This window comes from Hydractinia symbiolongicarpus, chromosome 8, assembly GCF_029227915.1.
Source record: "Hydractinia symbiolongicarpus strain clone_291-10 chromosome 8, HSymV2.1, whole genome shotgun sequence".
Classification (NCBI taxonomy): Eukaryota; Metazoa; Cnidaria; class Hydrozoa; order Anthoathecata; family Hydractiniidae; genus Hydractinia; species Hydractinia symbiolongicarpus.
Genome location: NC_079882.1, coordinates 22,490,517 through 22,610,311, shown reverse-complemented (window position 1 = coordinate 22,610,311; position 119,795 = coordinate 22,490,517). Strand labels below are relative to the sequence as shown.

Genomic DNA, 119,795 nt, shown 5'->3' with positions numbered 1-119,795 from the left:
CAATTAAAAACACGATGTATCAATGTATTAAGGGTTGTAAAATGGTATTTTATGTCCGAATGATTAAAATATTGCCTTGAGTTTTACTCTAGTTTCCACGTTAGGCTATGTAGAATATTTCTATGAATAAAATTTCAAGCATAACTTATGATTTTTCTGTAAATTTTCAATTTCGGTTTAGGATGTTCTTAGGGGTGAAAACACAAAGAGACACAGACATTTCATTTTTACCTAGCTGAGTTTCTTATGTAGTAGTTATCGCACAGTGCCGAAAAAATAATGGAAATATTTTTTTGAGTTTTTTATGCTCTCGTTTACATATTTCACAAGGCAAGTGAAATATACGAGAACTAAAAAACGAAGAAAATATAACGATATTTTTCGAGAACAAGTGCGATAACTAGTTTATCATATAAACTGAGCATAAATCATTGTATTAATTTGACATACTCGGAAGATGATTAATCACATTCAATCACGGTTTATGAAGTTCAACAGCGAAAAAATTTATTGCAAAATAATATGTGATCAAAGCTTTTATTTCATAATAAATTTTTTTAATTTATAACAAATTATGCCCGAGATAGTAATTATTTTAAAAGAAAAACAAAGCTTGTTTATGTCACGCCTGATTAAAATTAAATAAAAATAAATTTTAGAGTAATATATTCATGTTATTTCAATATAAATTAGCAAAGTAAAAGCAGTGATTTATCTTGTAAATTCATGATTTCTTCTTCGCTTGTAGTGGAAAATCGTTCCATATGGCGATTAACTCACAAGAATATTTACATATGTTTAATAAAGTACCGCAGATATATAATAGCTTTAGCTAAACAATCGAATTAAAAAACTCCTTCAACGCGCTATAAATATAACCTCACTAACCTTAAGTTGCAGTTAATCTCTACGGTGGAGAGCACTGGCACTTCTCTTTAATGTCTATATCAAAAAAAGAATAATTAAACTGTGAATATTTATGATTGATTGTTAGTTTGTTTCGTAAAAAAATTATTTTTATGAGGAGAAAATTATGGTACAAATTTACAAACAAGTTCTCGTTTTTCAAGACAGCAATAACTTTACTCAGCGATTTATTAACCAGTCATGGAAAAAATATCTTTTTGCTTTGAAGAATTAACTAAGTAAAAATTGCACTCGTTTCTCAGTAGAAAATAAAAAATATAGCATATATTTCGTGCAGGTTAACCCATCACAGTGCAAGAAAGACTCTAACCATGTGATAAGATTTTTTATCATATTTGCATAATCTTTGTATCGAAACTTATTTCAAAACGTTTTTCTGGAATTATTGACATTCTCTATTTGTTATTCTACTAGTTAGAAAATGTTTTCTACTAGATGTAGCTATGTAATAAAACAAGTTTATATGAAGTGTTAATAAAAAAGATAGGGGACATATTTTGCCCTAGACAGACATACATGATAAAAGGGCACTGACTGTATATTTTCACCTCGTGGCTTGCATTGCATTATACAACATCAAAACGGTTTAGAATCAATAACCCTACACTTCGACGTGAATTATTAAAACGTAAAATAATGATCGTTAATAATTTTGCTCGCTTGTGCTTGCTTCCGCCCGTCCGCCCTTCCGCCCTAACCCCCAAAGGGTTTTCAGCCCCAGTGTTTTTTTACTCCAACAAAGTAACCACAGGACACTTTGCATAATAGACGAGTTAATGATTATTAAATAAAAGAAGATTAAGAAGCATTAAACTACATCAATATCTATTTAATTCTGTACATCAATTAAAATAAACCAGATTAAATGAGAATAATAATATGTGTGTGAACACTTAATGACAGTTTCGCTTTAAAGTTAGAATGTGAATTATTTTGATTAGTGTCAGTAAAACATTATTTAATCTGCAACGTTCTTATTAAACGATAACGTATTTTTTCCAGCCTACTGGTATAAAATTGGAAAGCTGTTAGATTGTTCTTTTTAATATTGAGATTTTTTTATACCGAATAAACATATCAGTTGCGGCTAGTGGTATACCCTCCTTAAAAGACCTTCTCGAAGAGATTTGTAAATGGTTTGATTGGTTAAAACAATTACGAAAGAAATTATCTACTTTTGAAAGAATTTTTAATTGACCTAAAGCCATAAATGCTAATTACTTGCAGAAAAAGCTGATCTACAGTTCTGTTGTTGTATCTATATATGGCTAATCCTATTGCACAACCCAAAAAAGTGATAAATGGTTTAAGTTAGTATTAAATATTTTACTTATAATTCTATAGTGTACTAACACCGACTGACTTTTAGTTCGCACACAACTGTTGTTGAGATCAAAACTAAAAAAACAAAACAATTTTGCTCGTGTATGAGCTAAGATCGCATGACAAAGAGCTGTTTTCTTTAATATATTATCCCATCATGCTTAAATTTTTTGAACTGATGATTGATTTTTTATAGTCTTGTGGTCTTTTTAGTTTTTTTTTTTCATACTGACATCACCATGGCAATCCCCAACAGGTTGCTTAGTTTTACTTGGGGGTTTAAGTCCCAACGATGCATTACCTATGTTTCTAATGTGACTGCAATCAGTATGTAAAGAGTGGATTTGTATCGGAAGGAAATGTAAGTCCGTAGAATTCTATTGTGCTCTTATGTTTAGTCACCAATGCAATTTTTTTAAAGAATGTATTACCATTCTTTAGAGTTTACACTGCGCTGTTTCTACTAATCTTAACGTCTCGATATAAAGAACAGTACGCTGCCAAATTTTTGGACACGCTGTCTAAGATAAAAACATAAAAATATTCAATTATTTCCTTTTCGTTAGAGAGAAGATAGAGTGTTTAATCCAAAAAACCCAGCGATTATGATTTTTTTATAAAAACGTGTTGCGTCTTTTGAATCCATCTATATTTGAAACGGAGGGCGGAAATTATTATGTTCTATTCTAGCACTAAACATTCGAGACTGACTACTATAGTTTGGTCCTGCGAATACTGTGGTTTTCAGCAAATGTAGCTCTAGGTCTTAAATATCTTCTGCATAAGCTCAAAATTAACCTACTTTTATACTATCTAGGCTACAGATGGAGTTACTCTTAAAGTCGGAAATATTCCCAAACAAATAAAATCAAAATAGCTTAGATGAATTCAAAATGTTTGCGTTAACTAAAGAATCAATTCTGCATAAAATCCTAATTTATCAAACTGAATCATAGCCTGCAGAACAGTAATCAATTGATGCAAGATACTGTTAGCGACGGAAGAAGCGAGAACCATCAACCTTTTATATATTTTTATACAGCTTCAACCACTTTACAACATAACGTTTCGCTCTGTAAAAACAATCATTTACTTTACGATTATTATAATATTCTTACGTTTCACATGCCTAACGAGTTTTAACAACCCAAAAAGGTCAAAAAGCACTATTGTTTTATGTTTTAAAATTTTGTCTTTACAGCAATTTTATGTTTCGGTCAAAATTATGTTGGTTAGCAAATTAGTAGCGTATCGCTACTAATTTGCTAACCAACATAATTTTGGCGTGTTTTTTTTAATGCTTTACTGAGTTTGCATAAGTAAACTTTTTAGTATATTATGAGCCTGATATACCATTTTAAAAGTATTGGTAAAGAGTTGTAATGAAAACAGCACTTTTTCTCCTACTGTTGACCATGTCAGCCTGTAATTCTACTCCAATCAAGAAGAAAAACAGTTTTTAATCACTTTCTTTCCATGGAATCATAAATAATGAGTATCATGTGAACACTGATATAACCAATGTTTTATCTGTAATGATGTATTGTATGGAAATTACTATAATTTGTGGAGGAGATAATATCTTTTATATTTACATATACCATACAAAAACAAGCTTAGTTGGCGTGATATTTTTTAGCATATGCAGAGGTTATAAACAAATCATTATTCTAACAGATAACTTTTATTTCATTATTGGATCAATCTTTAGTTCCTTTTAAGTTCAAGTTTTAGATGTTAATAATTTGTCTTATGCATTTTTGAGAGAAAGTATTTCATAGCAATGAAAAATAAAAAGCGTGCTCGGAGATATGTCTTGTAGTGTTACATTCGGCTTCCAGAGTATTTAATTAAACATCATCTCATTCAAATGTTAATTTAGAACAATTAATTTCAAATGAACATTCACTCTGGTATAATGAAGTATGTTGTCATCAAAGCGTTTCTGTATTGGAATTATGTGGCACCTGTGTTAAATGGTAGGGTTTTCTTTCTTTTTCTAGTAACACACATAACACATTTTAAACATGCGCTAAATAGTTTTTTAATGCAATGACCCAGGCCAAGTAAATAAAGATATTAGCAAGCATAAACATGACAGCGAATATTCACACAGTGGTTTACAACAATTCATTTACCAACTTTCAAGAAAGAATTAGCATAATAAAAAAGCGTTTTTAGCATTTTCTTTCTCCTTTTTAATAACACCCAAAAATTTTGATCGATTTTTAAGGGAGAGTTTAGAAAAATTCTTCGATTATGACATCACAATTTGTCTAATACACCACTATCTGCTTAAAATTACATACCTTCAAGAAAAAAATTTTTACATTCTATTTAAAGTTCCTAAATTAATTTTATATAACATAATTTCTGGTTTTTACATAGTTTGGTTAAATAAATGGCAAAAATTGCCCTAAAATCCGTTTTCTACCGATTTTCATGTAAAACCCAAAAAATCGGGTAATTGGATTAATTACGTGCCAAAATTCTCCGAAAGATTCCCCTCCACGAAATAAAGTTGTCTTGTAAATTTGAAGTCCTTAAAACTTGAAACTCACAACGAAATATTCTTTAATTTTTGAACACGTGATTAATCCGATTTCTGCAGTTTTTCAGAATTTACCCAAATTTCGGGCAAAATCGGATTTTTAGGCAGTTTTAGGCGTTATTACTTGCGAATTGTGTGAAAACCATAATATATGTTAAATAAATTTTATTTGACTGTCAGAACCTAGGGTAATTGAATTTTAAGTGTAACTACAGGTTTTACCATCGTTTAACGTTTGAAAGGCTTTATCATTGTAAGCGCTCCACACACTCTAACCGTATGTGCTCTAAACGCTCTACTGGACGCTCAACGCCCGGTCACCCATTTACTTTCTGACGCCGGTTCCCTGGCTAATTTTGCCCTAATTATTACGTTTTACCCATTTTTCAAGCTGAGCAGCTTCTTGCCTTGTATATATGTTGATGAAAATCTGTAGTGTCTAAATTATTAAACTTGTTTAGAAACAATTTCTACCAGAATGGCTGCAGAGTTTAGGGAACCATTTACAAATTATATTTTCCTTTCGTTAAGCATGTACAGATCGCACTCCTCTTGGAATGGCAAATGGATTGATCACTTCCAGTCAATTATCAAACAGTTCAATATTTTCTACTGGAAGTGCGGACTTTTTTTTACCGTCGCGTGGAAGACTTTATTCTTCAGGAACATGGTGTAGTCGTGAAAGAACTTATCAATCAGAATGGTTTCAGGTATTGTGAAGAGGTCAAAGGGGTTTTCAACATTCTTCACATATCTCAAACAGTGAGGAAATTTAGGGATAATTTATGCAATAAAAACATCGCGGTAATTATATTAATCAATAAATATAACCTTCAATGTTTAATTTCGACAATATATTTTAAAATTAAATTTTATCTTCAGGTCTAAAATGAATCAATAACACACATATCATACAGTATTTACATTACGTTCTTATAAGGTTACTTGAACATAAAAAGTACAGCTATAATAATAAAATCCCTAAGGTATACCAAGCTACATAATCAATCAGACTTTGATGGTTAATGTGTGGCTTTTGTATTCAAATCTGGTTTAATGTCTTTAATCCAGAGTGCTTCCAAAGTCATTAAGTGACACACAGATTTAAGTGACTTATCAAGACCTTAGACATTATCCATTGTAACGCTACAATTACAAATGCCAAAGTGACGAAATTTAATTACGAAATAAATTGTCAAAATTTTACATTGTTGGTTATATACATTGATTAACTTACGGATAAGACCATGTTTCAAACATCACTCAGTTCTCTTTTCCAATTAATTATAATTAGGTTTCAACTTACTTCGGGTTTAAACGAATGGGGAGCTCAAGTGATAGCTATAAAGCAAAAACGCGCATAAATTTGTGACCATAAACGCGACTATCCAGTTAAATTAATATTTACAATGTGCCTGTCGACCAAGCAATAGTTCAATATAATATTCGCAGGCTAAGTACAGTGCTTTAATGTGACTTTGAAAATTTGTGTAATATGGAAATCTATAGTAACTTTGTCCTTGTCAACATTTCCTAAAAGAAGAATAGGGATATGCGGAGACTCCATTCATGACAACTTACATTTGTACATTGTTGACATTGACATTATTTTTTTCTTTTTAGGTTTCTTTTTATAATCAAACAATAATCAATGGAATTGCTACTCAAGGTGATCCAAATTATGATCCAAATTTTATAGTGGAATTCAGATTAGAATACTCAAACAATGGGAAAGATTGGACGCGTTTTCACAACGACAAGGTAAATGTGTACATTACTGTGGTGTATTGAAAAATGATCAAGTATTCTACTTGCAATTTTTTTTAATTTTCTGACTTGCATGCAAAATAAGATGCTGCAAACATAGATACGGAATTGAAAAATGGCGGTCTCGTGCGATCTTCAAAAGTAAATCCCACAAAATCTTAATGAACCCGTTGAAGATTTCCAAAATAATTTTATAATTCAAATCAGTTTGATGAAGAAACTAATATCAAGGTCCTATTGATATAATTTCAAATAAACTGAATAAATTACTGCCTGAATATCCTGCAACCTACTTAAAACAAATGTGTGGACTATTTATATCCTTCTTATATATAATTGTACAGAATTGTACACCAGTTACTGCAATTAATTGTACTATACTGAGTACAATATTTTGTTTTAAGTGAAGATTGTCCGGTAGTGCAATACCACCCACAACACGTTCTTTTGGATTTTTTAAAGGAATTTTATTTTTTATATAATGTCAGTTCGTTCTGTTTGTAAAATTATACATTTCAGAAGTTCACAGAAAATGTTGACAACACCAATGTAGTATACAACTGGTTTATAACATCAATGGTAGCTACCCATGTTCGTTTGTATGTAACACGTGTACACAGAACCGATGATAAAGCTCACGCATGTTTGCGAATGGAACTTTATGGTTGCTTAGAGAATGGTGTGTAAAATTGTTGATGTTTTTAAGTAACAACCTGCTTGTTAATCTTATACCCTATGCATATTTAGGCAGGTAATGTTGTCTGTATCTGTTTTACCTAATATACATGACACATGCAGTGGCGAATTTAGGGTATATCAAGCTAGTCGAGTGAGCTTACTTTATTCCAAAAAAACTATTTCTTTTATCATAAAAACCTTCTCAGGTGTTCTCTTCAAATGGGCCAATTTGAATTTACGTAGATATGCATATAAGATACACACACATATTATATATAGCTCAATGCATATTCATAAAATTATATGGCGCAATAAGTAAGGAACTGCCTGATTATCCTGCGACTTACTTCGCATGATGTTTTAATAGGGGACACAAAATTCAATTATTTGCTTTAATTCCCGTAAAGTTCTAGGAGTGGAAAACATTTTTAAACTGCGTCTAAACAGATCAGTCGCGTATCTTAACACTGAAATTAGCAGCAGTACAAAGCCAGTAGGACTAACCAAAAATTAAATTATTATTTTAACTTTTAATAAAATTTCATCATTATTTCTATGATACAGGAAAAAATAACATGAAATTGCTGACAAAATTAGTCATGGTATAAAATTGGACATTGATAATGGATCGGTATCGTGACTTTGTATACACAGAAGTTGTATTTTCGCAACATTTCGGCTGCTAATGAAAGGCGAGTTCATAGTTCTTTCCAATTTTAAAATAACCTCAAAAAATTGAGGTTGGACCACATTTTTTGTCACCGATCTGAGTATCATTTTTGCGTTATCTTTTAATAAGTTTTGTGTCAATTCGTGTGTCAATGAAATGTGTAACTTTGTAGGTCTAATTAAATATTATATGTTTAAATTGAAATCAAAGAAAGGGTTAAGTTATTCTGTTATTCGGTAGCTTTTCTACCATTAATCAAACTGCTTCTGAAGTAGCGACAAGAGTGGTTATTATAGAGATATATATGCAAAAGAATTACAACTTTTATGCTTCTTTAGAAATACTCTTACCACTTGGTATGTCAAGCGGTATCATTAAGGATTCCCAGTTGATTGGACACAATGGACAGAATGCAAAATCAGCGAGATTATTTGTTGCTGGAGAGGGGATGATTCTAGAAAGTAGCAATATGTATTTGCAAATTGATTTGATAAAAGCGAAAACAGTTACTGGCATATCTATACAAGGTTCTTACAAAAAATGGAAGAAACGGTTTGTGAAAAAATACATAGTAAGTTATACAAACGACAGTGAAAACTTTACACAGTTAGAACAGGTTAGTATCTGGCATAAAATTCAATTTAATCTGGTGTATAAATATATATATATATATTATGAAACGTTACGTGTTACATATATTCGTGCTGTGTAAATTATTTTTAGAATTTTTTGGAGAATACAGATTTGGGTGCTGTTTTTGTTTCTATATCGCAGCCCACAACAATGAAATATATTAAAATAACAGCAATAACTTGTGAAAACAAGTGTGGTATGAAAGTTGAAGTTTATGGTTATGACCCAGGTAAAAGTGCATTTTTGCGCTGTCTTGCTCCAATCAATGTTCATGCTGAATTTTAATTTCTTTTTTTCTTTAGTATGTTTTGAAACATTGACAGATATGAATATCTACAGCAGTAACGGTTCATCTGTAACAAATATTGATATTGACAGTCCATATGCATGGTGTGGAACAGATTCTTCCGATTATGTTCACATTGTATTTAATAAACAAGTAGTAATTTCTGGAATAATTTTACAAGGAGATTCGAATGAAGATAGCTGGGTGAAAGAATACAAAGTACAATATGGTGTATCCATATTCAAATACATTAGTGTTAGATGCTTTTCTAATTAATTTCCCTCAGTTTTGTTTTGTTTTATATGAAAACAATAGTTATTAATCATAGCTAAAAGACAGACATTGAGTACTATAGGGCTGGCCAGCTCGATTACTCAATAAGAAACACTTAAATTGAGAGCTACAGCACATACGGATCGATTGGTTGGCACATGTGGACTTCACATGTGAAATGTTATTAAAAAAGAACTTTCCAACAATAGCAGTACCTAGCGCAACCCCGTTTGGTTTAATGAAAACACGGGGATTTGCCGCAAATCTTAGTGTACTGCCTGTCTTAAAAATAACTCTTCCACAACTTCCAAGTGTATAATACAGTTAATACAGCGAATACAGTTGCTACAAACACACAACCAGTCGCTACACACTTAGTCATTACCTCCATGTTTCTTAATGGATCCAAGCCTTAACAAAGGCTCCACATTTGAATGAATGCTCCACATTTGAACAGTTTCTCGACACATCCCTTTCATTTTTGTAGAAGTCAAACATAGATTTAAGAAATAAATCAACAATAAATACGATCAAAGAATTAGGAAAGAAACAACAGGGCGAAAGCTAAACACTCCTTTTTATTTTCGAATTACACAAGGAATCCGTTGTGAGTAAGTCACCAAGAAACTAAGTTGTGCTGTCCCTGCAAGTGTTTTACTAGTCCTCAGGCTCCGCTGTATGAAAACCAGTAATGCACCTTTTAACTTAAATTCTGAGAAAATAAATTATAATTTTTTTTAGCATAAACAAATTGGAGCATAAACTAGTGCCTGAGGAAGTAGTTCATAAGTCATTTTAAGAACGAAAAAAGTGCAATCAAAGCACGTTAATGAAGGGAATCTTTGAATTAGATAGACACCATCCTAGCTAGTTTTTTTGCGTAAAAACTGGTAGTAAATAAGACAACCAATGACTCAATTTATTCCACTTTTTTCCTCCCCCAATCTATACGTGTAGATTGTTCGGTTTATATTACTTTTAGAGTCTAATTGGTACCACTGCACGGATATCTCCTTTATCTGTTAACTGGCTAAATCCCTACATCGTTACAAATTTTCTACACATTATTCCAACATTATGTAACAGTGGCAGATGTTGTTTAAGATTTCGATTAAAAGGATGTCAATTTGGTAAGAGACATTTAAACTTCGTCGTTTTTTGAAATTAAGAGTACTGAAATGAGAAGGTAATTAAATTTATAATTTTCTTGCATTTTCAGTTTTAGAAGAGCCTCATACAATACAAGGAAGCATATCTTCTTCAACTATCACATTTACATGGAAAGCACCAATTTCGCATCCTCTTTCAGTCGACAAATATTATGTATGTACCTGTTCTAATTGATATTTGCTATGGCATATTTTGTTATCACAACATGATCTGCAATTCTATTTTAGGGTTTTTTAATTCCCTTAATAGTTTTAAATAATTAATAATAGCTACTGTTTGATGTATTCAATAAGATATGCAATGCTTTTCTTTCCTCAGGTTGCAATTGCAGCATCAAAGGACTATCAACATGAAAGTAATTTCTTCTTTCCATCTATCAGCACCACCACACCACATTTAAGTTTTAATGTTCCAAACATAACCTTTGCAGCAGCTCGTGTTCAAGTTAATATTACAGCGGAAATTCAAGGAGTAAGAACATCTGCTGAACCATACAACTTTTATGTTCAACCAAATGGTGAGTGCATTTGAATAACTTTAGAGAAATTAGAGCAGTCCTGATCAAATCATTTGCGATTTATAGAATCTTCTACATGATGAATGTTATTGATAATTACTTTTTTATTAGATCCATCGCCACCTGGTTTAGTAAAAACTGTTTTTACTAATGACACAAACAATGTTACGATTGTCACACTGACTTGTCCTTCAGATGAAAACGGACCAATCAGGTGAGTATCATTTGTTCGTCTGCAATTGTGTAATGTGTGCATGAAGATATACCAAAAAACGCAACAAAAAAGAAGAAAAAGGAAAGTATATATTCCTCATTTTTTTACAATTTTTGTAAATAATAAAATAGACAAAAATAATAGAACAATGATATATTTTTACGAAGCTTGATAGTAGATAGAAGAACGGAGATTTTGCTTTTCACTAATGCTTGCAGGTGATACGGTGATTTAGTCACAAAATTAACCATGCTTTCGTAACCTTCGAGCGTATTTTACACTATCTGGCGGGCGAGGATACTATTGGTTTCAAAATTGTAGCTACTATCTAATTCTAACATTATAAGCATGCTCGTGTTCCCTCATAAAAACAATATCTACCTCTTGCAGAATAGATAGTTATCTATAGCTGCTACCTTTTGCTAGAAGGTGTCATGCATAAATATAAAGATGTTTTAGGCTTAGGACGAGCATTTATGAGCTAGGCACTATGGAAGAAAGATTTGGCGTCAATCAGCAAAGGGTGTGAATCGGCAATAGAGATGTTTAAGGACTTTACCAAAAAGTTACTTTTTTTCATTTTCAATTACATTTTAAGTTTGATCATAGGCGAAAAATAAATTCCCGCAAAACTTAGTCATCCGCGCAAAAAAGCAAAAAAATTCGCTTTTTCTAAAAAAACTTTCTTTCCTGTGCACATTTATGATAATAAAGTATTGTTGAATTTAACAACTCTGTCAGTTATTATAAATTTCCCTTTCTCTACAAAAATTAGCATAAGCATAAAAAGAGAACTCTGAGGCAACATTCAACTTTTTAATTTGTGCTATCTAAAAAAGTAAATGTTTACTTGTAGCTATTATGAGGTTGTGATATCAACAACTCGCAAGATTAACCTACCAAACCAACTAGCAAATAAAGCCGAATCTAAATTAAAGAATCTAGATTATTTTCTTGCTGCTACCGTAAACGCTGATGATTTGACAACAGAAGTTATTAAGTTTATCTTTGTGGAAGGTAAAGAAGATGTTTATGGTTTAAATGCAAGAATATCCACCACGGGAAAATATTATTTGTATTCTCGAGCTGTTATAAATGGAAATGTAGGTTTACATGTTTTGTCGTAACCATTTCTTGTTTAGAATGTTTATTTTCCCATATATTTTAAATTTTAAATAGGATATTACAAAGTATGGTTTTAATAACATCAATTATTTTTCCAATCTCTATCAAGGAATCCTGATAGGTAAGTTTACTTATCTAAACACGCTGGTTAATTTACACAAATTCTTGTTTGTGATTATAATTGCTTTCACCTGTATTCTTTCTTCTCAAGCATCATGCTCTTGTGCTTCTATATTTTATGTTGAATAAAATATTTGTACAGAAATACTGTTAAAAACAAACCAGGCTTAAAATGTGACTAAATATTAGCGACAAATCAACTGTATTTAGCTTTATTAAAATAAAACTTCCATTAGGGAATATGAAAAATGAATTATCGAACCGTATTTTACCTGTATGCAAACCTTGAAATTAACTAAGTTAACTCGTTGTGACGCATTTCATACACAATTTTGTTATTTTAGACATAAAAGTGACTCCTAAACATGTGGAGCCAACAGTATCATCAAGTATTGGATTAAAAGCAGGTGTTGCAGCTGCTGGTGTCGCTGTCATCATTGTATTTGTTATTGTAATCATTCTCATGAGAAGGTATATTCCAATTAAGAAGATGCTTGTAAATTATCACATCAACGTGAAAGTTAACTACACCTTTTTCCTTATGTGCAAGGTTTACAAGAAAGCGGCGATAAACAGGGCAAGCAAAAAGCTCAACAACTGGAATAAATACTAAGGACAAATGTTTACTTCCTTCGTGAACATTCTGTGAAAAAATGCTTCGAAATAAAGTAAAACTAACGTCAAAAGGATTTTCACACCATAGACATAAGAACGCAAACCCGACTTGAACCCGTCTCTCTTTTTTATGACTATGGTCACACATATCAAAAATAGGCCATTTCTTTTACGTCACAATATATTTAAATTTCTATGTGTGACTATACAAAAATATTATTGTCACACAAAAATAATTTTAACGACGTTTACTCTATAAAAATATTGGTGGCACCAAGGAGGTTTATAAGGAGATGTGTTTCCTCTCTCTACAAAACTCCTCGGTGGTACTGCACTGTATAATACTACATTTAAAGATAACAGATGTAAAAAAATTACGTCATATTGCTTCAACACTTAAGTTGGTGTCATCTGATTTCAGATTCAAGGAACTTACCCCTGTCCCAAGAACGCGGTAACCCCAAATAAATTCAAAATTTTGCACTCTTTTTTACACTGAAAGTTACGATAAGTTTTACTACTACATCATATGCCCATTAAATGTTCAGCCTAGTCAAAGAGGCGGCTGATACTTTATGCTTCAGGCCCTACCCCCCTTTTCTACCTAGTGCCACATTAAGGACTCTTATAGTCATTTGTACTTTTAGGTAAATGATATGTTTATTAATAAGTTGGACAGATCCTAACCTAGATAAATCTTAACTTCCTCGAAAACAACACCAAGATTTTTTAGGCCAGATTAAATTTTCGAAAAAAAAATACATTGTATAACTTTTTTGAAATACATATCTTGTTTATTTAGACGACGTAAAACCTTAAAGAACTCTTGCAACAAGCGTGTTTCCTTAACTTCTATAGAAATGAAAGGTCACAATGACTTAAAATCACATGAAACTGTTTATAAAGACGACGAAGCAGGTCGGATGGATAATAAGTTCTATGTAGTCGCTTTTTTAAAGTGGTTTTAAACAATTATTAGCTAATATTATTTCTTATTAGAGGTCTACTAAACGAATCTTACTATAATGTTGCAGCGAAGCCGGCATTTCCACCTCTTTCTGTTCAAGAGTTTTTGTCATTTTATTTGGAACACAAGGATAAAATCAGCTCAGACATTGTAAAGCAATTTAAAAGTGTTTCATTGAAACATTTACATGAACATAAAGTTGGATCAATGCCTAAAAATAAAGAAAAAAATCGTTACTCGAACGTCACAGCGTACGACCATACTCGCCTTGTCTTGGAGAAAATTACTGGTAAAGAGACTAGTGATTACATTATTGCAAACTATATACAGAACTATAATGGACAAGTTGAATATATTGCTGCTCAAGGACCAAAAAAGGGAACAATTTTTGATTTCTGGCGAATGGTGCTTGGTGAAAAACCTGCAGCTATTGTCATGCTTACAAAGATATCAGAAGAGGGCAAACGAAAGTGTGAGCAGTATTGGCCAATAAATGGAAAAGAGGTTTATATTGGCATTGAAGTGGAAGTGATTGACGTACAAGTACATGCTGACTATGTAATTCGTTAAATAAAAGTGTGTTACGAAAATAATAAGCATCAGATTACGCATTTTCACTTTACGTCGTGGCCTGACCACGGTTGTCCAGACTACCCCACGTTGCTGCTAAATTTCTGCTATCGGGTGAGACAGCTTATCCCATATGAAAGTGGGAAGCAACTTCTTGTGCATTGTAGTGCTGGTGTTGGTAGGACTGGATCATACATCATCATTGACGCCATGCTGCACTTGGTTAGAACAAAGCAGCTTGATGATATATACAACTACTTTGAAAGTATTCGAGAAGATCGCGTATAAATTTGTTTACAGTGCTATTTACGAAGCACTGTGTTGTGATTACACTGGAATAATGTCATCAGAATTTCAAAGCACTTTCCGAGAATTAATATCAAAAAAGCATAATGGAAAGTTCCTTCTGGAAAATGAATTTGAGAGGTTAAACAGCGTTAATATACCTTTTGGTGAAAAAAATTATAAAGCTGCTTTGTTAGAGGAAAATGTAGCGAAAAACCGATATCCAAATATACTAGCAAGTAAGCACTCATTTGTTCAACTTTACTTTTGCATCAATGTAAGGACAAGTTAGTAATATAATATAACCTATACTCAATTTTCCCTTGCTTAAGGTGACTTGTTTCGTGTATATGTGCCTCAAACCACAAATTCTACCGATTATATCAATGCTGTCTTTGTTAATGGTTACATAAAGAACGATGGTATAATAGCTACGCAAGCACCATTAGTTGAAACATTGGATGATTTTTGGGAGGCTATCATGGCAAACAATGTGACTACGATTGTAATGTGAAATAGCACTGACGAGAATTATCATAACTATCCATCTTTTTGTCCAGTTGAGGGATCGGAAAAGTTTGGTAATCTTACAGTGAATGTTGAATCAAGCACTCGTGCTGGTGATATCAATATGCAGTCCTTCATTATATCAAACAAAACGGTTTGCAATTTTTTAACATACGTATACTTATGTCCTTAAAAAGGGCAAAACAGATAGAATTTTTGATTGCAACATGTATATGTAATCGCACGTTTACGAGTGCAACTAGGAAATAATCGAACTCGTAATTCTTTTTGCTTTTTAAGTTTATCCTCGTCCTAACGGACTCAGAAAATTAAAAGTAAAAAAAAAAATACTCGTTCGATTATTTCCTAATTGCACTCGTAAACGTGCGATTACATATATATGTTGTAATGAATAGAAAAAACAGCTTATCTCTCTAACTTTTGCTGTTCTCATACTAAAACCTGAATTAAGATAATTTAATGGCAAGAAATGTCACATGACTAATTATGTCTGCCTTACAATCCTTTCATGAGATTACTGACTGTGTGTTCAAGTGTGTAACAAATAAATGAAGTCCAAGTTTCCAGCAATAATAAATCACCATGAGCATTCATCAGAAACTTAAAATAGCGTCTCTTAAAGAATTCAAAAAAGACGTAATTACGAAGAAATTTCGTTGTTTGTTATATTGTTTTGACATAGTTACAGCTAGTTACATTTGAATACTTCTAGCAATTGATGTTGAAACAAGATAATTTGTTTTTTTCGTCTGTATCAGCGTTAAATTATTGACTGATTCAATTATACTATTCCTAAATTTTGAATCATCGCAAAGTTAATAAATTGCAATTAAATTGGCCAAACCATGATATTCCTGATTGTAGTTCTTTGCTCACTTTAATTGGTGAAGTTTTAAAGTCGCAACAATTTTATGGAGATGGCACCATATTGGTTACCTGCAGGTAATTCTTTTTGTTTTTGTTTGTTTCTTTGTTTTTTATTTTCGTTGTTTGTGTTTATATTTGTAATTTAAATACCTATTTTCCCACTTTGATGCAACGGAATAATAATGGTGTCCTTAAGCACTTTTGTATTTTCAGTGATGGGGCAAATCGAAGTGGAACTTTCATAGCGTGTATGAATGCATTGGACCAACTAAAAGTTGAACAGCATGCTGATGTGTCTCAAACTGTACGAAGAATGAGATTAGCAAGACCTGAGTTTGTTGAAAACATGGTAAGTCAAGTTTAAAGTCCTAATAATAATGTCAGATCCACTAGGAAAAGCAATAAATAAAATAACGAGTAATGAATGAAATATTGAAAAAATGAATCACTAAGTGAGTGAACTAAATGAATGAATAAAAAAATAAATGAATAAACTTAGAAGACATTTGAATTTCCGCACACTGTATTTATTCACTCATTTTTTCTTTTAGCGACAGTATCAGTTCATTTACACCGTGTTGAATAAGTACTTGGATTCATTTGCAACGTACTCCAACTTTAATTAATTCCTAGCGCAACAGAAAAAGACCAATTAATTAATTTGTAAACATTTACAGCGGAGCGTTACCTTGATCCCAGAAACAATAAGAATACCATCTATTTGATCAAGCGGCCATATGACAAACTGTTTTGTAAAGGAACATGAAATATGTAATGAATCATGTGAGACTGGAATAAGCGCTTCTTTTTTAATGTAAAATATTAGTGCATTTTGAATAATATTTTGGTGGTTTAAGTTGCAATTTTTTCTAATTAATTAAAATGTATTTAAGATTTTTGTTCATTTGGGAAGGATGAAGGAACAGGTTTTGGGAAGTTCTTTATTCTTATGTCACAAAATCAGAAAATAATTAAAAATCCTCACTGCCATCGTTTGCGGTTCGTTTTACTCATACCCAGCTTTTTCTTGTACATATCCATATAAAACATTGTTTTTCTCGCCTATTACAAGATGTGGATTTGTATTGCTGTTTCAAAGTAAAACCGTTTCGTGTTTTTATGGGTTTTATCAGAAAATCGCTGGGCGGTTACCTTATAGTTTGGTTTTTATATTTTCTTTTTTATTTCTTTTTGTAAGCAAGAACTTTTTACACATTTTAGTAATTTTCTACACTTATAATCAGTTCGACATATTGTGAACAGTATATTGTAAACAGTATAATTTGTTAGTAAAATTTGATGTAACGGTTTGATGAAAGGTAAATTAGCAATTTTAAATTAGCAAAGCCATTGAATCGCTTTTTTATGTTTGAGGCTAAATAGCTTGGAAGGGACTACCTGAAATGAAATTCAAACCATATTCATATAGTTCGATCAACCGTTTGCCCAAAAGGTATAAAAATTTTACTGCGCATCAATGGGTCATAGCTGACGTAATCACAATTTAAACATCCAATATTTTTTTGCCTCAGTAGATATTTCTGAGGGCCTTATCAACTAGTTTTAGAAATAGTACGGTCAGTGTATTGGATTCACGTCTTCATTTAACGTCAATAAACTTTTCGACATGCTACTTCTAATCCAAATAAACACATTAACTTATGGCGTAACAAAATAACAAGGTATTAATATAATAGAATCGTTGTTAGGCTTCGAAAACATCTACGGCTTCGCCCGTCCATGAAATTCAGCAAAAGAGGGGATAAAATTATGTTGCAAAGTTAACAATAACGTTAACAAATTGGATATAAGGTTTTTGGTTACATCAGGAGAAAATGAACGCATCCACTTTGCTAAAATGTCTCGTTATTCGCAGATATGCTTCAATTCACTATAATGCATGCTGTAATACTTTTTATCCAAGGTTGTGGTTATATATTTATATTTAAGAGGGTTACCATGTTTGTGATATTTATTGCCTTCAGCAATACACCTCTTCACAGTTTAAGTTGTTCTCTCGTTTTCTGTTGAAAAAAAGAAGTAAACAGAATGAGTTTAATAAGGCTTTCACAATGGACATTATGAATATTTCTAATTTTCTGAAGAAATAATTAGTCCCACGGCATGAAAATTAACTATGTTTTTGCCAGTGACCCTACTTGAAACATATGTGTAGTAATTGTAACTTTTCTTTTTATTTCATGGTCAGAGCCTTCCTAATTTATAATAGTTTGCTTCCTTTCTTTAGTTTTTAATAAGAGCAAAAAAAGATTTATTTAAGCAATAATTCGCCGAAACTACGAACTAGTGTATTGGCTTAACTGCAGTACTCATTTAGGCATGGTTGTGGTTTCTGCTTTCAGCTTATCGAGAAAGAAAGATGTTATTGATTTGGAACGTTTAATATTTATAATTGAGTATTTTTCATACCGATGTAACCGAATTACAAAGTTACATACATAACTATTTTGGATTATATATACTCTACGAGTTTCAGAATTTAGACGGTTTATTTCCAAGAAACAAAACAGCACTTTTTTAAGTCCGTTAACCTCGTCACAAAAAGGCCTTTAATAACCAGATATATTTATTGAGCAAGCTGTATCACATATATCTTCATGGGCATTTCTATTCCTCACCATTTTTAACAAAGTTTGTTTGTGGTTCCATTCGCAGTACATCTAATTAATTTTCAATCTCACATCTGTGCCGAATCAGTGCTTGTCCCAACTTTATGAAATTGGTCCTATTTTAGTCCCTGGTGGTCCATAGTTAAGCGCGCGGTATGATAAAATTAACGTGGTTACGTTACGTGGTTACCTTGTTCTCAAATTATTTGGCATTAAATTAATAAGTGTATTGGAATTGCTTATTTAATTTAAAGGAAGCTATTAAAGTTAATATAATGTTATTGACATCACGACGCTTACTTTGTCGATTAACATTTGTGACATTGATTTTTTCGGCAACTTAATAGGAAAATAAAAACATCTACTATGCCTTTTACAGACACCTAGTCTTGATAAATGGTGAGCTATATCAAGAAATTTGACGCAGTGCTGACATAGTAGTCTCCGCAAATGTTTTTTGCGCTTCCAAACGAATGACAAACATAAATTCGGAGAAGATTAAGTTATTATCATATTTTCTCTTGGTACATCAAAAATAAAACACTCTTGTTAGACTAAATATATTTAAAGCACAACATACATACAAACATTTTGAAAAAAATATGTTTCCTTAACCGGTATAAGCAAATATAACAGAAATAAACAAAGTAGGTTTCACGTCGTCCAAACCAGTATAAATTTGTTCTTTGATTAAATTTCAACTCTCAAAATTCGTTAATTCTTGCTGACCTCAACATCCCCATTTTTCTCAAATTTCAAAAAGCCGGTATGTTAGAAAATGCGATTAGATTATTTCAAACGCTACTTACCTGACCAGAAATATGCAAAAATACCACTACTTAAAATTTAATTACTTTAGTTTCAAAACAAATTCTCTTCAATTCTTTTTGGTAGCGAAAGAAAAGTTACCTTATTCCATGAAATTAACGAGTCATGAAATTTACATGGTTTTCAAAATTCGCGTTATTTAATGACCGTTAATTAAATGCATTGTTAATTTAAAGACTGTCAATTTTATGACTCGTTAGTTGTAATACAGTTAATTTGGTGACTTTTTTACTATATAAAAATACTTTTTTAATATATAAAACCCTAAAAAACAACAATGCAATTTTTTTAACAAATTTTCTACTATGTCTTCCTCATTCGACGATATCTCAACCGTGTTCTCCTTTTCAACAATCTTTTTTAAAATAGCTTTTGTATAATATTCATACTCTTGATCCAAGTGGAAAATTAACTAAAATCATACTTCCTCTTCCAAAATTTTGAAATTTTTGCCATTGTCTTTCCAAACAACGAAAATTTTTATTTACTACCGTTACTTACTACAATTTACCACCGTGGAGTCGACTGTTGCTGTAAGTTTTGCTTCATGTGATATCGCATATTCTAAAATTCGCGTCAATTAAGTGCATTTTAAATACAACCTTGCCCAACTGCGTTAATTAAATGCCTGTTTAAAAATAATTTCATTAAACCACGTTAATTTCATGACCGTTAATTTTATTCGCGTTAATTTCTTGACTCGTTAATTTCATGGAATAAGGTATTTAACAAACTTTCACTTTTTTATATTTCAAATGAAAACAGGCCAAAACTTGCCCAAAAATCCGATCTTGGGGTACAGTCTGATGAAAAATCGGGAAATCAGGTTAATCACGTGTCCAAACGTCAAAGAATGATTTCTCTTAGTAAAATAAAGCTTTGTCGTGAGTTATAAGTTCTGAGGATAATCCTACCGAAATTTATAAAATTTTCTCGATTTTTGAAAAATAAATACAACTTCTTAAGCTCTTTTATGTAAAATTAACTTGTTTTTTAAGAATTTGTTGACACAGCATTCCATATACACTCTTTTTCCTGCTACGTTAACAAAATGGTAGGTTCAGCTTCCAACATGTTTACGAACCTAATTTCTTTTAATTGAATTTCGATAAGGATCATGTGATTGTGCTTAAGTGAGTAAAACAATTGATCTCGAAAAAAAAATGATCATTTAAAAATGAAAGTTGTATTTTTAAATGCGCGCAAGTGTTTTTCTTCATTATATGTCTGTATACACATTAAGATGATTGTGTATTTAAGCCTATTAACTATTTATTTCATAAGTTATAAATGCAAATAAAATCATTTATTTATTTTAGTTTTATTTTATTTTTTATTTTAAGAGGGGGAGGTTTACATGGTTGATCAACGTCAAATTGATCTTAACTTGCAATTTATGAGAATTTTTATGCTTCAGAATTTTCCTTGCCATTAGTGCACCAAAATAAAAATATTTTTCGGCTTTTTTCATATTTATTTTTAGTCCTGTGTATTAGTTGATCAAATATGATTGATGTTGTGGTTATGTAATATTGTACGTGTAACGTTGAATCACTTTTTTAAACTTCGGTATATACACATACTTATACCACTAAATTTTGGATGTTTCGTAACAAAATACGTTCCTATGTCACCTTTTTCTAAAGAAGGAGAAGAAAATGTAAGGAGCTGCTCCCGTATAATTTAGCTGAGTAAGTATAACTAGGTTGTTATGGCGAGTCCATTTTTCAAATTATTACGTAGTTTTGTGGTAATACAATGTGTCCTTTGTCATTCTTTTTAATCTTTTTTACTTCAAAAATTGTAGGCGGAAAAAATTTAAAAACTAGAAGAAATAGAAGGTGACCTTATTTAAAAGCTTTAGGTATATTCCAGTTAAAATTGGTAGTGTAACAGCAATTTTAGATAGCATTATTTTCTTTCTTATATGATAAAGCAATCAAGCTGATTAGCTTCTTTTTTTTCCTGTTCTTAAACTTTCTCAAGTTGTCTAATATGTATAACATTTTTCGTAAGTTTTAATCCCAACGTTCATACCAACTAACTTAACTAACATATGAGAGAGCACAAAGTATTGTACTTGATACTTTGTGCTCTCTCATATGTTAGTTAATACTACTTAATACTTGATACTAACCGTATTTTCCTGGTGTTTTCAAGTTTTTAGAAAGCTGTTTTGATAAACGTTATTAAAATTAGCCATTTTGGTTATTGCTTCATCACAGCCTCTTGACATTTGACATTTCTATCTATATTATAATACCCGTATACGTCTGTCCGTCCGTCCGTCCGTCTGTCACGCAAAATGGTAGCTTAACTGTGCAGGTAGCGAGACGCACGCAATGCGGTATAAAAAGGACGGGCGAACCCGTGGATTTTTCCACGGGATAACGACTAGTAAGTATACAATTTATCTTAAAAAATAACTGACGAAAAAAACTTAGTTTGTACATATTTTGTTGATTATTGACGTCACACAGCGTGCATACTCACTAGGACTAGAGAGGATGCACTAAATTCTTAGTCTCCTAAAAGAGATTATAATTTATCGCGAGGAAGTTAATTTCCAGTAGAACGATATCATAAAAAAAGAAATAATTTTCAACTATTTTAACAACATGCCAAAGTAGGTAAACAAAGAAAAACTTTGAGACTGCTTTTGTTTTGTTTTGCTACCACAATATTGCTTTCAGTGCACTTTAATGCGCACAATCAATTGAAGTTCTATTTTCAAGGTTAGCAAATTAAAAGACATTTTTCCCTAAATATACGGAGGGTGGCACTCGAGTGCTAAATCATGCTAATAACAGCTGCAAAAAATCTGAAAATCATAAGGCAGAACCACATTTTTTCAAAATTACCCAGGGTTCCTTGACGTTGTTCATCATATTGACTAGCGCAGGAAACTTTTGAACGAGACACAACTGAACTTTGCGGTGGAAAGCTACGGAATCATGACTTAGAATCGAAAACAATGCAAAGAAATGTCATGAGTAGTGCAAGGGGAAAAAGGGGAAATTTTAAACAATTTTTTCATTGGATTTACAAGAATTTGAAGCACCCTACAATGATGATTAAAGAACAGAAACCCCTTTCTTATGAATGCAACATAAAAGATGTTTCAAAGTATTTTGTCATTTTAAATAAAGGTAACTAGCTAGCTAGTTATTTTGGACCACCCATAGCTAGCAATGAACAGTCAAGACTTGCGTAATATAGCTAGTTAGGTATGCAAGGCATTGTATGTTGATTAAATATGTTCTCACTACAAATAGAAACCTATGTTTCATAAATGAATTTTTGCAAATGTCCAGGTTTCTTTTTCATAAATAATTTCTTATTAGATTTTCTGTTTTCTTTTATGAAATACCTAAAAATTAGGAAACTACAGCAAGAATTGATACTCACTTGTAGTAGGAAGACCCATAGTCTCAGTCCAGGTTAAGACTTTGTATAGGGTAAACTGTGTCACACTTAGTATATAATGTGTCACAAATCCAATGGAGTGCTTATAGCATTAAAGGTGTAATATTTTTTTCATAAACCTACATTCACAGGACTTATGATGAAGCCTATTGTTACTTGTTCAGCATTCTGCAGAATAAGTTCCTGTGGATATTAAAAAGTTAATTGTGAGTGGCACCAGGTTAAGCGATTAGTGCAAGTAACCGTGTCGCAGATCCAGGTGAACAAAAAAATAACTTTCTAACAACTTTTTATTTATGCGTGGGTTTTGGGTTCATTTCATCAAACTGGTTTAAAAACATATAATACTAAGTTTCAAGTCATTATTTCAAATTTTACTGAAGTAATAGAACATTTACTTGTACAAAAAGCATAGTTTTTTATAACCCTGACACCAAAATCGCTGCAGCGACTAATCGGTTTGAAAATAATTTATTTTATCTTCCTGCTAAAACAATGTTACATAGCTCATTTGAAAATAGGGTAGGAACAAAAAATTTACACGTACTGTAGGACATTGGCTTTAAACCTAAAAAAATTTCAGCAAGAAATTTGAATAATTATAAAAAATATAAAATTATATTATAATCGCAAAAGTTTATCTACAAAAATTTTAGATAGTGCGAAAGTAACCCTCGTGAAATTACTCGTGAAATGATGTTCTTTTATAAAGAAGTGTTTCATATTACCCATATGGGGTAACTTGATGAACAATGAAATTTCCCGCAGGTGTTCTCAAATATGTGTATTATAAGGCTAAAAACGGTGATGTAATTTTTCTCTTCAATTTTGATATTTCACCAGCTATATAGCTCAGTCTTGTCCTTTTATAATTAGTCTAACTAGCTATAGCGAAAAAGGTTTAATATTCAAACTTGACCCATTTTACTTAGTATTAATTATAAATGCTAGTTTAATCCTAAATGTAAGCTATAGGGTAGCTGAGGCATCTGTAACAACAACATCAAACAACATCGAGGCTGTTCTCTTTTGTAACCACACCCGTGGTATTTTTGTACCAAATTTTATGTATACACTCCCTGCGCTTAAAAGTGTAATCAAGGTTACACAATTAACACTCAAAAAATTCGTAATAAAGTCGCATGCACGTAATACTTTTCCAAGTGATAACTCTATCTAAAACTCTGAAACTATACTTACAACGGTGAAACATTTTATTTGGATAAAGATATTTATTTCAAAATATGATAAAAAAAATTACTCTTAGATCAGAGTTTAGCATTCCCTCGCTTCCTTTATTTAGAATACGTTTATTTACGGGATCTTACGTCACACAAGTTAATATTTTATCGACCAGAAAGTCCTAACCGACACTGTTATGCCGGCAACTGTAGGACTACTTTGATCTTAAATATCTGGAGAACCAAAACGCTCCAAAATAAAAAAAATTAACATAGTTCATATTCACATTATAATAAACATTTTAACCACAACTTGTTATCAGTGGTTAGTTCTCCTTTAAGCTAACCTTAATTGCAAATTTTCTTAAAGGTTACCTGCCAAGTAAAAACAAATTGAGGTTTAAAAATTGAGAATATATCAAAACCTAAAGAAACAACTTTCATTTTCCCTAAAAAGTTGCGGTGGATATTATAAAATAACAATAACACTTTACAACCACAAGCTTTGACAACCGCCATAACCGACCATTCTAGAAATTATCAAAAAAGTTAAAATAAAATGACCACCTAACTCAAAAGCCTCTGAACTTTTCGAGGTCGCTAGTTTTCGGGAAAAGACTGTTATATGTGTAATTTAACAAGAAATACATATTTTATTTGCTCATGTTTATTCATTCCTTGTTAAAACTATACAACACAAAATATATCACTTAGTTAGACAATGATTTGACACAATCAAATGGTACAGAGCAGTTCAAACCAGTTTTCTCAAACTGTACTCTATGGAAGAATTTCGGGAAATAAATTTTTTGCAGAACCCCATATTTGCGATTAAAAAGCCTGAATTGAGAAAAATGTGGAACTAATTTGGCTGAATTGAAAGAAAATGTGGACCTAATTTTTGCAGTTGAAAGCTCTTCTCCACGAAAGTATGATTTTCACACTAAGTTTATAGGAAGACCAGACGATTTGCTATTTTGATGTTTGTAACCTATTAATTTCCAAACACGTGGGCCACACTCAAGATTACCTTTAATAAAAAACTTTCGTGGTAATTTTTAACCTTCACGCTAAAGTGTTGGTCGACGACGAAAGTTTATTATCAGAAAATTTCTTAAAAAATTTTGACGCGAAAGTTAGTTCCTAAATTTTCGTGGTGGTTTTGAAACTACGAAAGTTTATTAGGTTCTTTGTTCATTATGTTTCAATCCCAGCGTATAAATATTATTATTAGTATTATTATTTTGTTTGATAAACAGTATTCTGCATCGTTTTAGCTAAAAGAAATTTTGTTCTGGAGGTTACAGGTAGATGTAACTTCTTTTTCGTTGCTCATAGTTTCTCACACGTGAACTCTCAAAAGCGCCTCTCAGTGGGATAAACTTTACTTGAATCTTCCATTAGCTTTTGAATTTCTTTTAGGATAGCTGTAATTGATTTTAAAGTGATGACAGGCCAATGATAGAACACATGATTGTTGAGTTTGTTTAAATAATATTATTAGTGCATTACACTTCCTATTTTCAAAGCAAGTTAATTTAATTATTTTCTTGTCAATGCGATAGAAAAAAGGAAGCTATACTTGAAATACATGATTAGTCATCACTTTACTTTGCAGCCTGAACATAGAAGTTCATAAAAAAAGTACATAAAAAGTACATAAAAATATAATTTTTATTCGTTTCTACTAATAAAGGTCTGATAGTTACGTAGTGTTTCGATGTCTTTCTTCGTAGCCACATTACGTTCGAGATATTCTTTATACTAATAATAGTATATTATTAACTTGCTTTTATATTATCACAATTATAACTTAATCACTTTCATAATAAGTTTGTCATACCATCACTGTGATGACAAAACAAGTAATTAGCCGAGTAAGTCATTTTATAGAAAAAAAATCCACCATCAAAGAAACTTCTCGCCAAAATAATTAAGCATCACATACAGTGAGACATTCAGTTTAAATTAAAGTAAGAGCAAAATGAAAATATCAATTTTGTTTATCAACAAAAACATGTAATTTGAAAAACAATATATTGTGGAAATGTTTAGTTAACAATGACACGTTTCTGTCGTGACAGAGTTCAAGTTTATTATGAAGTTAACAGTATATTTGTGTAGAGGATGGATAGCTACTTAAGTTTTAGTGCTTAACTGTGGATGTACTGCGTTTCCGAAAAATAAGGAGGGGGTGAATTGGATTACATAACGCATTGAAAGACGATTGGTGATAGAGCCCGAAAAAAGTTTGCAATTGCTGCGATGTTAGAAACATCACTATACCTAGACGACGATGCTACGAAACTATGCCATTTTTCAAATGCTAAATTGTACTATATTGTGCTATAGTATAATTCTTTCTCAGCCTAGAAGGTATATTGATAAGAGGGTATGTTGTGTATAAAGTCACCCATACCGCCAATCTTAAAATCAATGCCATCTTCTTTTGAACTTCCCTCTAATTAACAAACCCCTCCCCTTTACGGTAGGTATAACAGCTTTGATTTTGCTTATTAATTATTTCATGTTTATGATTCGAGCATGTTCTACCAATTAATATTTCAGTTTTTATTATTATCAATCTCCTTAGGGATTGTGTTGTCCGAAGGTGTTAACAATCACTTTCGTACTTTTTCTCCAGGTTCCTCTTTTATCCCCCATTTCTGTCAGCTCGCGTAGAGTTGTATTTGATCAGTCCATTAGATCGTCACTCCATTCTTCAGTAACTTAATTTTATATTTTATACAAATGATGACAAAATCGAACTTTTTGTTATTATTTTAAAAAGTTTCTTTGGATCCATTTAGTTTTTGCCTTCTATGCTGCTAAGACGTGATTATTTACATACACCGAACGTTTTACATCAAACTTTGTCAATTAATCCTGCATACATTTTTTTATTTTAGAGTATGAATAACAAATTAAAGAAATGACAACTTAGTAATACAAATTAGCTGCAGGTAATTATTTATATTTAGTTTTGATTTCAGTTTTCATAATTTATTTTCTTATAATCAACTTTCTACGGTACAAATCATTTACCATATATTTAGATTTGATTACATTTATTTTAGAACGATGACTTTCAAGTTTTTATTGTGTTGGAATTTTTTTGTTCCTGTGCTAAATGGTAGGAATTTATTATAGTGTAAGGAGATAATGTTCACATCACTTTATCACTTCCTTTCACGATTGATCAATGAACGTCATAGGGATTAGTAATTTTATCAGGCCTTTTCCTGTTTGTTTGTGCTACAAGGGCGAGAATAAATCTTATATAATAATACGCCAGTTCTGTCTGTCTGTGACGTTTTCAAAGTGGATTAATTCTTCATCATTTTCTTTAATAAAGTCTGTTAAACATCGCCCATAAAATTGTTCTGTAATTTACCAAACTTTGACGTTAAAATATTATTTAAGTCAAAGGAAAGTATATTAAATTAATGAAGCCATTACAATGCATTTAAAACTTTGAGGCCAAATAACTTGGAAACAATGTGGTGATTTGTCAAAGATATAAAATCTTATACATTTTCTCGATCAGCGTTTGAAAATCTATTCGATGACGGAATTTAATATATAAAATTCTGAAAAAAAATTTTTTTATGGTTTTGCGGGTCTTTGCTGACGTCTGCAAAACTTTTTAAACCCTTCCTTATGCGTTCGTCGAAAACACATAATCCTATACATTTTTCTCATCGGCGTTTTAAGCTCTATACTTTTCAGGCAAAGAGTAAACTAAATTTCGCAATTTTTTTTTTGGATCTGCACTGCTGACGTCAGCTAAACATCTAAAAAACTTATTTTTCAATTGCTCTTTTGCCTAACTGGATTTTTCCACAGGACTTATCGACTAGTCGCCTAAAATAATACAAAGAGTGTGTCCGTCTGTCTGTGACACGCAAAGTTGATGTTTTCATTTTCCTTTAATGCTGCCGAAAAAGTTATGTCTCATATGCTTATTGACTAATTAAGCGGCGTGACGAAAATAACAATAATTTAACATCAATTACTTTTATTAAATTAATGAAGCCATTGCAATGCTTTTAAAATTTGAGACCAAATAACTTGAAAACGTGGTGGTGACGTCAGTCATTTTTCTACCGCGTGGGTAACTAGAGACCACCTGCAGTCAATTTTGGTATGATTCCTAAACTTGGGATCCCGAATCCGTTTTGGAATGAACTGGTTAGACAATATATACAGTTTTGAATATTAAATGTGGTGTTCCACATGCAGTCAGAGAGTGAATTCGTCAGAGTTTTCTTGTCGTCAATTAGACTTAGTATTTGGTGCTTCACAGCTGCAAATAGCGCCTGGCGTACACCTTGTGTCGATGCATAAGTCACGAATTTCCATAAAATAATCTTTAAACAAGATTTTTTCCCGTTTAAGTTCGGAATTCACGCGAAATAAAAAAGAAGAAGATACTCTTAAGATCGAAGCACTCACACTTTACAATTTCATCTGCCATTACAGGCAGTAGTACCACCTAGTGTTTAAATGAAACCGATGTTCAAATCGAAGTTTTGTCTTTTAGTTATTTTGTCGACATATTGCCTGTTTCGCCCTGTTTTAGTTTTCGTCTAAAAAATATCACATCAGTTCTCTGGAAGACGAGGCAGCCTTGCAAAATGCGCTTCACTCAATCCATACACCTGACCCTTGAGGAACATACGCAGCCAAAAATATCGCTTGAAGTAAGGCATGTTATTCAGTTACTTGGTTAGGCGTCAAACAGCAAAATGTCATATTTTGCCTATACTTTTCCTAGCAACGGGTAACCATGGCAACCAATCAATGAAATTTTTTACTTAATTTTGTCGTATTGTCGCATACTATGATCTTCATCAAGTATCTTCAGAAAAGACAATCCTCTGTGGTATATTTTTTTTAGGGGAACCGCCTTTAATAAGTGCAGCACAAAATCTCTTTGATTCGGGGTATTTTAAGCTTATTATGATCAGGGGTCGGATTCCACCCTACCTCCATAACTTTGGACAGGCTTGTCCAAATTGAATCAAAATGGCACACTTATAGTACGTCATGAAAGAAACAAAATGGCAGCAACAACTTTTTGCTTATTTCAGACCTTTTCTGTGACGTCATCGAAAGATTGAAATCTGCTTAAAATTACATACGATCTGGAATAAATTTTCACATTCTGTTTAAAGTTCTTTTAGTCAAATAAAAGTTGTATAATTTTCTGGTGTTTACATAGTTCGCGTGAATAAAGGGCAAAAATTGACCAAAAGTTTGTTTTTTACGATTTCCGCAGACATTTTTGGCGTTATTACTTGCGAATTGTGTATAAGCTAGAAAATATGTTAAGTAACTTTTATTCGGCTGTCAAAAACTAGGGTAATTGAATTTTAAGTGTAACAACAGATTCTACCTAACGTTAAACGTTTGAAAGGCTTTATAATTGTAAGCGCTCCACAGACTTTAAAAATACCTGCACTAAACGCTCTACTGGACGCTCAACGCGAGTGATCCATTTACTTGTGACTTTTTGACACTGGGTCCCTTCGCTAGTTGCACCCTACCGTTGCTCCTTGTCATGTATATATACTGATGAAAGTCTCTTCTTTGTGTCAGAAATGGCTGCAAAATTAAGGGAAAATTTACTAATTGGACGTATGCAAAATTTATATGTTATAAGGAGAAAGAAAATGCAGAGTTCTTAGAACGTCTCTCCCCACTTTATCGATTGTACATAGTACTGCCTAGATTACCTCAGTAATATTTTACTTTCGTACAGCATGTACAGATCGCACTCCTCTGGGAATGGCTAATGGATTGATCACTTCCCGTCAATTATCAAGTAGTTCAACATATACTACTTCTGACGTGTTTTTACCGTCGCGTGGAAGACTTTATTCTTCAGGAACATGGTGTAGTGGTAAAGATAATTATCAATCAGAATGGTTTCAGGTATTGTCAAGATGTCAAAGGGGTTTTTAACATTTTTCAATGACAATGCTTTAAATATCGCTTAGTTCACTTTTTTATTTAATAAATTAGGTGTCAACATACTTTTAACTTCGGGTTTAAACGAATGGGGAGCTCAAGTGATAGATATAATGCGCAAAAATTTGTGACCATCAAGGCGACTATCCAGTTAAATTGATATTTACAATGTACCTGTAGACCAAAAAATAGCTCAATATAATGTGCGCAGACTATGTAAAGTGTTTTGACGTGGCTTTGCAAGTGTGTGTAATATTGAAATCTATAGTAACTTTTTCTTCGACTTAAATAACTAACCAACATTTTCTGAAAGAAGAATTAGGAGGTACTAACGCTCCATTTATGACAACGTCGATTTCTACATTGTCATTCTTCCTTTTTTCTTTTTAGGTTTCTTTTTATAATCAAACAATAATCAATGGAATTGCTACCCAAGGTGATCCAAATCATGCTCCAAATTTTATAAAAGAATTTAGACTATTATACTCAAACAATGGGAAAAATTGGACGCGTTTTCACACCGACAAGGTAAATGTGTACATTACTGTGGTGTATTGAAAAATGATCAAGCATTCTACTTGCATTTTTTTTTTAAATTTCTGACTTGCATGCAAAATTAGATGCTGCAAACATAGATACGGAATTGAAAAATGGCGGTCGCGTGCGATCTTCAAAAGTAAATCCCACAAAATCTTAATGAACCCGTTGAAGATTTCCAAAATAATTTTATAAATCAAATCAGTTTGATAAAGAAACTAGTATCAAGGTCCTATTGATATAATTTCAAATAAACTGAATAAATGGATGCCTGATTATCCTGCAACCTACTTCAAACAAATGTGTGGACTATTTATATCTTACTTGTATATAATTGTACAGAATTGTACGCCAGTTACTGCAATAAATTGTACTATACTGAGTGCAATATTTTGTTTTAAGTGAAGATGGTCCGGTAGTGCAATACCACCCACAACACGTTCTTTTGGATTTTCTTAAAGGAATTTAATTTTTTGTTATAATGTCAGTTCGTTCTGTTTCTAAAATTATACATTTCAGAAGTTCACAGGAAATGTTGACAACACCAATGTAGTATACAACTGGTTTATAACATCAATGGTAGCTACCCATGTTCGTTTGTATGCAACACGTGTACACACCGATGATAAAGATCCCATATGTTTGCGAATGGAACTTTATGGTTGCTCAGAGAATGGTAAGTAAAATTGTTGATGTTTTCAAGTACCAACCTGCTTGCTATTCTTTTACCCTGTGCATATTTATGTCTATATCTGTGTTACCTAATTTACATGATACATGCAGTGGCAAATCCAGGGTATATCAAGCTAGTCAAGTGGGCATACTTTATATACGTAAGAAACTGCCTGATTATTCTGCGACTTACTTCGTATGACATTTATTAGGGGACACAAGATTCAATTATTTGTTTTAATGCCCCTAAAAGTAGCAGCATATACCGCCTGTAATTCAACTTGACGCACTTGGACCTACTTTCCATTTGGATTTTATAAGCGGTAAATAACATAAATAATAGTAATACATAATACAACCTTGTAATTTTGATATAAGTCTGTCGAAATACGTCGATATTATTTAATTAAGGGGCTGTATATGGGAATTATTTCCTCGGTTAGCGGGGAAATATTTCAGCATGATATAATTTTTACTTTCTGTTTATATGGCATGGGCAAGAAAACTTTTCCTCGGGTGAGAAAACACCATGTGATAACTTTCTATTGTTTATTGTGATAAGATTCTAATTTTTTTTTTATTTTTTTTTTTGAAAATTATGCCGAATCGACATAATTTTATCTCGCCTACCGAGGAAACTTCTGTTCATATTGGAAAATGTATTACCTTCTTCTTCTTCTTAATTTATTTAACGTCGGAGAAATAACTATGTACATATAGCTTCCTGATATAAAAAAATAAATAAATACATACTTATAAATATACAGGAAACTAATCAAATCCGACAAAAATATGTTTATAGTTTTATGAAAAATGTATAAAAATTATGAAAAATTATTTAAATAGACCGAGTGACTGAAATCATACTCCTTTAGTTTTGTTTTAAATTTTTTAAGGCTGTTACAACTTTTCAATTCGGAAGGTAAGGTATTCCAAATTTTAGGCCCCAATGAGCGAAGACATTTTTCCCCAAAATTTTTAGTATTAAAGTTCAATGTTTTAAGATTATTTAAATATTGACTTCGTACTGGCCTGTTTGTTTCGCTGCGTTGAAAGATGTCTAACATAAATGGCGGATTTAAATTATTAAGAGATTTAAAAATCTCTATACATAGATTTCGTATTCGCATAATTTTCATGTAGTTACTTTTGTTCTTGCTAGAAATGTACTTTTCTTTTCTCTCTGAATATCCGCTATCTACAAATTTTAGGGCTCGCTTATGGAGTTTTTTGACCCTAGAAAGTGATTTTGAAGATGAGAAATTCCAAATAAGTGGACAGTAGTTAAAGTTTGAATACACAAAACTTTCTGCTAAGACACTCTTAGCTTTAAAAGGAAGTATGATTTTAAATCTATACAAAGCATTTAGTTGCGCAGATGCTTTCTTGCAAACCTCATTTAAGTGCTGATTAAATCTAAGGTTATTGTCAATTTTAACTCCTAACAGTTTGACTGTGTCTTGCGTATATATTTTTTTATCTCCGATTCTTATCAGTTTACTACTTGTGTTTTCTACCCTATCTTTGCTGATTATAATGCATGAAAATTTGTCAGGGTTAGCAATCATTTTATTTTCATGTAGCCATGCTAATGCCTGGTCAGACTCACCTTCTAAAATTTTAATGAGGTTTGGAATTGAATTGGAAAAAGCTTGACAATGTATTATCATCAGCATAGTTGTGTAGGTCACTTCTGGTTATAAAAAGAAAAATATCGTTAAGAAAAATATTAAAAATTATCGGGCCTAAGATTGATCCTTGCGGCACACCTGAAAGAATCATTGGAAAAGAATGTAGTGTCCGTTTATACGAGTAGATTGTTCTCTATTTGTTAGGTATGACAGGACAAATTTCAGGGCATTAATTTCAAATCCATATGCCTCAAGTTTAGCGATTAGTAAATCATGTGGCACGCAATCGAAAGCTTTTGATAGATCCATTAAGACTGCACCAACCACGTAATTCTTATCAAGTTTTTATTTCCATTCTTCTAGTAAACGAATGAAGACATGCTGTGTATTATAGTTTTTCCGTTAGGCTGACAAAAATATTGAAAGTTTCGATTCTATGAAAGACATGATTTGATCCTTCATTATGTTTTCATAGAATTTTGAAAAGACATTCAACACAATGACAGGTCTAAAATTTTTAATGCTATGTTTGTCTTTGCCTCCTTTGTCAAGAGGTGCTACCGTTGCACGTTTGGCTCCATCGGGAAAAATATTCAATTTTATGCTGCTGTTTATAGCATTTTTCAATGGGCCAATCAGATATTCACTAGCTAACTTCACAAGCTTTGGGGGTATTTTGTCTCTACCTGGAGAGGAATTTATGTAGTAAAAAGTTTTTTGATTGTGTTCGTCATCTACCTCCTCAAAGTTAAAAAAATTTATATTTTCGTTGCAGGCGTTAATTTTGACAATACTCGAATGACTCTCGTATGTTTTAATTATCTAATTAATTAGTCTCTCTTTGTCTAAGGAATTTCGATAATCAATTTATATTGGCTTGGTTCCACTACTTTTTTCTACAATGTTTATATAGTGTTCATTAAATAATTCAGCAAGCTCACTGTCATTGGTTATCTGAGCACCATCTTTGATAATCATAATGTTATCATTGTTCAAACTACTTTTATTGGTTACTAGTCGATAAGGCCCGTGGAAAAATCCACTTAGGCAGAAGGACAATGGAAAAATAGGTTGTTTTAGATTTTTTGGTGACGTCAGCAGTGCAATTGCAAAAAAGTTTAGCGAAATTTAGTTTATTCGTTGCCTGTACTGTGCAGAGGTTTAAACGCTGACCAAGAAAATGTATATGATCATGTCTTTTTGATAAGCGGTTAATGAGATATAAGGGTTTTAAAATTTTGCTGACGTCAGCAATGGCCAGTCAAACCCTCAAAAAAATTTTTAAAAATTTGTATACCTGCTGCCTTCATTGTATAGGTCTTGAAACGCTGATCAAGAAAATGTATAGGATTCCGTATTTTTGAAAAACGGCTGCAGAGATATTAGGGTTTGAAGGTTTTTTGGTGACGTCATCAACCCGTCCATTCCGAAAAGGATTCGGGGACCCGGGTTTGGGAAACTTACCCAAATTGGTCCCAGGTGGTCCCTAGTTGCCTGCGCAGGAGACGACGTCAGTTATTTCCACCCGTTTCCAAGTTATTTAGCCTTAAATTTAAAAGTGCAATGCAATGGCTTCACTAATCTTAATATACTTTCCTTTGACGTCAATATTGCTTTAACGCCAAAATTTGGTAATATACAGAACAAATTTATAGACGATGTTTTATAGACTTTATCAAAGAAATTTTATCCACTTTGCAAAAGTCACAGACAGACAGAACTGGCGTATTATTATATAGACTAGTCGATAAGGCCCGTGGAAAAATCCATTTAGGCAGGATAACAGAGAAAAACAACCGTCATTTAAATTTTGATGACGTCAGCAGAGACATGTCAGAACACAAAATGTTTTTTTCCAGAAATGTGTATGCCTGTTGCCTTCATCGTATAGATCTTGAAACGCTGAGCAATAAAATGTATAGGATCATGTACTTTTGACAAACGGTTGCAGAGATATTAGGGTTTAAAGGTTTTTTAATGACGTCATCAACCCGTCCATTCCGAAACGGATTCGGGGACCCAGGTTTGGGAAAATTACCCAAATTGGTCCTAGGTGGTCACTAGTTACCCACGCGGTGAAAAATCATTGACGTCACCACCTCGTTTCCAAGTTATTTGGCCTCAAAGTTTTAGGTGCACTGTAATGGTTTCATTAATTTTATATAGGATATTGACGTTAAAGTAGTGTTATTTTAGTCGCGTCGTAACGTCAGAAAATTTAACATATTAGACAGGCATTTTTCGGCAACATCAAAGGAAAATAAATACATCCACTTTGCCTGTCACAGACACACAGACACACTTAGCGTATTATTATAAGAGACTAGTCGATAAGGCCCGTGGAGAAATCCACTTAGGCCGAGGGACAATGGTAAAATAGGTTGTTTTAGATTTTTTTTATGACGTCAGCAGTGCAGATACAAAAAATAATATTTGGAGAAGTTTAGTTTATTCGTTGACTGTAATGTGTAGAGTTTGAAACGCTGATCAAAATAATGTATAGGATCATATATTTTCTAAGGAACAACCAAGGAGAAATAAGGGTTTAAAAAGTTTGCTGACGACAGCATTGGCCCGTCAAAACTCAATTTTTTTTTTAAGAAATTTGTACACCTGTTGCCTTCATCGTATAGATCTTAAAACGCCGATTAAGAAAATGTATAGGATCATGTATCTTTGACAAACGGTTGCAAAGATATTGGGATTTAAAGGTTTTTGATGACGTCATCAACCCGTCTATTCCGAAACGGATTCGGGGAACCAGGTTCAAAAAACTTACCCAAATTGGTCCCAGGTGGTCCCTAGTTACCCACGCGGTAAAAAATCATTGACGTCACCACCTTGTTTCCAAGTTATTTGGCCTCAAAGTTTTAAGTGCACTGTAATGGCCTCCTTAACTTAATATAGGATATTGACGTTAAAGTAGTGTTATTGACGTCGCGCCGTAACGTCAGAAAATTTAACATATTAGACATGCATTTTTCGGTTACTTCATAGGAAATTTCGGTAACATCAAAGGAAAATGAACACATCAACTTTGCCTGTCACAGAGACACGGAACTGGCGTATTATTATATAGATATTTTCTCATATGTTCCATATGTTTAGCGATTCTTTTTCTTTTAACTTGAACGATACCTTTCTGACGAGGGCAATCATGTTGGGGGCTAGATACAACATGAGGAATAATATGAGTATAAGAAATTTAGATTTGTCTGACAGACTAAACTATCTTCGCATCCGTATCTCCAAAATGGTTTGTTTGGTTCCATGTATTCCTGCTTGCGGCAAAATGTTTTTAATTTTGGTATCTGAAATTAATAATAAGTTGATTTTTTTAAAAAATAATATCTTACCAAAGCTCGGTAAGGAAACAGGCCCGAATGAATACCCTACAGACAGGTATAAGTTTCCAAAAGCAAGGTTTTCATTTCCAAACGGCTGCTCAATTATGCCACCCATTGCAAACTCTAAACTAATTGATCCTGTAAACGCAATTTCAATCGCACCTGGAATGTAAATATCAGAATTATGAATTATATACAATCTATGTACAACTTTTATTTTCCTTCATCTTTTTTGTTGATGCAGAAAAACATTTTATCAAGTTACTAAAGATATTATACTCTTAATTAAGAGAAAGCAACAAACTTTACTTTTCTTACCCATAAAAATAAGTGGATTTTGTGACACTTTTGTACTTTCGTATTTCAATTTACATTCCAGTCTCAGACCAGGATCATCTAGACCAACTCTTATTTGAAACATAATGTCGGTCAGAGTTAGTATACTGTCTTCTTCGTCCACCAATTTAACCTCCATTATTATTGTGGCGGATAATTCTATTTTTTTCTTGCCAATATATCCCTTTATTTGAATGAAAAAATCGCTTCCAAGGTTTTTAGCCATCCAGAGACATAATTTATTTTCAAGACAATTTTTTGTGTCTCCTGGTAGCTGATAAGTCAGTAGGAATGTCAATCCTAAGATGCAACAAGTAAGAAGTTACTTTAAACAAAGAAATGTGGTAAAACTATGTTGTTTATCTTTATTTACTCATCTATCCAACAAAATAAAGTTTTCAATGAAAAAATGATATTATATTCATAAGGCAGCCACAGACTTACCAGATTGAATAGTCGTTTCTGGCATATCGATGCTAAACTCTAGATCAGGCTCCTCTTCTTCCTCATTTTCTTCTACTGTTTTTTTATGCACACCTACAGATGTGTTCTTTTCCTGAGTTACATTTCTGTTTTGGAAAGTTTTTTTTTCCTGCAATGAGACATGTCTTTTAATACGAGGAATAATTTTCTAAACAGAAATTAGTATAGATGATATTAATGAAGATTAATGTAGATAAAGTTTGGAATTATCACAGTGGGAATTTCATATCTTTGTATACAAAAACGTTGATCACGTGTAAACCAAAACCCTACATAGAATTTTCGTCCAAATTTAAATTCTTGTTGCATGGTAATAATATCTGCTCATTAACTGCATCTTATCTCATTTTCCTTTATTTCATGTCTGTATTTATGATAGCAAATAAAAAGGAATATAATTTCCATCATCTTCTTAATTATATATCACTAGTAGATAGGCCAGTGGAAAAATCCACTTAGGCAGAAAAACAATTGAAAAGTTCTGTCATTTGAATTTTAATGACATCAGCAAATGTTTCAGTATATTGAATATGCCTTTTACTAAAAAAAATAATCTGAAAATGCATAAAAAGAAAGTATATAAGTCATAATTTAACAAAAAAGTTCTTAAAATCTAACACAAAATATCAAATGTCAAATCGCATGAAATCCTCCCAACAAAACGTCAGACAAAATATGAAAAACAACGGCGTGCAAGGTGTAAAATCTAGTTAGTAGAAAGTTACAACATTGACAGTCACAACCCAGACAGTTACGACAACAATAATAATAATGTCAGAAATAAAACATCTCAAATATGCATACATCTTCAATATTTTAATCTGAAATGTCGAAAGCACAGATCTATGAAATAAGTTCTTTATGCATTTTAAACATTGTCTTTTCCCTAAATGCTTATACAACAATACAACCTAAACAACATAAAAAAGCCAAACTTAAACAAACCCAAAACACCAAAAAACAAAAAGTTACACTTGGAAAAATCATTTATTCGGTTGCATACCATCCTCTCCCGCAAAAATATGCACAAAATGTAAAAATTAACCGGTTAACAAAACAATTTTTTTGTCTCATGATCCGTACTGACTTTACCAAACATCTTACACTGAAATGTCGAAAAAGCAATGAGCAAGGAGTAAATTTCAAATCAACAAAAATCATTATTTTGAAAACATTGTATATATATATATGGTCCTTCCTCACAAAAGTTTACAATAAATGTAGAACACAAAGGTTTATGAGGAGCAAATCAAAATATGAACAAAAATCAGTTCAATTGGCATGTTTTATATTGTTTTCACCCATAAAATCTTCCACAAAATTGATATGAAACCCATCAAATTCAACTCAGAAAAAGCAGTCATTTAAGTGCATACAAAAATACAACTTGTAGAATATCAAATTATTATTTTTAGTATATATAATTGCATATGGTCCTCCCTCACAACAGTTAAATTTTTTACCCTAAATTTGCAACACAAAATACAAATTCTAAATAATTCCTATGGTTTTCCTCAAAAGTTTAATCAAAATATAAAAGATGAGAGGTGAACAACAAAATCAAAGTTTGCAGAATTTAATTATTTTGGTATATATATGTCTATTGATATATGCCCTTTATAACAATATTTCAATCCAAAATGTGAAAAAGAAAAACAGTTTGCAACAAAATCAGTTATTCTGATGATATTGCATACACTTTTTCTCCACAAAAGTGTAAAAAAGAATGTTTGTAGGAAATACTTCTGATTCAACAAAAATCAGTATTTGCATCTTGTACTCATTAAATATTACCCAAAATTTCAAAAAACTGTGATTTGGAACGCATCAAATTTATAAATAGAGAGGGATCAGTCGTTTCGGTATGTTGTACAGAGTCCTGCCCGGTAAGAATTTATACAAAATATAAAAAAAAAAAAGTTTTTTCGGTGTTGTACTCCCTCAAAAAAGTTGAAACTTTTCTTAATTGAGACAAAATGCCATAAACAAAAACATTTTAGTCAAAACATCTAGAACAACAAAAATCACTACACTTAAGGTACCAGAATTACTGCATGTTAAATAAGAATCGTTTCGTCATATTGCATGTAACCGATGTATATAAGTTTAGTTACCTACACAAAATGTGAAAAATACATTATTTGCATACACAAATTGTGAAAAATACATTATTTGCTTAAAAACAGTCCTTAAACTCTTCTTAAATATTATGTAATACTTTTTTAAAAGTTGTTGTGGCTTGTTAATTTAAGCTTAAAATGTCAATTAAAATAAGTTACAGTCACATTCTTAGCAAAGACCACTAAGATTAGCTTACATGTAAAAAGCAACATAAAACTGAAGCTAGCATAAGGTAGCTACAGCAGCTTATAGCTGGTCACTTAAATATAAACTGGAGACTTAGCTAGGTATAAAGAACATGGCTACATATTTATAAATTCCTAGCTACCTAGCTAGCTAGTTGTTGTTGTTGTGGTTGATGCTAGCTAAAAAACATGTCTCGCACCAATAATATCATCAAAACTTTAAAAAACATAAACAAACCTTACAGAAACCTTTCTATACTTCATTTATATACCATGCCCCTTTTTAAATGCTTTTGTAAAGATTTATTTTGAAGGCAAGAGAAGACAAATGCTTAAAAAGGACAGCCATCTTTTTTGCAAACACAATTTCCGTTACTTTGTGCTAGAACTTCATTTAACAAACCACACAAAACTCGCGGCTTTTCACGACAAAGAAGACATATTTTTTTCGGCAACATCAAAGATTTTTTTCGGCAACATCAAAGGAAAATGACGATATCAACTTTGCCTGTTACAGACACACAAACAGACACACTCTCCGTATTATTATAAGAGACTAGTCGATAAGGCCCGTGGAGTAATCCACTTAGGCAGAGGGACAATGGAAAATAGGTTTTTTTAGATTTTTTGCTGACGTCAGCAGTGCAGGTACAAAAAAAATTGGCGAAGTTTAGTTTATTCGTTGCCTGTAATGTGTAGAGGTTAAAACGCTGATCAAAATAATGTATAGGATCATATGTTTTCGACAAACGCCTAAGGAGATATAGGGTATTAAAAATTTTGCTGACGTCAGCAATGAACCGTCAAAACCCAAAATTTTTTTTAAGAAATTTGTATACCTGTTGCCTTCATCGTATAGATCTTGAAGCACTGATTAAGAAAATGTATAGGATCATGTACTTTTGGTAAACGGTTGCAGAGATATTAGGGTTTGAAGATTTTTGATGACGTAATTAACCCGTTCATTCCGAAACAGATTCGGGGACCCAGGTTTGGGAAAATTACCCAAATTGGTCCTAGGTGGTCCCTAGTTACCCACGCGGTGAAAAATCATTGACGTCACCACCTCGTTTCCAAGTTATTTGCCCTCAAAGTTTTAGATGCACTGTAATGGCTTCATTATTTTAATATAGGATATTGACGTTAAAGTAGTATTATTGACGTCGCGCCGTAACGTCAGAAAATTTAACATGTTAGACATGCATTTTTCGGTTACTTCAAAGAAAATTTCGGTAAGATCATAGGAAAATGAACATATCCACTTTGCCTGTTACAGACACACGGAACTGGCGTATTATTATAAGAGATAAACGGCTTAATAGTTTTCCAAAAAGTTTTATTTTCTACAATCCCAGAATCTATCACATTTTTAAAATACATTCTTATGGCTTTCTTTCTGAGGCCAACACACTTATTTCGTTGTTTTTTATAGTTAATCTTGTTTTCTTCAGTAGGATCTTTATTGTATCGGTTTTTAAATCTTGACCTGGTATAAATGGCTTGCCTAAGTTCTTTATTCATAAAAGGTGCTTCATTTCCCCTGAACAGTTTCTGTTTTAAAGGGGCATGCTTTTCAATAATAGAACTAAACGTTTTTGTCAAGTGGTCGTAATTTGAAGCAGGGTCATTTTCATTAAAATCAAAACGTGTATTCCTAACATCAGAAAGAAACTTTCTCTTAACAAACTTTCTGTTACTTCTATAAACAATTAGTTTTGGTTTCAATCTTACCAGATGAGATCTTAGGAAAGTTGTAATCATCAGATGATGGTCACTGAGTCCAGTCTCAGTAACCATAGTGTTTTGAAAAGACCTCTGTTTATTTGTTAAAATAACATCAATTGATGTTCCTTGTTCACTTGCAAAACATGTTTTGTTTTTGAATAAGTTTTTTAGGTCAAAAGTACCGGCTTACGGAGATCTCGATTATGCGCACCCGAGATCTCGGTAGGCGGTAAATGTTTTTTCCTCATATGAACGCAACTTACTTTTGTTAAAACTTTGTTAACAACCCGAAATCTCGACTTGGTACCCTGCTGAAACATTTACCCGGTTTCCGAGAAAAATCTTTCCACATAAATAGCCCCTATGGGGTAAAAATCATTCTTTACTTCGTGGTACAGTAATTTTTCGCAACAAAAATAAAATAATAAACGACATATTCACTGTTCTTAGATGAACATATGGTATGTAATTTTTTTTTTTAATCTTCTGGAGGGTTTTAAAGCGTGCAGATAATGAACGAGGTATTTTCACTGATGACTTTATAAAACAAGTGGCCCCAAAATCTCATAAAAATGGCTTGATTTTCTTTATCTTGGCTTTTTATGCATTTTATTAAGGTGGTTTACCAACAAATAATGTCTAAATTTCAAGAATTGTCTTTTACCTGTTTTGTGACAGCAAATTCATCTTATAATACCATGGCAAGTAGTGCTTATGACAAATTTCGGTTTTTAATGCGCAATCTGGCACTTTTTGCAAGCAACTGCAAGTATAAGTGCATAGCAACACACATAGCAACAATTTTCCCCTTTTTTAGACAGCTTTCTTGCCCCTCCGTTGATGTTAAATGCTTTGCAATAGCTGGATGATACTTTAGGGCCTCCTCAGACAATTTATGACGTTATGAATATCAAATGTGGTGTTCCACACGCAGTCAGAAAGTTGTCCTAACGATGCACCCTCCGAAGTGAACTCGTCAAAGCTTAGTCGTCGTCAATTAGACTTAAGACTTAAGGTCTTAGGTATTTGGTACTTTTTAGGTCGAAATAGTGCTGCCGTACACCTTTTGTCGATCTGTAAGTCAAGAATGTCCATAAAATAATCTTTAAACAAGTTTTTTGCCGTTTAATTCAGAATCTATGCGAAGCAAGAATTCTCAAGATCGAAATAACACATGATTTACAATTTCTTCTGTGGATGCAGGCCTTAGTATTACCTAGTGCTTAAGTGAAACTGTTTTTTAAATTGCAGTTTTGTCTTTCACTTATCTTGTCCATTTTTGCCCGGTTTTAGCCTTTTTTTCGTCCAAGAAAAACCACATCAGTTGTCTGGGAGACGAGTCAACCTTGCGAAAATGCGTTTCACTCAATCACTACATGTGACCCTTGAGAAACATGCGCAGCCAATAAGACGCTTTAAAAAGCGCATGTTTTTCTGGTTTAACGTCGAGTAGCAAAATGTCATATTTTGCTCCTATTTTACCTAGCAACAGGTAACCATGGGAACCAATCAACTAAATTTTGGAACTGTCTCGTACTATGATATCCTCATTAAATAATTTTATAAAAGGCTATCCTCTGTTATTAAGTAAGCTACCTTAATGCAATTTTTTGCGCTTAATAAAAAACGCCCTTTTTAGGCCTTGCATAGTTTTAACGCTCAACTTTGTAAAAAAATATACTAACTTGTTTAAATTTTTGTATCCACCCTGCACGTGGAGATAGCTATTTGCTGAAGCGAAAATTTCATTTTTATGGCTTTGCCACCACAACAGCAGGTGTAGCAGCTTATTTAGGGAAATCGCCTTTACATACGCAAATACCATTTTCCCTTTTTTGTTACTATGAGTAGGTTTACTCAACAGAAAAATGAAAAAAATCATGTGCATAAAATATAACTTTTTGAGTAGTGAATACCACAAATATAGACAAAATGTATACAATTTGTTGTGTTTTAGTCATTTGAATTTCATTTATATAGCCATGAAATTGTTTTAGGAATGGAAAACATTTTTTAACATGTAGATAGTTTCAAGTAAACAGATGAGTCGCGCATTTCAACACTAAAATTAGCAGCAGTAAAAAGCAATTGGGACTCACCCAAAATGAAATTTATATTTTAACTTAATAAAATTTCTTAATTTTTTCTACTATGATACTAGCAAGAATAACATAAAATTGCGTTAGTAATGATATAAAAATGGACACTTGATGATCGATATCGTGGATTTGTATAAATAGAAATTGCATTTCCTCAGCATTCCGGCTGGAGTATAATTTTGCGTTATCTTTTAATAAGTTAATAATTCAATTCTTAGATGAAATGTTTAGCTTTGTAGGTTAAATTAAATATATATGCAAAAGAATTACAACTTTTATACTTCTTTAGAAATACTCTTACCACTTGGTATGTCAAGCGGTATCATTAAGGATTCACAGTTAAAGTGGTACAATGGACGCAATGCGAAAGCAGCGAGATTATTTGTTGCTGGAGAGGGGATGATTCTAGAACGTAGCAATATGTATTTGCAAATTGATTTGATAAAATCAAAAAGAGTTACTGGCATATCCATGCAAGGTTCTCACAAAAAATGGAATAAACAGTTTGTGAAAAAATATATAGTAAGTTATTCAAACGACAGTGACAACTTTACACAGTTACAGCAGGTTAGTATCTGGTATAAAATTCAATTTAATATGTTCTTTTATATATTATGAAACGTTACGTGTTACATATATTCGTGTTGTATACATTATTTTTAGAATTTTTTGGAGAATACTGATTTAGGTGCTGCTTTTATTTCCATATCGCAGCCCACAACAATGAAATATATTAGAATAACAGCAATAACTTGTGAAAAGAACTGTGGTATGAAGGTTGAAGTTTATGGTTATGACCCAGGTAAATATTTGTATCTTTATCATCTTCGCGTCAATCCTGGATAGTTTTAGTATCAATAAACTAAGTTACTACCTTTCTTTTTCCAGAATGCTCACAAACGTTGACAGATTTGAATATATCAAAAAAAGATGGTTCATCTGTAACTAATGTAACTATTGACACTCAAGCCGCATGGTGTGCAACTGATGCTTCTGATTATATACATATTAAATTTAACAAACAACTAGCAATCTCTGGAATAATTTTACAAGGAGACTCAAATGAGGATGGTTGGGTGGAGACATATACAATAAACTATGGCGTATCCACAAACAGAGAAGTCAAGGTTATACCTGTGTTTTTTACTTAAATTTACATCTGCGGCCATCTACAAATTTCGTATGGCATTTTATACCAATATAAATGTATTCCAATTAAATATAATTCGTACAAAATCATCTATTATTTGTAAAAGAACAAAATTAATTATACCTTATTTTTTAAATCTCATACAATTTTTTTACGATACGATGTACAACTTTTTATATTATAAATACAAATGTCATGCAAATGTTATGCTTATATGATCTTTGAATAAAGCTTCTTAAGATAAAGAAGCTTAGACAACGCTATTTATTGTTCTAAAATAACCCAAACGAAATTTTATAATCCTTGAACAACGTATTCCGTTCTAAAACTATCAAAAATGGTCGTATAAAGCTTAACAACGTCATTGTTGTATGATGAATGACTTCAGTTAAGTTTGTATCCTTTCTTAAACTCTTAAACTTTCTTTAACTAGACAACGGTAGCAATAAGTCTCACACAATACAAGAAAAATATTTCTGTAAACTGTTTCTTATTTTTAATAAGATTTAAGTTTGGCTGGCAGAAAATGATGGACAATAGACCTATTTCCATATTCATTTTCATCCCGCGGAATATACATACAAACATACCGAATAACATGAAAACGGAATTAGTTGTCAGCAAATTTTTAGTTTGCAGAGAAGTAGTGCAGATATTGTTTGTTTACTTGCAATATCTGGAAAATTAATTTGTCTCACAGATTGTTATTAACATTTGGTGATAATATGAGATAATAGCATGTATCAATGGGCCGTTCTAATGCTTTTGTGTATTATTCTTGGTGTTAAATGAGCTAGGTACTAGCTTTGAATATGATACAAGTAGCTAGCTAGTTGGCTGGCCGCTGACTTCTTCCAAACAAACGTGAAATTTCACGTTGTTTACTAAAATTGGTGATGTTGCTGGTATATATCCTGTGTCTCCAGTTATTGAGTGTACCTTTTAAACAACATCTGTGAAAATAACATTAGCTAGGCTTACTGACTGTGGTTTTAAAATAGTTGTTGAGTTGACCTTGTTGGTACCTCGTTTATTTTTTTACCAAGTGAGGGTAGTTTGGGAAGTATTTATAACTCGCATTTACCACATTTGTGATTTCAGAATTAGGATACTAATTTGACTTGGTGGGGAAAGTTGGACTTTAAACCTCCCTTTTTTAAATCTGAAATACTTTGTCACACTACCACTACCAAAACCCTCTTTATAACTGTGTTAACTATGAATATGTGAAACTGCCAGTTAAAAGCTATAAAAGTCCATATTTTGTTGATATATTCTTCAAACTTGCATGTAAACAACCAGCATCCCGAAATTTGCTCATAACTAATCTCGTTTTCATGTTATTCTGAATTTCCGCATGCATATTTTGCAGAACTAAATGGATATGGAAATAGGTCTATTGATTATTTGGCTGCTGCATTGTTTCACAAAAATGGATGTGCAAACACTCACAAAAAACAATCCATGTCCTCAATTATTAAATCTATAAAACTTAAAAACAACTTGGTACTACATTACTAAGTTATCATGTTTGACTTCTCTTCGAAACTAAAATCAAACTATATAAGTATTTAGCGCACTGCACTTTTTTAAAGGCATCACATAAGCATCTGTAGGCTTAAATTTGGTCAATATTTTTAGCAATGCTAAGCATTATGTGAAGTTTAAGAAAATTTAAGTTTTTATGTTGTTTTTTTTTGTTGTTTTTTTGAGCAGCTTTTCTTTTTATTCTTTATGTCTGAATTAACCAGTATGTAATGACGTTTAAGTTCTAATTACTGATGTTCAAAATGTAGTTCCAATATTTTTTTCTCAAATAAGCATAATTTAAGCCTACTTATATTCTCGTTATAAGGATATCCCAATAAATGTTTTCGCCGTTAAGCATAACCGAAGCATACTTTGAGTCTAAAAGAAAAAATTTCTTTTCATAAGCATCCTTAAGCTTCATTTTAAAATATTAATTGCTTATAAAAAGATATGTTTTAAACTTTTTTGGAAAACTAAGAAAAGCCAATGGCAATGGCATAAATAAAGAATATTTTAATTTTGACATTTAATTATTCCGCATAAATTACATCATGTATACCTGATTGTTTAAGTTTTTGACATGTAATAGGATCTCAAACTTTACCAAAGATAGGGTACTATATGATGGTACTATTGTTTATTCATGTCAAATGCTTTGAATTTGTATTCACCGCTCTGTAACAAATTGCAAACTAAAAATTAAAACCATTCCGTTAAGTTGTGATGGATCCTTTTGTAATGGAAAGTGCTAGCCATTATTTTGAGTCACAAAATCAAACCTTGAATCTCATTGTTGTTTTTATTATTGGAAGTTTGTGGTATAATGAACGTTTTAGAATAGTAGTTTTAGAATCTATAAAAGCTTAAAAAATGCTGCTTTTAAAAGTGATTTCAAACTAACTGCTGTTTCTTGTTTAGAATTTAATTGGAGTTAATTCACGCATATCTCCATTATCTGTCAACTGGTTATATCCTTACATTGTTACAAATTACTTACGCATATTACCAACATCATGCAAGAATAATAAATGCTGTTTGAGATTTCAATTAAAAGGATGTCCCTTAGGTATGAGGAATTTACACATTTCATCTACAATTAAGTTATTTAGCTTTCCCAAAAACTTTAACATTCTGTTTTAGTTCTAGAAAAGCTGCAAACAATAAATGGAAACATGTTGTCTTCAACTATCACATTTACTTGGAAAGCACCATATTCTCATCCTCTCCCTGTCGACAAATATCATGTATGTACCCACGCGCATATTTATTATAGTTTTTACAGTTTATTTGGAGCCTTATCCTTGCTGCAAATCGGTCTGTGTCCCAGGCAAGCAAGTTAGAGAAATACTCTAGTGGAGGAAATATAACATAGTTACAATCGAAGGTGACGGAAAGCCATTCATTAGGATGGAATACACAAGACCTTTACACCAGCTGTATTAAGTACTTGTTACCTAGAAAAAATGTACTGTATTTCTGTTATAGTTATTATTATATGTTTTGTTCTTAGCTTATCATATCAGCATCTAAGAATTATCCACACAAGCCATTCTTTCAAACCATCAACACTACAACATCAAATTTAAAGTATAGTGTTTCAAATATAAGCTTCGCTGCTGCTAACGTACAGATTAATATTACAGCAGATATTCAAGGTGTAATGACATCAGCTGAACCATTTAACTTTGTAGTGCAACCCAAAGGTAAGTTATAGTGATTAATAACAATATAGCATTAGGAAAACGGTAAAAAGAATTTTTAGGAAATTTGTTGATGGGAAATGTTTAAGGGTTATGAAATATTCTCGTCGAAAAATCGAGTGATCTAAACTTTTTAAAGTTTTATTGCTTTCCGTTCAATAATGTTTTTAGTAATAAATCTCATTAAATAGGTAGGGATAAGTATAATGTTTTATAAATAAAAGAGACAACTTTTAAAAAGTGTTTAATACCCGTCAGTTTTCTCTAATATATAATTTTGTAAATTAAGCAAATATTTTTTTTAGTTTTGCCTGCTACACACGTACAAAGTTGTTCGTGTATATAGAATTTTCTGCTAGAATATGGTGTTTCTAGTGTAGACGAGCTATTATGCTGCAATAACTCTTCACTTCATCAAAGGACAAAATATTCGTGAGAGTAGTTGAAGTATTTCTTGAGAAAATATCTTAGATTTTATTCTTGCATTTTAAAAGATTTTGTCTATTTTTAATATTTCACAGTGTTGTTTAGTGCTTATCATACAGCCTAATCGCCAGCAATATCAATTTTCTTAAAAAATTATTCCCGCAACATTACAGTAATAAAAGGGCACACAATAAAAAAGTGTCTTCTTAGTATACAGTTAAAGTTACATTTCCCAATTTCCTAATAAAAATCATCCTGCTTTTGTATTGTCGCCAGTCTATTATTATGTACTTCTTCTTAATACACGTACATAAAAGAAATCAAGGATATCATTTGGTCTATTCTTTCTTAGATCCACCATCACCTGGGTTAGATAAAAGAGATATTTCTAATAAAACAAACAACGCAACCATTGTCACATTGACTTCTTCATCAGATAGAAATGGACCAATCAGGTAACTTTTATAAATATTGTGGCAGGTATATTGAAATATATATTTACTTATATAGTGTTTAAAAAATTCAAATGCATTTTCAGTTACTTGATCTTTGACGTGAACTCAATGATTGCAGATTTCCCTGTTGATTGTTTGACCTTTAAGGTTTGGCAAATAACACAGGAATTTTTACAACTTTATCAATTATTCACGTTAGGATTGCGTATAGACTGATCTGTGTTGAATAAATCTTGAATGTATCGGACTAAGCTCCGAATTCAAACAAACGAATGAGCACAATCCAGTTCTCAGACTAATTTCAGGAATTAAGTCTTACCCTTTCTTTCTTGTGCTGTTGGTTGATGAAAAGGTAGAACAGGTAAAAGAGGAAGGTTTCTTTAAACAGCACATCGTACATGGTTCGGAAATTAAAACAACTTTATTTACATCTAGCTACTATGAAATTGTGATATCAACCTCCTCAACGGCCAACCTACCAAACCAGCTAAAAAGTCAAGCCGAATCAGAATTGAAGAATCTAGATTATTTTCTTGCTGCTACTGTTAAAACTGATGATTTGTTAAGTAACAGTATCCAATATACTTTTGTTGAGGGAAAAGAATACATTGCTAGTTTAAATGCAAGAATATCAGCTGTTGGAACATATTACTTGTATGCTCGAGCTGTCATAGATGGAAAGGTAAGTTGTTTACATGTTGTAAAAAAAAAAAAAAATAACGATCTGCTTTTCATAATCATGTTAATTCATATTTTAATTTTGATTATAGGATCTTGCAAGCTATGGTTTCAACAACGTTAATTATTTTGGGCATTTATCTGAAGAGATTATAATTGGTAAAGTAGTTTTCATATTTTCTGTTATTATACTGTTAAAACGAAATTAGTTTCTGTTTCATGGAACACATGAGAAAATAATTGTGGTAAGAATACTTAGATCCAAATAAATTAATAAAGTGGATTTTTTGCCACATCCAAACTGTGAAATTTAATTTAGCATGTCAACATTCGAAACAAAATTATACATTTTTATGCATCTGTTCTTTGACCATCAGCATGATATATTTTTGTTGCCCAATTTTTGCTATTGATTTTAAATTTATACTTTATATATTTAATTATCTGTCTGTTTTTTCAATTTCCACGTGTTATTATCTGCACCCAAACGCAGCACCATGATAAAATCAGTTAAAAGATATTTCCTAGACAAAAAGTAAATGTTTTTCTTAAATATCGCCGAAAGGGCTTGGAAAGTTGTCAAGATTTTTTTATTAACGTTTCCATATATACTTTAGAGCGCAATGCCTTAGGAAGAATTGTGCCTGAGATTGTGAACAGTACAAAGACATCCGTTATGTTGGTGAAAGGACCTGCTACTTTAAAGTAATTCTCGGTTTGCCTTCCTTTTATTGTCTTTTCTCGACATGTCCATGTATTACTCTATTGGATTGTTTGCACATTGATTCATAAATAATTACAATATTGAATTACGATCATGACATTTGACTTGTGAGTATGAGTTTTAAATACCGTTTCTATCTAACCACATTATTCATTTACTACATTTTCTTTAAAATTTCAGATACCATTATATTATAATCATGAAGGTGAACAAAACAACTGGGCATCTGAAAGAACCAAAATTGTACAAACAGAAGGACCTAAAGACATATGAAACAGCTGATTATAATGAACCTTACATAGCTTGCATATTCAACAAAACACAGTTATTAAAATTGGAAGAATTTATTTTAGGTAACGTTACGTTTGGAATAAGAATTACATTTATTTTGCAGTTTATTGTGAGGATCTATTTAAGTTTTTTTCTTATTACTAAAACTAGAGGTTGGAAATTGTTTTTTCTTTAACTTTCAACATAGCGTTGTATAAGCTTTATTTGTTTAATCAGGAACAATTCTTCTAAAATAAATTTGTGACATAATAAAAAACTAAATGTTAAATTTTGATAAATAAAAATGTGTTTTAACTTGATTGATTTCGTCATAGCAATTTTCGCGATTTATATGTATCTTTTATTTGCCTCTCGATGGTACATTGACTGTTGCGTTTATTTACGTGGACTATACAGCTTTAAAACTATTTATTCAGGTGATAATTCAACGTACTTAAAATCAGCAGATTCTCTTCGAAGAAGAAGGTCCATACAAGAGTACAGAAATGGACCATTGACTGTGGGTGAAACATATGTCGTATTTCAAAGACTTCAAGTGATGGTAAATATCAAAATTTTCAATTTAGGCACTTCTAGCAGTTAAAAACATTTCGGCAAAGGACTTGACATCGCTAAGTACACCTAAGTCTAATTTCAATGTAGAGTAGAATGGTAACGTTTTTCATACTAAGAATAAAGACATCACTATCTCAGCAATGATAACTCTGTTGCTCCATCAGGACTAAAACGTAGGGGCACTTAATACTTTCTATTTGGCAACTTTTTATCAAAAAATATTTAAAACCCTACCAATAATACTCCAACAGCCTGGATTAGATAGGGTTAAGAGACGCTATTAAGAAAAAATTTAAACAAATTAAGTATGCGCCAAATTTAAGAAAAAGTAGGAACAGCTTCATGTTGGACGAATAAAAGAAATAACACTACAGGCGATTTTTTCTTAAACGCTTATAAGCAAATTCCGACTCAGATAGGGAGCTTGTATAAGGAAGTTTTTTAAGCATGTTCCTGTCAAAATGCTCAGCCTTGCCGATGTTTTTTATATCTATTATTTCTGATGTTAAAATACTAATATTTTAACTATACACAGTATTTTAGGGCTTAGATAACACTACCACTATGTCTAAACTTGACCTTGTGAAATTTTTGCCTAATACCACTGTCATTCCTTACGTAAATCATGACTGTCTTCTGAACCAATCAATAAGACCAGGCAATAGGTCACTTGTAGATGTTAGCGTTCTTTGTATGCAACATTCTATATAATGCGCTCGTGTCTTGCCAGGCGAAAAAAAAAACCCACACAAACTCGCTATTAAATTTGTGTGGGTTATATATTTTAAGAAATAAAAAAACTAAACAAATTTGGATTTGGTTTTTTGTAACTATTAAATTATACTTTTATATTTTTGTGAGTTGCTTTTTTGAACTTATTCATTCGACCGTATGGTTTGTTGTTTTTATATTGTGTCTACATGTATGCGTGCACATATCCATTGTTCTATGCCAAATCACAACATTACATCACGCAGCGCTAACTCTTCTAAACATTCTAAGAATACCATTTTGTAAAGTCATTTTTTCACATTAGGATGTACTTTATTCCACAGCATGGTCAAAGGAATTTATTGCATCCAAAATTGGTAAGTAATTTGTAATATATTGCAAAGTAAGTTACGTCTACACACTAGCTTCAGATTGTAACCAGGACAGTTTCTGTAATTCTGGAAAATAAATGTGCAAAAAAATTGCAGAATGAATTTATTATACACTATATCTCAAGATTGTTTGTTGGGTTGGCTACATCGTCACTTCCAAAACATATATGATGCACAAAAACGTTATTTAATTTATGCGCTGTATAATTCATTAACTTCATACGTTTAGATCCAAATCCAAGAATTGAAAATAAAAATGATCCATCTTCATCATCCAATATAGAATTGATAGCAGGTGTTATTGCTGCTGGTGTTGTTGTGGTGATTGTAATGATCCTTGTTCTCATTTTCGTTAGAAGGTCAGTTGCTGAATATTTTTAAAAAAGATTTGCCTGCCACTGTACAAGTTATCAAAAAGTGCAGAACACCAGTGGTTAAAAATTAGCCGCAAATAATCAAAGAACATATTCAAATCGTTTTGTTTCTAAATGTTTTAATATTTTGAATCTATATGTTGGAAAAGAGAAAAAAATTTAGATTTATAGAGGAAGAAAAAAATAATTTTTTTTATTTCGTAACATCTGTTCCCAATTATTATTTAGACGGCGTAAAACGTTGAAGGACAAATCTGTCAATGATAATTCGACTTCCGCTATTGAATTAAAAGGCCATGACGAATTAAAATCACATAATAACGCTTATGAAAGCGAAGATGCAGGTAAAAAAAAACATTTATTTGCTCTATTTTTTTTGTGTTGAACATGAAAGTATTTTTACATGTATCTCCGGGTTTTTTCGCTAGGACCATCACATGAATCTTACTACAATGTTGCAGCAAAACCTAGATTCCCACCTCTTTCCCTTCAAGACTTTTTGTCATTTTATTTGGAACACAATGATAACGTCAGTTCTGATATTGTAAAGCAATTTGAAAGTATTCCATTGGAACATTTACATGACTATGAAGTAGGATCAGAACCTGAAAATAAAGTTAAAAATCGTTACTTGAACATCACAGCGTACGACCATACTCGTGTTGTCTTGCAGAAAATTAATGGTAAAGAGACTAGTGATTACATTAATGCAAACTATATTCGGAACTATAATGGACAAGTTGAATATATTGCTGCTCAAGGACCAAAAAAGGGAACAATTTTTGATTTTTGGCGAATGGTACTTGGTGAAAAACCTTCAGCTATTGTCATGCTTACAAAGATATCAGAAGAGGGCAAACGAAAGTGTGAGCAGTATTGGCCAATAAATAATGGAAAAGAGGTTTTCAATGGCATTGAAGTGGAAGTGATTGACGTACAAGTATATGCTGACTATGTAATTCGTAAAATAAAAGTGTGCTACGAAAACAATAACCATCACTTTACGCATTTTCACTTTACCTCGTGGCCTGACCATGGCTGTCCAGACTACCCCACGTTGCTGCTAAATTTCTGCTATCGGGTGAGACAGCTTATCCCATATGAAAGTGGGAAGCAACTTCTCGTGCATTGTAGTGCTGGTGTTGGTAGGACTGGATCATACATCATCATTGACGCAATGCTGCACTTGGTTAGAACAAAGCAGCTTGTTGATATATACAACTACTTTGAAAGTATTCGAGGAGATCGTGTGCAAATGGTACAAAGAATTGAACAGTACAAATTTGTTTACAGTGCTATTTACGAAGCGCTATGCTGTGGTAACACTGGAATAATGTCATCAGAATTTCAAACCACTTCCCGAGAATTAATATCAAAAAAGCGTAATGGAAAGTTTCTTCTGGAAAATGAATTTGAGAGGTTAAACAGCGTTAATATACCTTTTCGTGAAGAAAATTATAAAGCTGCTTTGTTGGAGAAAAATGCTGCGAAAAACCGATATCCAAATATACTAGCAGGTAAGCACTGATTTATTCACCTTTACTTTCCTATCAAGTTAAGGACAAATTAAAGTATTCAATTTTAGTAATATAATATAACCTATGATCAATTTTCCCTTGCTTAAGGTGATTTGTTTCGAGTGTATGTGCCGCAAACCACAAATTCTACCGATTATATCAACGCTGTCTTTGTTAATGGTTACAAAAAGAAAGATGGTATAATAGCTACGCAAGCACCATTAGTTGACACATTGGGTGACTTTTGGGAGGCTGTCATGGCAAACAATGTGACAACAATTGTAATGTTAAATAGCACTGATGAGAATTATCATAACTATCCATCTTTTTGTCCAGTTGAGGGATCGGAAAAGTTTGGTAATCTCACAGTGAACGTTGAATCAAGCACTCGTGTTGGTGATATCAATATGCAGTCCTTCATTATATCAAACAAAAAGGTTTGCAATTTTCTTCCGTACGTATACTTATGTCCTTAAAAAAAAGGAATTGTTGACTAGGATAAGTATGGGTGCTATAACAAACGCATAAAATAGTTTAGGATTGCAAGACATGAAATTCATTTATCAGTAATAAATCTTAATAAATCATGATTTGTCCTCTGATATCATCGTTATTACCAATAATATGTCCACTTCTGTTTTAACAAAAACATTCAATTTATGAAAGCAATATGGACACAAATACCCGTATGAGTTTGTAACAAGCACATTTGACTTTGCATTGTCTTTTACATTTGTATTACAAGGTCCCCTCCCATCTTCTTCCATCAGTAGGTAAGGTTAAACTTACTCTTCTTCTGATCTGCATGTTGCATGACGCACGTCTTTTTGATCGTAGAACATTGTCTTAGAAACTGTAAAATATTAGTTCTATTATCCGTTAATTTTTGAAGTAATTTACTGCGTAGTAACAAAGAGTTAGTCGATTAAATTTGTCAATACATTTTCTCTGCTCACTCCGATCTGATTGTTTATTTTGACTCCCCAAGTTAGACCAAAGGTTTTGTTGAACAGCATTTCATATCTGCTAATGTAATTTTTTGTTAAATTCTTTGTTGGATGTTAATTTTACTGTTCTCATGCCAAAATCTGAGTTAAAATAACTTAATGGCAGGAAATGTCACATGACTAATTAGGTCAGTTTATCACTAAGGAAAATTTGTGTTTCCGACTCTATCTGCCTCAATAAAGTAGTAAAATAGTAGTAATCATGACAGAAAACTTGTTTTTAAGTCCAGTTAATTAAAACCTTTCGTATAATTTTACTGACGATTTTGTACTTCCCTAATCGCATTACCAAAAGCTATGATCTTACTGAATGTCTCATATAAGTAGAAATTTGTCAATTGAGATAATTGCATTTATCTGTCTTAGCTAGATCTTTTATCCGTAAAGTAAGAAAAAATAGCTTATGCTTTGTCAATTGTTAAACTCTTACCCATATTGATTCAGACGCTGCTCTTATTTCTCACGTTTTAACAGACCTTAATACATTCTATTGTTTTGCTGTCATAGAGATTAATATAAAAAAAACAATCCAGAATTATATAAGCATATAAGAAGGCATACTATCCTACCATTTTAACAGGATAAATAAATTGTTGACTGATTCAGTTATGCCATTCCTAAATTTAGAATCATCGTAAAGTTAATAAATTGCAATTAAATTGGCCAAACCATGATATTCCTGATTGTAGTTCTTTGCTCACTTTAATTGGTGAAGTCTTAAAGTCGCAACAATCTTATGGAGATGGCACCATATTGGTTACCTGCAGGTAAATATTTTGTTGTCGTTGTCGTCCTTGTTCATGTTTTTGTATTTTGTATTTGTAATGTTAATATCTTCTTTCCCACTTTGCAACGAAAGAACAATGGTGTCATTAAACACTTTTGTATTTTCAGTGATGGTGCAAACCGCAGTGGAACTTTCATAGCGTGTATGAATGCATTGGATCAACTGAAAGTTGAACAACATGTTGATGTTTTTCAAACTGTACGAAGAATGAGATTAGTCAGGCCTGAGTTTGTTGAAAACATAGTAAGTAGTGTTTGTTGTCGTGAATGATTAGTTTCTTTGATTGCTGATAAAAAGTGCTGAAACTTGATTAAAGGAATGAATGAATGAATAAACTAACGAACAAATATATCACTTATTACAGTTATATGTTAACCCTATCTGGTATAAGCTGCGTGAGTATAGGGTGACCATAAAATGGCCACTCTAGTCAAATTCTTACAGGAATACCTAAGTGATAAAAGTTAGTTCAGTCGTAGTGTAGAATAAAAAATGTATTAGCCGTCATGATTTGCGTAAAGTGTGGTCAGCAATTCTAAAATCCTTAAAAATACCATCACCTATCTAAATCGCTTTTTACAATGTTTTAATTAATATTTTGCTGTATTGCTTTTATTTACTATTAGTTATGTTAAATAAAAATGTTCATTAGCGAATTCTTGGTCAAATATTGTAATTAAAAACATAAACAAAATGTGCAACTTATTTAGGCATAGCAAATGTTCAGAAAACAAGTACAAGCTTTTGAAAGTTTACTTTTACCATCAGTGTTATACTGCCAACAGTTGTGTCTGCGTTTTTTGGTAGTTCCTATCAAAGATTTTCAAGACCTTTCTTGCAGTTCCCTTTTACATGGTAATTGAAAATGGTGGGTTGAACTACATAACTATTCGCGAATTAGCTCCCCCTCTCGAACATTTTCAATTTTAAAGTATTTGCAATGGTGGTGTTAGCAATTTCTATTGACTTTTGGCGTCACGAATTGTGAATTTTTGACTATGTTGGGAATCAAGTATAGCAAATTTTGCATGCGTGTATATTTTCAATTTAAATTAGCGTCATAAAATCATGTTTTAGGAGCATTATGTTCGCAATGTTTCTAATTTTTTACTTCTCTGCTGCACCTCAAAGAGAGCATTATGATTTCTAACTGTCTTTGGTACGTTTTCATCCTTATTTCCATGACTTATACAAAAAAGAAATCCCATGATTTGATTGGTTTAAGGCAGGACTTGGAGCCATACTAACCAGTTTGTGAAGCCATTATTAAAATGGTAACATAAAAACGTAAACAAACAAAAACATTTTTATAGCACATAAAAAATATAAAAGTTGGTCACCTAAAATTCAATTCATATAAACAATGATTCGAATTTGTTTTGTGAACGCACAAACATTTGAAATGGAATGATCTTAAATGCCAAAAGTTTAACAATCGAACATGCGTTTTTATTTTTCCTTGGTGGCTTAGGAATAGCAAGTTAAAAAAAAAATGTTAAAAAAGAATATTTATTTTCAGATAGGTAATAAAACATCCTTGGCACAGACCTCTCAAGCACGGTCTGTACATTTGACCTCGTGCTTTGTATTTCACAGTACAACATCAAAAGCGGTCAGTAACCGTTTAAGAATAATAAATCCATTCTTAAGCGACAAAAAAAACTGCTTATGAAAAAATTTAGAAGTGGTTTATTTAATTGATTAATGCAGGTTTAATTATGTAAAATTATTTACAAATTGTCATTATTTTAAGTTATTTATTGTTTTATTTCTTTCTTTTAGCGACAGTATCAGTTTATTTACACCGTTTTAAACAAATACTTGGATTCGTTTGCAACGTACTCCAACTTCAATTAATTCTCAAAAACACATGCATTGCTTCAGAAAGACGACATTACCGTAACAAATTGACTAATGAGGCGCCTTATCTTCATTTAATAATTATGTTTCTTTTGGAACTTTTCGTAAAGCTTAAGCTCTACATAATTATCAAAATTTCGGGACTGCTTCCTCAAAACGTTATTCATAGATTCTGCAAATTTTGAAAGGCATATACTTGCAAAATGTTATGGAATTGTTCACATGAACGGTCCTTTATAATTAGCACTTTTTGAGGAGTGTCAATTAATAATTTCTTCCTTTCAGTTTTTTTCAACAGGAAGGAGCACTCATTCGAATTTAGCCTTATTTTAAGTTTGCGAAGTTGACACAATTCTTTATATTAGCAACACAAAGTTTGAGCGGAAGTTTAAAGTTCATAGTTTCTGTCTTCTGCAGAATCAACTGTTGGTTACATATTCTCCAAAATTGTTTCTGCTTATCATTTTTTTGAGAAAAATTTACTTTTAATTTTTGAACATAGTTTGTTTTGTTCATTTACAATCTCCGTTTCTGCCTTTTTTTATTCGCTTTTAGCTGAGCTTAATCACAGAAACAGTTCTGTTTAAAAGAATTTGATGTTTTTTTTGTTAAAAAAGGGTAACGGGTAACTAAGGATTTATTCGTATTAAAATTGCGCATTTTGGTAAATAATTTTGAGTTGTTTTTTGTTGTAGTAATTAGTTGTTATTATTTAAACATTTTCGGTGTAATAAAGAGGTGTCGGAACCAATTCTTGGGATATGAAATTTTTGTTTTTGTCAAAGTTTCAGAACTGGTTTAACTGGAGGGTTTTCTCAAACAAAAATGTCTAGATCCTTTCTTGTAGCTGCTACATGTTTCGCTTCGCACGCCTTTAGCTTTAATGAGTCATGGGTTATCCCATTTTATCGGTTTACCAGAACAGATTATCGCATTGCCCAGATTGGTAATTTGAAATTTATCCATTTCTATTTTCAGATTATTTTTTATTTTATATTTAAAATTTTTGATACGTATTTTAATATTCTTTTTTGTATTTGCTAAGAATGTACCTAGATTTATATTGTTTGTACAAACTTTGATACTATAGATAGCCGCCGCTTAACTCGAACATACAAGATAAAAATGTTGTATAATCCTGAGTCCTCAACAAGTATTTGAAAGCGAAAGCTTGTGTTGACAAAAGGTGAAAGACGAAAAATAAGAAGCTTGGAAATTTTCCATCGATAACATTTAAAAGGCTTTAAAAAATTGGCTTATCATTGAGAACGGGAATGTTTTGAGTTGTTTGGTATTCGATTAAAGCAGCGGTTACTCTAAGCTATATATTTTGTAAAATGCACACATTCAGGAATAAAATTTTTTCAGGAAGAGCAGTTTACTACAACTGCATTTTAATTTGAATTACAACGGTAGATTTCGTTATTTTCTATCCATCGCTCAATGTGAATCTGCAAAAAAAAACCTTTTACCTGTTCTATATCATATACCTCAAGGATAAAGCAAACATGTTTTCCAAAATTTGTTAAAGATGTTGGAGTCAAATTGCGAAAGCATTTTATGGATTATACATGACCAGCTAATATTTACCAATCTTCGCGAACTTTTGTACATGCGCCCGCATTCTTGTAAGTAAAAAACAGAATCATACATGGTAAAATTTTTACTACGCAACAATATGGAGATAAAATAATACATAGATAATTTCCAACCTCGTCCCCAGGACTATTTGCTTCTGAACGGCGCTGCGCTTTCTGATAGTTCTAGCGAAATAGCCCTGGACCAGGCTGGTCACCGTATCGCATCTGATTGGCCCACGGCGTTACCCTAATTATGCAACGCTTTTAGCTGGCGTCAGCAAAAATCCTAAAAGTGATACATAAACAAATATGGCACCGGAAGATGTGGCGTCGTTGTTGGTGGTGGTTTTAAATCCTTAAAAAGCATTATTTTTCCTTTTTAATCTCATTTCCTCCACCTTTTTTTAAAGATGTCTTAGCTAAAGTAAGTATTTCTTTCAAATATACGATATTTTTTGTTAAAAAGTAGTCGGTGTTGTTGCTAGCCAGCTAGGTAATGCATTCATAAATATGGCTCGAGAGAGAAGTGAAGTGTTGCAGGTGCTCTTCTTGTTAATCTCTCGTTGCAGAAGATGTTGCCATCTACGCCTAAAAAAGTTTATAAAGGTGGCAAAGGAGTGTGTCGAATTTGTGCTGAAGAAACATCAGCACATCACTTGACCAGAATTTTTTCAAAAAGTGGAAAGGAAAAATCCTTACATCACAAAATATTCAGAACATGTGGATTAAACGTTTCCGAGTTTGAACTATTGCCTACAACAATTTGTTTAAAGTGTGACAGTTTTATTAATAAAATGTTTGACTTCCAGAATAATGTACAACAACAACAAATCCATTTACAACAGCAAACAACAGTAAAAAGATGTGCAGCTTTTTCACCAAACCAGCAGTCAAAACCAAAAAAAATCAACATTAAAAATGAAAATTATCCGGTCCAAATAAAATGTTTCCAGTCAAAAAAATCTCTACAATTTACGCCTTTACTAAACATAACAAATGAAACAGACATAAAGTCAAACACAAAAATACTTCCTTAAGAACTTGGCAAAACAAAACAACCTCAAAACGACTTCATTACTGAAGATCAAGAAAAGAAAATTATTACTGCATTACAAACAAGGACAATTAATATTATCATGACTACCATAAAAAATAATTGCCCTAAATTAATTGATGCCATTAAGCAACTTGTTACAGATGAAATAAGCACTGCATGCAAAAACTTGTGCAAGAAAAGTGGTGGCTCTGTCTTGTTTGACTTGTTTGAAGAATTGTGACGAAATGATGTTTTTTAAAGATGGTAATTTATGGTCAGAAGTCACACAATATAATCCATTTTAAATAGACATATTGACAGCTGTAGCAGGCAGAAAACATATTGAGCATGATCTACAGATAAAATTGTGTTTTATTTACTCAATTTCAATGCAGCACAGATGGCATGAATTGTCCTTAATGCAAAAAATAAATACAGTACTTGTTATTGAAGGTGCCTGCAGCAAACAGGTAAAAAATGCATTTATTGATTAAATAACATAAGTCGTACAAATTTTAAAAATCAATTAAAAACAATAAATACAAAAAAACTTTACACCATGGTTAAATTCCTCTCAAATAATCATCCGTTGGCTAGTTATAAAAATTGTTAAATAGTTGTTTAATAAAATTATTATGCTTTATATTCTATATTTTTATTGCAAATTTATTAAATTTAAATAAATAATTGTCATAGGGGTAGTTTTGTTTTTTGTGCTTTAACTCTGTTGCGATAGGTAGTAATATATCCTCATATCCTGCTAAACCTTTGCAATTACTCATTCTTATTTCGTTTTTTAAAAAAATGCTTTTACGATTTGGATTTGCAGTAACTGTTCTGCCCGGATAATGAACATTGGCCTGATTAAGTACGGTCAGCTTATGTATGACAGTCAAATATTATTCGAGACTTATAGAACAAATATAATCGGGCCGAGCGCTTTTATATCATTCGTCATCACTGCTGACAAGCAAATAGCCCTGGTGGCAAAGTTGTTGTTGTTCTCAAATGAAACGAAATTTCGTGGCAAATACTAAATTTTGGGATTCGCAAGTTTAATAACTTTTCACCAAACTTAATTCCCGCAGAAAGAATAATTTAGGTTCCGTGAAATTTAGTTGCTTAGTATGTATGTATATTATGTTGAAATGTGTTTTCTACAAGAGTACTTTATACTAAGAATTACGTCGAGACTTATTTCTTTCGCCATGTCTAGTTTTTAGGGGTGTTCTATTTTCCAGAGAATGTTTAATTCACAAAAGTTCAAAGAAAATGCTAATCACAGCCTGCCTGGCCAGCCATTATATCAGCGTTCATAATCCAGTCATCAAGACATAACCAGTGCAAAAAAACATATTCGGACCATGCGTACATAATCCGGCTGTCCCGGTTGTAAACAGGCCGTTTTCGCAATCTGGGCAGAACATAACCACTTTGCAATTTACTATTTTCAAAGCTTTTTTAAAATTACGTAATTTTGTGGGTGAAGCAGTTGCAGTCAAAGCTAACATGATACTGTGAGGGAAGAATGCTTGGAAAACTGATAAGTATTGAAATTCTGTACGAAATTCTCCACCCCTAGATAAAACATACAGTAATTCATCAATTTTTTAGCTTAACTGAATTATGTGATAAATTTATATTATTCAATTATTATAGCTATACATAAACACATATTTTGTTTGTGAAACTTTTTCAAATGGATATATAATATATATTAGTTTGTTTATATATATTTAGTTGCTATATTTAAGGCATATTATTTTTATATATAATAGCTATGTATGTAGCTAGATTTTTGATATGTTATGTTTACAAAGAAAGCTAGCTAGCTAGGCTATACTTACCATAATTCCACACAATGCGCCTTGCCTATAACACAAGCCACAACATTTTCCTCAATTTTTGATCTTAATATTTTCCTTCCCTGATCTGATAACAGGGACTCTGGATGTGCAAATAAAATTTTACAATTGCCTGCAACAATGCTTTTTGAAATTTTGAAAGTAGAATTTGATGCATCATTCAAATCTTCTTCAAACAAGGGTTCGTACTTCTGACTATTAGCTTGGTCTTCGAGTTGTAAGAAACCACATTCAATGCCTACTTTAGTTAAATATACCAGCTGATCTTGAATAATTGATGTTAAAAGAGATACAACAAGTACAATATCGCCTCTGCCTTTCGTTCTGGAACAAAGTCGGGTAAAAGTTGATAAATTAACGATTTACCAAACCCTGTAGGCAAAACAGCTATAGCGTGGTGTCCTTCTCCTAAATACTCGAAACATTGAACTTGTTTTGGTTTCAATATAAACGAGGGCAACTTTTCATACTTTTCAAAAACATTATTCAGCCGTTTGAAAACACGTACCACATCTTTCCAGCCCATCGCCAAAATCATAAATATGCAGAATTTGCATAAATTCAAAATGAACCAGAATCTGGTTCATTTGATGCCCACGTGACCAGCCTGTGCCAGCGCCTTTTCGACGCCACGGTAAAAGGAGCTGGGTTCGGGCTTGAGATAATTTCATTATCATGTCAGTGAGCATGTCAAATTATAAATGTACACAATGTGCCCCTCTCTAAGTTGATCAATTTTGCTACAAAGGTACCTTAAAAATCATGTTCATCACAATTAGGTTACACCAGATGTGGCAGTGAGGGACAAATGTCTTTTTTATGAACTAATTTCTCTCAAATATGGACAAAAATTCCATCAGTTAAACAGTAGAGATCATTGTGAATGCACAATCAAAACGATTGTGCAGGGCCCTTTTGTGAATGTGGTGCTTTAAGACTAATGCAAAGGAATTAGCGTAAAAGTAGTTTCGTATTAACTATGCTCCCTGACTTAAGGCTTTTTTAAGACTTTTCCAATAAATTGATGGATATTGACGTATAATAAACACTGCGCACCTAACACACCGCAGCCAGTAGGCTAAGTGCGCAGTGTTTACATTGCGCTTGTTGCACTCTCTAACACTTCCGCTTTACGGAAAAGTTAACGCCTGGGTAAGCCCCAAAATTTGAACAAGTTGGCCCCGTTGACGTCATCAATAATTATTATAAGTTTGCATCAAACCAAATAGTCTGTTGTGAACATTGACAACTTGAAATTACGTGAACCTTGAATACAAATCACCTATATAATTATTTGCGTGAACGAACTTTAATGTCAATATATTATGTGGATCTCGCAGATTTATTAATGTTAATTATGTACAAAAATGCACTCAACTGTTGAGCATGTATTTATTTAATTGCAGATAATACACACAAATAGATAAAAAAAATAGATGCTCAACATCATTTTACTTTGCCTGATAATGGAAGAAGGATCTCCCGAGACGTCGCCAATTAGACCCATCATATTCAAGAAATGATAAACCTTCTACAGTAATTTGAATACTAAACAGACAAACCAAAATAATATTTTATAATATCTTCTATATAGTATCTTTAATACAACCTTAGAGAGCGTTCACAAAACCCATGCATTTCTGCAAACAGAAATTCGCTCCAATCAACAAAAGAAAACTCGGTATACGGAGTGTGCTTAAAACCTCATTTTTTCTAGAAGATTAACCCACCTAGCGTCAATATCACTTGAAATCAGACTTTTTTATACACAAAGACTGGAAAGGAGTGTTAATTTGAGCTGTATTAGGAGTAATAATTCAACGTGGATCGTACAGAGAAGCAGTAAAACTTAATTCCTTTTTGTGAACGGACATGTCTTCGATTTTCTGATAAACTCGTTAAAATCAAATTAAAAATCATTACTGTGTCAATCCCTTGTTAAACATGAAACCTTGCAATCAATTATTACAATTTTTTGTTATTACAATACCCTGGCTGTTAGCAAAAGTGATGTCATATGCAATAAATTTGTCACACATCCTCCGCCTATCAAGAAATGCTTGCAATTCATTTTGGTTAGTCAAGCATTTGTCTAATTCAAATCCAGCATTACTCATCACATTCATGGCAACTTCCTAAAACTTCTTTCCATCTTATACAGAATGACAACCGGTTGTATCATCTAAATTACAAATCTTTACCTAATTTTTTCACAGTCTTTGAAAACAAATCTGAGAATTGTTCCATGTAACAGAATGGGACTGCTTGTCAAACTAAAACAACTCTAAGGAAACGATAAATTACCACTTTTTTTTTGCTCAACCTATAGGAATCGAAGAAGATCAAGGTGAAGTTGATTATTGTTAATATTTAAAAAAGCTTGCCTGATATTGGCAACACTGGCAATCTTAAGTGTACATCAAAAATGGTACACAAAAAGTTCGGACTAGAGTACAAACAATCGTTAAGAAAAGGGCCGTTGTTGGCCTTACAAGGAGGATCAAATACAACCTTAATCATAGTGGTTTGTTTGTCTTCCCTTACAACTGCCTATAGAATCTGGGCTATGATTGCCAACCTCAAATGGAGGGGACAACGATAAAGATTGTAACTTTAGGGTGACCGCTACAAGAAGTTCATGTGTTGGATCAGTATATCCCATACTATTTAGAACGTCTTGTTCAATTTCATCTGATTTTGGGAAAACTTTATCGTTCAAAAAGTTTAGCTGCTCAAGTTTGTAACAAAGTTATCTTGTAAACATAGTAACTTAAGTTCAGTAGAATTTTTTATCACTAACCCGCCTCTCTATTCTTTTAAGAACAAAAAAAATGTGAATGCGGATCGCCTTTCCCTAATTAATTTTCATTTAAACCACATGAAAACGCAAAATAGCCTTAAAGGTTTTTAAATTAAATCCGTAAAAATCTTTGCAATCAATCAATCAAGATATCAACTATGGAACATATGGAGTGTCATCTCAAAAGTTTTCAAAAGAATCAAGGAAAACTATTTAGCTGTTCAAAGAGTAAATGCTAGTCACGTCAAGTAGCGAATATATTTACTGAACTACTTTCGTATCATACGTGTCTTTCATCCAGATTTCGTTTATCTAATCTCAATCAATATCTTTAATCGACATTTTTCTTCAATTAAATAAATCATTCGTGTTCTTCATCGGACGCCATTTGAAGACCAGAAGTAAAATACTACATGTCGGTTTTTGTCAATTTTTTTGCAGGTCTAACCACGTGGTTTAAAAAAATGGACAACTTTATACATTAACGCATGCGTCTTCAAATAAACTAATTAAAAACACGATGTATCAATGTATTAAGGGTTGTAAAATGGTATTTTATGTCCGAATGATTAAAATATTGCCTTGAGTTTTACTCTAGTTTACACGTTAGGCTATGTAGAATATTTCTATGAATAAAATTTCAAGCATAACTTATGATTTTTCTGTAAATTTTCAATTTCGGTTTAGGATGTTCTTAGGGGTGAAAATACAAAGAGACACAGACATTTCATTTTTACCTAGCTGAGTTTCTTATGTAGTAATTATCGCACAGTGCCGAGAAAAATAATGGAAATATTTTTTTGAGTTGTTTATGCTCTCGTTTACATATTTCACAAGGCAAGTGAAATATAGGAGAACTAAAAAACGAAGAAAATATGACGATATTTTTCAAGAACAAGTGCGATAACTAGTTTATCATATAAACCGAGCATAAATCATTGTATTAATTTGACATAATCGGAAGATGATTGATAACTTTCAATCACGGTTTATGAAGTTCAACAGCGAAAAAATTTATTGCAAAATAATATGTGATCAAAGCTTTTATTTCATAATAAATTTTTTTAATTTATAACAAATTATGCCCGAGATAGTAATTATTTTAAAAGAAAAACAAAGCTTGTTTATGTCACGCCTGATTAAAATTAATTAAAAATAAATTTTAGAGTAATATATTCATGTTAATTCAATATAAATTAGCAAAGTGAAAGCAGTGATTTATCTCGTAAATTTATGATTTCTTCTTCGCTTGTAGTGGAAAATCGTTCCATATGCCGATTAACTCACAAGAATATTTACATATGTTTAATAAAGTACCGCAGATATATAATAGCTTTAGCTAAACGATCGAATTAAATATAAAACTCCTTCAACGCGCTATAAATATAACCTCACTAACCTTAAGTTGCAGTTAATCTCTACGGTGGAGAGCACTGTCACTTCTCTTTAATGTCTATATCAAAAAAAGAATAATTAAACTGTGAATATTTATGATTGATTGTTAGTTTGTTTCGTAAAAAAAAATATTTTTTTGAGGAGAAAATTATGGTTCAAATTTACAAACAAGTTCTCGTTTTTCAAGACAACAATAACTTTACTCAGCGAGTTATTAACCAGTCAGGAAAAAATATCTTTTTGCACTGTAGAATTAACTAAGTAAAAATTGCACTCGTTTCTCAGTAGAAAATAAAAAATATAGCATATATCTCGTGCAGGTTAGCCCATCACAGTGCAAGAAAGACTCTAACCATATGATAAGACTTTTCATCATATTTGCATAATCTTTGTATCGAAACTTATTTTAAAACGTTTTTCAGGAATTATTGACATTCTCTATTTGTTATTCTACTAGTTAGAAAATGTTTTCTACTAGATGTAGCTATGTAATAAAACAAGTTTACATGAAGTGTTAACAAAAAAGATAGGGGACATATTTTGTCTTAGCCATAGACAGACATACATGATAAAAGGGCACTGACTGTATATTTTCACCTCGTGGCTTGCATTGCATTATACAACATCAAAACCTTTTAGAATCAAGAACCCTACACTTCGACGTGAATTATTAAAACGTAAAATAATGATCGTAAATAATTTTACTCGCTTGTGCTTGCTTCCGCCCGTCCGCTCGTCCGCCCTAACTCCTAAAGGGTTTTCAGCCCCAGTGTTTTTTTACTGCATCAAAGTAACCACAGGACACTTTGCATAATAGACGAGTTAATGATTATTAAATAAAAGAAGATTAAGAAGCATTAAACTACATCAATATCTATTTAATTCTGTACATCAATTAAAATAAACCAGATTAAATGAGAATAATTATATGTGTGTGATCACTTAATGACAGTTTCGCTTTAAAGTTAGAATGTGAATTATTTTGATTAGTGTCAGTAAAACATTATTTAATCTGCAACGTTCTTATTAAACGATAACGTATTTTTTCCAGCCTACTGGTATAAAATTGGAAAGCTGTTAGATTGTTCTTTTTAATATTGAGATTTTTTTATACCGAATGAACATATCGGTTGCGGCTAGTGGTATACCCTCCTTAAAAGACCTTCTCGAAGAGATTTGTAAATGGTTGGATTGGTTAAAACAATTACGAAAGAAATTATCTACTTTTGAAAGGATTTTTAAATGACCTAAAGCCATAAATGCTAATTACTTGCAGAAAAAGCTCATCTACAGTTCTGTTGTTGTATCTATATATGGCTAATCCTATTGCACAACCCAAAAAAAGTGATAAATGGTTTAAGTTAGTATTAAATATTTTACTTATAATTCTATAGTGTACTAACACCGACTGACTTTTAGTTCGCACACAACTGTTGTTGAGATCAAAACTAAAAAAACAAAACAGTTTTGCTCGTGTATGAGCTAAGATAGTATGACAAAGAACTGTTTTCTTTAATATATTATCACATCATGCTCAAATTTTTTGAACTGATGATTGATTTTTTATAGTCTTGTGGTCTTTTTAGTTTTTGTTTTTTTTCATACTGACATCACCATGGCAATCCCCAACATTTTCCTGCTATTGCTATCAGGTTCCTTAGTTTTACTTGGGGGTTTAAGTCCCAACGATGCATTCATTACCTATGTTTCTAATGTGCCAGAATCAGTATGTAAAGAGTGGATTTGTATCGGAAGGTAATGTAAGTCCGTAGAATTCTATTGTGCTCTTATGTTTAGTCACCAATGCATTTTTTCTTAAAGAATGTATTACCATTCTTTAGAGTTTACACTGCGCTGTTTCTACTTATCATAACGTCTCGATATAAAGAACAGTACGCTGCCAGATTTTTGGACACGCTGTCTAAGATAAAAATTCATGTATTTCCTTTTCGTTAGAGAGAAGATAGAGTGTTTAATCCAAAAAACCCAGCGATTATGATTTTTTTATAAAAACGTGTTGCGTCTTTTGAATCCATCTATATTTGAAACGGAGGGCGGAAATTATTATGTTCTATTCTGGCACTAAACATTCGAGACTGACTACTATAGTTTGGTCCTGCGAATACTGTGGTTTTTAACAAATGTAGCTCTAGGTCTTAAATATCTTCTGCATGAGCTCAAAATTAACCTACTTTTAAACTATCTAGGCTACAGATGGAGTTACTCTTAAAGTCGGAAATATTCCCAAACAAACAAAATCAAAATAGCTTAGATGAATTCAAAATATTTGCGTTCCTTAAAGAATCAATTCTGCATAAAATCCTAATTTATCAAACTGAATCATAGCCTGCAGAACAGTAATCAATTGATGTAAAATAGTGTTAGCGACGGAAGAAGCGAGAACCATCAACCTTTTATATATTTTTATACAGCTTTAACCACTTTACAATATAACGTTTTGCTCTGTAAAAACAATCATTTACTTTACGATTATTATAATATTCTTACGTTTCACATGCTTAACGAGTTTTAACAACCTAAAAACGTCAAAAAGCACTATTGTTTAATGTTTAAAATTTTGTCTTTAAAGCAATTTTATGTTTCGGTTTAAGATACGCTACTAATTTGCTAACCAACATAATTTTGGCGTGTTTTTTTTTAATGCTTTACTGAGTTTGCATAAGTAAACTTTTTAGTATATTATGAGCCTGATATACCATTTTAAAAGTATTGGTAAAGAGTTGTAATAAAAACAGCACTTTTTCTCCTACTGTTGACCATGTCAGCCTGTAATTCTACTCCAATCAAAAAGAAAAACAGTTTTTAATCACTTTCTTTCCATGGAATCATAAATAATGAGTATCATGTGAACACTGATATAACCAATGTTTTATCTGTAATGATGTATTGTATGGAAATTACTATAATTTGTGGAAGAGATAATATCTTGTATATTTACATATACCATACAAAAACAAGCTTAGTTGGCGTGATATTTTTTAGCATATGCAGAGGTTATAAACAAATCATTATTCTAACAGATAACTTTTATTTCATTATTGGATCAATCTTTAGTTCCTTTTAAGTTCAAGTTTTATATGTTAATAATTTGTCTTATGCATGTTTGAGAGAAAGTATTTCATAGCAATGAAAAATAAAAAGTGTGCAAAGAGATATGTCTTGTAGTGTTACAATCGGCTTCCAGAGTATTTAATTAAACATCATCTGATTCAAATGTTAATTTAGAACAATTAATTTTAAATGAACATTCACTCTGGTATAATGAAGTATATTGTCATCAAAGCGTTTCTGTATTGGAATTATGTGGCACCTGTGTTAAATGGTAGGGTTTTCTTTCTTTTTCTAGTAACACACATAACACATTTTAAACATGCGCTTAATAGTTTTTTAATGCAATGACCCAGGCCAAGTAAATAAAGATATTAGCAAACATGATAAACATGACAGCAAATATTCACACAGTGGTTTACAACAATTCATTTACCAACTTTCAAGAAAGAATTAGCATAATAAAAAAGCGTTTTTAGCATTTTCTTTCTCCTTTTTAATAACACCCAAATATCTTGATCGATTTTTAAGGGAGAGTTTAGAGAAATTCTTCGATTATGACATCACAATTTGTCTAATACACCACTATCTGCTTAAAATTACATACCTTCAGAAAAAAAATTTTTACATTCTATTTAAAGTTCCTAAATTAATTTTATATAACATATTTTCTGGTTTTTACATAGTTTGGTTAAATAAATGGCAAAAATTGCCCGAAAATCCGTTTTCTACCGATTTTCATGTAAAGCCCTAAAAATCGGGTAATTGGATTAATTGCGTGCCAAAATTCTCCGAAAGATTCCCCTCCACGAAATAAAGTTGTCTTGTAAATTTCAAGTCCTTAAAACTAGAAACTCACAACGAAATATTCTTTAATTTTTGAACACGTGATTAATCCGATTTCCGCAGTTTTTCAGAATTTACCCAAATTTCGAGCAAAATCGGATTTTTAGGCAGTTTTAGGCGTTATTACTTGTGAATTGTGTGAAAACCAGAATATATGTTAAATAAATTTTATTTGACTGTCAGAACCTAGGGTAATTGAATTTTAAGTGTAACTACAGGTTTTACCATCGTTTAACGTTTGAAAGGCCTTATCATTGTAAGCGCTCCACACACTATAACAGTATGTGCTCTAAACGCTCTACTGGACGCTCAACACCGGGTCACCCAATTACTTCCTGACGCCGGTTTCCCGGCTAATTTAACTCTAATTATTACGTTTTACCAATTTTTCAAGCTGAGCGGCTTCTTGCCTTGTATATTTGTTGATGAAAATCTGTAGTGTCCAAATTATTAAACTTGTTTAGAAACAATTTCTACCAGAATGGCTGCAGAATTTAGGGAACCATTTACTAGCTAATTATATTTTCCTTTCGTTAAGCATGTACAGATCGCACTCCACTTGGAATGGCAAATGGATTGATCACTTCCAGTCAATTATCAAACAGTTCAATATTTTCTACTGGAAGTGCGGATTTTTTTTTACCGTCGCGTGGAAGACTTTATTCTTCAGGAACATGGTGTAGTCGTGAAAGAAGTTATCAATCAGAATGGTTTCAGGTATTGTGAAGAGGTCAAAGGGGTTTTCAACATTCTTTACATAACTCAAACAGTGAGCAAAATTAGGGATAATTTATACGATAAAAACATCGCGGTAATTATATTAATCAATAAATATAACCAACAATGTATAATTTTGGCAATATATTTTAAAATTAAATTTATCTTCAAGTCTAAAAGGAATCAATAACACACATATCATACAGTCTTAACATTACGTTCTTATAAGGTTACTTGAACATAAAAAGTACAGCTATAATAATAAAATCCCTAAGGTATACCAAGCTACATAATCAATCAGACTTTGATGGTTAATGTGTGGCTTTTGTATTAAAATCTGGTTTAATGTCTTTAATCCAGAGTGCTTCCAAAGTCATTAAGTGATACACAAATTTAAGTGACGTATCAAGAATTCCAACATTATCCATTGTAACGGTACAATTACAAATGCCAAAGTGACGGAATTTAATTACGAAAGAAAATTGTCAAAATTTTACATTGTTGGTTATATACATTGATTAACTTACGGATAAGACCATGTTTCAAACATCACTCAGTTGTCTTTTCCAATTAATTATAATTAGGTTTCAACTTACTTTTAACTTCGGGTTTAAACGAATGGGGAGCTCAAGTGATAGCTATAAAGCAAAAATGCGCAAAAATTTGTGACCATCAACGCGAATATCCAGTTAAATTAACATTTACAATGTGCCTGTCGACCAAGCAATAGTTCAATATAATATTCGCAGGCTAAGTAAAGTGCTTTAATGTGACTTTGAAAGTTTGTGTAATGGAAATCTATAGTAACTTTATCTTTGTCAACATTTTCTAAAAGAAGAATAGGGATATGCGGAGACTCCATTTATCACAACTTTTGTACATTGTTTACATTGACATTATTTTTTTCTTTTTAGGTTTTTTTTTATAATCAAACAATAATCAATGGAATTGCTACTCAAGGTGATCCAAATCATGCTCCAAATTTTATAGTGGAATTCAGATTAGAACACTCAAACAATGGGAAGGATTGGACGCGTTTTCAAAACGACAAGGTAAATGTGTACATTACTGTGGTGTATTAAAAAATGATCAAGTATTCTACTTGCAATTTTTTTTAAATTTCTGACTTGCATGCAAAATAAGATGCTGCAAACATAGATACGGAATTGAAAAATGGCGGTCTCGTGCGATCTTCAAAAGTAAATCCCACAAAATTGTAATGAACCCGTTAAAGATTTCCAAAATAGTTTTATAATTCAAATCAGTTTGATGAAGAAACTAATATCAAGGTCCTATTGATATAATTTCAAATAAACTGAATAAATTACTACCTGATTATCCTGCAACCTACTTAAAACAAATGTGTGGACTATTTATATCCTTCTTATATATAATTGTACAGAATTGTACGCCAGTTACTGCAATTAATTGTACTATACTGAGTACAATATTTTGTTTTAAGTGAAGATTGTCCGGTAGTGCAATACCACCCACAACACGTTCTTTTGGATTTTTTAAAGGAATTTTATTTTTTTTATAATGTCAGTTCGTTCTGTTTGTAAAATTATACATTTCAGAAGTTCACAGAAAATGTTGACAACATCAATGTAATATACAACTGGTTTATAACATCAATGGTAGCTACCCATGTTCGTTTGTATGCAACACGTGTACACAGAACCGATGATAAAGCTCACGCATGTTTGCGAATGGAACTTTATGGTTGCTTAGAGAATGGTGAGTAAAATTGTTGATGTTTTTAAGTAACAACCTGCTTGTTAATCTTATACCCTATGCATATTTAGGCAGGTAATGTTGTCTGTATCTGTTTTACCTAATTTACATGACACATGCAGTGGCGAATTTAGGGTATATCAAGCTAGTCGAGTGGGCTTACTTTATTCCAAAAAAACTATTTCTTTTATCATAAAAACCTTCTCAGGTGTTCTCTTCAAATGGGCCAATTTGAATTTACGTAGATATGCATATAAGATACACACACATATTATATATAGCTCAATGCATATTCATAAAATTATATGGCGCAATAAGTAAGGAACTGCCTGATTATCCTGCGACTTACTTCGCATGATGTTTTAATAGGGGACACAAAATTCAATTATTTGCTTTAATTCCCGTAAAGTTCTAGGAGTGGAAAACATTTTTAAACTGCGTCTAAACAGATCAGTCGCGTATCTTAACACTGAAATTAGCAGCAGTACAAAGCCAGTAGGACTAACCAAAAATTAAATTATTATTTTAACTTTTAATAAAATTTCATCATTATTTCTATGATACTGGAAAAAATAACATGAAATTGATGACAAAATTAGTCATGGTATAAAATTGGACATTGATAATGGATCGGTATCGTGACTTTGTATACACAGAAGTTGTATTTTCGCAACATTTCGGCTGCTAATGAAAGGCGAGTTCATAGTTCTTTCCAATTTTAAAATAACCTCAAAAAATTGAGGTTGGACCAAATTTTTTGTCACCGATCTGAGTATCATTTTTGCGTTATCTTTTAATAAGTTTTGTGTCAATTCGTGTGTCAATGAAATGTGTAACTTTGTAGGTCTAATTAAATATTATATGTTTAAATTGAAATCAAAGAAAGGGTTGAGTTATTCTGTTATTCGGTAGCTTTTCTACCATTAATCAAACTGCTTCTTAAGTAGCGACAAGAGTGGTTATTATAGAGATATATATGCAAAAGAATTACAACTTTTATACTTCTTTAGAAATACTCTTACCACTTGGTATGTCAAGCGGTATCATTAAGGATTCCCAGTTGATTGGACCCAATGGACAGAATGAAAAATCAGCGAGATTATTTGTTGCTGGAGAGGGGATGATTCTAGAACGTAGCAATATGTATTTGCAAATTGATTTAATAAAAGCAAAAACAGTTACTGGCATATCTATACAAGGCTCTTACAAAGAATGGAATAAACGGTTTGTGAAAAAATATGTATTAAGTTATTCAAACGACAGTGAAAACTTCATACAGTTAGAACAGGTTAGTATCTGGCATAAAATTCAATTTAATATGTTATATATATATTATGAAACGTTACGTGTTACATATATTCGTGCTGTGTAAATTATTTTTAGAATTTTTTGGAGAATGCCGATTTGGGTGCTGTTTTTGTTTCTATATCGCAGCCCACAACAATGAAATATATTAAAATAACAGCAATAACTTGTGAAAACAAGTGTGGTATGAAAGTTGAAGTTTATGGTTATGACCCAGGTAAAAGTGCATTTTTGCGCTGTCTTGCTCCAATCAATGTTCATGCTGAATTTTAATTTCTTTTTTTCTTTAGTATGTTTTGAAACATTGACAGATATGAATATCTACAGCAGTAACGGTTCATCTGTAACAAATATTGATATTGACAGTCCATATGCATGGTGTGGAACAGATTCTTCCGATTATGTTAACATTGCATTTAATAAACAAGTAGTAATTTCTGGAATAATTTTACAAGGAGATTCGAATGAAGATAGCTGGGTGAAAGAATACAAAGTACAATATGGTGTATCCATATTCAAATACATTAGGGTTAGATGCTTTTGTAATTAATTTCCCTCAGTTTTGTTTTGTTTTATATGAAAACAATAGTTATTAATCATAGCTAAAAGAGAGACATTGAGTACTATAGGGCTGGCCAGCTCAATTACTCAATAATAAACACTTAAATTGAGACCTGCAGCACACACGGATCGAGCGGTTGGCACATGTGGACTTCACATCCTGTGAAATGGTATTAAAAAAGAACTTTCCAACAATAGCAGTACTTAGCGCAACCCCGTTTGGTTTAATGAAAACACGGGGATTTGCCGCAAATCTTAGTGTACTGCCTGTCTTAAAAATAACTCTTCCACAACTTCCAAGTGTATAATACAGTTAATACAGCGAATACAGTTGCTACAAACACACAACCAGTCGCTACACACTTAGTCATTACCTCCATGTTTCTTAATGGATCCACGCCTTAACAGAGGCTCCACATTTGAATGAATGCTCCACATTTGAACAGTTGCTCTAAACATCCCTTTCATTTTTGTAGAAGTCAAACATAGATTTAAGAAAAAAATCAACAATAAATACGATCAAAGAATTAGGAAAGAAACAACAGGGCGAAAGCTAAACACTCCTTTTTATTTTCGAATTACACAAGGAATCCGTTGTGAGTAAGTCACCAAGAAACTAAGTTGTGCTGTCCCTGCAAGTGTTTTACTAGTCCTCAGGCTCCGCTGTATGAAAACCAGTAATGCACCTTTTAACTTAAATTCTGAGAAAATAAATTATAAATTTTTTTTTTAGCATAAACAAATTGGAGCATAAACTAGTGCCTCACGAAGTAGTTCATAAGTTATTTTAAGAACGAGAAAAGTGTAATCAAAGCACGTTAATGAAGGGAATCTTTGAATTAGATAGACACCATCCTAGCTAGTTTTTTTTTGCGTAAAAACTGGTGGTAAATAAGACAACCAATGACTCAATTTATTCCACTTTTTCCCTCCCCCAATCTATACGTGTAGATTGTTCGGTTTATATTACTTTTAGAGTCTAATTGGTACCACTGAACGGATATCTCCATTATCTGTAAACTGGTTAAATCCCTAGATCGTTACAAATTTTCTACACATTACTCCAACATCATGTAACAATGGCAGATGTTGTTTAAGATTTCGATTAAAAGGATGTCAGTTTGGTAATAGAAATTGAAACTTCGTCGTTTTTTGAAATTAGGAATCACTGAAATAGCAAAGTAATTAAATTAATAATTTTCTCGCATTTTCAGTCTTGGAAGAGCCACATACAATACAAAGAAGCATATCTTCTTCAACAATCACATTTACATGGAAAGCAGCAATTTCGCATCCTCTTTCAGTCGACAAATATCATGTATGTACCTGTTCTAATTGATATTTGCCATGCCATATTTTGTTATCACAACATGATCTGCAATTCTATTTTAGGGTTTTTTAATACCCTTAATAGCTTTAAATTATTAATAGTAGCTGTTTGATGTATTCAATAAGATATGCAATGCTTTGTTTCCTCAGCTTACAATTGCAGCATCAAAGGACTATCAACATGAAAGTAATTTCTTCTTTCCACCTATCAACACCACCACACCACATTTAATTTATAATGTTCCAAACATAACCTTTGCAGCAGCTCGTGTTCAAGTTAATATTACAGCGGAAATTCTAGGAGTAAAAACATCTGCTGCACCATACAACTTTTATGTTAAACCAAAAGGTAAGTGCATTTGAAAAATTTAGAGAAATTAGAACAGTTCTGATTAAATCATTTACGATTTATAGAATCTTCTACATGATGTTATTGATAATTACTTTTTTATTAGATCCATCGCCACCTGATTTAGTAAAAACTGTTTTTACTAATGACACAAACAATGTTACGATTGTCACACTGACCTCTTCTTCAGATGAAAACGGACCAATCAGGTGAGTATCATTTGTTCGTCTGCAATTGTGTAATGTGTGCATGAAGATATACCAAAAAACGCAACAAAAAAGAAGAAAAAGGAAAGTATATATTCCTCATTTTTTTACAATTTTTGTAAATAATAAAATAGACAAAAATAATAGAACAATGATATATTTTTACGAAGCTTGATAGTAGATAGAAGAACGGAGATTTTGCTTTTCACTAATGCTTGCAGGTGATACGGTGATTTTAAATTAACTATGCTTTCGTAACCTTCGAGCGTATTTTACACTATCTGGCGGGCGAGGATACTGTTGGTTTCCAAATTGTAGCTACTATCTAATTCTAACATTATAAGCATGCTCGTGTTCCCTCATAAAAACAATATCTACCTCTTGCAGAATAGATAGCTAGCTATAGCTGCTACCTTTTGCTAGAAGATGTCATGCATATATAAATATAAAGATATTTTAGGCTTAGGACGAGCATTTATGAGCTAGGCACTATGGGAGAAAGATTTGGCGTCAATCAGCAAAGGATGTGAATCGGCAATAGAAATGTTTAAGGACTTTACCAAAAAGTTACTTTTTTTCATTTTCAATTACATTTTAAGTTCGGTCATAGGCGAAAAATAAATTCCCGCAAAACTTAGTCATCCGCGCAAAAAAGCAAAAAATTTCGCTTTTTCTAAAAAAAATTCTTTCCTGTGCACATTTATAATAATAAAGTATTGTTGAATTTAACAACTCTGTCAGTTATTATAAATTTCCCTTTCTCTACAAAAATTAGCATAAGCATAAAAAAAGAACTCTGAGGCAACATTCAACTTTTGAATTTGTGCCATCTAAAAAAAAGTAAATGTTTACTTGTAGCTATTATGAGGTTGTGATATCAACAACTCGCAAGATTAACCTACCAAACCAGCTAGCAAATAAAGCCGAATCTGAATTAAAGTATCTAGATTATTTTCTTGCTGCTACCGTAAAAGCTGATGATTTGACAACAGACGGTATTAAGTTTATCTTTGTGGAAGGTAAAGAAGATGTTTATGGTTTAAATGCAAGAATATCCACCACGGGAAAATATTATTTGTATTCTCGAGCTGTTATAAATGGAAATGTAGGTTTACATGTTTTGTCGTAACCATTACTTGTTTAGAATGTTTATTTACCCATATATTTTAAATTTTAAATAGGATATTACAAAGTATGGTTTTAATAACATCAATTATTTTTCCAATCTCTCTCAAGGAATCCTGATAGGTAAGTTTACTTATCTAAACACGCTGGTTAATTTACACAAATTCTTGTTTGTGATTATAATTGCTTTCACCTGTATTCTTTCTTCTCAAGCATCATGCTCTTATGCTTCTATATTTTATGTTGAATAAAATATTTGTACAGAAATACTGTTAAAAACAAGCCAGGCTTAAAATTTAATTAAACATCAGCGACAAATCAACTTTAGTTAGCTTTATTAAAATAAAATAAAACTTCCATTAGGGAATATGAAAAATGAATTATCGAACCGTATTTTAACTGTATACAAACCTTGAAATTACCTAAGTTAACTCGTTGTGACGCATTTCATACACAATTTTGTTATTTTAGACATGAAAGTGATTCCCAAACATGTGGAGCCAACAGTATCATCAAGTATTGGATTAATAGCAGGTGTTGCAGCTGCTGGTGACGCTGTCATCATTGTATTTGTCATTGTAATCCTTTTCATGAGAAGGTATATTTCAATCAAGAAGATGCTTGTAAATTATCACATCAATGTGAAAGTTAACTACACCTTTTTCCTTATGCGCAAAGTTTACAAGAAAGCGGCGATTAACAGGGCAAGCAAAAAGCTCAACAACTGGGATAATTACTAAAAGCAAGCGTTTACTGTCTTAGTGGACATTCTGTGAAAAAAACGCTTCAAAATAAAGTAAAACTAACGTCAAAAGGATTTTCACACCATAGACATAAGAAGGCAAACCCGACTTGAACCCGTCTCTCTTTTTTATGACTATGGTCACACATATCAAAAATAGGCCATTTCTTTTACGTCACAATATATTTAAATTTCTATGTGTGACTATACAAAAATATTAGTGTCACACAAAAATAATTTTAACGACGTTTACTATATAAAAATATTGGTGGCACCAAGGAGGCTTAAAAAGAGTATAAAAAATGTATTTCCTCTCTCTACAAAACTCCTCGGTGGTACTGAACTGTATAATACTACATTTGAAGATAAAAGTTGCAAAGAATTACGTCATATTGCTTCAACACTTATGTTGGTGTCATCCGATTTCAAATTCAAGGAACTTACCCCTGTTCCAAGAACGCGGTAACCCCAAATAAATACAAAATTTTGCACTTTTTCATTACACTGAAAGTTACGATAAGTTTTACTACTACATCATATGCCCATTAAATGTTCAGCCTAGTCAAAGAGGCGGCTGGTACTTTATGCTTCAGCCCCCACCCCCTTTTCTACCTAGTGCCACATTAAGGACTCTTGTAGTCATTTGTACTTTTAGGTAAATGATATGTTTATTAATAAGTTGGACAGATCCTAACCTAGATAACACTAAACTTCCTCGAAAACAACACCAAGATTTTTTAGGCCAGATTAAATTTTCGAAAAAAAAATACATTGTGTAACTTTTTTGAAATACATATCTTGTTTATTTAGACGACGTAAAACCTTGAAGAACTCTTGCAACAAGCGTGTTTCCTCAACTTCTATAGAAATGAAAGGTCACAATGACTTAAAATCACATGAAACTGTTTATAAAGACGACTAAGCAGGTCGGATGGATAATAAGTTCTATGTAGTCGCTTTTAAAAGTGGTTTTGAACAATTATTAGCTAATATTATTTCTTATTAAAGGTCTACCAAACGAATCTTACTATATTGTTGCAGCGAAGCCGGCATTTCCACCTCTTTCTGTTCAAGAGTTTTTGTCATTTTATTTGGAACACAAGGATAAAATCAGCTCAGACATTGTAAAGCAATTTAAAAGTATTTCATTGGAACATTTACATGAACATAAAGTTGGATCAATGCCTAAAAATAAAGAAAAAAATCGTTACTCGAACGTCACAGCGTACGACCATACTCGCGTTGTCTTGCAGAAAATTACTGGTAAAGGGACTAGTGATTACATTAATGCAAACTATATTCAGAACTATAATGGACAAGTTGATTATATTGCTGCTCAAGGACCAAAAAAGGGAACAATTTTTGATTTCTGGCGAATGGTGCTTGGTGAAAAACCTGCAGCTATTGTCATGCTTACAAAGATATCAGAAGAGGGCAAACGAAAGTGTGAGCAGTATTGGCCAATAAATAATGGAAAAGAGGTTTATAATGGCATTGAAGTGGAAGTGATTGACGTACAAGTACATGCTGACTATGTAATTCGTAAAATAAAAGTGTGTTACGAAAATAATAAGCATCAGATTACGCATTTTCACTTTACGTCGTGGCCTGACCACGGTTGTCCAGACTACCCCACGTTGCTGCTAAATTTCTGCTATCGGGTGAGACAGCTTATCCCATATGAAAGTGGGAAGCAACTTCTTGTGCATTGTAGTGCTGGTGTTGGTAGGACTGGATCATACATCATCATTGATGCAATGCTGCACTTGGTTAGAACAAAGCAGCTTGTTGATATATACAACAACTTTGAAAGTATTCGAGAAGATCGCGTACAAATGGTGCAAAGAATTGAACAGTATAAATTTGTTTACAGTGTCATTTACGAAGCACTGTGTTGTGGTTACACTGGAATAATGTCATCAGAATTTCAAAGCACTTTCCGAGAATTAATATAAAAAAAATGGAATGTTCCTTCTGGAAAATGAATTTGAGAGGTTAAACAGCGTTAATATACCTTTTGGTCAAGAAAATTATAAAGCTGCTTTGTTAGAGGAAAATGTAGCGAAAAACCGATATCCAAATATACTAGCAAGTAAGCACTGATTTATTCAACTTTACTTTTGCATCAATTTAAGGACAAGTTAGTAATATAATATAAGCTATACCCAATTTTCCCTTGCTTAAGGGGACTTTTTTCGTGCATATGTGCCTCAAACCACAAATTCTACCGATTATATCAACGCTGTCTTTGTTAATGGTTACAAAAAGAAAGATGGTATAATTGCTACGCAAGCACCATTAGTTGAAACATTGGAGGATTTTTAGGAGGCTATCATGGCAAACAATGTGACTACGATTGTGGTGTTATTAGCACTGACGAGAATTATCATAACTATATATCCTTTTGTCCAGTTGAGGGATCAGAAGAGTTTGGTAATCTTACAGTAAATGTTGAATCAAGCACTCGTGTTGGTGATATCAATGTGCAGTCCTTCATTATATCAAACAAAACGGTTTGCAATTTCTTTACGTACGTATACTTATGCCCTTAAAAAGGGCAAAACAGATAGAATTTTTGATTGCAACATGTATATGTAATCGCACGTTTACGAGTGCAATTAGGAAATAATCGAACTCGTAATTCTTTTTGCTTTTTAAATTTATCCTCGTCCTAACGGACTCAGAAAATTAAAAGTAAAAAAAAATACTCGTTCGATTATTTCCTAATTGCACTCGTAAACGTGCGATTACATATACATTTTGTAATGAATAGAAAAAACAGCTTATCTCTCTAGCTTTTGCTGTTCTGATGCTAAAACCTGAATTAAGATAATTTAATGGCAAGAAATGTCACATGACTAATTATGTCTGCCTTACAATCCTTTCATGAGATTACTGACTGTGTGTTCAAGTGTTTAACAAATAAATGAAGTCCAAGTTTCCAGCAATAATAAATCACCATGAGCATTCATCAGAAACTTAAAATAGCGTGTCTTAAAGAATTCAAAAAAGACGTAATTACGAAGAAATTTCGTTGTTTGTTATATTGTTTTGACATAGTTACAGCTAGTTACATTTGAATACTTCTAGCAGTTGATGTTGAAACAAGAAAAACTTAGTTTATCACGCAAGATAATTTGTTTTTTCGTCTGTATCAGCGTTAAATTATTGACTGATTCAATTATACTATTCCTAAATTTAGAATCATCGCAAAGTTAATAAATTGCAATTAAATTGGCCAAACCATGATATTCCTGATTGTAGTTCTTTGCTCACTTTAATTGGTGAAGTTTTAAAGTCGCATATGGAGATGGCACCATATTGGTTACCTGCAGGTGATAAAATTTTTATTTCCAACACCCTTCACATTGATGAAGCAACAGAATAGTTGTATCGACAAATATTTTGTTCTGTATTTTAAGTGATGGTGCAAATCGTAGTGGAACTTTCATAGCGTGTATGAATGCATTGGACCAACTGAAAGTTGAACAGCATGCTGATGTGTCTCAAACTGTACGAAGAATGAGATTAGCAAGACCTGAGTTTGTTGAAAACATGGTAAGTCAAGTTTAAAGTCCTAATAATAATGTCAGATCCACTAGGAAAAGCAATAAATAAAATAACGAGTAATGAATGAAATATTGAAAAAATGAATCACTAAGTGAGTCAATTAAATGAAAGAATAAAAAATAAATGAATAAACTTAGAAGACATTTGAATTTCCGCACACTGTATTTATTCACTCATTTTCTCTTTTAGCGACAGTATCAGTTCATTTACACCGTGTTGAATAAGTACTTGGATTCATTTGCAACGTACTCCAACTTTAATTAATTCCTAGCGCAACAGAAAGAGACCAATTAATTAATTTGTAAACATTTACAGCGGAGCGTTACCTTGATCCCAGAAACAATAAGAATACCATCTATTTGATCAAGCGGCCATATGACAAACTGTTTTGTAAAGAAACATGAAATATGTAATTAATCATGTGAGACTGGAATAAGCGCTTCTTTTTTAATGTAGAATATTAGTGCATTTTGAATAATATTTTGGTGTTTTCAGTTGCAATTATTTCTAATTAATTAAAATGTATTTAAGATTTTTGTTCATTTAGGAAGGATGAAGGAACAGGTTTTGGGAAGTTCTTTATTCTTATGTCACAAAATCAGAAAATAATTAAAAATCCTCACTGCCATCGTTTGCGGTTCGTTTTACTCATGCGCAGCTTTTTCTTGTACATATCCATATAAAACATTGTTTTTCTCGCCTATTACAAGATGTGGATTTGTATTGCTGTTTCAAAGTAAAACCGTTTCGTGTTTTTATGGGTTTTATCAGAAAATCGCTGGGCGGTTACCTTATAGTTTGGTTTTTATATTTTCTTTTTTATTTCTTTTTGTAAGCAAGAACTTTTTACACATTTTAGTAATTTTCTACACTTATAATCAGTTCGACATATTGTGAACAGTATATTGTAAACAGTATAATATGTTAGTAAAATTTGATGTAACGGTTTGATGTAAGGTAAATTAGCAATTTTAAATTAGCAAAGCCATTGAATCGCTTTTTTATGTTTGAGGCTAAATAGCTTGGAAGGGACTACATGAAATGAAATTCAAACCATATTCATATAGCTCGATCAACCGTTTGTCCAAAAGGTATAAAAATTTTACTGTGCATCAATGGGTCATAGCTGACGTAATCACAATTTAAGCAACCAATATTTTTTTTGCCTCAGTAGATATTTCTGAGGGCCTTATCAACTAGTTTTAGAAATAGTACGGTCAGTGTATTGGATTCACGTCTTCATTTAACGTCAATAAACTTTTCGACATGCTACTTCTAATCCAAATAAACACATTAACTTATGGCGTAACAAAATAACAAGGTATTAATATAATAGAATCGTTGTTAGGTTCGAAAACATCTGCGGCTTCGCCCGTCCATGAAATTCAGCAAAAGAGGGGATAAAATTATGTTGCAAAGTTAACAATAACGTTAACAAATTGGATATAAGGTTTTTGGTTACATCAGAAGAAAATGAACGCATCCACTTTGCTAAAATGTCTCGTTATTCGCAGATATGCTTCAATTCGCTATAATGCATGCTGTAATACTTTTTATCCAAGGTTTTGGTTATATATTTACATTTAAGAGGGTTACCATGTTTGTGATATTTAATGCCATCAGCAATACACCTCTTCACAGTTTAAGTTGTTCTCTCGTTTTCTGTTGAAAAAAGGAAGTAAACAGAATGAATTTAATAAGGCTTTCACAATGGACATTATGAATATTTCTAATTTTCTGAAGAAATAATTAGTCCCACGGCATGAAAATTAACTATGTTTTTGCCAGTGACCCTACTTGAAACATATGTGTAGTAATTGTAACTTTTCTTTTTATTTCATGGTCAGAGCCTTCTTAATTTATAATAGTTTGCTTCCTTTCTTTAGTTTTTAAGAAGAGCAAAAAAAGATTTATTTAAGCAATAATTCGCCGAAACTACGAACTAGTGTATTGGCTTAACTGCAGTACTCATTTAGGCATGGTTGTGGTTTCTGCTTTCAGCTTATCGAGAAAGAAAGATGTTATTGATTTGGAACGTTTAATATTTATAATTGAGTATTTTTCATACCGATGTAACCGAATTACAAAGTTACATACATAACTATTTTGGATTATATATACTCTACGAGTTTCAGAATTTAGACGGTTTATTTCCAAGAAACAAAACAGCACTTTTTTAAGTCCGTTAACCTCGTCACAAAAAGGCCTTTAATAACCAGATATATTTATTGAGCAAGCTGTATCACATATATCTTCATGGGCATTTCTATTCCTCACCATTTTTAACAAAGTTTGTTTGTGGTTCCATTCGCAGTACATCTGCCAATTGGTTTTCTTTATCACAATTATGTGTAGAAATAATGGAATACAACGTCCAACCGGTAACAAACAATCCTGTCACTAGGAAAGGCATCTTAGGCCCACACGGTTTTCGTTAATATTTTATTTCCTTGAAGGCCCGTTGAAAAATCTACCAAGGCAGGACAACAGTGAAAAAAGACGTCCTTAAATTTTACTGACGTCAACAAGGACCTGTTTAGACACAAAACTTCTTTAAGAAATTTGCATACCCGTTGCCTTTCTCGTACAGGTCTCGAAAATTATAGAATCAACCAGGTAACAACGGTCCTCAATAGAAGGAAGCTAAATTCACTTAAACCCACTACAATCTGCAATACGTGTAGTGTTGCAGGAGCAGACAGGCATTTGTTTCCACAATCGTTAAAAATCAGTGTCAATGCTTCATAAATAATCATTGACAAAGAGTTACAGAAGTTTTGGAATCTTACGGTTTTTAGATGATGTCATTATCCTGTTAATTCCGAAACAGATTTAGGGACACAGGTTTGCAAAACTTTTCCAATTTAGTCCCAGGTTGTCCCTTCGTACCCATACGACAAAACCCGTCTTACCTCAGCACATGGTGTCCGAGGTATTTGGCTTCAAAGCAGTCGAAAAATTGAAAAGATCCGTCACTTGAAATTTGATAACGCCAGCAATGACCTGTCAGTGCAGGAAAAAGTTTGTTGGGAGATTTTGTTAGCTTTTGCCTTTTGTGTAGAGTTTGAAACACAGATGAAGAACATTTACAGGATCGTGTACTTGCAAGGAACGGTTAAAGAGTTCTAAGAGTTTGGCTGACGTAAGCGAAGAGTAATGTCCAAAATATTCTTTTAAAACGCTGATCGGGAAAATGTATATGCTTTTGATATAAGTTAAGATATTAAAGTTTAAAAATTAATTTTCAATCTCACATCTGTGCCGAATCAGTGCTTGTCCCAACTTTATGAAATTGGTCCTATTTTATTCCCTGGTGGTCCATAGTTAAGCGCGCGGTATGAAAAAATTAACGTGGTTACGTTACGTGGTTACCTTGTTCCCAAATTATTTGGCATTAAATTAATAAGTGTATTGTAATTGCTTATTTAATTTAAAGGAAGCTATTAAAGTTAATATAATGTTATTGACATCACGACGCTTAATTTGTCGATTAACATTTGAGACATTGATTTTTTCGGCAACTTAATAGGAAAATAAAAACATCTACTATGCCTTTTACAGACACCTAGTCTTGATAAATTGTCAGCTATATCAAGAAATTTGACGCAGTGCTGACATAATAGTCTCCGCAAATGTTTTTTGCGCTTCCAAACGAATGACAAACATAAATTCGGAGAAGGTTAAGTTATTATCATATTTTCTCCTGGTACATCAAAAATAAAACACTCTTGTTAGACTAAATTTATTTAAAGCACAACATACATACAAACATTTTGAAAAAAATATGTTTCCTTAACCGGTATAAGCAAATATAACAGAAATAAACAAAATATGTTTCACGTCGTCCAAACCAGTATAAATTCGTTATTTGATTAAATTTCAACTCTCAAAATTCGTTAATTCTTGCTGACCTCAACATCCCCATTTTTCTCAAATTTCAAAAAGCCGGTATAATAGAAAATGCGATTAGATTATTTCAAACGCTACTTACCTGACCAGAAATATGCAAAAATACCACTACTTAAAATTTAATTACTTTAGTTTCAAAACAAATTCTCTTCAATTCTTTTTGGTAGCGAAAGAAAAGTTACCTTATTCCATGAAATTAACGAGTCATGAAATTTACACGGTTTTCAAAATTCGCGTTATTTAATGACCGTTAATTAAATGCATTGTTAATTTAAAGACTGTTAATTTTATGACTCGTTAGTTGTAATACAGTTAATTTGGTGACTTTTTTACTATATAAAAATACTTTTTTAATATATAAAACCCTAAAAAACAACAATGCAATTTTTTTAACAAATTTTCTACTATGTCTTACTCATTCGACGATATCTCAACCGTGTTCTCCTTTTCAACAATCTTTTTTAAAATAGCTTTTGTATAATATTCATACTCTTGATCCAAGTGGAAAATTAACTAAAATCATACTTCCTCTTCCAAAATTTTGAAATTTTTGCCATTGTCTTTCCAAACAACGAAAATTTTTATTTACTACCGTTACTTACTACCATTTACTACCGTGGAGTCGACTGTTGCTGTAAGTTTTGCTTCATGTGATATCGCATATTCTAAAATTTGCGTCAATTAAGTGCATTTTAAATACAACCTTGCCCAACTGCGTTAATTAAATGCCTGTTTAAAAATAATTTCATTAAACCACGTTAATTTCATGACCGTTAATTTAATTCGCGTTTATTTCTTGACTCGTTAATTTCATGGAATAAGGTATTTAACAAACTTTCACTTTTTTATATTTCAAATGAAAACAGGCCAAAACTTGCCCAAAAATCCGATCTTGGGGTACAGTCTGATGAAAAATCGAGAAATCAGGTTAATCACGTGTCCAAACGTCAAAGAATGTTTTCTCTTAGTAAAATAAAGCTTTGTCGTGAGTTTAAGTTCTGAGGATAATCCTACCGAAATTTATAAAATTTTCTCGATTTTTGAAAAATTAAGCTCTTTTATGTAAAATTAACTTGTTTTTTAAGAATTTGTTGACACAGCATTCCATATACACTCTTTTTCCTGCTACGTTAACAAAATGGTAGGTTCAGCTTCCAACATGTTTACGAACCTAATTTCTTTTAATTGAATTTCGATAAGGATCATGTGATTGTGCTTAAGTGAGTAAAACAATTGATCTCGAAAAAAAAAATGATCATTTAAAAATGAAAGTTGTATTTTTAAATGCGCGCAAGTGCTTTTCTTCATTATATGTCTGTATACACATTAAGATGATTGTGTATTTAAGCCTATTAACTATTTATTTCATAAGTTATAAATGCAAATAAAATCATTTATTTATTTTAGTTTTAGTTTATTTTTTATTTTAAGAGGGGGAGGTTTACATGGTTGATCAACGTCAAATTGATCTTAACTTGCAATTTATGAGAATTTTTATGCTTCAGAATTTTCCTTGCCATTAGTGCACCAAAATAAAAATATTTTTCGACTTTTTTCATATTTATTTTTAGTCCTGTGTATTAGTTGATCAAATATGATTGATGTTGTGGTTATGTAATATTGTACGTGTAACGTTGAATCACTTTTTTAAACTTCGGTATATACACATACTTATACCACTAAATTTTGGATGTTTCGTAACAAAATACGTTCCTATGTCACCTTTTTCTAAAGAAGGAGAAGAAAATGTAAGGAGCTGCTCCCGTATAATTTAGCTGAGTAAGTATAACTAGGTTGTTATGGCGAGTCCATTTTTCAAATTATTACGTAGTTTTGTGGTAATACAATGTGTCCTTTGTCATTCTTTTTAATCTTTTTTACTTCAAAAATTGTAGGCGGAGAAAATTTAAAAACTAGAAGAAATAGAAGGTGACCTTATTTAAAAGCTTTAGGTATATTCCAGTTAAAATTGGTAGTGTAACAGCAATTTTAGATAACATTATTTTCTTTCTTATATGATAAAGCAATCAAGCTGATTAGCTTCTTTTTTTTCCTGTTCTTAAACGTTCTCAAGTTGTCTAATATGTATAACATTTTTCGTAAGTTTTAATCCCAACGTTCATACCAACTAACTTAACTAACATATGAGAGAGCACAAAGTATTGTACTTGATACTTTGTGCTCTCTCATATGTTAGTTAATACTACTTAATACTTGATACTAACCGTATTTTCCTGGTGTTTTCAAGTTTTTAGAAAGCTGTTTTGATAAACGTTATTAAAATTAGCCATTTTGGTTATTGCTTCATCACAGCCTCTTGACATTTGACATTTCTATCTATATTATAATACCCGTATACGTCTGTCCGTCCGTCCGTCCGTCCGTCCGTCTGTCACGCAAAATGGTAGCTTAACTGTGCAGGTAGCGAGACGCACGCAATGCGGTATAAAAAGGACGGGCGAACCCGTGGATTTTTCCACGGGATAACGACTAGTAAGTATACAATTTATCTTAAAAAAGAACTGACGAAAAAAACTTAGTTTGTACATATTTTGTTGATTATTGACGTCACACAGCGTGCATACTCACTAGGGCTAGAGAGGATGCACTAAATTCTTAGTCTCCTAAAAGAGATTATAATTTATCGCGAGGAAGTTAATTTCCAGTAGAACAATATCATAAAAAAAGAAATAATTTTCAACTATTTTAACAACATGCCAAAGTAGGTAAACAAAGAAAAACTTTGAGACTGCTTTTGTTTTGTTTTGCTACCACAATATTGCTTTCAGTGCACTTTAATGCGCACAATCAATTGAAGTTCTATTTTCAAAGTTAGCAAATTAAAAGACATTTTTCCCTATATATACGAGGGTGGCACTCGAGGGCTAAATCATGCTAATAACAGCTGCAAAAAATCTGAAAATCATAAGGCAGAACCACATTTTTTCAAAATTATCCAGGGTTTATTGACGTTGTTCATCATATTGACTAGCGCAGGAAACTTTTGAACGAGACACAACTGAACTTTGCGGTGGAAAGCTACGGAATCATGACTTAGAATCGAAAACAATGCAAAGAAATGCCATGAGTAGTGCAAGGGGAAAAAGGGGAAATTTTAAACAATTTTTTCATTGGATTTACAAGAATTTGAAGCACCCTACAATGATGATTAAAGAACAGAAACCCCTTTCTTATGAATGCAACATAAAAGATGTTTCAAAGTATTTTGTCATTTTAAATAAAGGTAACTAGCTAGCTAGTTATTTTGGACCACCCATAGCTAGCAATGAACAGTCAAGACTTGCGTAATATAGCTAGTTAGGTATGCAAGGCATTGTATGTTGATTAAATATGTTCTCACTACAAATAGAAACCTATGTTTCATAAATGAATTTTTGCAAATGTCCAGGTTTCTTTTTCATAAATAATTTCTTATTAGATTTTCTGTTTTCTTTTATGAAATACCTAAAAATTAGGAAACTACAGCAAGAATTGATACTCACTTGTAGTAGGAAGACCCATAGTCTCAGTCCAGGTTAAGACTTTGTATAGGGTAAACTGTGTCACACTTAGTATACAATGTGTCACAAATCCAATGGAGTGCTTATAGTGTAATATTTTTTTCATGAACCTACATTCACAGGACTTATGATGAAGCCTATTGTTACTTGTTCAGCATTCTGCAGAATAAGTTCCTGTGGATATTAAAAAGTTAATTGTGAGTGGCACCAGGTTGAGCGATTAGTGCAAGTAACCGTGTCGCAGATCCAGGTGAACAAAAAAATAACTTTCTAACAACTTTGTATTTATACGTGGGTTTTGGGTTCATTTCATCAAACCGGTTTAAAAACATATAATACTAAGTTTCAAGTCATTATTTCAAACTTTACTGAAGTAATAGAACATTTACTTGTACAAAAAGCATAGTTTTTTATAACCCTGACACCAAAATCGCTGCAGCGACTAATCGGTTTGAAAATAATTTATTTTATCTTCCTGCTAAAACATTGTTACATAGCTTATTTGAAAATAGGGTAAGAACAAAAAATTTACACGTACTGTAGGACATTGGCTTTAAACCTAAAAAAATTTCAGCAAGAAATTTGAATAATTATAAAAAATATAAAATTATATTATAATCGCAAAAGTTTATCTACAAAAATTTTAGATAGTGCGAAAGTAACCCTCGTGAAATTACTCGTGAAATGATGTTCTTTTATAAAGAAGTGTTTCATATTACCCATATTGGGTAACTTGATGAACAATGAAATTTCCCGCAGGTGTTCTCAAATATGTGTATTATAAGGCTAAAAACGGTGATGTAATTTTTCTCTTCAATTTTGATATTTCACCAGCTATAAAGCTCAGTCTTGTCCTTTTATAATTAGTCTAACTAGCTATAGCGAAAAAGGTTTAATATTCAAACTTGACCCATTTTACTTAGTATTAATTATAAATGCTAGTTTAATCCTAAATGTAAGCTATAGGGTAGCTGAGGCATCTGTAACAACAACATCAAACAACATCGAGGCTGTTCTCTTTTGTAACCACACCCGTGGTATTTTTGTACCAAATTTTATGTATACACTCCCTGCGCTTAAAAGTGTAATCAAGGTTACACAATTAACACTCAAAAAATTCGTAATAAAGTCGCATGCACGTAATACTTTTCCAAGTGATAACTCTGTCTAAAACTCTGAAACTATACTTACAACGGTGAAACATTTTATTTGGATAAAGATATTTATTTCAAAATATGATAAAAAAAATTACTCTTAGATCAGAGTTTAGCATTCCCTCGCTTCCTTTATTTAGAATACCTTTATTTACGGGATCTTACGTCACAAAAGTTAATATTTTATCGACCAGAAAGTCCTAACCGACACTGTTATGCCGGCAACTGTAGGACTACTTTGATCTTAAATATCTGGAGAACCAAAACGCACCAAAATAAAAAAAAAATTACATAGTTCATATTCACATTATAATAAACATTTCAACCACAACTTGTTATCAGTGGTTAGTTCTCCTTTAAGCTAACCTTAATTGCAAATTTTCTTAAAGGTTACCTGCCAAGTAAAAACAAATTGAGGTTTAAAGATTGAGAATATATCAAAACCTGAAGACACAACTCTCATTTTCCCTAAAAAGTTGCGGTGGATATTATATAATAACAATAACACTTTACAAGACAACCACAAGCTTTGACAACCGCCATAACCGACCATTCTAGAAATTATCAAAAATGTTAAAATAAAATGACCACCTAACTCAAAAGCCTCTGAACTTTTCGAGGTCGCTAGTTTTCGGGAAAAGACTGTTATATGTGTAATTTAACAAGAAATACATATTTTATTTGCTCATGTTTATTCATTCCTTGGTAAAACTATACAACACAAAATATATCACTTAGTTAGACAATGATTTGACACAATCAAATAGTACAGAGCAGTTCAAACCAGTTTTCTCAAACTGTACTCTATGGAAGAATTTCGGGAAATAAATTTTTTGCGGAACCCTATATTTGCGATTAAAAAGCCTTAATTGAGAAAAATGTGGAACTAATTTGCCTGAATTGAAAGAAAATGTGGACCTAATTTTTGCAGTTGAAAGCTCTTCTCCACGAAAGTATGATTTTCACATTAAGTTTATAGGAAGACCAGACGATTTGCTATTTTGATGTTTGTAACGTATTAATTTCCAAACACGTGGGCCACACTCAAGATTACCTTTAATAAAAAACTTTCGTGGTAATTTTTAACCTTCACGCTAAAGTGTTGGTCGACGACGAAAGTTTATTATCAGAAAATTTCTTAAAAAATTTTGACGCGAAAGTTAGTGCCTAAATTTTCGTGGTGGTTTTGAAACTACAAAAGTTTATTGGGTTCTTTGTTCATTATGTTTCAATCCCAGCGTATAAATATTATTATTAGTATTATTATTTTGTTTGATAAACAGTATTCTGCATCGTTTTAGCTAAAAGAAATTTTGTTCTGGAGGTTACAGGTAGATGTAACTTCTTTTTCGTTGCTCATAGTTTCTCACACGTGAACTCTCAAAAGCGCCTCTCAGTGGGATAAACTTTACTTGAATCTTCCATTAGCTTTTGAATTTCTTTTAGTTTAGCTGTAATTGATTTTAAAGTGATGACAGGCCAATGATAGAACACATGATTGTTGAGTTTGTTTAAATAATATTATTAGTGCATTACACTTCCTATTTTCAAAGCAAGTTAATTTAATTATTTTCTTGTCAATGCGATAGAAAAAAGAAAGCTATGCTTGAAATACATGATTAGTCATTACTTTACTTTGCAGCCTGAACATAGAAGTACATGAAAAAAGTACATAAAAAGTACATAAAAATATAATTTTTATTCGTTTCTACTAATAAAGGTCTGATAGTTACGTAGTGTTTCGATGTCTTTCTTCGTAGCCACATTACGTTCGAGATATTCTTTATACTAATAATAGTATATTATTAACTTGCTTTTATATTATCACAATTATAACTTAATCACTTTCATAATAAGTTTGTCATACCATCACTGTGATGACAAAACAAGTAATTAGCCGAGTAAGTCATTTTATAGAAAAATAATCCACCATCAAAGAAACTTCTCGCCAAAACAATTAAGCATCACATACAGTGAGACATTTAGTTTAAATTTAAGTAAGAGCAAAATGAAAGTATTAATTTTGTTTATCAACAAAAACATGTAATTTGAAAAACAATATATTGTGGAAATGTTTAGTTAACAATGACATGTTTCTGTCGTGACAGAGTTCAAGTTTATTATGAAGTTAACAGTATATTTGTGTAGAGGATGGATAGCTACTTAAGTTTTAGTGCTTAACTGTGGATGTACTGCGTTTCCAAAAAATAAGGAGGAGGTGAATTGGATTACATAACGCATTGAAAGGCGATCGGTGATAGAACCCGAAAAAAGTTTGCAATTGCTGCGATGTTAGAAACATCACTATACCTAGACGACGGTGTTAACAAACTATGCCATTTTTCAAATGCTAAATTGTACTATATTGTGCTATAGTATAATTCTTTCTCAGCCTAGAAGGTATATTGATAAGAGGGTATGTTGTGTATAAAGTCACACACACCGCCAATCTTAAAATCAATGCCATCTTCTCTTAAACTTCCCTCTAATTAACAAACCCCTCCCCTTTACGGTATAACAGCTTTGATTTTGCTTATTAATTATTTGATGTGTATGATTCGAGCATGTTCTACCAATTAATGTTTCAGTTTTTATTATCATCAATCTCCTTGGGGATTGTGTTGTCCGTAGGTGTCAACAATCACTTTCGTACTTTTTCTCCAGGTTCCTCTTTTATCCCCCATTTCTGTCAGTTCGCGTAGAGTTGTATTTGATCAGTCCATTAGATCGTCACTCCATTCTTCAGTAACTTAATTTTATATTTTATACAAATGATGACAAAATCGAACTTTTTGTTATTATTTTAAAAAGTTTTTTTGGATCTATTTAGTTTTGGCTTCTATGCTGCTAAGACGTGATTATTTACATACACCGAATGTTTTACATCAAACTTTGTCAATTAATCCTGCTTATATTTTTTTATTTTAGAGTATGAATAACAAATTAAAGAAATGACAATTTAGTAATACAAATTAGCTGCAGGTAATTATTTATATTTATTTTTCATTTCAGTTTTCATAATTTATTTTCTTATGATCAACTTTCTACGGTACAAATCATTTACCATATATTTAGATTTGATTACATTTATTTTAGAACGATGACGCGCATAGCTTTCAAGTTTTTATTGTGTTGGAATTTTTTTGTTCCTGTGCTAAATGGTAGGAATTTATTATAGTGTAAGGAGATAATGTTCACATCACTTTATCACTTCTTTTCACGATTGATCAATGAACGTTATAGGGATTAGTTATTTTATCAGGCCTTTTCCTGTTTGTTTGTGCTACAAGGGCGAGAATAAATCTTATATAATAATACGCCAGTTCTGTCCGTCTGTGACTTTTTCAAAGTGGATTAATTCTTCATCATTTTCTTTAATAAAGTCTGTTAAACATCGCCCATGAAATTGTTCTGTAATTTACCAAACTTTGACGTTAAAATATTATTTACGTCAAAGGAAAGTATATTAAATTAATGAAGCCATTACAATGCATTTAAAACTTTGAGGCCAAATAACTTGGAAACAAAATGGTGATTTGTCAAAGATATAAAATCTTATACATTTTCTCGATCAGCGTTTGAAAATCTATTCGATGACGGCATTTAATATATAAAATTCTGAAAAAAATGTTTTTTATGGTTTTGCGGGTCTTTGCTGACGTCTGCAAAACTTTTTAAACCCTTCCTTATGCGTTCGTCGAAAACACATAATCCTATACATTTTTCTCATCGGCGTTTTAAGCTCTATACTTTTTAGGCAAAGAGTAAACTAAATTTCGCAAATTTTTTTTTTTTGGATCTGCACTGCTGACGTCAGCTAAACATCTAAAAAACTTATTTTTCAATTGCTCTTTTGCCTAACTGGATTTTTCCACAGGACTTATCGACTAGTCGCCTAAAATAATACAAAGAGTGTGTCCGTCTGTCTGTGACAGGCAAAGTTGATGTTTTCATTTTCCTTTAATGCTGCCGAAAAAAGTTATGTCTCATATGCTAATTGACTAAATAAGCGGCGTGACGAAATAAACAATAATTTAACATCAATTACTTTTATTAAATTAATGAAGCCACTGCAATGCTTTTAAAATTTGAGACCAAATAACTTGAAAACGTGGTGGTGACGTCAGTCATTTTTCTACTGCGTGGGTAACTAGATACCACCAGCAGTCAATTTTGGTATGATTCCCAAACTTGGGATCCCGAATCCGTTTTGGAATGGACTGGTTAGACAATATATGCAGTTCTTAATATTAAATGTCGTGTTCCACACGCAGTCAGAGAGTGAATTCGTCAGAGTTTTTTTGTCGTCAATTAGACTTAGTATTTGGTGCTTCACAGCTGCAAATAGCGCCTGGCGTACACCTTTTGTCGATGCATAAGTCACGAATTTCCATAAAATAATCTTTAAACAAGATATTTTCCCGTTTAAGTTCGGAATTCACGCGAAATAAAAAAGAAGAAGATACTCTTAAGACCGAAGCACACACACTTTACAATTTCATCTGTCATTACAGGCAGTAGTACCACCTAGTGTTTAAATGAAACCGATGTTCAAATCGAAGTTTTGTCTTTTAGTTATTTTGTGGACATATTGCCTGTTTTGCCCTGTTTTAGCTTTCGTCCAAAAAATATCACATCAGGTCTCTGGAAGACGAGGCAGCCTTGCAAAATGCGCTTCACTCAATCCATACACCTGACCCTTAAGGAACATACGCGGCCAAAAAAATCGCTTGAAGTAAGGCATGTTATTCAGTTACTTGGTTAGGCGTCAAACAGCAAAATGTCATATTTTGCCTATACTTCTCCTAGCAATGGGTAACCATGGCAACCAATCAATGAAATTTTTTACTTAATTATGTCGTATTGTCGCATACTATGATCTTCATCAAGTATCTTCAGAAAAGACAATCCTCTGCGGTATATTTTTTTAGGGGAACCGCCTTTAATAAGTGCAGCACAAAATCTCTTTGATTCGGGGTATTTTAAGCTTATTATGATCAGGAGTCGGATTCCACCCTACCTCCATAACTTCGGACAGGCTTGTCCAAATTGAATCAAAATGGCACACTTATAGTACGTCACGAAAGAAACAATAACTTTTTGCTTATTTCAGACCATTTCTGTGACGTCATCGAAAGGTTGAAATCTGCTTAAAATTACATACGATCTGGAATAAATTTTCACATTCTGTTTAAAGTTCTTTTAGTCAAATGAAAGTTGTATAATTTTCCGGTGTTTAAATAGTTCGCGTGAATAAAGGGCAAAAATTGCCCAAAAGTTTGTTTTTTACGATTTCCGCAGGCATTTTTGGCGGTATTACTTGCGAATTGTGTATAAACTAGAAAATATGTTAAGTAACTTTTATTCGGCTGTCAAAAACTAGAGTAATTGAATTTTAAGTGCAACAAGAGATTCTACCTAACGTTAAACGTTTGAAGGGCTTTATAATTGTAAGCGCTCCACAGACTTTAAAAATACCTGCACTAAACGCTCTACTGGACGCTCAACGCGAGTGACCCATTTACTTGTGACTTTTTGACACTGGGTCCCTTTGCTAGTTTCACCCTACCGTTGCTCCTTGTCATGTATATATACTGATGAAAGTCTCTTCTTTGTGTCAAAATTATTAAACTTGTTTAGACAATTTTGTAACAAAATGGCTGCAAAATTAAGGGAAAATTTACTAATTGGACGTATGCAAAATTTGTATGTTATAAGGAGAAAGAAAATGCGGAGTTCTTGGAACGCCTCTCCCCACTTTATCGATTGTACATAGTATTGCCTAGATTACCTCAGTAATATTTTACTTTCGTACAGCATGTACAGATCGCACTCCTCTGGGAATGGCAAATGGATTGATCACTTCCCGTCAATTATCAAGTAGTTCAACATATACTATTGGAAGTTCTGACTTTTCTTTACCGTCGCGTGGAAGACTTTATTCTTCAGGAACATGGTGTAGTCGTCAAGGAAATTATCAATCAGAATGGTTTCAGGTATTGTCAAGATGTCAAAGGGGTTTTAAATATCGCTTAGTTCACTTTTTTATTTAATAAATTAGGTGTCAACATACTTTTAACATCGGGTTTAAACGAATGGGGAGCTCAAGTGATAGATATAATGCGCAAAAATTTGTGACCATCAAGGCGACTATCCAGTTAAATTGATATTTACAATGTACCTGTAGACCAAACAATAGCTCAATATAATGTGCGCAGACTATGTAAAGTGTTTTGACGTGGCTTTGCAAGTGTGTGAAATATTGAAATCTATAGTAACTTTTTCTTCGACTTAAATAACTAACAAACATTTTCTGAAAGAAGAATTAGGAGGTACTAACACTCCATTTATGACAACGTCGATTTCTACATTGTCATTCTTCCTTTTTTCTTTTTAGGTTTCTTTCTATAATCAAACAATAATCAATGGAATTGCTATCCAAGGTGATCCAAATTATGCTTCAAATTTTATATTGGAATTTAGACTAGAATTCTCAAACAATGGGAAAGATTGGGAGGTTTTTCACAACGACAAAGTAAATGTGTACTTTTTTTTGTTCATTGAATAATGATGGAACATTCCACTTGCGACTTTTTTTAATTTTTGACTGGGATCCCAAAGATACTGCGAACATAGAAATCGAATTGACAAATAGCAGTCTCGTGCAATCTTCAAAAGTAAATCCCACAATCCTTTGTTTTCTGAAAATTTCTGCATAGTCGAAAAAAATGCTGTCACTAGCTATGTATATCCTTCTTGTATATAATTGTACAAAATTTTGTATGCCAGTTACCGCAATTAATTGTACTATATTGCGTACCATCTTTTGTTTTAAGTAAAAATGATAAAACGTTCTTTTAGATTTTTTAAAGGAATTTTATTTTTTTTCATAATGTCAGTGCATTTTGTTTGTAAAATTATACATTTCAGAAGTTCACAGGAAATGTTGACAACACCAATGTAGCATACAACTTGTTTACAACATCAATGGTAGCTACCCATGTTCGTTTGTATGCAACACGTGTACACAGAACCGATGATAAAGCTCACACATGTTTGCGAATGGAACTTTATGGTTGCTTAGAGAATGGTAAGTAAAATTGTTGATGTTTTTAAGTAGCAACCTGTTTGCTATTCTTTTACCCTGTGCATATTTATGTCTATATCTGTGTTACCTAATTTACATGGTACATGCAGTGGCAAATCCAGGGTATATCAAGCTAGTCAAGTGGGCATACTTTATATACGTAAGAAACTGCCTGATTATTCTGCGACTTACTTCGTATGACATTTATTAGGGGACACAAAATTCAATTATTTGCTTTAATGCCCCTAAAAGTAGCAGCATATACCGCCCGTAATTCAACTTGACGCACTTGGACCTACTTTCCATTTGGATTTTATAAGCGGTAAATAACATAAATAATAGTAATGCATAATACAACCTTGTAATTTTGATATAAGTCTGTCGAAATACGTCGAGAATATTAAATTAAGGGGCTGCTATATGGGAATTATTTCCTCGGTTAGCGGGGAAATATTTCAGCATGATATAATTTTTACTTTCTGTTTATATGGAAAACTTTTCCTCGAGTGAGAAAACACCATGTGATAACTTTCCATTGTTTATTGTGATAAGATTCTAATTTTTTTTTTTTTTTTTTTGACAATTATGCCGAATCGACATAAATTTATCTCGCCTACCGAGGAAACTTCTGTTCATATTGGAAAATGCATTACCGGCTTACGGAGATCTCGATTATGCGCACCCGAAATCTCGGTAGGCGGTAAATGTTTTTTTCTCATATGAACGCAACTTACTTTTGTTAAAACTTTGTTAACAACCAGAAATCTTGACTTGGTACCATGCTGAAACATTTACCCGGTTTCCGAGAAAAATTTTTCCAAATAAATAGCCCCTAAGGGGTAAAAATGATGCTTTACTTCGTGGTACAGTAATTTTTCGCAACAAAAATAAAATAATAAACAACATATTTACTTTTCTTAGATGAACATATGGTATGTAATTTTTTTTTAATAAACTTCTGGAGGGTTGTAAAGCGTGCAGATAATAAACGAGGTATTTTCACTGATGACTTTATAAAACAAGTGGCCCCAAAATCTCATAAAAATGGCTCGATTTTCTTTATCTTGGCTTTTTATGCATTTTATTAAGGTGGTTTTCCACCAAATAATGTCTAAGTTTCAAGAATTGTCTTTTACCTGTTTTGTGACAGCAAATTCATCTTATAATACCATGGCAAGTAGTGCTTATGACAAATTTCGGTTTTTAATGCGCAATCTGGCACTTTTTGCAAGCAACTGCAAGTATAAGTGCATAGCAACACACATAGCAACAATTTTCCCCTTTTTTAGACAGCTTTCTTGCCCCTCCGTTGATGTTAAATGTTTGGCAATAGCTGGATGATACTTTAGAGCCTCCTCAGACAATTTATGACGTTATGAATATCAAATGTGGTGTTCCACACGCAGTCAGAAAGCTGTCCTAACGATGCACCCTCCGAAGTGAACTCGTCAAAGATTAGTCGTCGTCAATTAGACTTAAGACTTAAGGTCTTAGGTATTTGGTACTTTTTAGGTCGAAATAGTGCTGCCGTACACCTTTTGTCGATCCGTAAGTCAAGAATGTCCATAAAATAATCTTTAAACAATTTTTTTGCCGTTTTATTCAGAATCTATGCGAAGCAAGAATTCTTAAGATCGAAGCACACATGCTTTACAATTTCTTCTGTGGATGCAGGCCTTAGTATTACCTAGTGCTTAAGTGAAACTGATTTTCAAATTGCAGTTTTGTCTTTCACTTATCTTGTCCAGTTTCGCCCGGTTTTAGCCTTTCTTTCGTCCAAGAAAAACCGCATCAGTTGTCTGGGAGACGAGTCAACCTTGCGAAAATGCGTTTCACTCAATCACTACATGTGACCCTTGAGAAACATACGCAGCCAAAAAGACGCTTCAAAAAGCGCATGTTTTTCTGGTTTAACGTCGAGTAGTAAAATGTCATATTTTGCTCCTATTTTACCTAGCAACAGGTAACCATGGCAACCAATCAACTAAATTTTGGAACTGTCTCGTACTATGATATCCTCATTAAATAATTTTATAAAAGGCTATCCTCTGTTATTAAGTAAGCCACCTTAATGCAATTTTTTGCGCTTAGTAAAAAAACGCCCTTTATAGGCCTTGCATAGTTTTAACACTCAACTTTGTAAAAAATTATACTAACTTGTTTAAATTCTTGTATCCACCCCTGTACGTGGTGATAGCTAATATTTGCTGAAGCGAAAATTTCATTTTTATGTCTTCGCCACCACAACAGCAGGTTTACCAGCTTATTTAGTGGAAATCGCCTTTACATACCCAAATACCATTTTCCCTTTTTTGTTACTATGAGTAGGTTTTCTCAACAGAATAATGAAAAAAATCATGTGCATAAAATATAACTTTTGGAATAGTGAATACCACAAATATAGACAAAATGTATACAATTTGTTGCTTTTTAATCATTTGAATTTCATTTATATAGCAATTTTAGCCACTTGAAATTGTTTTAGGAATGGAAAATATTTTTTAACATGTAGATAGTTTCAAGTAAACAGATCAGTCGCGCATTTCAATACTAAAATTAGCAGCAGTAAAAAGCAATTGGGACTCACCCAAAATGAAATTTATATTTTAACTTAATAAAATTTCTTAATTTTTTCTACTATGATACTAGCAAGAATAACATAAAATTGCGTTAGTAATGATACAAAAATTGACACTTAATGATCGATATTGTGAATTTGTATAAATAGAAATTGCATTTCCGCAGCATTCCGGCTGGACTATAATTTTGCGTTATCTTTTAATAAGTTAATAATTCAATTCTTAGATGAAATGTTTAGCTTTGTAGGTTGAATTAAATATATATGCAAAAGAATTACAACTTTTATACTTCTTTAGAAATACTCTTACCACTTGGTATGTCAAGCGGTATCATTAAGGATTCCCAGTTGATTGGACACAATGGACAAAATGCAAAATCAGCGAGATTATTTGTTGCTGGAGAGGGGATGATTCTAGAACGTAGCAATATGTATTTGCAAATTGATTTGATAAAATCAAAAAGAGTTACTGGCATATCCATGCAAGGTTCTCACAAAGAATGGAATAAACAGTTTGTGAAAAAATATATAGTAAGTTATTCAAACGACAGTGACAACTTTACACAGTTACAGCAGGTTAGTATCTGGTATAAAATTCAATTTAATATGTTCTTTTATATATTATGAAACGTTACGTGTTACATATATTCGTGTTGTATACATTATTTTTAGAATTTTTTGGAGAATACAGATTTGGGTGCTGTTTTTGTTTCTATATCGCAGCCCACAACAATGAAATATATTAAAATAACAGCAATAACTTGTGAAAAGAACTGTGGTATGAAGGTTGAAGTTTATGGTTATGACCCAGGTAAATATTTGTATCTTTATCTTCTTCGCGTCAATCCTGGATAGTTTTAGTATCAATAAACTAAGTTACTACCTTTTTTTTTCCAGAATGCTCACAAACGTTGACAGATTTGAATATATCAAAAAAGGATGGCTCATCTGTAACTAATGTGACTATTGACACTCAAGCCGCATGGTGTGCAACTGATGCGTCCGATTATATACACATCAAATTTAACAAACGACTAGCAATCTCTGGAATAATTCTACAAGGAGACTCAAATGAGGATGGTTGGGTGGAGGCATACACAATAAACTATGGCGTATCCACAAACAGAGAAGTCAAGGTTATACCTGTGTTTTTTACTTAAATTTACATCCGCGGTCATCTACAAATTTCGTATGGCATTTTATACCAATATATATGTATTCCAATTAAATATAATTCGTACAAAATCATCTATTATTTGTAAAAAACCAAAATTAATTATACCTTATTTTTTAAATCTCATCAATTTTTTTACGATACGATGTACAACTTTTTATATTATAAATACAAATGTCATGCAAATGTTATGCTCATATGATCTTTGAATAAAGCTTCTTAAGATAAAGAAGCTTAGACAACGCTATTTATTGTTCTAAAATAACCCAAACGAAATTTTATAATCCTTGAACAACGTATTCCGTTCTAAAACTATTAAAAATGGTCGTATAAAGCTTAACAACGTCATTGTTGTATGATGAATGACTTCAGTTAAGTTTGTATCGTTTCTTTAGCTCTTAAACTTTCTTTAACTAGACAACGGTAGCAATAAGTCTCACACAATACAAGAAAAATATTTCTGTAAACTGTTTCTTATTTTTAATAAGATTTAAGTTTGGCTGGCTGAAAATGATGGACAATAGACCTATTTCCATATCCCTTTTCGTCCCGCGGAATATACATACAAACATACCGAATAACATGAAAACGGGATTAGTTATCAGCAAATTTTTAGTTTGCAGAGAAGTAGTGCAGATATTGTTTGTTTACTTGCGATATCTGCAAAATTAATTTGTCTCACAGATTGTTATTAACATTTGGTGATAATATGAGATAATAGCATGTATCAATGGGCCGTTCTAATGCTTTTGTGTATTATTCTTGGTGTTAAGTAAGCTAGGTACTAGCTTTGAATATGATACAAGTAGCTAGCTAGTTGGCTGGCCGCTTACTTCTTCCAAACAAACGTGAAATTTCAAGTTGTTTACTAAAATTGGTGATGTTGGTGGTATATATCCTGTGTCTCCAGTTATTGAGTGTACCTTTTAAACAACATCTGTGAAAATAACATTAGCTAGGCTTACTGACTGTGGTTTTAAAATAGTAGTTGAGTTGACCTTGTTGGTACCTCGTTTATTTTTTTACCAAGTGAGGGTAGTTTGGGAAGTATTTGTAACTCGCATTTTACACCTTTGTGATTTCAGAATTAGGATACTAATTTGACTTGGTGGGGAAAGTTGGACTTTAAACCTCCCTTTTTTAAATCTGCAATACTTTGTCACAATACCACTACCAAAACCCTCTTTATAACTGTGTTAACTATGATTATGTGAAACTGCCAGTTAAAAGCTATAAAAGTCAATATTTTTTTGATGCATTCTTCAAACTTGCATGTAAACAACCAGCATCCCGAAATTTGCTCATAACTAATCTCGTTTTCATGTTATTCTGAATTTCCGCATGCATATTTTGCGGAACTAAATGGATATGGAAATAGGTCTATTGATTCTTTCGGTGCTACATTGTTTCAGAAAAATGGATGTGCAAACACTCACAAAAAACAATCCATGTCCTCAATTACTGAGTTATCATGTTTGACTTCTCTTCGAAACTAAAATCAAACTATATAAGTATTTAGCGCACTGCATTTTAAGGCATCACATAAGCATCTGTAGGCTTAAATTTGGTCAATATTTTTAGCAATGCTAAGCATTATGTGAAGTTTAAGAAAATTTAAGTTTTTATGTTTTTTTTTTTTTGTTGTTGTTTTTTTGAGCAGCTTTTCTTTTTATTCTTTATGTCTGACGTTTAAGTTCTAATTACTGATGTTCAAAATGTAGTTCCAATATTTTTTTCTCAAATAAGCATAATTTAAGCCTACTTATATTCTCGTTATAAGGATATCCCAATAAATGTTTTCGCCGTTAAGCATAACCGAAGCATACTTTAAGTTTAAAAGAAAAAATTTCTTTTCATAAGCATCCTTAAGCTTCATTTTAAAATATTAATTGCTTATAAAAAGATATGTACTAAACTTTTTTGGAAAACTAAGAAAAGCCAATGGCAATGGTATAAATAAATATTTTAATTTTGACATTTAATTATTCCGCATAAATTACATCATGTATACCTGATTGTTAAAGTTTTTGACATGTAATAGGATCTCAAACTATACCAAAGGTAGGGTACTATATGATGGTACTATTGTTTATTCATGTCAAATGCTTTGAATTTGTATTCACCGCTCTGTAACATATTGCAAACTAAAAATTAAAAAGATTCCGTTAAGTTGTGATGGATCCTTTTGTAATGGAATGTGCTAGCCATTATTTTTAGTCACAAAATCAAACCTTGAATCTCATTGTTGTTTTTATTATTGAAAGTTTGTGGTATAATGAACGTTTTAGAATAGTAGTTTTAGAATCTATAAAAGCTTAAAAAATGCTGCTTTTAAAAGTGATTTCAAACTAACTGCTGTTTCTTGTTTAGAATTTAATTGGAGTTAATTCACGCATATCTCCATTATCTGTCAACTGGTTAAATCCTTACATTGTTACAAATTACTTACGCATATTACCAACATCATGCAAGAATAATAAATGCTGTTTGAGATTTCAATTAAAAGGATGTCCCTTAGGTATGAGGAATTTACACATTTCATCTACAATTAAGTTATTTAGCTTTCCCAAAAACTTTAACATTCTGTTTTAGTTCTAGAAAAGCCGCAAACAATAAATGGAAACATGTTGTCTTCAACTATCACATTTACTTGGAAAGCACCATATTCGCATCCTCTCCCTGTCGACAAATATCATGTATGTACCCACGCGCATATTTATTATAGTTTTTACAGTTTATTTGGAGCCTTATCCTTGCTGCAAATTGGTCTGTGTCCCAGGCAAGCAAGTTAGAGAAATACTCTAGTGGAGGAAATATAACATAGTTACAATCGAAGGTGACGGAAAGCCATTCATTAGGATGGAATACACAAGGCCTTTACACCAGCTGTATTAAGTACTTGTTACCTAGAAAAAATGTACTGTATTTCTGTTATAGTTATTATTATATGTTTTGTTCTTAGCTTATCATATCAGCATCTAAGAATTATCCACACCAGCCATTCTTTCAAACCATCAACACTACAACATCAAATTTAAAGTATAGTGTTTCAAATATAAGCTTCGCTGCTGCTAACGTACAGATTAATATTACAGCAGATATTCAAGGTGTAATGACATCAGCTGAACCATTTAACTTTGTAGTGCAACCCAAAGGTAAGTTATAGTGATTAATAACAATATAGCATTAGGAAAACGGTAAAAAGAATTTTTAGGAAATTTGTTGATGGGAAATGTTTAAGGGTTATGAAATAGTCTCGTGGAAAAATCGACTGATCTAAACTTTTTAAAGTTTTATTGCTTTCCGTTCAATAATGTTTTTAGTAATAAATATCATTAAATAGGTAGGGATAAGTATAATGTTTTATAAATAAAAGAGACAACTTTTAAAAAGTGTTTAATACCCGTCAGTTTTCTCTAATATATAATTTTGTAAATTAGGCAAATATTTTTGCAAACATTTTACATTAGGGTGTTAGTTTAATGAAATGTAATGTTAAAGTGATAAATATTGGCATATTTTGCGTATCATCAGAAGGCTATTACCATATAAATGGGGAGATTTTAAAAAGATGGTTTGGAGTTTCTCAATTTTTTTGGTCTGCAAAACCCACCATACGTGGCAACAAATTATAAATACAATTAATATTTTATGCATTTTGACATATACTTAAACTACACAATTTTTTAAGGCAGTTTCTTAATTTTTTAGCAATTTTAGTATTGAAGGATTCTTATTTGTTTCTTAAAACTTAGATTGCATTCAGATAATCTTTTAACATGTACTAGCAATTATTGTTCCATTGGATAGAAACAAGGATTGAAAAAAGTCGCGATTATACAGTAATGTCTTCTTATTTATAACTTAGTTGAAAGCACATGTTTGAAGTGCAAAAAGAAAGGGGGTGATTTTATTGAATTTAGGTAGCTTTATTCAACTCTTTTGGATGTTGCAACTTCTGAAGTTACATGCGTATCTCCGAAACAACTACGCTTCACTAAGAGGAAGTTGCTTTATGTTAAAGTCTGATTAAAATTAGAAGATAGTTTGTCGGCACAATAAAATAGTATCACCTTTAAGTTTAATAGCTAAACTCGCATAGAGCTTTGCCTGCTACACACGTCTCAAAGTTTATATATATATATATATAAATATATGTATAAAGCTTTTTCTGCTAGAATATGGTGTTTCTAGTTTAGACGAGCTATTATGCTGCAATAACTCTTCTCTTTATCAAAGGACAAAATGTTCGTGACAGTAGTTGAAGTATTTCTTGAGAAAATATCTTTAGATTTTATTCTTGCATTTTTAAAGATTTTATCTATTTTTAATATTTCGCAGTGTTGCTTAGTGCTTATCATACACACTAATCGCCAGCAATATCAATTTTCTATTGTTCATCCAGAAGAGCATGTAATTAGTCTTAAAAAATTATTCCCGCAAAATTACTATGATAAAAGCGCACACAATAAAAAAATAGTTTCTTCTTAGTATGTAGGTAAAGTCACATTCCGCAATTTCCTATAATCATCCTGATTTTGTATTGTTGCCAGTCTATTATTGTGTACTTCTTCCTAATACAAGTACATAAAAGAAATCAAGGATATCATTTGGTCTATCTTTTCTTAGATCCACCATCACCTGGGTTAGATAAAAGAGATATTTCTAATAAAACAAACAACGCAACCATGGTCACATTGACTTCTTCATCAGATAGAAATGGACCAATCAGGTAACTTTTATAAATGTTGTGGCAGGTATATTGAAATATATATTTACTTATATAGTGTTTAAAAAACTAAAATACATTTCCAGTTACTTGATCTTTAACCTGAACTCAGTGATTGCAGATTTCCCTGTTGATTGTTTGACACTTAAGGTTTAGCAAATAATACAGGAATTTATACAACTTTATCAATTATTCACGTTAGGATTGCGTATAGACTGATCTGTGTTGAATAAATCTTGAATGTATCGGACTAAGCTCTGAATTCAAACAAACGAATGAGCACAATCCAGTTCTCAGACTAATTTCAGAAATTAAGTCTTACCCTTTCTTTCTTGTGCTGTTGGTTGATGAAAAGGTAGAACAGGTAAAAGAGGAAGATTTCTTTAAACAGCACATCGTACATGGTTCGGAAATTAAAACAACTTTATTTACATCTAGCTACTATGAAATTGTGATATCAACTTCCTCAACGGCCAACCTACCAAACCAGCTAAAAAGTCAAGCCGAATCAGAATTGAAGAATCTAGATTATTTTCTTGCTGCTACTGTTAAAACTGATGATTTGTTAAGTAACAGTATCCAATATACTTTTGTTGAGGGCAAAGAATACATTGCTAGTTTAAATGCAAGAATATCAGCTGTTGGAACATATTACTTGTATGCTCGAGCTGTCATAGATGGAAAGGTAAGTTGTTTACATGTTGTAATGAACAAAAAATAACGATCTCCTTTTCATAATCATGTTAATTCATATTTTAATTTTAATTATAGGATATTGCAAGCTATGGTTTTAACAACGTTAATTATTTTGGGCATTTATCTAAAGAGATTATAATTGGTAAAGTAGTTTTCATATTTTCTATTATTATACTGTTGAAACAAATCCATTTTCTGTTTCATGGAACACACGAGAAAATAATTGTGGTAAGAACACTTAGATCCAAATAAATTAATAAAGTGGATTTTTTGCCACATCCAAACTGTGAAATTTAATTTAGCATGTCAACATTCGAAACAAAATTATACATTTTTATACATCTATTGGTCAAAGACCATCAGCATGATATATTTTTGTTGCCCAATTGTTGCTATTGTTTTTTTAATTCATACTTTATATATTTAATTATCTGTCTGTTTTTTCAATTTCCACGTGTTATTATCTGCACCTAAACGCAGCACCATGATAAAATCAGTTAAAAGATATTTCCTAGACAAAAAGTAAATGTTTTTCTTAAATATCGCCGAAAGGGCCTAGGAAAGTTGTCAAGATTTTTTTATGTTATTTAACGTTATCGTTGTAACGTTCTTTCCTCATTAACGTTTCCATATATATACTTTAGAGCGCAATGCCTTAGGAAGAATTGTGCCTGAGATTGTGAACAGTACAAAGACATCCGTTATGTTGGTGAAAGGACCTGCTACTTTAAAGTAATTCTCGATTTGCCTTCCTTTTATTGTCTTTTCTTGACATGTCTATGTATTACTCTATTGGATTGTTTGCACATTGATTCATAAAGAATTAAAATATTGAATTACGATCATGTCAGATTACTTGTGCGTGTGAGTTTTTAATACCGTTTCTGTTCAACCACATTATTCATGAAATACATGTTCTTTAAAACTTCAGATATCATTATATTATAATCATGAAGGTGAACAAAACAACTGGGCATGTGAAAGAACCAACATTGTACAAACAGAAGGAGTTAAAGACATATGAAACAGCTGATTATAATGAACCTTACATAGCTGGCATATTCAACAAAACACAGTTATTAAAATTGGAGGAATTTATTTTAGGTAACGTTACGTTTGGAATAAGAATTACATTTATTTTACAGGTTATTTTGAGGATCTATTTAAGTTTTTTTCTTCTTACTAAAACTAGAGGTTGAAAATTGTTTTTTCTTTAACTTTCAACATAGCGTTTTATAAGCTTTATTCGTTTAATCAGGAACAATTCTTCTAAAATAAATTTTTGACATAATAAAAACTAAATGTTAAATTTTGATAAATAAAAATATGTTTTAACTTGATTGATTTCGTCATAGCATTTTTCACGACTTATATGTATTTTTTATTTGCCTCTCAATGGTACATTGACTGTTGCGTTTATTCACATGAACTATACAGCTTTAAAACTATTTATTCAGGTGATAATTCAACGTACTTAAAATCAGCAGATACTCTTCGAAGAAGAAGGTCCATACAAGAGTACAGAAATGGACCGTTGACTGTGGGTGAAATATATGTCGTATTTCAAAGACTTCAAGTGATGGTAAATATCGAAATTTTCAATTTAGGCATTTCTAGCAGTTAAAAAAATTTCAGCAAAGGACTTGTAAAATTACGACATCGCTAAATACACCTAAGTCTAATTTCAATGTAGAGTAGAATGGTAACGTTTTTTATACTAGAAATAAGGATTTATTTCATCACTATCTCAGCAATGATAACTCTGTTGCTCCATCAGGACTAAAACGTAGGGGCACTTAATACTTTCTATTTGGCAACTTTTTATCAAAAAGTATTTAAAACTCTACTAATAATACTTTAACAGCCTGATAAGATAGGGTTAAGAGACGCTATTAGGAAAAAGTGTATATACTACGTAAGAAAAAAAAAATAAATATGTCCAAAATTTAAGAAAAAGAAAAAAAAAGCTTCATGTTGGACAAGTAAAAGAAATAACACTACAGGCGATTTTTTTTTACACGCTTATAAGCAAATTCAGGCTGAGATAGGGAAAGCTCGTATAGGGAGGTTTTTATCATATACCATTACACATTACATCACGCAGCGCTAACTTTTCTAAACATTCTAAGAATACCATTTTGTAAGTTTATTTTTTTACATTAGGATGTACTTTATTCTACAGCATGGTCAAAGGAATTTATTGTGCCTAAGATTGGTAAGCAATTTGTAATACATTGCAAAGTAAGTTACGTCTACACACTAGCTTCCGATTGTAACCAGGACAGTTGCTGTAATTCTGGAAAATAAATGTGCAAAAAAATTGCAGAATGAATTTATTGTACACTATACCTCAAGATTGTTTGTTAGGTTGGCTTCCAACTTCCAAAACAATACATGATGCACAAAAACGTTATTCAATGTATGCGCTGTATAATTCATCAACTTCATACGTTTAGATCCAACTCCAAAAGTTGAAAACAATAATGATCCATCTTCATCATCCAATATAGAATTAATAGTAGGTGTTATTGCTGCTGGTGTTGTTGTGGTGATTGTAATGATCCTTGTTCTCATTTTCGTTAGAAGGTAAGTTACTGAATATTTTCAAAAAAGGGTTTTGCGTGCCACTGTACAAGTTATCAAATAGTGCAGAACACCAGTGGTTGAAAATTAACCGCAAATAATCAAAGAACATTTTCAAGTTATTTTGTTTCTAAATATTTTAAATATATATGTTGGAAGAGAGAAAAAAATTTAGATCTATATAGATAGAAAAAATTAATTTGTTTTATTTGGTAACATTTGTTCCCTATTATTATTTAGACGGCGAAAAACGTTAAAGGACAAATCTGTCAATGATAATTCGACTTCCGCTATTGAATTAAAAGGCCATGATGAATTAAAATCACATAACAACGGTTATGAAAGCGAAGATGCAGGTAAAAAAAACCATTTATTTGCTCTATTTTTTTGTGTTGAACATGAAAGTATTTTAAATGTATCTCCGGGTTTTTTCGCTAGGACCGTCACATGAATCTTACTACAATGTTGCAGCAAAACCTAGATTCCCACCTCTTTCCCTTCAAGATTTTTTGTCATTTTATTTGGAACACAATGATAACGTCAGTTCTGATATCGTAAAGCAATTTAAAAGTATTCCAATGGAACATTTATATGACCATGAAGTAGGATCAGAACCTGAAAATAAAGATAAAAATCGTTACTTGAACATCACAGCGTACGACCATACTCGTGTTGTCTTGAAGAAAATTAATGGCAAAGAGACTAGTGATTACATTAATGCAAACTATATTCGGAACTATAATGGACAAGTTGAATATATTGCTGCTCAAGGACCAAAAAAGGGAACAATTTTTGATTTTTGGCGAATGGTTCTTGGTGAAAAACCTTCAGCTATTGTCATGCTTACAAAGATATCAGAAGAGGGCAAACGAAAGTGTGAGCAGTATTGGCCAATAAATAATGGAAAAGAGGTTTTTAATGGCATTGAAGTGGAAGTGATTGACGTACAAGTATATGCTGACTATGTAATTCGTAAAATAAAAGTGTGCTACGAAAATAATAAGCATCAGATTACGCATTTTCACTTTACGTCGTGGCCTGACCACGGTTGTCCAGACTACCCAACGTTGCTGCTAAATTTCTGCTATCGGGTGAGACAGCTTATCCCATATGAAAGTGGGAAGCAACTTCTTGTGCATTGTAGTGCTGGTGTTGGTAGGACTGGATCATACATCATCATTGACGCAATGCTGCACTTGGTTAGAACAAAGCAGCTTGTTGATATATACAACTACTTTGAAAGTATTCGAGAAGATCGTGTGCAAATGGTACAAAGAATTGAACAGTACAAATTTGTTTACAGTGCTATTTACGAAGCGCTATGCTGTGGTAACACTGGAATAATGTCATCAGAATTTCAAACCACTTCCCGAGAATTAATATCAAAAAAGCGTTATGGAAAGTTTCTTCTGGAAAATGAATTTGAGAGTTTAAACAGCGTTAATATACCTTTTCGTGAAGAACATTATAAAGCTGCTTTGTTGGAGAGAAATGCTGCGAAAAACCGATATCCAAATATACTAGCAAGTAAGCACTGATTTATTCACCTTTACTTTCCTATCAAGTTAAGGACAAATTAAAGTATTCAATTTTAGTAATATAATATAACCTATGATCAATTTTCCCTTGCTTAAGGTGATTTGTTTCGAGTGTATGTGCCGCAAACCACAAATTCTACCGATTATATCAACGCTGTCTTTGTTAATGGTTACAAAAAGAAAGATGGTATAATAGCTACGCAAGCACCATTAGTTGACACATTGGGTGATTTTTGGGAGGCTGTCATGGCAAACAATGTGACAACAATTGTAATGTTAAATAGCACTGATGAGAATTATCATAACTATCCATCTTTTTGTCCAGTTGAGGGATCGGAAAAATTTGGCAATCTCACAGTAAACGTTGAATCAAGCACTCGTGTTGGTGATATCAATATGCAGTCCTTCATTATATCAAACAAAAAGGTTTGCAATTTTCTTTCGTACGTATACTTATGTCCTTAAAAAAGGACAAAGCAGATAGAATTGTTGACTAGGATAGGTATGGGTGCTACAAAACGCATAAAATAGTTTAGGATTGCAAAACATGAAATTTATTTATCAGTAATAAATCTTCTACATGATTTGTCCTCTGGTATCATCGTTATTACCAATAAAATATCCACTTCTGTTTTAACAAAAACATTCAATTTATGAAAGCAATATGGACACAAATACCCGTATTAGTTTGTATTAAGCACATTTAACTTTGCATTGTCTTTTACATTTGTATTACAATGTCCCCTCCCGTCTTCTTCCATCAGTAGGTAAGGTTAAACTTCTTCTTATCTGCATGTTGCATGACGCACGTCTTTTTGATCGTAGAACATTGTCTTAGAAACTGTAAAATATTAGTTCTATTATCCGTTAATTTTTGAAGTAATTTACTGCGTAGTAACAAAGAGTTAGTTGATTAAATTTGCCAATACATTTTCTCTGCTAACTCCGATCTGATTGTTTATTTTGACTCCCCAAGTTAGACCAAAGGTTTTGTTGAACAGCATTTCATATCTCCTAATCTAACTTTTTGTTAAATACTTTGATGGATGTTAATTTTACTGTTCTCATGCCAAAACCTGAGTTAAAATAACTTAATGGCAGGAAATGTCACATGGCTAATTAGGTCAGTTTATCACTAAGGAAAATTTGTGTTTCCGAGTCTATCTGCCTCAATAAAGTAGTAAAATAGTAGTAATCGTGACAGAAAACTTGTTTTTAAGTCAAGTTAATTAATACCTTCCGTATAATTTTACTGACGATTTTGTACTTCCCTAATCACATTACCAAAAGCTATGATCTTACCAAATGTCTCATATATTTAGAAATTTGTCAATTGAGATAATTGCATTTATTTGTCTTAGCTAGATCTTTTATCCGTAAAGTAAGAAAAAATAACTTATGCTTTGTCAATTGTTAAACTCTTAGCCATATTGATTCAGACGCTGCTCTTATTACTCACGTTTTAACAGACTTTAACACATTCTATTGTTTTGCTGTCATAGAGATTAATATAAAAAAAACAATCCAGAATTATATAAGCATATAAGCAAGCATACTATCCCACCATTCCTAAATTTAGAATCATCGCAAAGTTAATAAATTGCAATTAAATTGGCCAAACCATGATATTCCTGATTGTAGTTCTTTGCTGACTTTAATTGGTGAAGTCTTAAAGTCGCAACAATCTTATGGAGATGGCACCATATTGGTTACCTGCAGGTAAATATTTTGTTGTCGTTGTCGTCCTTGTTCATGTTTTTGTATTTTGTATTTGTAATGTAAATACCTTCTTTCCCACTTTGCAACGAAAGAACAATGGTGTCATTAAACACTTATGTATTTTCAGTGATGGTGCAAATCGCAGTGGAACTTTCATAGCGTGTATGAATGCATTGGATCAGCTGAAAGTTGAACAACATGTTGATGTTTTTCAAACTGTACGAAGAATGAGATTAGTCAGGCCTGAGTTTGTTGAAAACATAGTAAGTAGTGTTTATTGTCGTGAATAATTAGTTTCTTTGATTGCTGATAAAAAGTGCTGAAACTTGATTAAAGGAATGAATGAATGAATAAACTAACGAACAAATATATCACTTATTACAGTTATATGTTAACCCTATCTGGTATAAGCTGCGTGAGTATAGGGTGACCATAAAATGGCCACTCTAGTCAAATTCTTACAGGAATACCTAAGTGATAAAAGTTAGTTCAGTCGTACTGTAGAATAAAAAATGTATTAGCCGTAATTATTTCGTCATGATTTGCGTAAAGTTTGGTCAGCAATTCTAAAATCCCAAAAAATACCATCACCTATCTAAATCGCTTTTTACAATGTTTTAATTTATATTTTGCTGTATTGCTTTTATTTACTATTAGTTATGTTAAATAAAAATGTTCATTAGCGAATTCCTGCTCAAATATTGTAATTAAAAACATAAACAAAATGTGCAACTTATTTATGCATTGCAAATTTTCAGAAAACAAGTACAAGCTTTTGAAAGTTTACTTTTACCATCAGTGTTATACTGCAAACAGTTGTGTCTGCGTTTTTTGGTAGTTCCTATCAAAGATTTTCAAGACATTTCTTGCAGTTCCCTTTTACATGGTAATTGAAAATGGTGGGTTGAACCACATAACTATTCGCGAATTAGCTCCCCCTCTCGAACATTTTCAATTTTAAAGTATTTGCAATGGTGGTATTAGCAATTTCTATTGACTTTTGGCGTCACGAATTGTGAATTTTCGACTATGTTGGAAAACAAGTATAGCAAATTTTGCATGCGTGTATATTTTCAATTTAAATTAGCGTCATAAAATCATGTTTTAGGAGCATTATGTTCGCAGTGTTTCTAATTTTTTTACTTCTCTGCTGCACCTCAAAGAGAGCATTATGATTTCTAACTGTCTTTGGTACGCTTTTATCCTTATTTCCATGACTTATACAAAAAAAAATCCGATGATTTGATTGGTTAAGGCAGGACTTGGAGCCATATTAACCGGTTTGGGAAGCCATTATTAAAATAGTAACATAAAAACGTAAACAAATAAAAACAATTTTATAGCACACAAAAAATATAAAAGTAGCTCACCTAAAATTCAATTCATATAAACGATGATTCGAATTTGTTTTGTGAACGCACAAACGTTTGAAATGGAATGATCTTAAATGCCAAAGTATAACAATCGAACATGCGTTTTTATTCTTCCTTGGTGGCTTAGGAATAGCATGTTAAAAAATAAATTTTCAAAAGGATTATTTATTTTCAGATAGGTAATAAAACATCCTTGGCACAGACCTCTCAAGCACGGTCTGTACATTTGACCTCGTGCTTTGTATTTAACAGTACAACATCAAAAGCGGTCAGTATCCGTTTAAGAATAATAAATCCATTCTTAAGCGACAAAAAACACTGCTTATGAAAAAATTTAGAAGTGTCTATTTAATTGATTAATGCAGGTTTAATTATGTAAAATTATTTATAAATTGTCATTGTTTTAAGTTATTTATTGTTTTATTTCTTTCTTTTAGCGACAGTATCAGTTTGTTTACACCGTTTTAAACAAATACTTGGATTCGTTTGCAACGTACTCCAACTTCAATTAATTCTCAAAACACATGCATTGCTTCAGAAAGACGACATTACCGTAAGAAATTGACTAATGATGCGCCTTATCTTCATTTAATAATTATGTTTCTTTTGGAACTTTTCGTAAAGCTTAAGCTCTACATAATTATCAAAATTTCGGGACTGCTTCCTCAAAATGTTATTCATAGATTCTGCATAGTTTGAAAGGCATATACTTGCAAAATGTTATGGAATTGTTCACATGAACGGTCCTTTATAATTAGCACTTTTTGAGGGGTGTCAATTAATAATTTCTTCCTTTCAGTTTTTTTCAACAGGAAGGAGCTCTCATTCGAATTTAGCCTTATTTTAAGTTTGCAAAGTTTACACAATTCTTTATATTAGCTACACAAAGTTTGAGCGGAAGTTTAAAGTTCATAGTTTCTGTCTTCTGCAGAATCAACTGTTGGTTACATATTCTCCAAAATTATTTCTGCTTATCATTTTTTTAAGAAACTTTCACTTTTAGTTTTTGAACATACTTTGTTTTGTTCATTTACAATCTCTGTTTCTGCCTTTTTTATTCGCTTTTAGCTGAGCTTAATCACAGAAACAGTTCTGTTTAAAAGAATTTGATTTTTTTTTCGTTAAAAAAGGGTAACGGGTAACTAAGGTTTTATTCGTATTAAAATTGCGCACTTTGGTAAATAATTTTGAGTTGTTCTTTGTTGTAGTAATTAGTTGTTATTATTTAAACATTTTCGGTGTAATAAAGAGGTGTCGGAACCAATTCTTGGGATATGAAATTTTTGTTTTTGTCAAAGTTTCAGAACTGGTTTAACTGGAGGGTTTTCTCAAACAAAAATGTCTAGATCCTTTCTTGTAGCTACTACATGTTTCGCTTCGCACGCCTTTGGCTTTAATGAGTCATGGGTTATCCCATTTTATCGGTTTACCAGAACAAATTATCGCATTGCCCAGATTGGTAATTTGAAATTTATCCATTTCTATTTTAAGATTATTTTTTATTTTATATTTAAAATTTTTGATACGTATTTTAATATTCTTTTTTGTATTTGCTAAGAATGCACCTAGATTTATATTGTTTGTACAAACTTTGATACTACAGATAGCCGCCGCTTAACTCGAACATACAAGATAAAAATGTCGTATAATCCTGAGTGCTCAACAAGTATTTGAAAACGAAAGCTTGTGTTGACAAAAGGTGAAAGACGAAAAATAACAAGCTTGGAAATTTTCCATCGATAACATTTAAAAGGCTTTAAAAAATTGGCTTATCATTGAGAACGGGAATGTTTTGAGTTGTTTGGTATTCGATTAAAGCAGCGGTTACTCTAAGCTATATATTTTGTAAAATGCACACATTCAGGAATAAAATTTTTTCAGGAAGAGCAGTTTACTACAACTGCATTTTAATTTAAATTACAACGGTAGATTTCGTTATTTTCTATCCATCGCTCAATGTGAATCTGCAAAAAAAACCTTTTACCTGTTCTATATCATATACCTCAAGGATAAAGCAAACATGTTTTCCAAAATTTGTTAAAGATGTTGGAGTCAAATTGCGAAAGCATTTTATGGATTATACATGACCAGCTAATATTTACCAATCTTCGCGAACTTTTGTACATGCGCCCGCATTCTTGTAAGTAAAAAACAGAATCATACATGGTAAAATTTTTACTACGCAACAATATGGAGATAAATGAATACATAGATAATTTCATTGTCAGTGAGCATGTCAAATTATAAATGTACACAATGTGCCCTTCTCTAAGTTGATCAATTTTGTTACAAAGATACCTTAAAAATCATGTTCATCACAATTAGGTTACGCTAGATGTGGCAGTGAGGGACAAATGTCTTTTTTATGAACTAATTTCTCTCAAATATGGACAAAAATTCCATCAGTTAAACAGTAGAGATCATTGTGAATGCACAATCAAAACGATTGTGCAGGGCCCTTTTGTGAATGTGGTGCTTTAAGACTAATGCAAAGGAATTAGCGTAAAAGTAGTTTTGTATTAACTATGCTCCCTGACTTAAGGCTTTTTTAAGACTTTTCCAATAAATTGATGGATATTGACGTATAATAAACACTGCGCACCTAACACACCGCAGCCAGTAGGCTAAGTGCGCAGTGTTTAAATTGCGCTTGTTGCACTCTCTAACACTTCCGCTTTACGGAAAAGTTAACGCCTGGGTAAGCCCTAAAATTTGAACAAGTTGGCCCCGTTGACGTCATCAATAATTATTATGAGTTTGCATCAAACCAAATAGTCTGTTGTGAACATTGATAACTTGAAATTACGTGAACCTTGAATACAAATCACCTATATAATTATTTGCGTGAACGAACTTTAATGTCAATATATTATGTGGATCTCGCAGATTTATTAATGTTAATTATGTACAAAAATGCACTAAACTGTTGAGCATGTATTTATTTAATTGCAGATAATACACACAAATAGATAAAAAAAAATAGATGCTCAACATCATTTTACTTTGCCCGATAATGGAAGAAGGATCTCCCGAGACGTCGCCAATTAGACCCATCATATTCAAGAAATGATAAACCTTCTACAGTAATTTGAATACTAAACAGACAAAGCTAAATAATATCTTATAATATGTTCAATATAATATCTTTAATATAACCTTAGAGAACGTTCACAAAACCCATGCATTTCTGCAAACAGAACTTCGCTCCAATTAATAAAAGAAAACTCGGTACACGGAGTGTGCTTAAAACCTCATTTTTTCTAGAAGATTAACCCACCTAGCGTCAATATCACTTGAAATCAGATTTTTTTATACACAAAGACTGGAAAGGAGTGTTAATTTGAGCTGTATTAGGAGTAGTAATTCAACGTGGATCGTACAGAGAAGCAGTAAAACTTAATTCCTTTTTGTGAACGGACATGTCTTAGATTTTCTGATAAATTCGTTAAAATCAAATTAAAAATCATTACCGTGTCAATGCCTTGTTAAACATGGAACTTTACAATCAATTATTACAATCTTTTGTTATTACAATGCCCTGGCTGTTAGCAAAAGTGATGTCATCTGCAATAAATTTGTCACACATCCTCCGCCTATCAAGAAGTGCTAGCAGTTCATTTTTGTTAGTCAAGCATTTGTCTAATTCAAATCCAGCATTACTCATCACATTCATGGCAACTTCCTAAAACTTCTTTCCATCTTATACAGAATGACAACCGGTTGTATCAGCTGCATTACAAATCTTTACCTAATTTTTTCACAGTCTTTGAATACAAATCTGAGAATTGTTCCATGTAACAGAATGGGACTGCTTGTCAAACTAAAACAACTCTAAGGAAACGATAAATTACCACCTTTTTTTTGCTCAACCTATAGGAATCGAAGAAGATCAAGGTGAAGTTGATTATTGTTAATATTTAAAAAAGCTGGCCTGATATTGGCAACACTGGCAATCTTGTTCAACCGAAATCTTAAGTGTACATCAAAATGGTACACAAAAAGTTCGGACTACAGTACAAACAATCGTTAAGAAAAGGGCCGTTGTTGGCCTTACAAGGAGGATCAAATACAACCTTAATCATAGTGGTTTGTTTGTCTTCCCTCACAACTGCCTATAGAATCTGGGCTATGATTGCCAACCTCAGATGGAGGGGACAACGATAAAGATTGTAACTTTAACGTGACCGTTACAAGAAGTTTATGTGTTGGATCAGTATATCCCATACTATTTAGAACGTCTTGTTCAATTTCATCTGATTTTAGGAAAACTTTATCGTTCAACAAGTTTAGCTGCTCAAGTTTGTAACAAAGTTAACCTGTAAACCTAGTAACTTAAGTTCAGTAGAATTTTTTATCACTGACCTGCCTCTCTATTATTTTAAGAACAAAAAAAGTGTGAATGCGGATCGCCTTTCCCTAATTAATTTTCATTTAAACCACATGAAAACGCAAGATAGCCTTAAAGGTTTTTAAATTAAATCCGTAAAAATCTTTGCAATCAATCAATCAAGATATCAACTATGGAACATATGGAGTGTCATCTCAAAAGTTTTCAAAAGAATCAAGGAAAACTATTTAGCTGTTCAAAGAGTAAATGCTAGTCACGTCAAGTAGCGAATAAATTTACTGAACTACTTTCGTATCATACGTGTCTTTCATCCAGATTTCGTTTATCTAATCTCAATCAATATCTTTAATCGACATTTTTCTTCAATTAAATAAATCATTCGTGTTCTTCATCAGACGCCATTTGAAGACCAGAAGTAAAATACTACATGTCGGTTTTTGTCAATTTTTTTGCAGGTCTAACCACGTGGTTTAAAAAAATGGACAACTTTATACATTAACGCATGCGTCTTCAAATAAACCAATTAAAAACACGATGTATCAATGTATTAAGGGTTGTAAAATGGTATTTTATGTCCGAATGATTAAAATATTGCCTTGCGTTTTACTCTAGTTTCAACGTTGGGCTATGTAGAATATTTCTATGAAAAAAATTTCAAACATAACTTATGATTTTTCTGTAAATTTTCAATTTCGGTTTAGGATGTTCTTAGGGGTGAAAATACAAAGAGACACAGACATTTCATTTTTACCTAGCTGAGTTTCTTATGTAGTAGTTATCGCACAGTGGCGAGAAAAATAATGGAAATATTTTTTTGAGTTTTTTATGCTCTCGTTTACATATTTCACAAGGCAAGTGAAATATACGAGAACTAAAAAACGAAGAAAATATGACGATATTTTTCGAAAACAAGTGCGATAACTAGTTTATCATATAAACCGAGCATAAATCATTGTATTAATTTGACATACTCGAAAGATGATTGATCACTTTCAATCACGGTTTATGAAGTTCAACAGCGAAAAAATTAATGCAAAATAATATGTGATCAAAGCTTTTAATTCATAATAAGTTTTTTTAATTTATAACAAATTATGCCCGAGATAGTAATTATTTTAAAAGAAAAACAAAGCTTGTTTATGTCACGCCTGATTAAAATTAAATAAAAATAAATTTTAGAGTAATATATTCATGTTAATTCAATATAAATTAGCAAAGTAAAAGCAGTGATTTATCTTGTAAATTCATGATTTCTTCTTCGCTTGTAGTGGAAAATCGTTCCATATGGCGATTAACTCACAAGAATATTTACATATGTTTAATAAAGTACCGCAGATATATAATAGCTTTAGCTAAGCAATCGAATTAAATATAAAACTCCTTCAACGCGCTATAAATATAACCTCACTAACCTTAAGTTGCAGTTAATCTCTACGGTGGAGAGCACTGGCACTTCTCTTTAATGTCTGTATCAAAAAAAGAATAATTAAACTGTGAATATTTATGATTGATTGTTAGTTTGTTTCGTAAAAAAAACTATTTTTATGAGGAGAAAATTATGGTACAAATTTACAAACAAGTTCTCGTTTTTCAAGACAACAATAACTTTACTCAGCGAGTTATTAACCAGTCATGGAAAAAATATCTTTTTGCTTTGTAGAATTAACTAAGTAAAAATTGCACTCGTTTCTCAGTAGAAAATAAAAAATATAGCATATATTTCGTGCAGGTTAGCCCATC

The 119,795-nt window shown here is 32.0% G+C and overlaps 10 protein-coding genes across 19 annotated transcripts; 9 read left to right on the top strand and 1 right to left on the bottom strand.

Annotated features, from left to right (window-relative positions):
* The first annotated feature begins 3,876 nt into the window (after positions 1-3,876).
* Positions 3,877-58,832, top strand: LOC130655618 (receptor-type tyrosine-protein phosphatase S-like). Of its 5 annotated transcripts, none has more exons than XM_057458389.1 (25): positions 27,044-27,114; positions 27,229-27,284; positions 29,916-30,088; positions 30,515-30,652; positions 31,184-31,337; positions 43,550-43,827; positions 43,924-44,062; positions 44,149-44,387; positions 46,859-47,006; positions 47,081-47,184; positions 47,451-47,643; positions 48,419-48,521; positions 48,957-49,203; positions 49,292-49,358; positions 49,817-49,904; positions 50,104-50,276; positions 50,631-50,755; positions 51,806-51,857; positions 52,102-52,231; positions 52,475-52,590; positions 52,675-53,763; positions 53,872-54,200; positions 55,398-55,537; positions 55,665-55,800; positions 57,340-58,832. In XM_057458389.1, exons 2-25 carry the CDS (start codon positions 27,233-27,235, stop codon positions 57,412-57,414), a joined length of 4,488 nt encoding a protein of 1,495 aa, XP_057314372.1. In that variant the 5' UTR covers positions 27,044-27,114; positions 27,229-27,232; the 3' UTR covers positions 57,415-58,832. The 5 variants fall into 5 exon arrangements, with proteins under 5 accessions (XP_057314370.1, XP_057314369.1, XP_057314372.1 ...); XM_057458388.1 differs by having other exon boundaries at positions 31,181-31,337; XM_057458387.1 differs by lacking the exons at positions 27,044-27,114; positions 27,229-27,284; positions 29,916-30,088; positions 30,515-30,652 and adding exons at positions 3,877-4,229; positions 5,333-5,511; positions 6,425-6,562 and having other exon boundaries at positions 31,181-31,337.
* On the top strand, positions 12,737-14,550 carry LOC130655625 (receptor-type tyrosine-protein phosphatase epsilon-like). Its single transcript, XM_057458399.1, has 2 exons — positions 12,737-13,787; positions 13,871-14,550. The coding sequence occupies exons 1-2, from the start codon at positions 13,730-13,732 to the stop codon at positions 14,404-14,406; spliced, it is 594 nt and encodes a 197-aa protein (XP_057314382.1). The 5' UTR covers positions 12,737-13,729; the 3' UTR covers positions 14,407-14,550.
* On the top strand, positions 14,394-17,197 carry LOC130655626 (receptor-type tyrosine-protein phosphatase epsilon-like). 3 transcript variants are annotated; one of them, XR_008984706.1, is made up of 5 exons: positions 14,394-14,930; positions 15,024-15,352; positions 16,084-16,161; positions 16,300-16,435; positions 16,638-17,176. XR_008984706.1 is itself a non-coding variant. In XM_057458401.1 (5 exons), the coding sequence occupies exons 2-5, from the start codon at positions 15,288-15,290 to the stop codon at positions 16,710-16,712; spliced, it is 354 nt and encodes a 117-aa protein (XP_057314384.1). In that variant the 5' UTR covers positions 14,791-14,930; positions 15,024-15,287; the 3' UTR covers positions 16,713-17,197. The 3 variants fall into 3 exon arrangements, 2 of the variants coding, with proteins under 2 accessions (XP_057314384.1, XP_057314383.1); XM_057458401.1 differs by having other exon boundaries at positions 14,791-14,930; positions 16,638-17,197; XM_057458400.1 differs by having other exon boundaries at positions 14,791-14,930; positions 16,022-16,161; positions 16,638-17,197.
* A 1,764-nt stretch (positions 58,833-60,596) lies between the features above and the next one.
* On the bottom strand, positions 60,597-62,424 carry LOC130653854 (uncharacterized). Its single transcript, XM_057456355.1, has 4 exons — positions 62,265-62,424; positions 61,881-62,163; positions 61,479-61,611; positions 60,597-60,626 (listed from the first exon to the last, which is right to left on the bottom strand). The coding sequence occupies exons 1-4, from the start codon at positions 62,422-62,424 to the stop codon at positions 60,597-60,599; spliced, it is 606 nt and encodes a 201-aa protein (XP_057312338.1).
* Positions 62,425-69,004: 6,580 nt separating this feature from the next.
* On the top strand, positions 69,005-71,807 carry LOC130653853 (EGF-like repeat and discoidin I-like domain-containing protein 3). The gene is made up of 3 exons (XM_057456354.1): positions 69,005-69,436; positions 70,547-70,725; positions 71,640-71,807. The coding sequence occupies exons 1-3, from the start codon at positions 69,355-69,357 to the stop codon at positions 71,805-71,807; spliced, it is 429 nt and encodes a 142-aa protein (XP_057312337.1). The 5' UTR covers positions 69,005-69,354.
* Positions 71,808-71,943: 136 nt separating this feature from the next.
* Positions 71,944-75,443, top strand: LOC130655627 (neuropilin-1a-like). Of its 2 annotated transcripts, XM_057458403.1 has the most exons (4): positions 71,944-72,462; positions 73,470-73,981; positions 74,055-74,293; positions 75,302-75,443. In XM_057458403.1, exons 2-4 carry the CDS (start codon positions 73,903-73,905, stop codon positions 75,359-75,361), a joined length of 378 nt encoding a protein of 125 aa, XP_057314386.1. In that variant the 5' UTR covers positions 71,944-72,462; positions 73,470-73,902; the 3' UTR covers positions 75,362-75,443. The 2 variants fall into 2 exon arrangements, with proteins under 2 accessions (XP_057314386.1, XP_057314385.1); XM_057458402.1 differs by lacking the exons at positions 74,055-74,293; positions 75,302-75,443 and having other exon boundaries at positions 73,470-73,867.
* On the top strand, positions 75,405-79,202 carry LOC130653852 (uncharacterized). Its single transcript, XM_057456353.1, has 8 exons — positions 75,405-75,413; positions 75,760-76,003; positions 76,110-76,212; positions 77,068-77,314; positions 77,391-77,457; positions 77,806-77,932; positions 78,887-79,002; positions 79,085-79,202. Exons 1-7 carry the CDS (start codon positions 75,405-75,407, stop codon positions 78,996-78,998), a joined length of 909 nt encoding a protein of 302 aa, XP_057312336.1. The 3' UTR covers positions 78,999-79,002; positions 79,085-79,202.
* LOC130653851 (receptor-type tyrosine-protein phosphatase epsilon-like) lies at positions 79,008-82,800 on the top strand. The gene is made up of 6 exons (XM_057456352.1): positions 79,008-79,041; positions 79,085-80,168; positions 80,262-80,589; positions 81,279-81,411; positions 81,499-81,634; positions 81,836-82,800. The coding sequence occupies exons 1-2, from the start codon at positions 79,008-79,010 to the stop codon at positions 80,029-80,031; spliced, it is 981 nt and encodes a 326-aa protein (XP_057312335.1). The 3' UTR covers positions 80,032-80,168; positions 80,262-80,589; positions 81,279-81,411; positions 81,499-81,634; positions 81,836-82,800.
* LOC130653850 (receptor-type tyrosine-protein phosphatase alpha-like) lies at positions 80,042-81,910 on the top strand. Its single transcript, XM_057456351.1, has 6 exons — positions 80,042-80,168; positions 80,262-80,351; positions 80,489-80,589; positions 81,279-81,400; positions 81,499-81,634; positions 81,836-81,910. The coding sequence occupies exons 1-6, from the start codon at positions 80,042-80,044 to the stop codon at positions 81,908-81,910; spliced, it is 651 nt and encodes a 216-aa protein (XP_057312334.1).
* Positions 82,801-92,181: 9,381 nt separating the features above from the next.
* Positions 92,182-115,635, top strand: LOC130655620 (receptor-type tyrosine-protein phosphatase S-like). 3 transcript variants are annotated; one of them, XM_057458391.1, is made up of 26 exons: positions 92,182-92,203; positions 93,159-93,212; positions 93,327-93,391; positions 96,048-96,226; positions 96,628-96,765; positions 97,161-97,320; positions 100,194-100,471; positions 100,568-100,706; positions 100,793-101,031; positions 103,440-103,587; positions 103,662-103,765; positions 104,032-104,224; positions 105,699-105,801; positions 106,237-106,483; positions 106,570-106,636; positions 107,139-107,226; positions 107,426-107,598; positions 107,952-108,076; positions 108,658-108,709; positions 108,951-109,080; positions 109,318-109,433; positions 109,516-110,604; positions 110,713-111,041; positions 112,195-112,334; positions 112,462-112,597; positions 114,145-115,635. In XM_057458391.1, the coding sequence occupies exons 3-26, from the start codon at positions 93,331-93,333 to the stop codon at positions 114,217-114,219; spliced, it is 4,509 nt and encodes a 1,502-aa protein (XP_057314374.1). In that variant the 5' UTR covers positions 92,182-92,203; positions 93,159-93,212; positions 93,327-93,330; the 3' UTR covers positions 114,220-115,635. The 3 variants fall into 3 exon arrangements, with proteins under 3 accessions (XP_057314374.1, XP_057314375.1, XP_057314376.1); XM_057458392.1 differs by lacking the exons at positions 92,182-92,203; positions 93,159-93,212 and having other exon boundaries at positions 93,257-93,391; XM_057458393.1 differs by lacking the exons at positions 92,182-92,203; positions 93,159-93,212; positions 93,327-93,391 and adding an exon at positions 94,845-94,965.
* Positions 115,636-119,795: the final 4,160 nt, after the last annotated feature.

Bases quoted from the DNA above. Each gene is read 5' to 3' on its own strand.
- LOC130655618 (XM_057458386.1), top strand. From the start codon at position 4,148: ATGAACATTCACTCTGGTATAATGAAGTATGTTGTCATCAAAGCGTTT. The intron at 44,388-46,858 runs GTTATACCTGTG...TTTCTTGTTTAG, and splicing joins CCACAAACAGAGAAGTCAAG to AATTTAATTGGAGTTAATTC. The intron at 49,359-49,816 runs GTAAAGTAGTTT...TATATACTTTAG, and splicing joins ATCTGAAGAGATTATAATTG to AGCGCAATGCCTTAGGAAGA.
- LOC130655625 (XM_057458399.1), top strand. From the start codon at position 13,730: ATGAAAGGTCACAATGACTTAAAATCACATGAAACTGTTTATAAAGAC. The intron at 13,788-13,870 runs GTCGGATGGATA...TTCTTATTAGAG, and splicing joins TTATAAAGACGACGAAGCAG to GTCTACTAAACGAATCTTAC.
- LOC130655626 (XM_057458400.1), top strand. From the start codon at position 15,323: ATGCAGTCCTTCATTATATCAAACAAAACG. The intron at 15,353-16,021 runs GTTTGCAATTTT...TCCTAAATTTTG, and splicing joins TCATTATATCAAACAAAACG to AATCATCGCAAAGTTAATAA. The intron at 16,436-16,637 runs GTAAGTCAAGTT...TTTTTCTTTTAG, and splicing joins CTGAGTTTGTTGAAAACATG to CGACAGTATCAGTTCATTTA.
- LOC130653854 (XM_057456355.1), bottom strand. From the start codon at position 62,424: ATGGGCTGGAAAGATGTGGTACGTGTTTTCAAACGGCTGAATAATGTT. The intron at 61,612-61,880 runs GTAAGTATAGCC...TGTTTTATCTAG, and splicing joins GCGCATTGTGTGGAATTATG to GGGTGGAGAATTTCGTACAG. The intron at 60,627-61,478 runs GTAAATTGCAAA...TTTTATAACTAG, and splicing joins TTAAAAAAGCTTTGAAAATA to CCAACGGATGATTATTTGAG.
- LOC130653853 (XM_057456354.1), top strand. From the start codon at position 69,355: ATGAACATTCACTCTGGTATAATGAAGTATATTGTCATCAAAGCGTTT. The intron at 69,437-70,546 runs GTAGGGTTTTCT...CCTTTCGTTAAG, and splicing joins TGTGGCACCTGTGTTAAATG to CATGTACAGATCGCACTCCA. The intron at 70,726-71,639 runs GTATTGTGAAGA...TTTTCTTTTTAG, and splicing joins ATCAATCAGAATGGTTTCAG to GTTTTTTTTTATAATCAAAC.
- LOC130655627 (XM_057458402.1), top strand. From the start codon at position 72,360: ATGGTAGCTACCCATGTTCGTTTGTATGCAACACGTGTACACAGAACC. The intron at 72,463-73,469 runs GTGAGTAAAATT...ATACTTCTTTAG, and splicing joins TTATGGTTGCTTAGAGAATG to AAATACTCTTACCACTTGGT.
- LOC130653852 (XM_057456353.1), top strand. The intron at 76,213-77,067 runs GTGAGTATCATT...GTTTACTTGTAG, and splicing joins GATGAAAACGGACCAATCAG to CTATTATGAGGTTGTGATAT. The intron at 77,315-77,390 runs GTAGGTTTACAT...AATTTTAAATAG, and splicing joins GAGCTGTTATAAATGGAAAT to GATATTACAAAGTATGGTTT.
- LOC130653851 (XM_057456352.1), top strand. From the start codon at position 79,008: ATGGATAATAAGTTCTATGTAGTCGCTTTTAAAA. The intron at 79,042-79,084 runs GTGGTTTTGAAC...TTCTTATTAAAG, and splicing joins CTATGTAGTCGCTTTTAAAA to GTCTACCAAACGAATCTTAC.
- LOC130653850 (XM_057456351.1), top strand. From the start codon at position 80,042: ATGTTCCTTCTGGAAAATGAATTTGAGAGGTTAAACAGCGTTAATATA. The intron at 80,590-81,278 runs GTTTGCAATTTC...TCCTAAATTTAG, and splicing joins TCATTATATCAAACAAAACG to AATCATCGCAAAGTTAATAA. The intron at 81,635-81,835 runs GTAAGTCAAGTT...TTTCTCTTTTAG, and splicing joins CTGAGTTTGTTGAAAACATG to CGACAGTATCAGTTCATTTA.
- LOC130655620 (XM_057458391.1), top strand. From the start codon at position 93,331: ATGACGCGCATAGCTTTCAAGTTTTTATTGTGTTGGAATTTTTTTGTT. The intron at 93,392-96,047 runs GTAGGAATTTAT...ACTTTCGTACAG, and splicing joins TTTTGTTCCTGTGCTAAATG to CATGTACAGATCGCACTCCT. The intron at 103,766-104,031 runs GTATGTACCCAC...TTTTGTTCTTAG, and splicing joins TCCCTGTCGACAAATATCAT to CTTATCATATCAGCATCTAA.